The sequence below is a fragment of the Hemicordylus capensis genome, chromosome 1, assembly GCF_027244095.1.
Source record: "Hemicordylus capensis ecotype Gifberg chromosome 1, rHemCap1.1.pri, whole genome shotgun sequence".
NCBI classification, from domain to species: Eukaryota; Metazoa; Chordata; class Lepidosauria; order Squamata; family Cordylidae; genus Hemicordylus; species Hemicordylus capensis.
The window spans coordinates 408,815,206-408,959,384 of NC_069657.1; the positions used below are offsets into that span (position 1 = coordinate 408,815,206).

The 144,179-nt window shown below is 45.2% G+C and overlaps 1 protein-coding gene and 2 long non-coding RNA genes across 5 annotated transcripts; 2 read left to right on the top strand and 1 right to left on the bottom strand.

The window, feature by feature from the left end:
• The first annotated feature begins 8,708 nt into the window (after positions 1-8,708).
• Positions 8,709-66,076, top strand: LIN9 (lin-9 DREAM MuvB core complex component). 3 transcript variants are annotated; one of them, XM_053307250.1, is made up of 16 exons: positions 8,831-8,901; positions 21,504-21,536; positions 21,939-22,040; positions 25,464-25,546; positions 27,402-27,506; positions 28,692-28,825; positions 31,337-31,462; positions 34,704-34,861; positions 35,840-35,973; positions 45,167-45,286; positions 45,471-45,572; positions 52,282-52,362; positions 62,315-62,440; positions 63,829-64,011; positions 64,521-64,618; positions 64,743-66,076. In XM_053307250.1, the coding sequence occupies exons 3-16, from the start codon at positions 22,025-22,027 to the stop codon at positions 64,846-64,848; spliced, it is 1,572 nt and encodes a 523-aa protein (XP_053163225.1). In that variant the 5' UTR covers positions 8,831-8,901; positions 21,504-21,536; positions 21,939-22,024; the 3' UTR covers positions 64,849-66,076. The 3 variants fall into 3 exon arrangements, with proteins under 3 accessions (XP_053163217.1, XP_053163207.1, XP_053163225.1); XM_053307242.1 differs by lacking the exon at positions 21,939-22,040 and having other exon boundaries at positions 8,709-8,901; positions 25,467-25,546; XM_053307232.1 differs by lacking the exon at positions 21,939-22,040 and having other exon boundaries at positions 8,712-8,901.
• On the bottom strand, positions 50,132-79,464 carry LOC128349928 (uncharacterized). The gene is made up of 3 exons (XR_008319073.1): positions 79,352-79,464; positions 72,640-72,716; positions 50,132-50,194 (listed from the first exon to the last, which is right to left on the bottom strand). It is a non-coding gene; the product is annotated as an uncharacterized LOC128349928 (long non-coding RNA).
• LOC128349924 (uncharacterized) lies at positions 73,877-99,720 on the top strand. Its single transcript, XR_008319067.1, has 3 exons — positions 73,877-74,011; positions 94,905-95,009; positions 99,338-99,720. It is a non-coding gene; the product is annotated as an uncharacterized LOC128349924 (long non-coding RNA).
• Positions 99,721-144,179: the final 44,459 nt, after the last annotated feature.

Genomic DNA, 144,179 nt, shown 5'->3' on the forward strand with positions numbered 1-144,179 from the left:
TCCAGTTTAGGCCAGCGTCTCCCAGTTTCCCCCCACATTCCGGCAGAGTCTTGCTAGCATGAATTACACCTGCAGCAGCTTCCTACCAGTGCCAAGGTACCTTCCACTCTTCTGAAATTTATTTCTGCCTGTATAATGTTGTGTTCTGCCAGCACACAAGCCTTTTGGAAAGTTATTTGATACTAGCTTAACCAGCACAGAGTATCTGTGTGCTAGTACTTGATTGCTCCCCTCACCCCCTGCCACAGCTGTCCTCACCTCAAAGATCTCTCCACCCTCACCTGAGCCGCACTCCTGCTCCTCCGCACCCCTCTTGGTCGTGATTGTAGCATTGCTGGTGCCTATTGGCCAAGCTGTAGCCCCCTATCCCCAGAGACTGCCCCGCTCCTGCTCCTCCCCACATGAGCAGCAGGAGCAGTAGCAACAGTGGTTGACTGGGCCCTTCCTCGCTGCCACCATCACCATGGCCACTCAATCTCCTCAGACCACTGATGGGCCCAGGCCCATCCCTTGCCTCCCTCCGCCAATGGCCTTGGTAGCCCCAAACAGCAAGAGTCGTTGACTGGACCCTTCCTTGCCACCAATAGGCGCCACCATGGCCGCTCGTTCCCCTCAGGCCTCTGACAGGCTTGGGCCCATCCCTCGCCCTTCCTTCTTTCTCTCGTCCCCTCCCTTTCTTTTTCTCTCTTTCTCACTCCTCCACTCACTCTCCTCCCTCATTTTTCTTTCCCCCCTCTCTCTCCCCCCTCCCCCCACTTCCTGAGTTAAAATCTTGTTCATCTTGTTTTCTCATCTAATTCACACAATGGCAGCCTCCTTCTCCTGAAGGGGCTCTTTCCTCCTTCACGACCCCACAGACCCCTGCCCACTATCATTTTAGATTCCTCTCCTCTACAGTCAAGAATATCTTCCGACCAGTAACAGTTGCATTCCAACTGACCTTAACCATCACAGACTCCTCCCCCCTATCTGCATATGGAATTCCCACTGCCCAATCAGGTGCTTCTGTTTGTGAACTCTTGCGAGAGCTGCCACACACAGGATTAGCCATGGGTATGCCTTGGAGAATTAAATATATAGAAGATCTTGATCAGTAGGATAAGGATTGCTCTACTTGATGGTCTTCTCATCTGTATCTTTAAATAAATGCTGTTCTACACTTGTCATCATTGTTTGTTTGTTTGATTGATTGATTTTTAGACCTCCCTTACAAAATAGCTCAGGGCGGCTCACAAACAATTTAAAACAATTTAAAAGCACTGGAAGGCCAGGCCGAACAGGTAGGTCTTTAGGGCTCTCCTAAATTCCAATAAAGAATTCAAATTACGGATGTCTGCAGGGAGCACATTCCACAGTCCAAGAGCGGCTACAGAGAAGGCCCGCCTCTGGGTCGCCACCAAATGAGCTGGTGGCAACTGGAGCCGGACCTCCTCAGGTGATCTTAGCATAACCTAAGTGTTCCTTATGCCAAGGCTCAGCAGTAAAGTGGTCAACAGGGTCAGGGAGAACCAAATTCAAATCCTAAGCCATGGAGCTTGTTTATCACTGAACAAGACTGGTGACCCTGGACCATTCTTCAACCCTCGCAGAAATGTTGTGAAGATTAAATGGGCAGGTACACTGAGGGAAATAAGTATTTGATACCCTGCTGATTTTGTCCGTTTGCCCTCTGACACAGAAATGACCAGGCTATAATTGGAATGGTAGGTTCCAAACAAACCCTCAAAAGCCCAGTGCCCAAAAGTCAGCGATGGATTTGCATTGTAGTGAGGGAAATAAGTATTCGATCCCTTCACAAAATATGTCTTAGTACTTGGTGGCAAAACCCTTGTTGGCAATCACAGAGGTCAGACGTTTCTTGTAGTTGGCCACCAGGTTTGCACACAACCCAGGAGGGATGTTGTCCCACTCCTCTTTGCAGATCCTCTCCAAGTCAGAAAGGTTTCGAGGCTGATGTTTGGCAACCCGAACCTTCAGCTCCCTCCACAGATTTTCTATGGGATTAAGGTCTGGAGACTGGCTGGGCCACTCCAGGACCTTCATGTGCTTCTTCTTGAGCCACTCCTTTGTTGCCTTGGCTGTGTGTTTTGGGTCATTGTCATGCTGGAATACCCATCCACAACCCATTCTCAATGCCCTGGCTGAGGGAAGGAGGTGCTCACCCAAGATCTGACGGTACATGGTCCCGTCCATCGTCCCTTCGATGCGGTGAAGGTGTCCTGTCCCCTTAGCAGAAAAACACCCCCAAAGCATAATGTGTCCACCTCCATGTTTGACGGTGGGGATGGTGTTCTTGGGCTCATAGGCAGCATTCCTCCTCCTCCACACACGGCGAGTTGAGTTGATGCCAAAGAGCTCGATTTTGGTCTCATCTGACCACAACACTTTCGCCCAGTTCTTCTCTGGATCATTCAGATGTGCATTGGCAAACTGCAGATGGGCCTGTACATGTGCTGCCTTGAGCAGGAGGACCTTGCGGGCACTGCAAGATTTCAGTCCTTCACGGCGTAGTTTTCTTGGTGATTGTTTTCTTGGTGACTATGGTTCCAGCTGCCCTGAGATCATTGACAAGTTCCCCCCGTGTAGTTCTGGGCTGCTTTGTCACCGTTCTCATGATCATTGCAACTCCACGAGGTGAGATCTTGCATGGAGCCCCAGACCGAGGGAGATTGACAGTTATTTTGTGTTTCTTCCATTTGTGAGTTATCATGCCAACTGTAGTCACCTTCTCACCAAGCTGTTTGGCGATAGTCTTGTAGCCCAGTCCAGCTTTGTGCAGGTCTACAACCTTGTCCCTGACATCCTTCGACAGCTCTTTGGTCTTGGGCATGGTGGTGAGTTTGGAAGCTGAGTGATTGCTTGCTTCTATGGACAGGTGTCTTTTATACAGGTACTGTAACAAACTGGGATTAGGAGCACTCCCTTACAGAGGGTGTTCCTCATCTCAGCTCGTTACCTGCATATAGTGAAAAGACACCTGGGAGCCTGAAATCTTGCTGGTTGATAGGGGATCGAATACTTATTTCCCTCACTACAATGCAAATGCGTCGCTGACTTTTGGGCACTGGGCTTTTGAGGGTTTGTTTGTTGTTATTCTGTCTTTCACAGCTACAATAAACCTACCATTCCAATTATAGCCTGGTCATTTCTGTGTCAGAGGGCAAACGGACAAAATCAGCAGGAGATCAAATACTTATTTCCCTCACTGTACAGAAGGGCAGGCTAACCTGACAAATCAAGAAAATGCTTTTTAGCCACCCCAAATCTACGTAACTGGGCAAAAAGGTACCTTTCAAAGTGGTGGCTTGTTTTTAGCAGGGGGGCAGCAACTGTCCCTATACCAGGTTTGTATAAGGGGATGGACAATAGTGGAAACCATAAAGTTAAAGCTCCTGGCTTAATCTATGCCATGTCAACAATAAAGGCATTCTACTCACTCACAGCTTAGTGCATCCATGCTTCTCTTGGGCTTCCACATCTAACCCCTTTCCTCAGCAAGTTGAGGACAAGACTGAAGCTGCTAGAATCAGTGCTGTTGTATCAATGTTTAGTAAGATATTTGCTTGCATATTCTAAATAAGGATGTGCACAAACCGAGGTTTGTGCACTGATTTGGCACCAAACTGGTTCAGCACTGCAGGGAGAGGAGCAGAATAAAAGGAGAGCAGGTCCTTACCTGTTCTCTGCCACTGCATGCAGCTTCCTGCAGCAGTGGCACTTGTCCCAAGAACCCATGCACAGTGCCAGCATGCACATGGCATCTGCGCATACATTGGCACCATTTGCATGGTCAGCAACACCATGCTGACTATGCAAACAGTGCCTGCGTGGAAGCCATGTGCATGCTGGCACCATCTGTGGGTTCTTGGGACAAGTGTCACCGCAGCAAGGAGCTGAATGAGGTGGCAAAGAGCAGGTAAGGATCTGCTCTCCTTCTATTTAAAGGCACTGCTTTCCTTTCCTGCCGAACCAGTTCAATGCCAAACTACTGCACGGACCTCATTTGTGCACATCCCTAATTCTAAATTTTTAATTCCGACAACCAACCTCTTGCAAAAGTTTAACAAAAAGCAAAACCACCAAAGTAACTACTCCGCTCAAATGAAAATTCTTCTGATGGTCAAAACTCCTCTTCCTTATTGCAGGCAGATTTATTTCCCTTTATGTAGCACAGGTTACTACCTTGAGAACCAGTTTCCATTTGAAGACACCATAGACAGAGCTGACACACTCCTACCCTCTGCTATTTAGAAGATTTAACCACCACTTTTTGTATATAAAAGCTTGTATAGCAAGAGAGCCAGCGTGGTGTAGTGGTTAGAGTGCTGGACTAGGACTGGGGAGACCCGAGTTCAAATCTCCATTCAGCCATGAAACGAGCTGGGTGACTCTGGGCCAGTCACATCTCTCTCAGCCTAACCTATTTCACAGGGTTGTTGTGAAAGAGAAACTTAAATATGTAGTACACCGCTCTGGGCTCCTTGGAGGAAGAGCGGGATATAAATGTAAAAATAATAATTAAAATAATATATGGTCGTATTCAAATGGAAATCAGATCTCAAGATTGTAACCCTATTTTTCAACTCCATAAAGTTGTGTCAACTCCTGGCAACCACAGAGCCATGTGGTTTTCTTTGGTAGAATACAGGAGGGGTTTACCACTTCCATCTCCCATGCAGTATGAAATGATGCCTTTCAGCACCTTTCTATATCACTGCTGCCCGATATAGGTGTTTCCCATAGTCTGGGAAACTATGCTGTCTGGGAAACATACCAGCAGGGATTTGAACCAGCAACCTCTTGCTCCCTAGGCAAGTTACTTTCCCACTGAGCATGTGAATAAATGTAACATGCATGTTTTCTAATCTCCAGTTTCTCTCAAATTTAGACAGCTCATACATATGACCAAGGAGGGTTTTTTCCATTATAAATTACATTACATTTCATTATAAAGTTTGTATTAACAGGGCAAATATAGATATCAAGAATAAATGTTTTTATGATACAATTGATAACATGCTGCTTTGGGACAATCTGCTGAAAAGCAGTATTTTTAAAATACTGTAAATGCATACAAACAGTTGCTTTATAATACAACAAGGATGGCAATCCTATACACACCTACCCAGAAGTAAACCCCATTTAATTTAATAGGACTTTAAAGTCTTACTGTTCATTGTTAATCTTCCCCATCCCTCTCCTTCCTGACAGGCAGGCATCCACAAATACACTTGCCAGTGACAAGTGTTCCCAGCCCTCCGTGAACAGGACACCTAGCATCACATAGATCTTCTCCCCAGTGGTCTCATTTCCAATGCCATTTCTGAGAAGGCAGAAACTGAAGAAATCCTTTCCGAGCAATAGGAGAGGGCTCCTGCTGCTCCTTACTCTCCTCATATCCCAGGAAAGGAGAGAAGACCTTGCTTTTGGGAATCAGAAAAGAAATGAATGTTTTGGGGGAGATCTAAGTGGGATATTTGTGGGAAATTAACTGAAGGATTTGATTTGAAGGAGATGTGTAGGAAATGAACTGACTTGCCTTGGTGGTGTGTTAACAGAAACAATTGTGGTACCAAAGGAGCAATTTGATCTTTTTAATGTAATATTACATTACATCTTCCTTCCATTCTGAAACTCAAGGCAGACTTCCCAGGCAGTCTCCCACCACGTACCAACTGAACTCAAACCGTCTCATCTCTAGCAATATTGCTGCATCTTGTGTCCTCAGATTGCAACCATGTCTAGTACTGTTTCTTGGGCAGGTTATGTGTCTGTGAGCCTCACTTGTTTATGTTCTGTGAAATAGAAATTAAACATGAGATCAAAGAGAGCAAAGGATCCAGCAGTCAAGAAATACGCCACGGACTAGCACTTGGTAGGGTTGCAATGAAGGCCGTAGAAAAGATATTTAGATGCCGCAAAGTGTACACCTACAAAGATTAGAATTGTTCGGACCATGGTTTCCACCGTGACACTCTATGGATGCGAAGGCTGGAGTTTGAAGAAGGAAGATAGAAAAAGCATTGACGCTTTTGAAATTTGGTGCTGGAGAAGACTTTTGAGGATACCATGGACAGCCAGGAAAACAAACAAATGGATTATGGAACAGATCAATCCAGAATTTTCACTTGAGGCACAAATGACCAGGCTCAAACTATCATACTTTGGACACATTGTTTGAAAACCCAGCTCCCTTCAGTAGTCCATAATGCTGGGGAAAGTTGAAGGAAAGAGAAGAAGAGGAAAATTTGAAGGAAAGAGAAGAGGAAGACCAGCAGCAAGGTGGATGGACTCAATTACATAAGAACATAAGAACAGCCCTGATGGATCAGGCCCAAGGCCCATCTAGTCCAGCATCCTGTTTCGCACAGTGGCCCACCAGATGTCACTGGAAGCCACAGGCAGGAGTTGAGGGCATGCCCTCTTTCCTGCTGTTACTCCCCTGAAACTGGTACTCAGAGGCATCCTGCCTTTGAGGCTGGAGGTGGCCCACAGCCCTCCAACTGGTAGCCATTGATAGACCTCTCCTCCATGAAGTCATCCAAACCCCTTTTAAAGCCATCCAGGCTGTTGGCTGTCACCACATCCTGTGGCAGAGAGTTCCACAAGTGGATTATGCATTGTGTGAAAAAGTACTTTCGTTTGTTGGTCCTAGACCTCCTGGCAATCAATTCCATGGAGTGACCCCTGGTTCTAGTATTGTGTGAGAGGGAAAAGAATTGCTCTCTCTCCACTTTCTCCGCACCATGCATGATTTTATAGACTTCTATCATGTCTCCCCGCAGTGGTCTTTTTTTCTAAACTAAAAAGCCCCAGGTGTTGTAGTCTTGCCTCATAAGAAAGGTGCTACAACATCAATGAATGCACCACTGAGAGACCTTAAAGGCCAAAGTTGAAGACAGATCATCCTGGAGAGAATCTATGTGGTCGTTAAGAGTGGACACTGACTTGACAGCACTTAATCATCAATCAATCAAAGATAGTGGTTTGGGGCAGGGTCGTAGCTAGGGGAGAGGAGGTCTGTGTTTCCCCCTCTCCTTGGCAGCCCCTCAGAGTGAGGGAGATAATGAAGAAAATAGGGAGGAGTGGAGCTAGGGGGCCTGGGTTTTTTGAATCCAACACTCAAATATAGCTACACCCCTGATTTGGTGGCTCAGGCCCTTAATCCACCTTGTGTTCAATCTGCAGCCTTTGGAAAGTCACTTGTGTCTTATCAAATTCAGCACTGTTTACCACAGAAACAAGCCATATGCTTCTTAAGAAACCTACAAGTGGGGCATGGGGAGAACAGCATCCTCCCCAGTCGTTCATCTGCAGTGTGATGAGATTCATGCTTCACACGGTATTGGCAACTAAATTGATTTATTGCAGCTCTCTGGAAATTCTCTAAACACAGGCCTGCAGCAAGGGTTTCTGCAGGCTGGTCTGCTGTTATGGGGACAGTACACAATGATAAACCCCTCCTGTATTCTACCAAAGACAAACACAGGGCTCTGTAGTTGTCAGGAGTCACCACTGAATCGATGGCACACTTTACCTTTACACTTAATTTGCTATGCCTAAATACAAAATGCTCAGTATTTGATCCTCAGATTGCAGGGAGCCCATGCGTGGGTTCTGTAGAATTGTATAAGCCCTGCCTGTGTGCATGAAAGAGAGAAGGCTATGTGAGACTTTTTGATGTCATGTTCTTTCTCTTTAGAACAGCTAGATGTTTTTCTAGGAAGTCTTCGACATCCTTGATCATATCACACATATGAGACGATGTGTGGACTACCAGGGTCAACTGCAGTGAACAGCTTGTCAAGAGTGGGAGGAATAATTTCCCCCTACTTTGTTTTTAGGGGCAGCTGTTACCAATTAATACACCTTAAGAGTACAATGGTAAATATTCCTCCTAACTGGGCAAAGAGGCAGCTTTCAAAGAGGTGGCCCTCTTATATTTAGCAGGCAGAGCAGAGAGCAGTTGTCCCCATTTGACCCACCCCAGCCGCACAGCGTCTTCCCAGCGGCTGTTTACTGGTGTCTCCCTAGTCTTTCTGTTTGGATTGCAAGCTTGAAACAGGGAAGATCTTGTTTCGTGTGTAACCCTCCTTGAGGACTTTTCTTCTTCTTTTAGTCCAAAAGCCGTCTATTAGTTATAAAGGACTCACTGGCACTTACTTCCGAGGAATCATGCTCAGGATCGCGCTACAACATGCTTAGTATTCCTAACCAGTATTATTGGGGTGGGGTGGCGGGGAGGGGAGTAGATATTCCCAGTATTTCCTATGCATGTTTATATGAATGATTCGGGGCTGTTAATCAGCACTTAATCCAAATTAAGAATGACATAGGAGGATGAATGGCAGAAAGGGAGGCAGACTGGAGGGCGGGAGAAGAATCTGCAAAGACCCAAGAAGGGTGATTATGAAGTACACAAAAGTTGCCCCGGAGGGGATCCCTTACGACCCCACACCAAACCGCCCAACTGCGAGGCAGAGTTCAACAGACAGATAGGCACAGACAATCCGGTTGCTTCCCTTGTTTCCGCAACAGCAGCCCAAGTCAAGGATGTCCGCGATTGCCACAGCCTGCCGGGGGAAGCCGCTCGCCCAGGCACGCCGCTGTAGCCGGCCGCCAGCTCCCCCCAGCCCCCCTGCGGGAAAGGAACCAGAGCAGCAGCAGCAGCGCCAACAGTTCAGCCCCAATGCTCCTCACCCCGCTGACGGGGGTTTGCCAGGCGCGCGAGCCAGGCCGGCAGAGCCTCAGCAAGACCGAGCGACTTCCCCAGCCCCCGCCCGGGTCAGCCAAGCTGGGGAGCCTCAGTCTCCTCCCCCACAATGCACCGCGACAGGCAGCCTTTGAAAAAGCGGCGCGGCTCCTTCAAGATGGCGGAGTTGGATCAGCTGCCTGACGAGAGTGAGTAGCGACCTGTGCCCCTCGCTCTGCCCGCCGCCGGCCTTTCACACTCCGCCGCTCCTAGGGTGGTGGTCCCGGCAGAGGGACCTCCCTCTGCCTGCTCCCCTGTCCTGAGCCGCCCCTTCGCTCGCTCGCCTGCTGCCATCGCTGCAGCAGCAGCTCCTGCTCTCGCTGGTGGTGGTGTTGTGGGTGCTGGTGGTGCGGGAGCCGTGCGGGGCCGGAGTCACAGTCTCCTCCCTCAGGGCCCGGCCCGGCCTAGCTCGGCTCGCCAGTGCCCTCCCCTCCAGTCGCACCCCTCAAGCTGCCTTGCTTGGGATGCCGTGGGAGGAGAGGCCAAGAGAGAGCAGCAGCAGGGCCGGAAGCCGCTGTTATATAACCTCCGCTTCTCCTATCTGGGGTGGGGGGGGGAGCCGCGCCCTGACACCGCCACCCCCGAGACCTGGTACAGGCCGGGGCAGCGCCCATAATGGGCAGGGAGCAGGGCACGTCCCCTTAAGCCGGGCAGAGAGCAGGGCAGCGGGCGGCGCTGTCCTTGCACCTCTCCGGGGTAGGCAGCCCGATAGAGCGCAGTGGAGGCGAGCCCGACAGCCCAGCTGAGGAGAGCCTTGTCCTGCTTTGGGCATCCTTCCTGCTCCTTCTGGGGTTCGACATGGCTTTAGCCTTCGGGGCACTTGGGGAGGTTTTGTGTACGCGACAGTTAAGAACATATTGCTGCTTAGGAAAAGATTCTTAACTGGGATAAAAACAGCATGATTTCTCATTCTCCTTTGGCTTACACCAACTGGATGGTTAGAGTGACAAAGGGCAGTTTCTTTCTTCCTGCCTCATGCAGATGTTAAGTGGCATCTTAACGTTATTAAGACATTGACAAATGTTAACGTCTATCAGTACAGAACCAAAGAAAGTGGAGCATCGTTTTGTGAATGTTCACTTCTTCTTGTTGTTGTTGTTGTTGTTGTTGCATTTATATCCCGTTCCTCTTCCAAGGAGCCCAGAGCAGTGTACTACATACTTAAGTTTCTCTTTCACAACAACCCTGTGAAGTAGGATAGGCTGAGAGAGAAGTGACTGGCCCAGACTCACCCAGCTAGTATCATGGCTGAATGGGGATTTGAACTTGGGTCTCCCTGGTCCTAGTCCAGCACTCTAACCACTATCCACTACACCACGCTAGCTCTTAGGGTAAATAGACTTCCTGGTATTTAGCTTGGCATGAGATACACATTGCACTAGGGGGAAATAGTGGTATATCTTGAGCCATCCTTCTGTGTATGGTGCACCTCAGTTGTCTGGACACTGTTGGGAGCTATATATACATTGGGGAAGCGCCTTCACAGAATCTGCAGAACAGGTGCCACATTGAGCAGAGAAACAAACGCAGCACTCAAATTATTGGGGTGGGTGGGGAGTGAAGACTGGGCTCCCTTACTTTTTATATCGGTCCCCTTAGCTATGGTGTTTCCATGGCTATGGGGAAAAGTGATGAGAAATAAATTGGGAGGTTGCACTGTGTATTTCATTAAAGAAACCCTGATCTTTCCCACCATAATTTTGAGTATTGTTCAAACCCTGACTAGCACTGGACAGGGGAATGTAATCTCATGCTGTGTGTCCAACCAATAAAAAACATGTCTTCCCTGCAATATTTCATGCAAGCCCAGGAGCTGCTGCAGAAGCATGCACCCCTGAGGATGACTAAGATTTACTTGAACTTTTGTTATGTTTATGTAAAAAGACATACAGTGTATTAATAGAAGGCACAACTCTGCAACGGTGGATTTTGATATAAACTTCTTTCTGAGGACTAGGAATGTTGCAGTGACCTGTAGACAATACTCTGCGCTGAGCTTGGAAAAGCATGATGCAGATTTGCAAAACATTTATACATACACTGTAAGTTACAGTGCATATGGAAACAAGATGATGGATATAAACATAAATTACCAAGTCTTGTTGCTTGAGTGGAATTTATCCAGGCAGTGGCCAAAGATGTGTGTAAATATCTGATGATAATGCAAAACAATATGCAAGCTATATACTCGGGTCCACAACTTGTTGATGCTACACAAACTCAAGCTTGAACAAACACTTCAAAATAATATATATCAGAGACAAAAAGGCAGCAGACCTGGAATATAAGCACAATGTGGAATAGCAGTTTAATAATTGTAGAAGATCTGAAAATAATAAACTTCAGCTAGTGGAATAGTTTGTACCACGAACCAGCATTTCTGCTTACTCTTTATTATGTTTAGTAAAACAAGTGTTTAAAATGTATTATAAAAATTTTAGTCATACTAAATATGGTATTTTGTGGTCTGTGGTTCTGCGTTATGACAATATAGTTCAAGGATATTCAATTGCTGAGAGAGACTAACAGATATTAATAATACTTGGTTTTCAGCAGAGAAATTCACAAAGCAGTTTACATAGCAAAAGAAATAAGACAATGCATAATACTTGTACATAAAAACTCTGCAGAGGGGGAAACACATGAAAATAGCTTTAGAAGGCAAATGTTTGCATCTACTTGTTATCAAGACTGTTCAATGGTATCAAGACTGGTAGACATGGAAGACTAATTTCCCTGCTTTTTGCCCTAAAACTAATCTATCTGCATACTAACTTGCATAATCCTATGTAAAAATATGTGTGTCAAGCAGAGGACATCAATGCTCAATCAGAGGTGCCTGCCACCCAAGAAATTGGTTCACTGAACATTTTGGAATGGTTTCAGAAGGCAATCTCAGCCTGGATTGTTGTTCTATCTATGGCAGTCTTTGATGCCTCAGGATTAATTTCACAAGCAGTAGATGAAGTGGTAAAGCTATGTCTGAACTGTACCCTGCCAATACAAAACTAGATGTCAGAGAAAAGGGCTCTAGTCTAGGTATGTGTAGGGAGTAGTGCTTGTTTGTTGGGGAGTATTCCATCACATGCAAACTGAAGTGCGGTCATATATAACCTCATCTGCTAGTTGTGAGAACTAGGTCTCAGAGGAAGGCAGTTTATTGGGAACTTCCTGGGGAATGTTTTAGAACATAAGAACAGCCATGCTGGATCAGGCCTAGAGCCTATCTAGTCCAGCATCCTGTTTCCCACAGTAGCCCACCAGATGCCTCCAAAAAGTCCACAGGCAAGAGGTGAGGGTATGTTCCCCTACAACTGGTATTTAGAGGCATCTTGTTTCTCAGGTGGGAAGTGGCCTATAACCTTCAGACTAGTAACAACTGACAGACCTGTCCTCCATTAATTTAAGAATATAAGAACAACCCTCTGGATCAGGCCCAAGGCCCATCTAGTCCAGCATCCTGTTTCACACAGTGGCCCACCAAATGCCACAGGAAGCCTACAGGCAGGAATTGAGGGCATGCCTTTCCTCCTGCTGTTACTCCCCTGCAACTGGTACTCAGAGGCATCCTGCCTTTGAGGCTGGAGGTAGCCTATAGCCCTCCAACTAGTAGCCGATCATAGACCTCTCCTCCATGAAGTTATCCAAACCCTTCTTAAAGACATCCAGGCTGTTGGCTGTCACCACATCTTATAGCAGAGATTTCCAGAAGTTGATTGTGCGTTTTGTGAAAAAGTACTTCCATTTGTCGGTCCTAAATTTCGTGGCAATCAGTTTCATGGGATGACCCCTGGTTCTAGTGTTATGTGAGAGGGAGAAGAATTTCCACACCATGCATGATTTTATAGACCTCTATCATGTCTCCCCACAGTCGTTTTTTTCTAAACTAAAAAGCCCCAGGTGTTGTAGCCTTGTCTCATAAGAAAGGTGCTGTAGGCCCCTGATCATCTTGGTTGCCCTCTTCTGCAACTTCCCCAGTTCTATAATGTCCTTTTTTAGTTGTGGTGACCAGAATTGTATACAGTACTCCAAGTGTGGTCACACCATAGTTATGTATAATGGCATTATAATATTAGCCATTTTATTTTCATTCTCCTTCCTAATGATCGCTAGCATGGAATTGACCTTTTTCACAGCTGCCGCACATTGAGTCGACACTTTCAACGAGCTGTCCACCACAGCCCCAAGATCCCTCTCTTGGTCAGTCACTGACAGCTTAGATGCCATCAGTGTATACCTGAAGTTGGGTTTTTTGTCCCAATGTGCCTCACTTTACACTTGCCAACACTGAAGCACATTTGCCATTTTGTCACCCACTCACCCAGTTTGGAGAGATTCTTTTGGAGTTCCTCACAATCCGTTTTGGATTTCTCTACCCGAAAGAGTTTGGTATCATCTGCAAATATGGCCATCTCACTGCTTACCCCTATTTCTAGATCATTTATGAGTAAATTAAAAAGCACTGGTCCCAGTACAGATCCCTGGGGGACCCCACTTCTTACTTCCCTCCATTGTGAAAACTCTCCACTTATACCTAGCCTCTGTTTCCTGTCTATCAACCAGTTAGCAATCCACACATGTACTTGTCCCCTTATCCCATGACTGCTAAGTTTTCTCAGGAGTCTTTGACAAATAACTTTGTCAAAAGCTTTTTGGAAGTCCAGGTATACTATGTCAACTGGATCACCTTGATCCACACACTTGTTGACACTCTCAGAGAACTCCAAAAGGTTGGTGAGGCAAGATTTCCCTTTGCAGAAGCCATGCTGGTTCTCTCCCACCAGGGCCTGTTCTTCTATGTGCTTTACAGTTTTATCCTTGAGGATACTTTACATCAATTAAGCTAACCGGCCTGTCATTTCCTGGATCGCCCCTGGATCCTTTTTTGAAAATCAGTGTTACATTTGTAAATGTTCCTCAAACACTCTTTTTGCCTTCCTTATTGTCACCTTGCATTGCCTAAACCCCTTTAAGCTAGAACACATCAACACATCCCCAGAAAATTCCATAGTTTAATTATGTGCTGTGTGAAAAAGGACTTCCTTTTGTTGGTCCTAAATTTCCCAGCAATCAGTTTCATAGGATGTCTCCTTGATCTACTGTTGGTGGGGGTTGGGGAGATTCTCTCTGTGCACTCTCTTTACTCCATGCATAATTTTATACACTTCTATCATGTCTCCCTATAGTCACCTCTTTTCCAAACTAAAAAGCCTTGCCTCCTAAGGAAGGTGTTCCAGGCATCTTGGTTGATCTCTTCCACACCTTTCCAGTTCACCATGATACCAAGATCTCTCTCTAGGTCTGTCGCTGACAGCTCAGACACCATCAGTGTGTATGTGAAGTTAGGTTCTCTCCCCCCACCCCCATTTGCATCACTTTTCACTTGCTTACATGGAACCGCGTTTGTTATTTTGTCACCCACTTACCCAGTTTGGACAGAGCATTTTTGGAGTTCCTCACAATCTGTTTTGTGTTTCACTATCCTAAATAATCTTATGTCATCTGCAAATTTCACCACTTCGCTGCTTATCTCTTCTTCTAGATCACTTATTATTAAGAAGTTAGAGAGTTTTGATACCAAAGAGCTATTGCTTAGGCTTTCTTTTTGCTGAGCCCAGTTCTTACTCTCTGTAAAGGAAATGTACAAAATGTACAAAAATGTAACCAACAGGGCCACTCAATCTGCGTTCTGCAAATGATGGTTTGCTGCTAAGCAAGAAGTAAGTAGCTGAGTGTCCTCTGACCTCCACCTGTCCTTTTGACCATTGTCCAGCATGGCTTTTATACTACCTAGAAGAGGGGTTGTTGTAGAGGGCCTAGTAGATATTATAAATCCTTCTCTGAGAATGCCTTCCTGAAGGAGTTAATGATTAGACCTCTTCTGAAGAAGTCTACATTGGATCCCTCTGAATTAAGCAACTACAGGCCTATCTCCAACCTTACATGTCTGGGCAAGGCAATTGAGAGGGTGGTGGCATTCCAGCTCCAGACAGTCTTGGAGGACATTGACTATCTAGACCCATTTCAAACTGGTTTTTGGGCTGGCTATGGAGTGGAGTCAGCCCTGGTCGAGCTGATGGATGATCTCCAATGTGGAATTGACAGAGGGAGTGTGACTCTGTTGGTCCTTTTAGATCTCTGTTTAGATACTATTGATCATAGTATCTTCTGGATTTTCTGAGAGGGTTGGGAGTGTGAGGCACTGCTTTGCAGTGGTTCTGTTCCTACCTCTCGGGCAGATTGCAGGAGATATCATTTGGAGACTGTTGCTCTTCAAAACTCAGTGTTTTATGTGGAGTCTCCCAGGGCTCCATATTGTCTTCAATGCTTTTTAACATATATATGAAACTGCTGGGAGAGATCATCAGAACTTTTGGTGCAAGGTGTTATCAGTATGCTGATGATGCCCAAATCTATTTCTCCATGTCAGTGCATCAGAAAAAGGCATAACCTCCCTAAATGCCTGTCTGTAGGCCATGATGGGATGGATGAGGGATAACAAACTGAATCCAAATAAGATGCAGGTACTTTATTGTGCAGGGGCAGAACCCAGGAGTCAACTTTGATGGGGTTACATTCCCCCAGAAGGAACAGGTACACAGTCTGGGAGTGCTTCTAGATCCAAACCTCTCCCTGATGTCTCAGGTTGAGGCAGTGGCCAGCCAGAGGTGCTTTCTATCAGCTTCAGCTGATAGACCAGCTGCATCTGTTTCTTAAGACAAATGACCTCATAGGAACATAGGAAGCTGCCTTATACTGAGCCATCTAGCTCAGTATTGTCTACACAGAGTAGCAGCAGCTTCTCCAAGGTTTCAGGCAGGAGTCTCTCTCAGCCCTATCTTGGAGATGCCAGATATCTCCAACTTGGAAACCTTCGCAATGCAAGCATGCTGGTGCTCTTCCCATCCCCAGAACATCTTACAGTTCTCACAGATGTCTTCCATTCAAATGCAAACCAGGGTGGACCCTGCTTAGCAAATGGGACAATTCATGCCTGCTACCATAAAACCAGCTCAAAAGACCTCAAAACAGTAGAGCATATGCTGGTAAACTCCAGATTTGGTTACTGCAGTGCGCTCTATGTGGGGCTGCCTTTGTGCATAGTCCAGAAACTGCAATTGGTACAAAACACAGCAGCCAGGTTGGTCTCTGGGTCACCTCAAAGAGACCACATTACTTCTGTTTAAAAAATCTACACTATTCCCCAATATGTTTCTGGGGGCAATAAAAATGCTGGTTATAACCTATAAAGCCCTAAAGACATTTGACCTGGGATATTTAAGGGAACGTCTTCTTCACTATGAGCCCCACCATCCATTGAGATCATCCGGAGAGGTCCATCTGCAGTTGCCATCAGTTCATCTGGTAGCTACTCAGAGACAAACCTTCTCTGTTGCTACCCTGAGGCTTTGGAATGTGCTCCATGCCCAAATAAGAGCCTCCCCCTCTCTGACAGCTTTTTAAAAGACTCTTAAAATGCATTTATTCACCTGAGAATTGTGGTTTTAAACTGTTTTAATTTGTTTCATGTTTGTTGTAAACAACCCAGAGATGTGAGTTTGGGGTGGTGTACAAATATAATAAAAATTAAAAATATGTGGGGCATGCAGGGCAGAGGATTGCTCAATCACAGGGATCATTTCTAAATTATGAAATCATGTTCTGGCATTATGTGTGAACCAGTTTTAGCACTGTTTTAACCCTACACCTCTTATATTTGTACATTATGATGGTTTAACTTAACCATTCCCAAAGAAATGTAGCTTTGAGAAAACACTGGCAATTCTTTCTTAGAGAATCCTGCTTCATCACAGAACTACAGATTTGCAGAATAACTGTTGGTTGGGAGCCATGATTGTGAAACAGGTTTAAATCTGTAATGTAAATATGCCCAAAATGGTTCTTTATTAACGAAGAACTGAGTTGGAGGGGTCCTGTAGTGCATTCCCCTAAGTGCAGGAAATCTATAACTTGAGCATCCCCATACATGTCTGTCCAGCCTCCAACAAGGAAGAGCCCACTATTCTCATAAGCAACTGGTTCCACTGTTGCTGTGTTTACCATTAAGAAATCTATCTTACCAAAATATACCCTTTTTAATTAAGCCCACTAGACCTAGCCTTTCCTTCATAGAGAGCAATTACTTCTCCTCTTCTATGCGATCACCATTTAGTATCTGAAGAATATTATCATGTCCCCCCTCAGTCCTCTCTAAGATATGTATACCTGACTCCTTCAACCTTTACTCAAATTTATTTTCCAGATTCTTCACCATCCTTGTTGCCCTCTTCTGAACCTGTTTGAATTAGTCCTCTTTAATTGCAGCACCCAAAACTAGGCATGTGAATACCAGTTTGAATTCAAACCGGTTTGGTTTGACGGTTCGAATTAGAACCGAACCAGCCATAAGGTTCGAGCTGCCGCTTCAAATTAGAACCGAACTGGGGGGTTCTAGTCAAACTGGTTTGAACCTCCCAAAGTGGGTGGGGTAGTAGTTGGCACCCATGGGTGCCTACCACCCAACCCCCAAAGCAATTGGACACTTGTATGATTTGGGGGGGGGGAATTCTCATAGGGTATAATGGGACTTGAACTAGCCTATTATTCCCTATTGTGGAGCACCCATGGGTGCCAAATACCACCCAAACCCTGAAGCAATCAGACACTCCTATGATTTTTTTATGATTTTTTGAAATATTTTAATTATTTTTCTCATAGGGTATAATGGGACTCAAACCAGCCCATTATTCCCTATAATAACCAGCCCGTTATTCCTAGGCACCCAAGGGAGCCTATCACCCACCAAACCCCAAGGCAATCGGACACTCCTCCGATTATTAGTGAATTTTAGAAGTATTTTTGAATTTCCCCTAGGGAATAATGGGGATTCCAGCAAATGTATAGCTTCACACTGGGGGGACTGGGGCTTCTACGAGCAAGGTGGGGTGAGTTGTAGTGCCCATTGGGGGCAAGGAAGCTACCAGAATTATTTAAAAGGAATTGAGCAAAGGGCTGATTATTAATTGATTTTTAAATTTACATGTCTTTAAGCTTTCCCCCCCATAGGGAATAATGGAGTTCTCAGCAGCCCTCTAACTTCACTTGGGAGGCACCGGTGGGGGGGGGGAAGAGTGGGTGGTTGTGCAGTGCACGTAGAGTGCCAACCACCCCCATACCCACAAACCCCTGTGGTATTGGGTTTTGTTGTTCCTGAGGTGTTGAGAGTGTTGACCCCCCACATCCACACACATCCACGCACCTACAGAGGTCTCTAGGGAGGTGGCATTTCCCAAAGGGAACAATGGGGATTTGAGACAGCCCCAAACTCCACCTTTGGGGGGTGGCACCGCACCCCAAAGTGGCTCGGGAAGAATGGCCTATACTACCCCCAGCAAATCCCAAGTGGATCGGATTTATGGTTCTGGAGATATAGAATTTTAAAGGTAATATTTTGAACTCAATACAAATGCATTGGAACAGGTGTACTACCTAGAGACCTCCGTGTGTGTGTGTGTGTGTGTGTGTGTGTGTGTGTGGTGGGGGTGGGGTCTCTGGTAGCCTATGAGATTTTCAGTAGCTACCAGAGAATCTACACTCTCAACACCTCAGGAACAACAAAACCCAATACCCCAGAGGTTTGTGGGTAAGGAGGTGGTTGGCACCCTACATACACTGCACAACCGCCCGCTCTGGGCCACCCCCGGTCCCCCCCAAGTGGAGTTATAGGGCTGCTGAGAACTTCATTATTCCCTATGGGGGAAAGTCTTAAAGACTTGTAAACTTTAAAAATCAATTAAAAATCAGCCCTTTGCCAAATTCCTTTGAAATAATTCTGGTAGCTTCCTTGCCCCCAATGGACACTGCAACCCACCCACGCCTTCTCTGGGACACCCCCCCCCCCCATTATGTATGTATTATGTATTGTATGGACGTATTATGTATTGTATGGACGTGAAGCTATACATTTGCTGGAATCCCCATTATTCCCTATGGGGAGTTCAAAAATACTTTTAAAATTCACCAATAATTGGAGGAGTGTCTGATTGCCTTGGAGTTTGGTGGGTGGTAGGCACACCTGGGTGCCTACCACCCACCCCACTTTTGTGCCCCTAAGTACTCCACAATAGGGAATAATGGGCTAGTTCGTGTCCCATTATACCCTATGAGAAAAATAATTAAAAATATTTCAAAAATTCATTAAAAAAATCATATGAGTGTCTGATTGCTTTGGGGGTTTGGTGGTAGGCATCCATGGGTGCCAATTACTACCCCACTCACTTTGGGAGGTTCAAACTGGTTCAAATCAAACCAAACCAGGGGGGTTCAACCAAACCAAACCTCTCTCTCCCGGTTTGAACCCAGTTTGAATTCAAACCGAACCAGGCAAACTGGTTTTGTGCACATCCCTACCGAAAACTGTACATAGTACTCTAGATTAGGTCTGACTAGTGTAGAATAAAGTGGAACTATTGCTTACTGTGATTTGGAAACAATGCTCTCTTAGATCCCTCAGAGTTGAGCAATTATAGGCCTGTTTCCAACCCCCCATGGTTGGGCAAGGTGATTGAGAGGGTAGTGGCCTCTCAGCTCCAGGCGGTCTTGGAGGAAACTGATTATCTAGACCCATTTCAAACTGGTTTTCGGGCAGGCTATGGAGTGGAGACCTCCTTGGTCGGCCTGATGGATGATCTCCAATTGGGAATTAACAGAGGAAGTGTGACTCTGTTGGTCTTTTTGGATCTCTCAGCAGCTTTCAATACTATCGACCATAGTATCTTTCTGGAACATCTGAGAGTGTTGGGGGTGGGAGGCACTGTTCTACAGTGGTTCCGCTCCTACCTCTGGGATAGATTCCAGATGGTATCGATTGGAGATTGTTGCACTTCGAAATCTGAGCTTAAGTACTGTGTCCCTCAAGGCTCCATACTTTCTCCAATGCTTTTTCAAATCTACATAAAACCGCTGGGAGAGATCATCAGGGGATTTGGAGCTGGGTGTTATCAGTACGCTGATGAAACCCAGATCTACTTCTCCATGTCAACTTCAGGAGCTAGCATATCCTTCCTAAATGCCTGCTTGGAAACAGTAATGGGCTGAATGAGGCAAAATAAACTGAAGCTGAACCCAGATAAGTCAGAGGTACTTATTGTGCGGGATGATTTTGATCCACCTGTTCTAGATGGGGTCACACTTCCCCAAAAGGAACAGGTTCACAGTCTGGGAGTACTTCTGGATTCACACCTCTCCCTGGTTTCTCAGGTTGAGGCGGTGGCCAGGGGTGCTTTCTGTCAACTCCGGCTGATACGCCAGCTGCTCCTGTTTCTCGAGTTGAATGACCTCAAAACAGTGGTACATCTGTTGATGACCTCCAGACTTGACTTCTGTAATGTGCTCTACGTGCGGCTGCCTTTGTACATAGTCCGGAAACTTGATTTGGTTCAGAATGCATCAGCCAGGTTGGTCTCTGGGTCATCTCGGAGAGACTACGTTACTTACTGATGGAGCTACACTGGCTGCCAATAAGTTTCCGGACAAAATACAAAGTGCTAGTTATAACTTATATAGCCCTAAACGGCTTAGGCCCTGGGTATCTAAGAGAGCATCTTCTTCACTATGATGCCCACTGAGGTCATCTGAGGAGGTCCGTCTCCAGTTACTGCCAACTAGTTTGGTGGCTACACAGAGACGGGCCTTCTTGGTCGCTGCCCCGAGATTGTGTAATGCGCTCCCTGCTAAGATACGATCCTCCCCATCTTTGGCAATTTTCAAAAAACACCTGAAAACCCATCTTTTTGCCCAAGCTTTCTCAGCTTCCTAAAAAAAATTAGATTTTTATCTCTGGTTTATTTTTAAAATTGTTAAATTATATTAAGTTTTTTGTATATGTTTTTAACTTGTTTTATGCTATTGTTAACTGCCCAGAGACGAAAGTTTGGGGTAGTGTACAAATTTGATAAATAAATAAATAAAATAATACAGCCCAAATTCATATTAACATTTTCTTGCAGCTACATTACACTGCCACCTCAAGCCTCCTCCAGTTTGATGAGGAGCACTCCTTGTGTGCCATTTTCCAACCGGTTGTGAATCCACCTGATGGCATCATCATCTAACCCATATTTTACTAGTTTGCTAACCAGGCCAAAATGGGTAACTTTGTCAAGCACTTTGCTGAAATCAAGATAAATTATGTCCACAGTGTTCCTACAATCCACTAAGCTAGTAACCTGAACAGAGATGTAAATACTACAAGAACTATTAATCCTCTTTGAGAAATATAAATACGAAGAAAATTTATATACTGCTTTGCAACCAAAATTCCCAAATCAGTTTACGTAGATATAAGTAAATAAATAAATAAAATGGATCCCTGTCACCAAAGGGCTCACAATCTAAAAGAGAAACATAAAATAGACACCAGCAACAGTTACTAGAGGGATGCTGTGCTGGGGATAGGGCCAGTTGCTCTCCCCCTGCTAAATAAAGACAATCATCACTGGGGTGGGGGGCGTGACCGTGTGCGGCAGTTTGATCCGAATTTGACTGAACCTCCACTCTGCGAACCAGTTTGTCGGACCGACTGCCTGGGCCATTTCAACCAACAAACCCACTCGAACTGGTTTGGAGAGGTTCGTGGTGGAACATTTCAACTGCAAACGGGTCTGTGCACACCCCTAATCATCACTTTTTAAAGGTGCCTCTTTGCTCTGTTAGTACTGTCACTATATTAAGTCTTTGTTATTTATTTCAGGTTCATCAGCAAAAGCCTTGGTGAGCTTGAAAGGTAAGACAAACTATTAGTTTCCTAAGTTGCACACCTCTTTTGCTCTAAAATCATTCAAATCCCTTACCTCCTGCTTTATATATTATGGCAGGCCCAGGATTTAAACAAATAGATTTTCCATCATCATGTCTTGTTTGGCCCATAAGCTTAGTATGGCTGCATTTTCAAAGAGTTTTTTTTTTTTTTACAGGGATGGGAGTGGGATATACATAAATATGGATTCAATTTAGTTCATTTTTTTCTAGAGTTACTATGGCATTTGTAGCCGTATCATGGATGTGTGAACATTTGAGGTGTAAGTGAGCTAACTTGTTTTTCCCTGACCTTGGAGGATCCATTTATCTATCATGACTGGTAGATCTCTCCTTCTCTCCTATGAATTTCTCTAATCCTGTTTTAAAGGCATCCATGTAGAGACACAAACAGGGAGGCGCAAGTGGGCTAACATAAGCATGTTTACCAGAGGCAAGTCCCACTGAGGAGAAATTATGGACTTACCCCCAGGTAAATGTGCAGAGGATTGCAATCTTAGTGTGCACGATCCTGTTGAAAAGTTCAATAGTATATGTTACTATAATGTTTAATGGAATATCCACATGTATTGCTATTCCTTGTTTGTGTTATAGGGATATTTATTTTCTGAGATTTTCTTTTTTTAAAAGTATGTTTCATCTGGCTGTGCATAGTAGCACTGAGATCTTTGTAGCCTAAATAATTAAACTGTTCTTTTGTTTAGTACAGTGTCAATGGTTTATTTTTTTCCAGACTTTTATTTTCTTCCTTTTTTCTCCCAAGGGCAAAAACTAAAACCTGCAGCTCCATTAAGTCCATGTCTATTTGTAATTTTTGTTTGAACAAAATCTCCAACTCCAGGTTTGAGGGGGCCCTTGGCAAGGTGATCCCTGTTGGCCCTCCATTTTATGTCTCAACATAAAGTCACTTATAACCTTATAGTCATAAGGTTTAATGGGGCACGGTGAGGTGGGGAAATATCATGGACAGCAGCCTTTGGCTAAAACAGTATTGTTGCAGCTGCTAGCCCACCAAGAGTGAAAGGGGAACCTTTTATTTTTTAGTCAGAACCTTTCACTTCCGTCTGATTGTGCTGATTGCATTTGTTACCTGCTGAGGTAATAACACTCACCATATGCTCAGAGGCACATGTTACCAAACGCTTCTTAAACATTGCTATAACACTATTCCTCAGCTTTTGCTGTTGCCACCAGCCTACACAGGTAGTGGTGCATTGGAGCATGGAGGATCTAGCTAAATTATGTTTCCATGGTTATGATTTTGTAGGCCAGTACAATAGACTGCACATCAGGTCTCATGCCTCCCATGGCACTATTCTTGTACTGATCTGTGACTGTAATAAAGTATTGATGATGATGATGCCCCCATGTCATGAACATTGTGAGCCATTAAATTTCCTCATTTTTTTGAGCTGTCGTACCCATAACTATCCAAATGCCGTACCCATAACTAACGCAAAGGTTTTTTGCTTTAATTGAATACTGTTAAATATGTCAAATGATACTCTTGTATCTCCTAAGTTATATATAATACACATTGTGTCCTTAAGCCTTTGAAGGAATTGGGGTGGATCATATCCCATTTGAGATAGAGAATAATAATAAAACATGCAACTCGTCTTCTGGTCAGGCTCAACTTCAATGAGGTTAAGTGCCCTGTGGTGTTTCATCCCACCACCTCCTTGTAATATTGTTCTAAATTGCAGTTCATACTACTATGGATATTAGGGTATCGACAACCCTTATTGCATTGGATGGAAGCTGAAAGTACTAGTCAAAGAGACCCTACCAAATGCTGTTGTAATAAAGTAATCACTCTTTATGTCTAGACCAGAATCTTTCCCTTCCATCTATTTATTTATTTATTTTTAATTAAACATACATTAATGTTTTAATTAAACATACATTAATTTACACACACAGTTTTCAATGCTTCATAACAATGCTTGACTGAGTCTCCGAGGAAGCAAGTTCTACTGTTTATTTAGGTGCACTAGATATCCTAATTTGGTGTACAGAATGTAGTGGCTAAGAGAGTATTCCTGGCTCCTCTGGGAGATAATAGTGGAACACAAGGAAGTAAATGTTCTTATGTGAATTTGAGTGCCAAATGTGTGCCTCTGTTACAGCCAATTTTTTCATTTGCGGGGGTAACTGTGTAAAAAGATAGTTACTTATTACTTTCTCAAAGATAATCCAGGGGATGACCTGTTAGAACCAGGCATCAAATATGGGATTCTAGGCACAAATGAAAATATCTCTGTTCTGAAAAATAGACAGCATTGCAAGGATGGTATAAATCAACTTGCTAATTAAGAAACACAGGCCAGTATCCCGACCTTTGGTGCATTGTTGGTGGAAGCTGCTCCCATGAATGGAAGGGGGGTTTGCACCAATGGAAGTGATCCTTCTGTTCATGAAAGGAGTTTCTACAAGCAGTTTATCACTGTGCCAAATGTCTGGATGCTGTCCACTGTTCGTTTGTTCCTTCTCCGTTTGGATATCACATCTGAAAATAAGGAGAGAGAGAGAGAGAGAGAGAGAGAGAGAAGCTCAGGGACTGCTTATAAAATGTTTCTCGGCAAAATACAAGGTGTTAGTTATAACCTATAAAGCCCTAAACAGCTTGGGCCCTGGGTATTTAAGAGAACATCTTCTTTGCTATGAATCCCACCGCCCACTGAGATCATCAGGAGAGGTCCGTCTGCATTTGCCACCAGCTCGTCTGGTGGCTACTCAGGGATGGGCCTTCTCCATTGCTGCCCCGAGGCTTTTGAATGCTCTCCCTAGTGAAATAAGAGCCTCCCCGTCTCTGACAATTTTTAAAAGTCTTTAAAGACTCATCTGTTCACCCAGGCTTTTAACTGATTCTGTTTTGATTGTTTTTAATGTTGTTTTAGGATATTGTTTTTTAAAAAATTTCAAATTGTTGTGTTTTAAATTTCTTGTTTTTGTTTTTAACTAATGTTTTATTGTTTAATCTTGTAAACCGCCAAGACACGTATGTTTTGGGCGGTATAAAAATATGTTAAATAAATAAATTAAATTAAATGTCATAAAACTGAAGAATATACTGTTCATAAGCTTTGTATTATCTCCTTATGTTCCATTCTGCTACTGTCCTGTTGGATGTGGTGTATTGTGCTCTGGCAAAAGTGGACTAATAGAGATATAAATCTATTTTGAAAATGAAACAAAACAACCTATAATTATCAACATACTGAAAGCACTTCATGGAACAAGAACACAAGTCTTTAAGCACTGTTGAGTCTAGAAATGCCTTTTGCTATCAGAAAGCATAATTTTTGTTGACTCCCTCCTTCAACAGCCATCTCCCATACCATATCACATACTATTCTTGGGAGTCCCTGACCCTCAGCTTTTGGCAGGGTCACTGGTGGCTGCATCATAGAGGAGCAGGAAGGAAACCCCATTTCACAACTCAACCACCACTCATGGCTGCAATGCTGTAGCCCTTAGGTCTCCCCAAAAGCTGTTCCTGTAGGTTGGGCCTCAGCAAAAGCATAGCATGTGGTGGGGTGACTGAAAGGAGAAGGAAGAATCCCCAGAAACCAGACAAAAACACCTTCCACAAATGAGTGGAAGGCGTCTCTGCCCAGTTTCCAGAGATTCCTGTGCAAGCAACCACATCACATCCTATGTCATTGCTGAGGGTTCTTCTTCCTCAGAAATGTCTTGGTTGGGGGCTCAGGGCTACAGTGAAGTGGAGGGGTGGGGAAAGTGGCTTGCATTCTGGATGCTGCCCACTATTTTATCCTTTAAAGCATTATGCAATTTTATTTTCCATTTGTAAGAGATCCATTGTGCTGATTCTGTTCTAAGTTTATAAACGTGAAAGGAACCACATTTATAATGTATGGTTTATTTATGACAGAAGGAAGCTTATCCAATACTTGGAATGAAAAATTCAGTTCTTTACAGAGGAAAGGCAAGAATTCAGGAGCTGCTGTAGAAATGGTAAGAAGCAATATTGACCTAAATTGATAGTTATCTAATTTTGTTTTCCTTTGATCTTTTTTTCAAATTTCAATAACAGTTTTTCTTCTGGCTTCATGGGTATATAGTGCATCCATATTTTCAAAATTCTCCTTTTAACTGTAAAGTCTAACATGTTTTATGGAAATTAAGTCAGAAATCCAGTGCATGCTTTCTTAGGAGTATGGTCCATTGAACTCAGTGGGACTTCTCAGTAAATGCATAAGAATAGCCTATATTGTTCTCTTGTTGCCTTTCCAGATAGCAATAAAGCTGTGGGATGTTCAAAGCTTGCGCGTAGGTTCCAAATGCAAGCTTAATATTTCAAAGCATTAGCGTAGGTTCCAAGTGCAAGCTTACTCCCTGTACACATGGCACCCTGCAGCAAGCTTCCACACTACTTACTAGAGTGATCTTATCCTCTGTATACATGCCAGTTAAGGACCTTGCACAATTTCTGCAGGGCCACCTGCAGGCCAGTTCTTGTACATCCCTTTAAGGAAAGTAAGCTTTTAAGATCACCCAACTGCCTCTGTGTGTGTGCGCGTGTATGCATCCCTCTGTCAACTTCACAATGCCTGGACCAATTTGAACCAAATTGGGTACAGTGGTAGGGACACCTCAGTGGCATAGTTTGTGATGATGTCATCTACCCCAATTCAAGATGGTGGATGCGTAAACATTTGAGGCACAAGTGGGCTAACTTGTGGACGCCCTTACCGATTTGAACCAAATTTGCAACAGCTGTAGGAACACATAGGAAGCTGCCTTATATTGAGTTAGACTATTGGTTCATCTAGCTCAGTATGGTCTACACAATTTGGTAACAGAGTCTCCAAGGTTACAGGCAGGAATCTTTCTCAGTCATATCTGAAGTTGCTAGGGAGGGAACTTGAAACCTTTTGCATGCAAGCATATCTTACAGTGCTCACATGTAGTCTCCTATTCAAATGCAAACCACGATAGACCCTACTTAGCAAAGGGGACAATTCATGGTTGCTACCACAAGACCAGCTGTCCTCTTTTAAACACCTCAACAGTGTAGTTTGTAATGATGTCATCCACCCCAGTTCAAGATGTCGGACGCGTGAACGTTTGAGGAGCAAGTTGGAACTGATTTGGACCAAATTTAGTACAGTTCTAGTGACACATAGGGACACCTCAACGGCGTAGTTTGTGGTGACATCATCCACCCCAATTCAAGATGGCTGATGCATGAACATTCGAAGCGCAAGTGGCCTTGCGGCCTTCCGGTCCGACGAGATAGCAGGGCGGCAGGGAGGTACACTGCCGCCCCACCGGACCCTTTTGAAGTGTAGCACTGGCGGAGGAAATGCGGCAGGAGGGGTAAGAGCACCCTCCCCCGCCCTTAAAGGTATCCCCCCACCTTCGAACTGGTTGAACCGCCGGTCGTTCAAACCTGTTCAGAGGCCCATAAAAGGGCCTCCAAACAGGTTCGTGCACATCCCTAGTTGTTAACACTTAGCATTTATAGTTTAGAATGTTCCAAGTACTTAACATACACAGGCCCAGTTCAGATATAGTGCAGAGCTAGGATTGAATCCTGGCTTTCTGCATTCTCCTTGCTTTCATATGGGAGCTAGCTATTTGGACACTTTTTAAATTGCTTGGACTTGTTGCTTTCAGCTTAGAGTGAAATGAGTTTTAAAGGTAAGTGGGAGGGAATTAATGGCCCCTAAGTTGTAACTGGGATACACATAACAGGATAAGAAAGCTAATGATTTCTGCTTGTTTATCATGAGTTTTTTGTATTGCAAGGGAGCATGTTTTGAGACTTTTCAGCCAATTGAGTGAGATTTTATTTTGTTTCCAACAGCCCTTCAGAAGTTCAAAACGAAGTCGTTCCTTTTGCGAAGAAGAAGATAGACAAATAAATACAAGATCACCCAAAAGAAATCAGAGGGTTGCAATGGTCCCACAGGTATATTCATAATGTATAAAGTTGGTTGTATGGTTGTATTCATTAATTAGCCACCTATTGGCGCAGCGGGGAAATGACTTGACTAGCAAGTCAAAGGTTGCTGGTTCGAATCCTCGCTGGTATGTTTCCAGAAACACCTATATTGGGCAGCAGCGATATAGGAAAAATGCTGAAAGGTGTCATCTCATACTGTGTGTGAGGAGGCAATGGTAAACCCCGTCTGTATTTTACCAAAGATAACCACAGGGCTCTGTGGTCGCCAGGAGTCGGCACCAACTCAATGGCACACTTTACCTTTTTATTCATTAATTGGATGGGTTAAATTTTCTCACTTTGCAGTTTTGGTTAACTGGACCTATTCTGAAGTTTGAGTATAGGTTATTGACAAGCAAGTGAAATGTGAGATAATATAAGATATCTGGATTGTATTAAAGACTATATTTTAAAGTGATATAAAATACATATAAAAAGGTGCAAATTCACAAGTATTGCATTTCATATTAAATACAAAAGAATAAAAATCCCTGTTAAGTGAAATACATTCTCTTTATCTCTTTTATCCTTTTACTGTGCTTTGCTCCAGCTCTAGTAATGTTGCTCAAACTGTCTTAATGAGATCCCATGTTCCAGAAAGCTTCACTGCTAGTAAATATCCAAAGCTTGCTGAAAGCAAATGCAGTTGCATACTATTGAAAAAATGCAAACTGGAAAAACATTTGCTTCACAGGTAGTGGAAATCCAAAGCCGGCATGAAGCACAAGTTATACTATTGATGCAGTGTAAATCTCTGAAATCTTCTGAACTGAGAAACTCAACAAAAGGCTGGTCTGGTTGAATCCATTTTAAACTTGTTCTTAATCATGAGTTAATCAAGAAATGATGTGCACAGAAACCTGCTTTCCCATAAATTGTTTGCTGGGTTGGTGTGAATGTGTGCTACAGAGGGTGAAAAATTCTGTTTTAAGAATTTAGAGTTTGATGTGTTACACTGAATTCAGATTTCATCTTAAAACAAGGTATTTTTAAAAAGCTTACTATACTTTGAAATTTAAAAATTCAATTTTAAGTTCTACATTTTTTAAAATCTCCCATGCAGGGTATTTAAAAGAAACACGTTTTATATGCATTCAGATTTACTGTATTTGAAGTGACAATATTTCACTATCAACTCTTTTTATTGTCTAGAAATTTACTGCAACAATGCCAACACCAGACAAAAAAGCATCACAAAAGATTGGTTTGCGTCTACGTAATTTGCTCAAACTTCCTAAAGCTCACAAATGGTGTATATATGAGTGGTTCTATTCAAATATAGATAAGTATGTGTGACTTTTCATTTATTAATTACTTTTAACCAACACTGGAATTTCACTATGTGTATTTCAACAAAGCAAGTAAATTTCAACACAGCAAGGGAGGTTGTTGTAGGAGGCCTGGTAGAAATCGTAAATGCTTCTGTGAGGGAGGGCAGGATGCCTCCTTGTCTTAAGGAGGCAGTTATTAGACCTCTTCTTAAGAAGCCTGCATTAGATCCCTCATTTGAGTAGAGTTGAGCAACTATAGGACTGTTTCCAACCTCCCATGGCTGGGGAAGGTAATTGAGAGGGTGGTGGCCTCTCAGCTCCAGGTGGTCTTGGAGGAAACTGATTATCTAGACCCATTTCAAACTGGCTTTTGGGCGGGCTATGAGGTGAAGACTGCCTTGGTCGGCCTGATGGATGATCTGCAATTGGGAACTGACAGAGGGAGTGTGACTCTGTTGGTCCTTTTGGATCTCTTGGCGGCTTTCGATACTATAGACCATAGTATCCTTCTGGAATGTCTGAAAGTGTTGGAGGTGGGAGGCACTGTTTTACAGTGGTTCCGCTCCTACCTCTCGGACAGATTCCAGATGGTGTCGATTGGAGACTGTTGCTCTTCAAAATCTGAGCTAAAGTATGGCGTTCCCCAAGGCTCCATACTTTCTCCAATGCTCTTTAACATCTACTTGGAACCGCTGGGAGAGATCATCAGGGGATTTGGAGCTGGGTGTTATCAGTATACTGATGACACCCAAATCTACTTCTCCATGTCAGTTTCTTCAGGAGATGGCATAACTTCCCTAAATGCTTGCCTGGAAGCAGTAATGGGCTGGATGAGGGAGAATAAACTGAGAATGAATCTGGATAAGACGGAGGTACTTATTGTGCGGGGTCAGAACTCCAGAGATGATTTTGATCTCCCTGTTCTGGATGGAGTCACACTTCCTCAACAGGAACAGGTTCGCAGTCTGGGAGTACTTCTGGATCCACACCTCTCCCTGGTATCTCAGGTTGAGGCGGTGGCCAGAGGGGCTTTTTATCAGCTTCAGCTGATATGCCAGCTGCGTCCATTTCTTGAGATGAACGACCTCAGAACAGTGGTACATACTTTATGTTGGTAACATCTAGACTTGACTTTTGTAATGCGCTCTATGTGGAGCTGCATTTGTACATAGTCCGGAAGCTTCAGCTGGTACAGAATGAGGCGGCCAGGTTGGTCTCTGGGTCATCTCGGAGAGACCACATCACTCCTTTGTTGATAGAATTACACTGGCTGTCAGTAGGTTTCCAGGCAAAGTGCAAAGTGCTGGTTATAACTTATAAAGCCCTAAATGGCTTAGGCCCTGGGTATCTAACGTCTTCTTCCTTATGAGCCCCACTGCCAATTAAGGTTGTCTGGAGAGATCCATCTCCAGTTGCCGCCAGCTCGAGGTTGCTGCCCCGAGACTGGAATGTGCTCCCTACTGAGATACAATCCTCCCCATCTCTGACAATTTTTAAAAAGCATTTGAAAATCCACCTCTTCACTGAAGCTTTTTCAGTTTTTTAAAATTTTAAGGTTTTAATTTGTAGGTTATTTTTAAATTGTTAAATTGTTTTAAGGTTCTGTATATATTTTAACTTGTATTATGCTATTGTTAACCGCCCAGAGATGAAAGTTTGGGGTGGTGTACAAATATGATAAATAAATAAATAAATAAATTGATATTTTCTATACAGTGATGTTAATATTTTTTTTAATAAGAGGCAAAAATATCTTTGTCAGTATTTTAATATTTTACAACTAATTAGTTGACTGGCAACTCCTTAGTCATAAACATTGTGACAATGTTTTGCATTGTTACAAATGTTCAAGAGGCATAAGAAAATAATTACAATTTGTGTTCCAATTTCTAAATTACACTTACAGAAATCTACCAGTACTATTAATATTTATATACTGCTCTTCAACCAAAGTTCTAAGAAATATTCTTCATTTGGTTCTTTTATTTGTATTTTATCCTACCATATTCTATCATATCTTGGAATTATTTCTAATCTGTTCAATGGTTTTTAGTTCCATTTCTAATTGGTACAATCATTGTATTTCTGAGAATGATCTGTAATAAGGAATCTAACAGTTCTAAAAAGTCTCTTTAAGCATGTCAGAGACTTACATGTCTTTATGCATGTAAAAGTTAAATTCCAACTTGCAATATCCATGATAAATAGGAATGCAGGTTTTCTTTCAAAATGCAATGCATTTTTAATAAATCTACTACATCAACATTTATGACTGACAATAATTAAAATATTACTTCTGTGTTTACTTATAAAGAAAAGGTACTCTCAGACCCATGAATCCATTTAGAACTTAAGTTGGTCATTGGCCATAACTGAAAAGTTTAGGAAGCAAAATTCTCTTTAAGGTTCTATCAGAAAATGCAGTGTTTAAAAATCTTGCATATGTGAAGTCAAAATTGTCCTAATTACCATAATACGTTTTTCTGAAAGTTCTTGTAGTGATAACATATCACATGTCTCTAACAGGCCATTGTTTGAAGGTGATAATGATTTCTGTGTGTGCCTGAAAGAATCTTTTCCCAATCTGAAAACCAGAAAATTAACAAGAGTGGAATGGGGAAAAATCAGACGATTGATGGGGAAACCAAGAAGGTAAAAAAAAATGTGTGTGTGGAAGAACTAAGCATTTTTTTAATTGTGAACTTTTGTGTGGGGTTAGTGGTAGTGTTTTTTGATTGAAAGTTACCTGAATGATTCTTTCTTAAAAGCTGGTGGTTATTTTTAAGAATGCAAGAAATGCCACAAAAATCAGAACTGAAAAATAAAAACGGTGACCTTTGCTTTGCATTCTATCTATTTCAACACCAAATAATGATATACTGATCCTGGATAGCACCCAGAGTTGCACTGGAACAACATCACTAATGCATACAATTTTCCCTACCTCCTCCTACTTGCTGTAGCCTCCTGAGGCCCCTGAAAAGGTTTGTTTGTTTTTCTGTTTGTATGAAGTTTGTTTGTATGAAGAAAGAAAGTTTGTATATTTGTGGGTTGGGGGACTCTCTGCAATGGCATGAGATGAGGCACGAGTAGCTTCAGTTAGAGGGAATTTCTAGAAACCTTCCACAGGCAGGGGTTTGTTTTGACTGCTATCTTCTGAAATTTCTTTTTACCCAAATAATTCAATCAAAGCAACACGTATGAGTGAATTTGTCACATAAAATAAAAATAAAGTATGCCAAATAAAATTCATATTATGGGTTATAAATCTTCAGCCTGGATAGGCTGAGACTTGAGAATCATATAACTGAAAGGGCCATTGTTAGCCCTCTGCCCAGAAGGCTAGGCTTTCCACTCATCAGTCACATCACAAACCAGTCTATGTTCTTCATTTCATAGGATGTTATCAGAAGGGAGCAGGACCACAACAGAAAGGTGCCTACAGAGGTTAGGATTATTAAACATGTTGTTTGCAAAGTCTAATAAACATTCTAGGTAGCTACCACCTTTTAAAAAAAAAACCACCATGTTAAATTATCATATAATAGATCTTTATTTGGATAGCCATCCAAAAGAGGAAATTTAAAATTACTCAAGCATATGATAGCAAACAAGTTCAGATTACTAACTAACTCAAGGTTAGTAAAAGCAGACTGAAATGAAAATGCCTTTCACTGTTGCTTGAAGCTTTGTGTGCTTGAACTTATGGAGGCCTCTGTAAACAGTAGTGTCAGACAAAAAAAGACCTGCTATATCCCATGTCCAATATTTTATCCTTGTCACAAATATCCATCTTAGCTCAAGAGAGTCTGATACTTCACCCTGAGTGCTCTGAAAGGGGAAATTTCTCACCTTTTTAAAAATTAAATTAGTGCAATCTTTGCCTCTTATACTCAATAATCAAGGTACAGTCTAGATCTCTATTACATAACAGGAAAGCGATCCAACTGGACCCATCTTTAGACATGTAAGTTAAAGCCCATTAAGAAGGAGGAACATCAAGTCTGGAGATAAAACCTTAAATCCAGATTGGACCTAGACAAATGTTACATCAGAGATACGCTGCCTCTACCCAATGGATTCAAGAGCTGTCTTAAAAACTGTCTTTAAAAGTTTTTTTTCTTAATAACTTTCATATATTTAAAAGTACTTCCAGTCTGATTTTAAAAGATTCTGGAGAGTTACTTGTAAAGTTCTTCCTCATGTGCCTCATAAGGCTATGCACTACAGAATGCTTGTATTTAGAATGATTTACTGTTTGTCTAGAGCTGGGCTCTGTGGACTAATTGCACAGTGCCAGTACACCCCAAGCTGAATAGTTCTAGGAGGATTGTTGAAGCTTTGTTTGAACCTCGTCACTGGCTCTAGATCAGTCTTCAACTGGTGGCAGCCTAGCTTGAAGGAGCGGTGTGCTCCTAAATTGGGATCAGAGCAATCTCTTTACTGAGGGTAGCTCCCAAGAAAACATACATTAATCCCACAGTTCTTCACAGTCCTCCAACAACAGAGCTTCTCTGGCTGACCTTTAAAGGATGTGAAAGCTTTGAGAGAGTGGTACCGGAAATATGCAAAACCCAGAACATTTAGGGCTTGATAAGTAAGCATTACAACTTTGAATTGAGCACAGAAGCCATAACTGAAGAGCAATATACGCATGCAAATAAATAACATAGGCAGTGCTGATGAAGTCTGGACAGATGTGTTCAATTCTGCCTTCAAGACTGCCTTCAGGACAGAATGTGTTCTGCTGCATTCTGCGCTAGCTGAAGTTTATAAATGGCTTTAAGGGCAGCACTACATAAATAAAGCAAATCTTCCTCTAACTTGAAGGAACAAGCCATAACTAAGGACAGGGTCTGCTTATCCTATTTGGCATGCAGAAAGAGTTTCACATGCTAAAGGGCAAGAGTGTTGGACTAGGACTGGGGAGACCAGAGTTCAAATTCCCATTCAGCCATGAAACTCATAGGGTGACTCTGAGCTGGTCACTTACCTCTTGGCCTAACCTACCTTGCAGGATTGTTGTGAGGACAAACCATGTACACCACTCTGGGCTCCTTGGAAGAAGAGCAATACAGAAATGTAAAAATGGCAATCAGACTTTGTCCTTGGTGTGGCATTTCCTCATCCCCTAGATAAAAAAGTGTGTGCAGCTAGGTGGTCTGTGGTTAGAAAAACTTCCTTAAGCTCGTGGGCTGCAAATTGTAAGCCATCCATATACTTATCCAGTTCTTCCTTATGAACACAAGTTTCTTGCAGTTATTCTGAGAAGACTATTGTAGAACTTTAAAGCTCTGATAGAAACTTTGTTCTGAATTCTAGCCTTGATGTCTTAGTGGGTAAACTGTAGATACTGGCTTGACATACAGACTATGCACAAGAGGGGAGGAATTGTTTTTGTTGATCTCTCCCTTCCCTCTGCAGCCCTTTGTGCTTTCTAAAAACATGTCCCTGGGAGTTGTAGGGAACGCAAGGATGTATATTTCCAGGAGGCACAGAAGGACTGCAGAAGGGGGGATTGATGAAAATCTCCCCTTCTGTTGTGCACACAAAATGTTCATCTGCATGTCAGCCATTACTTCCCATGTCCGCAGCCTAGAGTAAGATTATTTGCCAATTACTGCTCTTCCTCTGACACATGTTGTTTTTGATAGATCTACAGACAGTTGGTTTGGTTTTGTGGCAGGGGAAGGTAGAAGTCAAAGATATTGCTTATGAATTGACTTACTGCAGGCAACTGCCCTTTATCTATGGTACAGAGGAAAGTTAAACACTTGTTTTCAGAAAATGAAGATTTGAGCTCTATTATTTATTTATTTATTTATTTATTTATTTTTTGCAGGAGGCCTTTTCAGTCTATCTTAACACTGCAGTTATGCTTACTGCTTTGCAGGTGTTCTTCTGCATTCTTTGAAGAGGAAAGGTCTGCATTGAAACAGAAACGGCAAAAAATTAGACTTCTGCAACAGCGAAAGGTGACAGATATATCCCAGTTTAAAGATCTTCCAGAAGAAATCCCGCTGCCTCTAGTTATAGGAACAAAAGTTACAGGTACCTTTTCCGAACTCTAAAGTGTAAATAATGTTTTGTTTTGGTGGTGCATTCTGAAGATATAGCCTAACTTGAATATAACTAAAACTGTGCAGCCATGTTCCATTGTTGGTACTGGGCCTTCCATAAAATGAGATTACCTTCCCTGGGTCATTTTCCTAAGGTATGTGGCAAGCACTTGCAGAAGTGTTCTAGTCCTATGTACGGATGAATCCAGAATTACCGCTTTCATTTACAGAAGCTTCTTCCCTGAACAGAAAGAGAGTTGCACTTAGAGAAGGAATCTAGCTGTTAAAACAATATGATGATAATATTCCATTGCTGGAGCTGGAGCTTTCTGTCCTGCTGGTATCCAAAAGTGTTGCCACCAGCCTCCTAGGATAAAGCAGTCTCAACATTGTCCAGTATTTCAGAGAATCAGGAATGCAGCTTTGTTGTCCATCATGCTGAGTGTTGTTCTCCAAAACTATTTATTTATTCCGCATAATTATAATAAGGGCTGTTTGTATTCATTAATTCTCCACTTGTACAAAATTTAGCACCCTGAATATCTTGCATTACATTTTTTAAAATGCAAACATCTGGCCCTTCATTGCTTTCAGGATAGGCTTTTAAATGATGCAAATAATACTTGATGAACTCTCAGAAACCAGAAAGAGTGATCTGGGAAAGATGCATCCTAGCCTTTCTCCCCAACCCACCTCCATTTTGGCGAAGCAGGCTAATATGCAAATAAACAAATATATAATATTCAGTTGTACTTAATTTGCATAATTTTACCAGTCAGAGGACTCAGCTTCTCTTGGCATAGAATTATGGGTGGGGCAGGGGAGATGTTGAAAGTTCTACAGTTTCTTTAGTCACAGTGTACAATATAGACAAGCTTATTGTATATGATATTATTTTAGGTTTACATTAGGCCACACTTGGAAAGGCAGATTTTAATACAAAACCTGTGATATTTATTGTCAATCTTAGCAAGGTTACGTGGTGCCCATGATGGACTCTTCACTGGACAAATAGATGCTGTTGACACTCTTAATGCTACTTACAGAGTAACCTTTGAGAGGACAGGGCTTGGAACGCATACAATCCCAGATTATGAAGTCCTGGTAAGTATTAGCTACTGCTTATTAAAGTGCCTGGCCATACAAATATTTTTCTCTTAAAATAATTAATTTGATTATTTTTTAATACAGGATAGGAACATAGGAAGGTGCCATATACTGAGTCAGACCATAGGTCCATCTCGCTCAGTATTGTCTACACAGACTGGCAGCAGCTTCTCCAAGGTTGCAGGCAGGAATCTCTCAGCTCTATCTTGGAGATGCCAAGGAGGGAACTTGGAACCTAGATGCTCTTCCCAGAGTGGCTCCATCCCCTAAGGGAAATATCTTACAGTGCTCACACATCAAGTCTCCCATTCATATGCAACCAGGGTGGACCTTGTTTAGCTAAGAGGACAAGTTATGCTTGCTGCCACAAGGATGATTCAGAAATTAAACACAGATGGTATCATTTTTAAAGCCCAGAGAAGTTTGCAAGTAATATATATGGAAACCAGTGTTCTAGAGAAAACTGATACCTTGAATAGCTTTAATAAGATGTGCTGCCAGTTTGGCTGGTAGTCAAATTTTGGCTTCCACGTACTTATCCAGGCCTCCCTCCACATATTTGCTGATTCTATTGCTACTTAGCAGTAGAAATATACAAATGTTGAGAGTCACTGAATAATGTTGGACTGACTAAATGGTTGTAAGTTAAAATCCCTTCACAGTCTTGTTGCAGTTGTGCATGCAGCAAGCAACTTTTAACCATCACACATTCCAAGTGTAGTGCCATCACAAGTAAGGGCTTTCCTGCATACTGCATGCCGGGAGCATAACATCTAAATCAGTTTTCTCAGAAAGAACATTGTCCAGAAAAATGAGGGACAAAACCATTCACAAGATTCAAGAATCAGCACCAGATTCTATATCATATGTGAAGACAAACAAGTGAGCATACATGTTTAGTCTCTAACTTTGGAAAAGGTCATGTGCAGCATAATCCTATGCATGTTTGTTTGGAAATAGGTCCTGCTGAGTTGTATCTTTCAAATGATAAAATATTGTTCATCATGAAGCTTTTCAAATTGTAATAGTGATATTATCGCAAGAGTCCCCACTTTTAAAGGTGTCTCTTTACCAAGAATAACAACAGCTACACTTATGGATATTGCACCTCCATCAGCTGTAAACCTCTGGGAAGCTTAAAATTCTATAGGAATTGTGGCCCCTCCCTTATTTGTCAGCATGAGCTAGCCTGCAACCAGAGGCGCTCTTACCGCTGGACTTTGGGGCCACAGCCCCTGGGGGGCCCCAACTCCTCTTTAATCTGGCCTAGGTGGTGTGGCCCTCCAAAGGCCTTTAGGTCCAGGCTCCAAAATTACCTGGATGCTCCTCTGCCTGCAACAATGGAGGAAATGGCATGGGCCACCACTCCAAACTCCTCAGTTCTTCATTACCACAGCTAACAGAAGCAAAGAAAGTAACAGTGATTCAACTTGTTTTCCTCAGATTCTACACTGAGCTATGAAGCTATTTAAGGTCTTCTCAATCTTGTCTCCAAATGTTGTTGACTACAGTTCCCATCATACCCAGCCACAATGGAGGACAGCCATTCTGTCAGGGAGGAGGGGAGCTGTAGTCCCACAACATCTGGGGATCCAAGTTCGAGAACTCCTGCTTTGGGGATTCCTCCCCTTTGATCACTCTTACTAATTGCCTCTCAGCTATTACCTTTGCACATTTCCAATAGATGTGTTAGGCAGCAGTCATACAAATAAATGTGCTAGAAAGACCTCACATTCAGGCAGGGATCCTAATGCTCTGCTTCTGGGCATTCCCCGGGAAAAAGCACTTTTAACTGTTGTATTGATAGTGTGAGTATCAAATCCATGATCATAATTATGATCAAGAAGTGAAGCATATCTTCATTTTAGATGAGACAAAGAAAGACCAAAAGAAAGAGAATTGCAGTGATCAAGGCTAAATAAATAAGAGAATGGATAAGAGTCTATCTTCAGAGAGAGAGAAATAATTGGAAATATTAGTAATCATACATACTGATAGCATAACAATATGTAGTACATCCTAATCTGGGGTGTGATCCTTTGAATCCATTAGAATCGGTTCTGCGCCTGCGTGGAAGCCTTTCGGTGTCAAGTTTCACAGTTCCTTTTCTGCTCTTGCACCCTGCCCCACGTGACTATTTAAGGCGGGAGGAAGCGCAGGCACCTCAGTTGTTTTGCGACCACCGTAGAGATCGGTTCACTCAGTTTCTTCGGCTCCTGGTTCCTTTGCTATCTAGCATTTAGTTCAAAAGTTCTACTATCTTTCTCCCAGCTATTACAACCTTGGACTGTATATTTGATAATATTTTTCCTCCTACTGATTCTGTTTTGCCGACTGATTGGACTGATACTTGGCATTTCAACCTTGGACTGTGTTGAGATGACGTTTTGTGAGTAATGGACTGATTCTGTTGATTGTGGACTTTAATTCCACTTTGTGGTTAATATGGATACCCCTAAGCAAAAGAAGACTTTTAAACATTGCAAGAAGTGTAGAGCTAAATTACCCTCGCAAGATGCCCATAATTTATGCCTGCTATGTCTGGGAGAAGCACATAACACTTCGACTTGTAAAATTTGCCAATCTTTCTCCAAACAAACTTGGAGAAATTGTGAACTTCGATTGAGGGCTTCTATTTATGATGATGTTCTTGCGGCGCCTTTGTCTTCATCAAAAGGAGATGTACCACCGTACCCTCTGGCGCATGGCTCAAGGGCTCTGGGCTCCAACCAGTCTAAAACCTCATTGCCCACCATAAACAATCCGAAGGCCTTGAAAAGGCAGGGGGACAAAATGCCGGTCACAAGCAAGCCCACGAAAAAGATGCAGGAACTATTGACATCGGCCGAAGATGTGGTTTTTGTTTCAATATCGAAGCCTACAACGTCAAAAGTCCCTTCAAAATCGCATTCAGCATCGATGAAGTCTCCGACATCGACCCAGCAGCCGTCGACACCGAAATCCGCATCGACTTCAACTTTGATACTGATGGATGCATCAACATCAAAGCAGCCACCAGACCACGCTTCGATGTCAACACCTCCTTCGACATCAGGACATCGACCTTCGACACTGTCGGCTCCAGGTCTACCGGTTCCGTCGACATCAACACAATCAATACCGTCGGCTCTCATTTTGATGCCTGCGCCGACTCCGATAAGATCTCCGTCAAAATCGAGGGACAGAGAACCTGCGTCAACTCTAAATACTCCAGCTAATATTACAACAGTGACCCCCGATTTTGAGTGCCAATAACCTTTGAACTCAAAGAGAATGATCTTTCCAATACTGAGGGAGCACTGTTGGATCCTGGCACGTCGCAGTCTATTCTTTTCAATTTAGACTCCAATACAACCATTCCATCTACTTTCAAGGGTTTCCCTCGCTGAGAATATTATGCTCCTTCTGTACCTACGAACCCACAACTGCTAACTGCGACTCAACTTGCTACCACAACACCGTGGCATACGTGTGGTTTTAGCCATAAAGTTTCTCCATTGACGCAAACAGCCTTGCCAGGGGTAACCTCACCAGTACTTGCTTATGATTTTGATGAGAGCAGGGCTTGGAGGCTGAACGCCTTGGGAGACACTGTGCCCCAAGTTGCCACAAATAGCCTACCAATTCATACTTTATCTGCAGGGGATGCCCCTTCTGTTCCACCGGCCTAGAAGGTGCAGTCCTCGACGGCTTCCACACAGACTTTACAACTGATGTCTACAAAGCAGACACAGACCACAGTGCAGTGAGTATCTTCTACAGCAGTTCAGACAGATGGGCCTTCTCCACCTGGCACACTCACGTTTACCATCCCCAGTCAGGGGTCCTTCTTTACACTCCCCTTTGGCGGTTGCTTCCAATGACAGCATGGTTCTTTGGATTTTGAATCTGATACCGAAACCGTCGAACCTGACACTTCTCCAGATGTAGCAACGCCTTCCCACATATCACCAACCGAAGAGTTAAAAGCGTATCATTCACACTTGAAAGAGATGGAAGCTGCCTTGGGTCTTGATATGACTTCTCACCTAAAAACAATCGATGACCCTGTCTATAACTTCATGGCTCGGTCCCACATGGCTTAGCTAGTGGCCTTTAGGGGTGTGCACGGAACCGCAGAGCTGTGGTCCGGCACTGTGGGGGGGGTGGTTCCTTTAAGGGCGGGGGAGGGTTTACTTACCCCTCCCGCCGCTTTCCTCCCTCCAGTGCGTGTATTCTATGGAGTAATTGGGGCGGCAGGATACCTCCCTGCCGCCCCTTCTCCCACTTGAGTGCAAAAGGCTGCACGGAACCTTTTGCGCATGCGCACATCGTGTGCACGCTTCATGTCTCCCTGACGTGCGTGCGTGTGTGTGTGTGTGGCCACACACACGCACGCATGTCGGGGAGATGTGAAACTCGTGCGCGACGTGCGCGTGCGCAAAAGGCTCCGTGCAGCCTTTTGCACTCAAGTGGGAGAAGGGGCGGCAGGGAGGTATCCTGCCGCCCCAATTACTACATAGAATATGCATGCTGGAGGGGGGAAAGCGGTGGGAGGGGTAAGTAAACCCTCCCCCGCCCTTAAAGGAACCCCCCCAACCGAACCAGCCAGGTCCAGACCAGTCCGGAGGTCTTTAGAATGGCCTCCGGACCGGTCCGGGCCCATCCCTAGTGCCTTGCCTCTTCTTCCAATCATCTCAAACACTGCTCAATGCACGTGGGAGATTCCTCATACTTCTACCCCGACTTCAAAGAGATTGGAAGGCCTTTATAGGGTATGGGAACAAGACAATACCTACCCGTTTAAGCATCCCATACCTAACTCCTTGGTTATTGACTGCGCCACCACCTCAAAATCAGAAAAACGACACACCACTCCTGCAGACAAAGAGGGCAGAAAGTTGGATGTCTTGGGCAGGAAGATATACTCCACCTCTTGTCTTTCAGTCAAGATTGCCAATTATTCCGCTTCTATGGCGAAATATAGTTATTGTCTCTGAGAGAGCTTAGAAAAAGATCTTGACATGCTCCCTCCAGAGGAATTTAAAGCTCGATTCAAGAAAACTTTGCAAAAGGCAGGTGACCTCACCTGTCAACAGCTTAGCACCACTAAGCACTAAGCACTTAGAATCTCGGTCAATCAGTGTGGCCATAACCTTGAGACGTCATGCCTAGCTATGATCTGCTTCCCTTCAGCAAGATATGAAGGATAAAATTGAAGGCTTTCCATTTGACGGAAAGGGCCTCTTCTCGTAGGAAACAGATGCCACGATGGAAAAGATGAAGTCAAAATTTACAGCAATTTTTTTTACTTCCTCTTCTTCTACTTCTGCAACCTACACTTCCAAACAAAGATCCTACTACCGCCCACGTTCTTCATTCAGACCTCAGGAATGGAGGGATTACTGGAAGACATACCACCCCTTTACGAAAAGGACCTCTTAGCAAAAGCCTAAATACACTCCAACCCAATGCAACAAACAGGTGGACAGCAACAAGCAGAGTCTTTGACATTCAGGAGAGCCCATCGCAACAACTACCATTACCGGATAATCTGCTTTACTCCCCCTTTCAAAACATCAGGGAGGACCATGTAGCGGCCTGTGACACCACCCAGCCGGACCCCACTAGCCATCAACACCATCAGATTGGCGAGTCATGCTCAAACATGGTGCAACATAACATCAGTCTGGTGGGTGTTGAAAACTGTCGCGTCAGGCTACACAATAGAGTTCAAGACTCGCCCTCGTTTCAGGGGCCTACACTTCACAGATGCAACACCTGCCCTTCATCAGGATCAGGATTACACAAGAAAGCAATAGTCCGGGTGCGATGGGCTTACATATGGGAAGGTTTTTACTCCCGTTATTTCCAAATTCTGAAGAAGGATGGAGGAATCCGACCTATAATGGATCTGAGACATCTTAATAAATTTGTCCATGTGAAGAAGTATCAGATGACAACATTGCAGGACATATTGCCACTTCTACATCTGGAGCAGTGGCTTGTGACATACTTTCACATAGGGATCCGACCATCCTTCCGAAAATTCCTGAGGTTCACTGTAGAGACCTCAGTTTACCAATATGAAGTCCTTCCCTTCGGACTTTGCACTGCCCCAAATGCATGGCAGTAGTGGTGGCTCACCTGAGAACAAAGGGTCTGAAGCTGTATCCATATCTAGATGATTAGCTCCTGACATCAAGAGAGTTACTTTCTCAGATACAGTACATGCTGAGCCTTCTTCAGGACCTCGGGATTCAAGTGAAATGGAAAAAATCTCGTCTGACCCCCGTGTCCACCATATCTTACATAGGGGCTGTACTGGATGCCAATTCAGGAAGGGCATTCTTGCCAGAAGACCGCTATCAAGCCAGCACAGCACAGCACTGGCCCATCAATTCCAAGACACTCCATTACAGCCAGCAAGGCAGATACAATGCCGGCTTGGCCTGATGGCCTCCTGCAAGTCAACTTTTAGATTGTGAGCCCTTTGGGGACAGGGATCCATCTTATTTATTTATTGTTTCTCTGTGTAAACCACCCTGAGCCATTTTTGGAAGGGCGGTATAGAAACCGAATTAACAACAACAACAACTGTTTGTTACACACATTTAAAAATGAGGAAGCTGCAGTTATGGTTCCTGTCTTCCTTCCATCTGAACAGGGACAGTCCCAGAAAACTGCTACTCGTCCCTCTGCAAATCCTTCGATCATTGTCCTGGTTGACTCAGAGATTCGATTTACTAAGGAGGATCCCACCCCATCTGTGTGGGTGACAACTGATGCTTCACTCAAAAGTTGAGGGGGCCATTGCAATGCCAAACTGACTCAAGGTCTTTGGTCATGCAGCTGTCACCAATCTCACATAAACTTTGTGGAGCTATTGGCAGTTTTTCAGGCCATAAAAGCTTTCTTTCCAATGTTCAGGGGACAGGTAGTACAACTGCAGTTGGACAACACTACTGCAATTGCCTTCATCAACCGACAGGGTGGAACGGTCTCCAGGTCTCTTTGTGCGCTGAGCATTCAGATTTGGCATTGGTGCATCAAGAACAGCATCATCCCTGTGGCCGTCCACATCAAGGGGACAGAGAATGTTCTGGCAGATGGCCTGAGTCGATCATTCACGACAGAATCCCATCACAAGTGGGAATTGAATGACCTTTACCTGTGGCCGATATTCAGCCTATGGGGATTCCCAGGGATAGATTTATTTGCTACAGCGCAGAATGCAAAATGCAAATACTACTGTTCGAGAGCCGGCCACAACCCACGGTCCTTGGGGGTTCTTTCCAGATGGACTGGTCACAAGATCTGACCTACATGTTTCCCCCTTTACCTCTAGTGAACAGAGTAGTGGCACAGATTCTAACAGAACACGTGAGATGCATTCTGATTACACCATGGTGGCCCCTCCAGGCATGGTTTCCGCATCTATTCAAACTGTCCTCTCACACCTACAAATTTCCAAAGTGTCCAGATCTTCTGATTCAGGAAAATGGTGAGGTTCTGCACCCAGGAGTTCTCACCTTGCAGCTAACAGCATGGAGGATCGGCTATTGAATAAAATTCTCCTGAATCAACGAAAGCCTTCCACCAGAAAAAACTATGCTAGCAAGTGGAAATGGTTCGCTTCCTATGCTGTAGAACACGGCTTTCGTCCTTTTAGAGCTTCCATCTGCCAGGTCCTCCTCTGCCTTACCATGCTGAAGACGTCTAAGCTTTCCAATGCGTCTGTCAAAGTACACCTAGCCACACTTTCTTCTAGACACCCTGGGTGGGATGGCAAGACAGTTTTCTCCCATCCTACATGCAAGAGCTTCCTAAAGGGCCTCACTAACCTATATCCACCTATATGACAGCTGATAGAACAATGGAGTATCTCTCTGGTCCTTGCCGCCTTAACTGAACCACCTTTCAAGCCTCTGAGGCTGGTTACTCTAAAGTTTACATCCTTGAAAACCGCCTTCTTGGTGGCTATTACCACTTCTCGAAGAGTGAGTGAGCTTACAGCTCTTAGGGTGGATGTACCTTATACCCTCTTCTACCCGAATAAGGTGCTCCTGCGACCTGACATCACTTTCTTACCAAAGGTTGTGACAGATTTCCACATAAACCAGGACAGTGTGAGACCTACTTTCTTTAACTCCCCAAATACGCCTTTGGAAAAGGCTCTACATTCCTTGGACATGCGTAGAGCACTTCTGTTTTATATTTTGAAGACTAAGACGTTCAGAAAGTCAAAGAGGCTCTTTGTATCCTACAAGGGGAAGACCATTGGGCAGGCCTTGTCCCAACAAAGACTCTCCCACTGGCTTGTACAAACCATCCTACTAGCTTACAATTTGCAGGAAGTACAGCCTCCTAAGTCCATCAAGGCGCATCTGACTAAGGCTTATGGTGCATCTGCAGCTCACCTGTCAGGCATATCCTTTCAAGACATTTGTAAGGCCGCCACTTGGTCTTCTGAGCAGCCTTTTGTAAGGCACTATGCTATTGACTTGTGCTCTGCAGTGGATGTGAATTTTGGTAGGGGTGTCCTCAAAAAGGTGTTTCAATAACTCTACTGCTCCCTCCTTTACGGAGCTAACTAAACACCCATTCTGATGGATTCAACAGATCACGCTCCAAATAAACAGGTTGCTCACCTGTAACTGATGATCTGGTAGTGATCCGTTGACATCCATTAGACCCTCCCGGACCTCCCCTCCGCAGTAGTACTTACCTTTATATAGTAGAATTTACCTACTACATCAGATTTCTCGACTGCTTTGGTGGTCTCCAAGGAACTGAGGTGCCTTTGCTTCCTCCCACCTTAAATAGCCACGTGGTCATGTGGGGCGAGGCGCAGGCGCCGAAAAGGAGCTGTGGAACTAGACACTGAGAGGCTTCCGCGCAGGCGCAAAACCCATTCTATTGGATGTTAACGGATCACTACCAGATCATCAGTTACAGGTGAGCAATCTGTTTTTAAGGTCTCTTCCTTTTTTTGTATTTTGAATTCAAAATTTTATCTGAACTCTAAACTTATTGACTTAGGCTGCAATCCTATGCACATTTGCCTGGGAGCAAGCCCCATTGAACTTCGTTGGGCTTTCTTCTGAGTAAGCATTCATAGGATTGCACAGTTAAAACATTTAAATTATGAGTACAAAATATAGAGTGCTTAAAGTAATTTACTTTTTTGAAAAACCTTTTGTGATTTCAGAGTAATGAACCTCATGAAACGATGCCCATTGCTGCCTTTGGACAAAAACAGCGGCCTTCTCGATTCTTTATGACTCCTCCTCGGTTACATTATGCACCTTCCCTCCAGTCACCAATTACAGTAAGTGGCGTAATGTAGGAATGTTGCTTAACTAAGTTACTTGCTGAATGTTAAAGGATCTGAGGCAAATGAAAGCAGCAATTCAATACATTCTAAAATTTAAAATTTAGTTAACTCAAGGTTAAAGCTTTACCAAATCTTTTCTAGAAATAAGTTGTTAAATGCAACTTTCTTTCTTATATAGGACAATGATCCTTTATTAGGACAGTCATCCTGGAAAAACAAAATTTCAGGCTCAGATAGCGAGACATTAGGTGGTTTTCCAGTAGAATTCCTTATCCAAGTGGTGAGTGTCAACTGTTTTTCTGTATTGACTAACTATATTGATTTTGAACTTCTTCAGTTGCTTCATCATTTTATTTAGTTCATACATGACTTTGAAACATCAAATGGTTTAATGTTCTGAAATATCAAAGGTCTAAATTCCTGCTTATACAACTGATTTTCTTTTCTTATTTTATAATATTAATATAGCAATGTATGGGGGTAATAAATGTAAAGACATATAAAACTGAAGCATGCAGCATATGACAGGACAGATTTTTTAGCCTACTTCCCTTTAGGAAAATAACTTTAGGAGATCACCTGGCATTGTGTGTGTATGTCCATGTGTCTCCCACTATCAAATTCACAATGCCTGGACTAATATGAACCAAATTGGGTACAGTTGTAGGGATATATAGAGACACATCAAAAGCATAATTTGTGATGATGTCATCCATCCCAGTTCAAGATGGTGGGCCCGTAAACGTTTGAGGTACAAGTGGGCTAACTTGTGAACTGCCAAACTTATTTAAACCAAATTTGCTACAGCTGTAGGAACACATAGGGACGCCTCAGTGGTGTAGTTTGCAATGATGTCATCCACCCCAATTCAAGATGGCGAACACATGAATGTTTTAGACAAGTGGGCTAACTTGTGAACCACCCAACCGATTTGTACCAAATTTGCTACAGCTATAGGGTCACATAGGGAGACCTCAACAGCGTAGTTTGTGGTTATGTCAGGTGGGTGTGTGAACATTTGAAGCGCAAGTGGCCTAACTTGTGGCCAGTCTAACTTATTTGAACCAAATATGGTACAGTTGTAGTGACAGGGATGGCAGAAAGGTGTAGTTTTTAATGATGTCATCCAATCCAATTCAACCATCTTGATGCACAAGATGGTTAACTTGTGAACTGCCTAACCAGTTTGAACTACAACTGCAGGGACACATAGGGATACCTCAACTGCATTATTTCTGATTATGTTAGCCACCCCAGTACAAGATGACAGATGCAGGAACATTTGAGGCACAAAGGGGCTAACCAATTTGAACCAAATTGCAAACCACCTAACCAATTTGAACCAAATTTGCTACAAGTATAGGAAAACATATGGCCGGCTCAAGGGCGTAGTTGGTAATAATGTCATCCACCCTGATTCAAGATAATCCACTGATTATGGGGCAGCTATTCCAGTGGTGGTGGGGTATAGAAGAAGTAACATTGACAGGTCAGCAGGTCATTGCAGGGGAAGGGAAATCAGAAACTTAATTCCTGGCTGTCCTGCCAGCTCTTTGACCTTGGAAAGCAATGCCAACCACCCACAGAGCCTCATCTTGCTCCTTTGTATTATCAAGTCGGTCCAGAATAAACCTGATCCAGAATAAACCTGAAATCATCCATGATCTGATTCTGGATGAAGGGACCAATCTAGTATGCATTACGGATCTTGGTTGGGGGAGACTGCTGGTCCAGTGTGGTCCCGGCTTCTCCTTCCAGGGTACTCTGTTGAGGAGCAGGTGTGGGAATGTGGGCGGGGAGGTGGAGTGGCTGTGGTCTATAAGAATAATATTTCCCTGACCAGGATCCCTGTCGAAGTGTCTATGTCCCCACCATATTGAATGTGTATACCTAAGTTTGGGGACCAGGGATAGACTGGGACTTTTGTTGGTGTACCAATCACCCCGCTCCCCAACGGAGTCCCTAACTGAGCTGATGGATTTGGTCTCAGGCTTGGTGTAGGAGTCTCCCAGGCTTGTGGTGCTGAGGGACTTCAGTGTTCACTCTGGGACCAATTTGTCCAGGGTGGCTCATGAGTTCATAGCAGCCATGACAACTATGGGCCTATCTCAGGTGGTCTCTCTCGGGATTGACGCATATTTCTGGTCACACGCTTGTTCTGGTCTTTCACTCTGAACAGAATGGTGCTCTGTTGGTGGGGACTCCTGTGATTTCCCTATTGTCATGGATGGACCACCATCTGGTTAAGGTTGGACTCACGACCACGTCCCACCTCCTCAGGGGCAAAGGGCCCATTAGAATGGTCTGCCCGAGAAGGTTACTGGATCCAACAGGATTCCAAGAAGCCTTGGAGGGATTTAGTGTTGGCTTTGCTGATGACCCTGTTGACACTCTGGTGGAGAACTGGAATAATCAACTCCAGGGCAGTGGACACGATTGCTCCTAAGCGTCCTCTCCGACCTGCTTTGAAACTAACCCCTTGGTATACGGAAAGACTACGAGGGCTGAAGCAGCAAGGTAGATGACTAGAGCACAAGCAGAGAAAGACTCTACTCAAATCCGCAAGATTATTACGTAGAGCACATTTGAAAATCTATGCTCAGGCGATACGTGTGGTAAAGAAGCAATTCTTTTCCTCCCGTATAGTGTCTGCAAGTTCACATCCAGCAGAGTTGTTGAGGGGCTAATGTGTGCCCCTTCCCCCTTGAATTAGTACTTGAAACCAACAATTACTCGCTGTGATGTTTTAAATGAGTTTTTTTTGTACAAAATCTCTCATATTCAGGCCAACTTAGATTCAAACTCAACAATTGTTACAGAGTCTGTTGCCGAGGTGTCCAACAGCTCCTCTTATGTGATGATCCTGGATCAGTTTCAGTTCATGATTCCTGAGGATGTGGACAAGTTGCTTGGAATGGTGCAACCTACCACCTGTCCTCTTGATCCTTGCCCAAGAGGGCTTATACTATCTAGCAGGGAGGCTGTTGTAGAGGGCCTGGTAGAGATTATAAATGATTCTTTGAGGGAGGGCAGGATGCCTCCTTGTCTTAAGGAGGCAATCGTTAGACCACTTCTGAAGAAGCCTGCCTTGGATCCCTCAGAGTTAAGCAATTACAGGCCTGTCTCCAACTTTCCATGGCTGGGCAAGGTGATTGAGAAAGTGGTGGCCTCCCAGCTCCTGGTGGTCTTGGAGGAAACTGATCATCTAGACCCATTTCAAACTGGCTTTCGGGCAGGCTATGGGGTGGAGACTGCCTTGGTCAACCTGATGGATGATCTCCAATTGGGAATTGACAGAGGGAGTGTGACTCTGTTGGTCCTTCTGCATCTCTCAGTGGCTTTCGATACTATTGACCATAGTATCTTTCTGGAACATCTGAGGGGATTGAGGGTGGGAGGCACTGCTTTGCAGTGGTTCCACTCCTACCTCACAGGCAGATTCCAGATGGTGTCTCTTGGAGACTGTTGTTCTTCAAAATCTGAACTTTCCTATAGTGTCCTTCAGAGCTCCATATTGTCTCCAGTGTTGTTTAACATCTACATGAAACCGCTGGGAGAGATCATCAGGAGATTTGGTGCAGGGTGTTATCAATATGCTGATGACACCCAAATCTATTTCTCCATGTCAGCATCATTGGGAGAAGGCATAACCTCCCTAAATGCCTGCCTGGAGGCAGTAATGGGCTGGATGAGAGATAACAAAATTAGTGTGGATCCAGATAAGCTGGAGGTACTTGTTGTGCGGGGTTGAAACTTGGGAGATTATTTTGATCTGCTGGTTCTGGATGGCCTCATGCTCCCCCAGAAGGAACAGGTACACAGTCTGGGGGTGCTTCTGGATCCAAACCTCTCCCTGGTGTCCCACGTTGAGGTGATGGCCAGAGGTGTTTTTTATCATCTTTGGTTGATACACCAGCTGCGTCCATTTTTTGAGATGAACGACCTCAAAACAGTGGTACATATGCTGGTAACCTCTAGGCTGGATTACTGCAATGCGCTCTATGTGGGGCTGCCTTTGTACATAGTCCGGAAACTGCAGTTGGTTCAGAATGCGGCAGTCAGGTTGGTCTCTGGGTTATCTAGGAGAGACCATATTACTCCTCTATTGAAGGAACTGTACTGGCTGCTGATACGTTTCCGGGCAAAATACAAGGTGCTAGTGATTACCTATAAAGGCCTAAACGGCTTAGGCCCTGAGTATTTAAGAGAACATCTTCTTTGCCATGAACCCCACCACCTGTTAAGATCATCTGGAGAGGTTCGTCTACGGTTGCCGCCAACTCATTTGGCGGCTGCTCAGGAATGGGTCTTCTCCGTTGCTGCCCCTGGTCTTTGGAATGTGCTCCCTGTTGAAATAATAGCCTTTCCATCTCTGGCAACTTTTAAAAAGGCACTGAAGACACATTTGTTCACCCAGGCTTTTAATTAGATTTATAGTTTTAATATTTTTAATATTGGGTTTTAAATGTTTTAAATGATTTTAATTATTAATTGATTTGATGTTTTAAATGATTTTAATTCTAAACCACCCAGAGATGCAGGTTTTGGGCCATATAGAGATATTTTAAATAAATAATAAATAAAATAAATAAGATAGTGGATGTATGAACAGTTGAGGCATAAGTGGGCTAACTTTTGGACTACCTAACCAATTTGAAACAAATTTGGTGCAGTTGTAGTGAGTGACACATAGGGATACCTCAACAGCATAGTTTGTGATGATGTCATCCACCCCAATTGAAGATGGGGGACGTTTAAGGCTGAAATGGGCTAATTTGTAAGGATGGTAATTATCAATTAAGATTATAGTGAAAGGAAAGTAGGTAGATTAGTTCTTACCAGAAAAACATGTTCTAGTAGTGTTCTGTCATCTTTACCAGCCACTTCAAGATTATTCACTTCCTGTCAAAATAATGATGAGAATTCTTCACTTTAAATGTATTCTAGCATAAGAATAACTTGTATTTGAAATGAAAGTTGTTGAAATCACTGTTGCTATACAAAAGCTTAACATTATGATGATATAGCTAAACAATCCAATTCGTCACAAAATGCTTAGTAAATGCATTTTTGATGGAATTAAACTACTCTCCTGGTTGGTTGGTTGGTTGGTTGATTCGATTTCTATACCGCCCTTCCAAAAATGGCTCAGGGCAGTTTACACAGAGAAATAATAAATAATAATCTACCTATAGCTGCTATTCCATTTTTAGATGGATTTTGAACTACAGTTGAAGAGCAGTGGACGAGTATAATACCACTCTCAATTGCTCTTAAATTTTTTTTCCCCCACTATCACTTCCACACTGTTGTCCATTTTGCTTCACTCTAGGTGAAATGAGGGAGTACCTCTTCTCCCTGGTGCAGCCCGTTTCTCACATGCAGGATCAGGGAAGGAAAGATTGTGTCTCCTTTCTTTGGTGCTCCCTGGCCTTGCACTGAGGAAGACAGGGATTTTGCTTGTTTGCCTCACTGAAGAAAATCATTCAATCCTGGATAAGAGTGTAGACCCACTGGAAATTCAGTGCAGCCAAACAATTGAAGGAGGAAGTGGCTTTTACATATACGCCTTCTGAAAAGTTGTTTACAAAATATTTTCTATTTCTGCTCTAGGATAATACTTAAGAGACATAATTGTGAAACTATTGAATATTATTTTTTCAGTATACTCAACTCTTTGAAAAGTATCTTCTAAGAATATAGATTATAGTTTAAATGTGCTTCAGTCCAATATCCAGTATCATGCTAGCAATTACTTTTTAGCACTCATGATAACATTTGGGATCAAAAGAGCTGCTTAGACTAACTCAAGGGGTTTGCAGTAGGCCAATGAAATTTTTTACGCCCCACCCTTGAACAGCTGTTCCAATGCCATGTCACAAAATTGTTTGAAAATAATCTTAATTCTAAAAGCAGTCTGCTGTATGACATGTGGTCTGCCACTTGCGAAAAACAAGAATAAGTTACCCTTGGGTTCCTTGCAGTAGTTTCACAGTTCTTTGGATCCTGGCTGTTATTTAGGGACTAAGCTGTAATTCAGACATCATGACAAATTATGATTATTCAGACTGAATCAAAGCTGTTGAGTGCTGAGCCTTATATGCCACCTTGATTGGTTCAGTTTTTGGAACTGGAAATTTGGGATATAAATTCTTAAATAAATAAATCATAGTTTGGACTCTCCTGGCAAACCAGAATTGGAAACCATAGTTTGATATAGTGTCTCAATTGACAATGCACAGTTATAGCCATTATTCAGTCCCAGAGGCTACATCCCTATGGAAACAGCAATGAATTTATAAAGCTGAGTGTTAAGAAGGAAATGCCTCCAATAGCCTAACACATTCAAAGTCTATGTGCACAATGAAAGTAGGCCTCAGTCATGCAGTTGATTCTCTAGATATTTTCCATGAATCAAGTGTGCAGTCCAAAGCCTACACACAATAGTTTCTTTGGATGTGCTCATCCCCATGAGCATGGCAGAGACAAGGAGGATAGGCACACCCTTGCTCCACTTCATGTGATGGATTAGATCAACACAAATATACAGTTCAAACCAGTTTCTTGAGGAAGTTACATTGCATGAGTGGGCCTTCTGAACACCTTGCTTTGACATAAACATCTGTCCTCATGTCTTGTCTGTGGTGACAGGAGCCAATGCATGATGATGCAGACTGATAGAATTGAGGGGAAAGAGATTATGATGCATCTCAACCGCCAAGATGACAACAAATTTATTTCTTCCAGATTTATGTAGGAAATTGTGTACAGTACACTGATGCTTTGTTTCTTCAAGGCCAAAATATTTGAAACCATTAACTGAAAAAACAGTTTTTTTACATTGTGCATATTGTTTATTTCCAGCTCATCTGATTTATATCTAAAATATCTAAAATACTAGCATGGTATCTTGACACTTCTGTAACATAGTTTAAAATCCATTGAAATTATTATATTGATTCTGAAATATATTCTCTGCTTTTCTGCAGACCAGATTATCAAAAATTCTTATGATCAAGAAAGAGCACATCAAGCAGTTAAGGGAAATGAACACAGAAGCAGAAAAACTGGTAAAAATGTTGTTTCGATTATTTTTAAAGTTACTTAGGCTTTAATTAGTTTTAGTGGTGCCTGCTTCTCATAGAAATAATCCCAGTGCAGGCAAAGATACATCTACAAAGTGTAACGGAGGTATTTCCAGGAAACCTGCCATCCTATACAACATGGTCTTTGCTCCTGCACAACAGTCCCCAAGGAATGATTTCAAGCTCCTCATAGCTCTCTGAAGCTCCACCCTTCGCATGCAGAGCACACTCAGTATTTTCAGCAGGAGAAAACTTTCTACCTCAGTTCCTTTTCAACCATGTTGTATACACTTCCCTCAAAGATTTGCTCCTCATGCTTGGTTCCTGAAAGACACATAATTTATGGATCTGGATCGTGATCCGTTGCATTCATAAAGAATGGGTTCTGCGCCTGCGCAGGGACCTCGCGGACCTATTGACTAGCTCCTCGTGACGCCTCCAACCGTCCTGCACGCGATCATGCTTACGCTAAAATAGGCAATTGGGGCGTGTCTTCCTCAGTTTCTTTTAGACCGCCATTGTCTCTAAACCTCAGATCGATTGCTCCTCGGATAATTAGATTGTTTTCACGGTACACGACTGGAACGGAATTGGAACGACGTTTGGCTTTGGACTTTGGACTGTTTTCGGACTACGTTTTGGATTTCCCATAAATAAATTGTAAATTGGTGACGATATTCTTGGCCGTGAGGCGCTGGGCGCTGTGGCGTCTAAAGCGGCGGTTAAGACAACTTTCAAGCGCTGCACTAACTGCAGAGCAAAATTACCGACTACAGATACACACGATGCCTGCCTGCTTTGTCTTGGTGAGCAACACAACCCGGTAAACTGCAAAATCTGTTGCTCTTTCTCTAAACAAACTTTGAAAAATCGGGCGTTGAAATTGCGGGCGGCGCTTTACGAAGACGTGCTTCGACCCCTGACGCCGAGACTGGGGTTGGGGCCCTCGACGTCGGTGTCGAGCGTGACAATGTTGTCGACTTCGGTGCCTCCTGTTGTGGACTCTGCCTCTTCGCAGTCTAAAGCCACTACGGAGCAGGAGTTTAAGAGGCCTGGAAGTGTAGGGGAAAAATGGCGCAAACACAAGAAGGTACGTTATTCCTCCACGGACGAGGAGGGCAATTCCTCGCCGCCGAGGAAAAGGTCCAAGAAGGCACGTGTCCGTAGTAAGACTCCTTCGCCGACGGGCTTGCAGGCCGAGGCAGAGGATTGGGATACTACTCTTAAGGTGGCTCCATCACCGTGGGTGCTACAAAAATCTTTTTTTTTTTTTTTTGCAATAATTTTTTTTTTTAGTGAAGTATTATTTCAACCATTACAGTGGACAATGAATGAAATTATAATGAAAGGTTGGCTTCCTGATTCATGGAGGCAAGTAACTATTACATTAATAACAAAACCTGGCCAAGACCAAACCTTTATTAAAAATTATAGACCAATCTCTTTACTTAATAATGATTATAAATTATTTGCTTCTATACTTGCCAAAAGAGTGGAGGGGGTCCTGATAGAGTTAATTCATGAAGATCAGGCTTGATTTCTACCAAGAAGGCAAAAAAAGTACAATGTGCGAACTGTCTTGAATGTATTAGAATATTATGAAAAGCATAATGATAAAAAATTGGCTATGTTATTTTTGGATGCAGAGAAGGCTTTCAATAACATCTCCTGGCAATTTATGTTGAAAACCCTGGAAATTATAGTTTGGAGCTAATTATATAAGGGTGATTGGGTCTATATATTCTGAACAAAAAGCAAATATTAAGGTTAATGGAGAACGTACAGATTATTTTAGTATTTGAAAAGGTACCAGACAAGGTTGTCCCTTGTCTCCATTATTATTTATATTGGTCTTGGAAATTATGTGCAGGATGATAAGGGAAGAGACCAAAATACAAGGATTGTCAATAGGGACACAAAGATACAAATTAAGAGCCTTTGCAGACAATATAGTGTTGTTTTTACAAGATCCTATAGAGTCAGTCGATACATTATTGGAAATATTAGAATCATATGGGAATTTGGCAGGGTTCTATATAAATAAGGATAAGACAGAGGTATTAATTAAAAATATGAACAAAGAAGATATTGAAAAATTTGCTCTAAGATCTAGTTTTAATGTGGGGGGAAAGTAAAATACCAAGGAGTTACTCTTACAACAAATAATGCCTTATTGTTTTAAAATAACTATATTAAAACCTGGAAGGAAATAAAGACAGACTTATGTAGATGGAACAGATTGAATTTATCATTAAGTGGAAGAATTTCTCTTATCAAAATGAATGTTCTTCCTAAAATGTATATTATAACCAAAATCCTGAGCCCATTTAATCATTGAAGTTTTATTTAACTGGGGGAGAACGATTAAGCTACAGGCAAGTTCTTGGTATTGTAATTGATACTTACTCTAATGATCATTTCCAACCAAACTTGAAAAAGCAGGAAATTGTGTTTGAGAGCTGCCCTTTACAAGCAAGCCTTACGCCCGCTGACTCCAGTACCATGATCTCCTCTACTATTGGCACCATCGACTTTAATGAGATCAAAAGATCTCTTCATCTTCAGCATCAACAGTCACGGGTTTGAGCACTACAGTAAGCTCTGCCCCTCCAGCCATGAAAGACCATCGAGCCAGACATGACCTTCACCACCTGCCTATCACCCATCTTTTTCATCAACGACGTCAGTACCGATTGACACTTGTACACCATCCCCATTGGTTGTTCAGGTAGCTCACTCCCATTTGTCATCTTCCTCTCTGGAGATTGTCAAGCAAGCTTCTGCTCCTCCAGCCTTGACTTCTCAAACCTCAGCGTTGATACCAGTTCCAATCTCAACATCGTCAACCCTACTTCTGATACGATCCTCCCCTACAGCATTATTGATGTTTTCTCCTTTGATGCTCTCCGCTGATCGCACATCACCAAGGAACCTGCCTGTTCAGCCCTCAGTTCCTTTGTTGCCTGTCATCGGATCTCATTTCCCATCAACACCACTGGTGTTGAAGGAGTTCACTCTCCTTCGGGACATCAAATCTATTTTGGGATCCCCGTTGTCTGGATCAACATTTAGGGGTTTTTCCCTACATGGCCTCACCATTGCCAACTCGAGCTCAGATGCTCTGCAGCTTCCTAAAATACCTTCTGCTTCCCCAGCCTATGCAACGCTGCATTGCTCCCCAACCTACCTGCCGATCCATTGTGGAAGGAAAAACTCCACTTTTCACTTCCTACCTATTCTCCATACTATTGGAGCTCACCTGGAGCCCTGGACCCAGGGTACATCAGAAGGATGGGAAGATTTAAAAAGCCTCTTTACATGCCTTCCCCATCCTTTCCTTATAACTATGAAGAATTCAGACTTCTGAAAAGAAAGATTTGGAAGTGGAAATATATCAATCTCTCCTAGCTGGGGTGAGTAGCAGCTCTTAAAATGTATTTACTATCCAAATTATTGTTTCTGTTTCAAGTCTTATCAGTTACTTTATCTGTGAACATTCTGCAGAGATGGCAAAGAATTTTTATCTCTTTTATTCATGCCAACAAAAAAACCAAGACTCGGATGTAGCATTCTTTACACAAAAACAGCTAATGGTGGAATAGGAATCCCATACCTACCTGCCTATTATGAAGCTTTTCACCTCTGAAGCATTTTACGGATGCTGACCGAAGTAGAAATTAACTCTCGGGTTAAAATGGGAGTTGCTGATCAATACTCTTATAGAGTTAAAAGCATGCCTCTAATACCAGATTGGATTACCAAGTTTAAAGCAGCAGACAACCCATTTCTGAGTGCCACTTTTAAGAGTTGGGCAAAATGCCATAAGCGTTTAGTGCCCCTTTATTCACCTCTTATTCCCATTTTGTTACCCAAAATTTGTTGGACTATTCACATCACCTAGACTGTTGGAAGCTACTGATCTGGAAGTTGCCAGATTGTGTAACTTTTACCTGTGTGGAAACCCTATTAACTCAGGCGGCTATAGGGGAAATTCTGGGTCCTCTGCACTGTACATGGATACATCTTTTACAGTGCAGATCCTTTATATCCACCGCAGAAATAACAGCACAAGCCAACTGATAATTAACAAAATTCAAAGTTCTGGTTTTGGAAGCCCCAGACTCTCTCAAAGGTGTGGTTTCAAAATTATATGAGTTGATCATAAATCACGCCTTTAACCTACTACTCAGCATTAAAATATCTTGGGAAAATTATTTCTAACTGGAAATCAAAGACCAGGAGTGGTTGAACATATGGAAATGCAAGCAGGTTACTTCCTCCTTAGCCCAAATTAAGGAGAACGTTCTTAAAGTTTTCCATCGATGGTACCTGACCCCAGTAAGATTAGCACACATCCATAAAGACTGTACTCTGCTTTGCTGGAGTGGTTGTGGGATGAAGGGGACCTGTTTTCATCTTTGGTGGACCTGCCCCAGGGTCTTACACTTTTGGACAGAGGTATTTACAGAGATGAGTAAAATCACAAATCAGAAAATAGGATTATGCCCCGTTAGTAAATATATGTTCTGGGATCAATTCAGATGTGTCATCAAAACAAATATTCATGTTTATGGTAACTGCTGCCAGGTTAGCTATAGCCAAGCACTGGAAAAATAAGAACATGTCGATGGATATCTGGTACAAGAACTTATGGCATATCGCGATTTCAGAAAAGTTAACCCATATTATTCGGTCCCGTGCAAACCAGACCACAAATAACTCTTGTTATGTAATCTGGTCAGGTTTCATTCTTTACACCAATTGGGAGAATTATGGTTGTTTTCTTGCACTGTAACTTTTGTTCTAATAAAGTTTTTATTTAATAAAAAGAAAAAAGAATTCAGACTTTGGAAACTTACAAAACTTAGAACTGCTACTCAGGGTCAGCCATCTCCTGCAGGTGTAGATCCTTCTTTCAGATGTCCACTGGATCCTCCTTCTGTGCCTCAACCATCTTTCTCACAGCAACCTATGCCACTAGGTCCTGTGCCTGGTTGCACTGAACTGGCTCACCCAGTTTATGCTGATAAACAACTCACTTCTCCAACAACACCCCCTGAGAAGCAACTTTGCCAGATAGACAAACTTCTCCTAATGACTACACCTCTTCATCAGATTCTAATGATGATTCCACACATACTGAGAACCCATCAGACCCCTCTCCAGACGACAACATCCCTAATAACCCATCCAACTTCCCAGTTGAAGAGACTAAATCTTATCAAATTTGGATTGCTGAGATGGCAAAAGTTCTTGGCTTGGAACTAAAGTCTCATATCCAAGAAGTCAAGGATCCCATCTATGATTTCATTGCCTCTACTCCCCATGCTACCAATATTGATCCGCTCTGCTGAGTCAGCATGGGAAGCTCCATCTTCCTTCTCATCTACCTCCAAGCTTCTAGAGAATTTTTACCATATCCAGGAGGATGATAGCAAATTTATTTTTAAGCATCCTCCACTGAACTTCCTAGTTATAGACTGTGTGATGAGGAGTAAATCAGGCCAGGAGCATTCTGCTCTTGTCAACAAAGATGCCAGAAAGCTGGACTCTGTTGGCCAGAAGGCTTATTCTTCCTCATCTCTGACTATTAAGATAGTCAATTATATGGCCAAATTCCACTATTTTGTCTGGGAGCATTTTAAAAATGACCTCAACGATGCCCCTGACTCTATCCAAAACAAGTTCAAAGATATGCTGGCTAAGTCTGTGAACATTACACTCCAGAATCTTAGCACTGCAAGGCATTTACTGGAAACAGAATCTTGCACATTGGCTAGCGTCATTTCCTTACGACAACATGCATGGCTCCATTCTTCCTCCTTGCAACAGGACATGAGACACAAAATTGAAGAGCTCTCCTTCAATGGGGTCAGTTTGTTTCATTCTCTAACGGATTAGACTATGGAGGAGTTGAGGGGGGGGGAATCTAAGTTTACTGCTAAAACTTTCTCCTCCTCTTCCACTCAGCAATATCAACCTCAAAAGTTTAGGAGGTTCGACAAACCACAGTACAAATATGGTTGAACCAACCACAAAGATTTCAGGAAAGCTTTCCAGAGCACTCAAAAGCACTCCTTCCCACAAAGGCAACTTTGTCAACAAAGAACTCAACCAAGGACCAATCCAAGCAGAGTCTTTGACTCCCCGGTCTATTGGAACTTCTGGACCCAACAATCTTGTCCCTTTCCTCACCACCTGGTGTCTTATTACTTTTGACACCTAGGTGCTAGACATTATTTCCACAGGCTATGCCATAGAATTTCATACAACTCGCCCTTTCCTTGGAATAAAACACACACCCTCCACTCCTACACTGTTAACAGAAGTCCAAGAACTGTTGTCCAAAGGGGCATTAGAACCAGTTTCGAAGAAAAACCAATGGGCAGGGTTCTATTCCAAGTACCAAAAAGAGACGGAGGTCTCAGACCTATACTGGATCTTTGTCTCCTCAACAATTTCATTCACACACACATTGTGGATGCTCACTCTACAACAGCTACTCCCTCTCCTAACAGAGGAAGAGTGGCTTGGCACGCTAGACCTCAAAGATGCCTACTTTCATGTGGGAATTCAGCCGAGACCCAGGAAATATCTGTGGTTCACCATGGGGGGACCAAGTTTACTGGTATATGGTCCTTCCATTTGGTCTCTCCACAGCCCACACATATTCACAAAATGCATGAATGCCATCATTGCCAACCTGTCACACCCCCGGTCTCAGATAGTGAGGAGGAAGTGGATACAGACAGCCCTCCAGCTGATACAGGGGTACCTGGGGGGCAGAGCCCTACTGTCAGTTCCCAAGAAATAGCCAAAGCATGTCCAGCTGCTGTTCCAGAACAAACACAGCAGTCTGAGGCAGCAGAGTCAGGGACTGAGGAATCTGGTGATGAGTTAAACAGGTAACCCCCGATGATTCCGCAGCAGAGGAGAGTCACAAGAGGGCACCAAGAGCTGGAAACCGTCAGGAGAAGTAGGCGGTTCTTTCAGAAAGCTGATAAGCCCTGAATTGCTGCCAGCTGAGAGTTATCAGCTCAGACCATAAATCACGTCTGCAGCCTGCAGTCAGGCGCTGGAAGACGACACACGTCTTTTGTGGAGCATTTACCAGCCCCTAACCTGAGCCAGAGAGATTCCTAGCCGTGTGTTAGCCTCTGCGACCCAGACTGGTTTCGGACAGGAGCACTGTCTCTTGCCTTGCCCTGCTCTGCTTCCAGCTCTGAAGACTCAACATCGTCTCTTCTTCGTCCCTTTCTGGACAGACTCCCACACCGGGTGGCTTGGTTGCTGACACCACCTCAGGATGTAAGGAATCTCGATCTTTGCATACCTGGACAACTGGTTGATCACCCCTCCAGAAAAAGCACTGCTCACCAATCACATCCAAGCCGTGCTCACACTCCTAGAGGATCTGTGTGCACAGGTAAATTGGAAAAAAATCCTCCCTCATCCTCCAGACATCTCTGACTTACATAGCTGCCATCTTGGACACAAATGTGAAGCAAGCCTTTCTAACAGAGGAGAGATGGCTCTCCATTGTACATATGATCCAGTCCTTCAGGTCCAGTCCCACCTAGGAGGCACAGTCCATCCAACACTTCTTGGGCCTGATGGCATCTTGCACTATGACTGTTCATTACACCAGAGTACATATGCAATGTTACCAGTTATGGTTCCTTTCAAAATTCAGGCCAAATTTGGACAGCCAGCTAATGCAACTTCTGTTACCACAAGCATTTTGGACTCCCTGCTCTGGTGGACTCTTCCAGGAAATCTGACAATGAGCATACCATTTCAGCCTCCTTTCCACACTGACTATTACCACAGATACCTCCCTAGAGAGATGGGGTGCTCATTGTGCGGGGTTTCATGTGCATGGCCTATGGAATCACAAACAATCACTTCTCCATATAAACGTCCTAGAACTTTTGTCTATTCTCTTGGCTCTCAAGGCCTTCTTACTGGTTCTGAGCAGCAATATGGTCCAAGTCCTACTGGACAACATGACTGCTATTGTATACATCAATTGCCAGGGCAGCACCATTTCCAGATTGCTCTGCAGCCTTTACATTCAACTTTGGGACTGGTCCATAAACCACCACATCTACCCATCCCCATAAAGGGCACCAACAATGTTTTCGCAGACAATCTCAGCAGGGAAATAAGGAAAGCCTCTACAGGGGGTTTCTGAAATAAGGAAAGCCTCTACAGGGTCTTCCAACATGACCTTAGTAAAACACTACGCTTTAGATATCCGCTTTGTAGCTAAAGTGGGTTTGGGGCAGGCTGTACTAAAGGAAGTTCTGTAATTCCTCATTCTCAGACCCACCTCCTTTTAGGGAGAGCTCACCAATCCCTCACGCAGTGGCATAGGGAACCTGCTATCGCTGACCCCAGTTCAGCCTGCCGTGGTGGCCCCCAGCACCATATCAGATCTGACATATCAGGTCTGACCATATCTGACATCAGATGCAGGGGGCGTGGCCACATGCAGAAAAAGCTCCATTTGTGAGAAGCTTCAGCCAGCCCTGGGTTCCCAGCCTGGCCAGGAACATGTCTCTCTGCCTTTCCAAGCAGAGAATGGCGCTCCCAGCCATGCTGGAAACACACTGCTGACTGAAGTTGCCCCTTTTCAGCACAGGGCCACGCCCACTGTTTCTGGCATCAGATGCAGGGAGCGTGGCTGGAGCACATGGGGAGTTCTGAGGGCGTGGCAGCCCGGGTTCTTTAAACTCTTTGGCATAATGGTGGCTGCACCCCTGCACCCACATTGTGAAAGGATACTGAATCATCATTAAGATAAACAGGTTGCTCACCTGTTACTTTTGATCTTTTGGTGATCCAGTATCATTCACAACACCCATCCAGCCTCCCCGCTTTTCGTATGTACCTTTTTTGTTTCGTGAAGTTCTTCCTGCACAGCGGCCATTCAGGAACTGAGCTGGAAAGTGCTCTGCTGCACAAAGATTCATGCTTTGTGCATGACAGGCGAAGCTTCAGAGTGCTATGAGGAGCTTGAAATCATTCTGCGGGGACTATTGCACATGTTGTGAATGATACCAGATCACCAAAAGATCAAAAGTTACAGGTGAGCAACCTGTTTTTCCTTGGTCCAGTTCAATATTGTTGGATTTCTCCAAACAAAAAGAACAAGCAGCACAGGTTTGGAAACAGCAGTCACTGTATTCATCATAGTGTGGCTGAGCTGGGGGTTGAGGGGGCAGGAATTGTATTTTTCACTAACTAAATAATTACACCAATACAATCTAACTTTGTTGACTTTTCTTATTTGCTGGTAATTTATAAAGAATTACACTGCTTAGAATTGGATACAATTTTAGCTATCACTTTTGTAAATTGCCTTCCTCCAAAGACCTCATAAATGCATACATGGGATAGCCCCATTTAAACCTTAGATTTTGTCCCATTTAGCCCCTGTGAGGTTAAAGGCTAAGAGATAATGACTTGCCTAATGTCACACAGTGAGCTTCATATTTTGGGGTGAGAAAAACGTAGGTGTCCCCAATGGAAGGGTTTAGGATGTAATCCCAGTGAAATATTTAGTAATGACTAACTTAGACCCATTTTAATTTCATTTGGGCTTTGTCTAGGTGCTACTCATTTAAATATCTGCTCAGAGATCATCTGTGTCAACAACTTAAGAGTTATTTCTAGCAGGTTATTTTGATAGGACCATCAGCTTGCAGGTTGATCAAGTTTCTTTTGAGGATTTAAAATGTCTCACACTTTTCTTACAGGAGCTAGGTAATAAAACTTTGTCACATTTAAGTGTTAGTAAACTATAATTATTTTAAACTTAATATAAAATCTGATTTTTTTTAAAATCCCACCTTTAATGGTACAATAAAGTTTAAGTACAATAAACAAATATATCAAGTTGTTGCATTATTAATTTTTCTTGTTTTTTATGCAGAAATCATATTCTATGCCCATCAGCATTGAATTTCAGAGAAGATATGCAACTATTGTTTTAGATCTTGAGCAGCTGAACAAGGATCTGAACAAAGTTTTACATAAAGTACAGCAGTATTGTTACGAGGTAAAATGTGACTATTTTATTTGGTAGTGCTCTTCAGCCAAATCAGGAGTGCTGTAGTAACAAGAGGGCTGTAATCCCTTACAACCAACCTTATCTCTGAAGGGGTTTTTGTTTTACATTTTATTGTTATGAGTCTGTAGCCCTTTTATTTAACTAGAAGGAGACATATACAAGCTGTATTCTACCCCTCAGGTATGTAGAGGGAAAGCTGAAATTAACTCAATTCCTGAGTCAGTTAAGTCAGTGCTACTTCTCCTACACTCTGTTCCATTTCCTCCTTGCTTGTATCTCCTAGGGTTGTGTGTCAAATTGAGCTGTTAAGCAGATCCAATTTTATTTTTCATCAGATCAGGTCTAATTCAAAATTGCCTGATTCCATTTAAGTCAGATCCAATACAAGGGTATCCTATACACCTTTGGTGGGCAGGGGCCTAACCAGTAGGTAGTGCCATAAGCTCTCCTTACTTGAAAAAGATTCTGCCTCGATGAAGGCAGTATTTTAAAATTCCACTTCCCCATGACTACTGGCCCATAATGTTCTGGGGGAAGAAGCAACGTTACTCCCCCGCCCCCCAGTAATGCTACTTTAATGACTGAAAATAAGTCGACTTTAAATAAAACAAAAATTTTCATCCTATTCAGTCCCTCCTTTCCCTTAATATTATTTTTTCAATATGACAGTGCAGTATTTGGGGGGTAATGGGCAGAGCACAAATTCAATGAATTTAAAATGAATAAATGCAGGGGAATGTTGCATCCCAGCAAAAGACATAGCCTTTGGGACTCTGCTTTTAAAATATTATTTCTTGTTTACACAGTCAGACAGGTGTTATTGACTGGTTTGTTTTATCCAGACATTGAGTCCTTCCCAAGGACCTGGGATGCCAGAATTTTATTGTCAATGGTTATAGATATTGTCGCAGAATATAGGCTGTTCCCAGTAAAGCTGCTTTTTGTAACTGGCTGGTGGTGATTTCTGTGGCCCCTATGGTGTTGAGGTGCTCTTCAAGGTCTTTTGGAACTGCACCCAGGGCGCCAATGACCACTGGGATTATTTTGGTCTTCTTCTGCCACAGCCTTTCAATTTCAATTTGTAGATCTTTGTATTTGGTGATTTTTTCTGTTTCTTTTTCTTCTATTCTGCTATCCCCTGGTATTGCTATGTCGTTTATTTTGACTTGTTTTTATTAATTATTATTATTATTTAAAATATTTTTATATAAAATATATATTTAAAATATATTCCTGTGGCATGGTATAAAGGAGGCTTTCCCTGCTCATTGTGAATTCAGTTTCTGATGGCCATTGATGGCCTGGTGATGTGAATTCGTGAATAAAAGTATTACATCTGAGAGGTAATAATATATATTTTTGCTTAATCTTCCTAGCTTGCCCCAGATCAAGGCCTGCAGCCTGCAGATCATCCAACAGATTTAAGACGCAGATGTGAAGAAGAAGCTCAGGAAATTGTTAGACAGTCAAATACATCGACAACAGGTCAGCCTTGTGTTGAAAATGAAAACCTGACTGATCTTATTGCTAGACTCACGGCAATATTACTGCAAATTAAGGTAAGTGGCACAGAGAGACAAAAATACATACTGTGCTGTACATACATACTCATTCCCCTGGCTCAGTAGAGCTGCTAAGGCCTTCACCCCATCACTTATGCCAAGAAGCGAGGCTGATCTCAGAAATGGGGACAGGTCTATTATGGTGGTTGTCAATTTTAAAATAATTATTTAAATTGCCTGCCAGCTCCCACATAAGTACCACCCCCACCCCTGACAATATTCAGGTAGGGCTTTGGCTTATGATCCTTTAACTTAGTATCTTTTGAATACATTGGCTTCCCTCTCCCCTGAAGCATCACCCAGTTGATGATCTTGCCAATTTAAGCCTTCCTGGGTCTTGGCACACACACTTTCAGTAGAATGCCCTGAGAGATAGTCATCCCCACAGTTGCCCCTCCTGGTATTCTTGTTCTGTTATTCACCTGAGAATCTGTTATAATTGCATGCATTTTGTAAAAAAGCTAAAAACATATCAAAGTCCTAATTTTCTTTATCATTTATTCTAGTGTCTAGCAGAAGGAGGTGATCTAAATTCCTTTGAGTTTAAGTCACTAACAGATTCACTAAATGACATCAAGAATTCCATAGATTCCTCCAATATCAGGTACTAGTTTATAGTATGAAGTACAACAAATTTCACATGCATTTACAGCTAAGGACACTAATATGTCCAATGTTCTTCAGAGCACTTTAAAAAAAATGACAAAAACTATGTCCCTTTCCTTTAGTTGTTTTCAGAATAATGTTGAGATCCATGTTGCACATATCCAAAGTGGCCTCAGCCAAATGGGAAATTTACATGCCTTTGCTGCAAACAACACCAACAGAGACTGAGAAAGAAGGTGGTTTATTTTAGTCAAGTGTACAGAATGTAGTTGTGGAAAAGCCTCCTTTATATGAGCTTCACCAAATATCCTCTGCCAGAAGGGAACAGAAAAGAGAAGGATATTTTGCGATCTGTTGAACTGCTTCTGAAGAAACCAGCATAGAAATACCAGCATTGCTATAACTTCATCACTTGCTATGCATCTTGTTTAAAAGCTAACCTTTTGTTATCAAAGTACTATGTTGTTTCAAATGGGGAGTTATACAAACATGTTTTCATATAACTATAACGTCAAGTAAGAATATTTTCTTTTCTATTTTAGTTGCAACAAATTGTCAACTATTAAGTGATATATTGAAAACAGTAACAAAGAAATGACACAGATGAGGGGCTATACGCCAATTTCTTATTCTTGAAAGCTACAGCCCCCTAGTACTAGTGTGCTGTTGTTGCTTTGACTTTAGTCTCTAAACAGTGTGGTGAGTGATAAAGCAGCATGTGGATTCCTGTTCTTGGAAGTAGCAACAGAATTGAATGTGCAAAAGAATGACTGATCGTAGGTAGGTAGCTATTGTACACTTGTGGATACTGGGAATCCCTGTAAATCAGTTAATATCTTTGGAATGTTTAATTTATCGTAACTTATAAAAGTAATCTAATGAAGGAGTAGAAAAGAACAGCTGAATTCCCAGATATGATATGACTTTTCCGCCTCCATCAGGGGCAAAAGCGTTCTCTAGCTAGGATATTTCACACAAATAACTGGTAATGTTTTTCAATTGATTTGTTTGCACAACCTTAAACTAGATAACTGGTTATCAAGCAACTAACAGTTTTACAATGCAGTTGGATAGCCAGTCCTATGAACTGCCTAAAAAAAAAAAAAAGCAAAGGCCTGAGGAATAGAAGAATTCTCAATCTTGTAAAAAGTGTGTATTGAATTGTTTATTTAGTATAGTCCTGTAAAGCTTGTGTAATAAATTGTTTCCAGATTTGAATTTTCAGATAGCTGTAGCAGTGTTCTGATTCTTGGCCTCATAAAATGAGGTATTTTGTATGTATGTTAATGTATAAAGAAAATGTAAACAATTATTTTCAATTTAAAATTTTGTATAGTTTTAAAAATGCTTCTGTATTCTGTGTCTGTATTCATGCTGCTTCAAAACTTAACTGCAGAGTCTATATTTAGCAAAGCTTGTTCCTTTAAGAAATGCATAAATCTTTTATTCTCATTAACTTATGTAAGTTGCAATATTTTATAAAATTGCAAAGCATCTCAAAGTTCAGAAGCAAGTCTGAGATAGTTCTCAGAAATGTATCTTTACCTGACCTTGGGGGACTGAGGAAGATTCTTTACCTTTAAACTTGCTCATATTTTTTGGCATTTCCTTTTATAAAATTTACTTTCCTTCTTGAGGAGGATTAATGATATTTTTGTACAGTTTACTAGAAAGCCCAAGCTCCAGGATATATTCCTTATTTGTTGTAAGAACCATTTATTATTTATTTTATTTATATACCACCTGACTCCAAAGGCTCTAGGCAGTTCACAAAGAGGAATACAATAAAAACAAAATAAAACAAACTGTTAAGACCATTTAAAACATTCAGAGATTACTAAAAGCCAGGGTTAAAAAAATGCATTTCAAGGCTCTTTTAAAGGCTGATAAAGATGTTAAGTCATGAATTTTTATGGGGAGTTCATTGCATAGCCAAGGCCCACTCCCAAGGAGCTGGCAGCATCCAGAGATGGACTTCTCTTGATAACCTTAATGTGAGGTGGGAATCATGCAGAAGGTGACGCTCTCCCAGGTAACCTGCTCCTAAGCTGTTTAGGACTTTAAAAAGGTAATTACCAGCACTTTGTATTTTGCCTGGAAACCTATTGGCAACCACTGCACTTGTTTTGAAACAGGCATAATATGGTATCTCTGAGAAACACTGTATGCCAATCTGCATTTTGGACCAATTGAAGTTTTTGAACTCCATACAAAGGCAGCCCCACATAGAGCACATTGCAGTAATCAAACCTAGAGGTTACCAGAGAGTGCACCACAGTTCTGAGATCATTATCTTCAAAGAATGGACACACAACTGTTATATCATCTGAACAGACACACACAGCTATCTTGGTACATTGGAAAGTGTTGATGGTTGGTTAGAAGGTTTAATTTCCCTGGTTAGGGTAATGTCTGATGTGGTAATCTAGTGTGGTATACAAACTACAAGAATGGAATTTGTATCCCATTCATAACAGTAGTAGGGGTGTGCACGAATGGTTTGGTAGTGAACCAGTTTGCTGTGAACCCGACTGGTTCGATCGCAAACCAGAGCAGCCTTCAGGAACGGCGGCCCAGTCCAAGAGTAAACTGTATCCAGCCCAGTGCAGCTATGTGTGGAGAAAGTTGCTCATAAAATAAAGGGGATAAAGCTTAAGTTAGGGCAGGTGGCACTGAGAGGTGGGAGGGCAGAAAGGGAGAGTGAGGCACCTTTAAGAGTAAATGAGAAGGTGCTGCCAGCTTACCAGTCTGGTAGTGCTCCTGTCCTGGAAAGCTCCCCCACCCCCACCAGCCTGGTCACATGGCAGTGATGCAGCTGCTGGCCCAGCACTCACCTAGACTCCACACATGCACAGAGACCAGGTGAATGAGTGCTGGGCAGGCAGCTGCTGAGGTAATTTGCATTAGCCCCACACTCAGTGTCTGTCCAAAGATTAAGAATACAATGAGTATTTCTATACCACTCTTCAACCCAAATTCCAAAAGTATTCCGATTTATATACAGTAATTAATTAATTAAATGGCTGCCTGTCCCCAAAGGGCTCACAGTCTAAGAAACAGAAAGACACCAACAACAGCCACTGGAGGGATGCTGTGCTGGGGTTGGATGGGGCTAGTTGCTCTCCCCCTGCTAAATAAAGAGAATCACCACTTTTAAAAGGTGCCTCTTTGCTCAGTTAGCAGCGGTTATGCTCAGTAAAGATTGACCTTTACTTCCCCCCCCCCTTGCCGTTGCCTCAAACAAGCTAACTGGAAAGTTAACTCCAGAGTCTACTTTAAAGTAATGTGTGCCTTCGAGTCAGTGTCAACTCCTGGCGACCAGAGCCCTGCGGTTGTCTTTGGTAGAATACAGGAGGGGTTGACCATTGCCTCCTCCCTCACAGTATGAAATGATACCTTTCAGCATCTTCCCATATCGCTACTGCCCGATATAGGTGTTTCCCTATAGTCTGGGAAACATACCAGTGGGGATTTGAACCGGCAACCTCTGGCTTGCTAGTCAAGTCATTTCCCCACTGCACCATTAAGTGGCTTAGAGTCTACTTAGACATTCCCTAATACAGGGAAAGGCTATATCCCTTTTCAATTCACTTGCTAACTGGAGAACCTGGGGGCTACTGTCCCACTGCCAGCTAAGTGACCTGTCCCCAATATGCCAACAAACAGGGAGCCCATGATCCCGTGAAACTCCTGAGCATGTTAAGAGCGGGAGCTACAGCCTGTAGTCCCAAACATAAGCAGAGAGGCTCATGGGGGCCTGCAGAATAGCAGTGCTGGCAACAGTGGCCTATAGTCATCACACACACACACTTGACACAAGCATGTCAGTTTCTCTTTTCAGCTTTCTGGATCTGGAAGCTGGATATATACACACATGCATACCAACCTCCACTCCTCTCCCAGTGCTGGATATATTTTGCAGGGGGGCAGGAAGAGTGGTGGCCGAAACTCTCTACGTCAGCAGTATCTGCTCCATACCACCTTTAGTACAGCTTTTTAATTGAACAGGTAAGTGCACAAAAATACTAGTCTGATCCTTATTTTATTTTTAATTTGTATATCACCTTTAATAACTATTCTAGAACAATTTATATAATTCAAATAAAAATATAGCAAATTTTAGAAAATAGATTTAAAGTTTAAAAATCAGTCTCATAACAATGATTATTTAATTTATTCATTTATTTGATTTCTATACCGCCCTTCCAAAAATGGCTCAGGGCAGTTTACACAGAGAAATAATACATAAATAAGATGGATCCCTGTCCCCAGAAGGCTCCCAATCTAAAACGAGATAGAAACCAGCAACAGTCACTGGAGGTATCGTGCTGGGGGTGGATAGGGCCAGTTACTCTCCCCCTGCTGAATAAAGAGAATCACCACATTAAAAGGTGCCTCTTTGCCAAATTAGCAGGGGTTATGACCAGACTGAGACCCTGTTAGCTTTAGAGCAGGTCTTTAGACACAAGTGCAACAGTTGTGGTACCACTAAAGCCCCGAGAAAGGCCTTTCTTTTGAGAATGCTTTTTCCAGTAAAGGGCCTTTAGAAATGGGGATGTATATTTGGATAGATGCTTCCCATGTTGCACAAGATAGAAATTTTAAAAGCTGCTTTTGATTTCCCAAATGTCTCTCTTCTCATTGAGAGGATTATGTGTTTCTTGCATATGCAGTGTAAGCTAAGTGCACGATGCTGGCCAAGATATTGTCCTATGAGAACTTGAAGGGGAGGCAGAAGTCCAGGAGCATATTTACAATAAATAGGTTGAGATACAGCACTGTCAAAACCTGTGTATTATATTTATTCATTCATTCATTCAATTTTTATACCGCCCTTCCGAAATGTCTCAGGGCAGTTTACAATTAAAACAAAACCATTAAAATCAGTTAACAAATAAAACAAAAATTATAAAATAGTATAAAACAATTAACAATTAAAACATCATAAAACAGTAATTAAACAATCACAACAATTTAAAAACCCTGAAAACCAGGTTACAACATTAAAACCAATTGCAACTATTTAAAAACCCTGGAAGGCCAGGCCAAACAGATAGGTTTTAAGAGCTCTCCTGAAGGCCAGTAAAGAATTCAAATTGCAGATTTCTGCCAGGAGTGCATTCCACACTAGCAATGTTTTGATTCTTTGTCTCATAAAATAGTCTCTTTTTGTATGTTAATGTATAAAGAACATGTAAACTACTTCCAAGTTAGCATTTTTTAGCTGCTAATGCTTGTGTTATGCAATATCTTACAAAATTCCAAAACTTTTTAAAGTTCAGAAGCAGGTCCAACATCGTTCTCAAATGTATCTTTACTTATGTGGAGGGATTAGAGAAGATTCATCCTTTGTTTGTTCACATTTTTTGGCATTTCCTTTTATAAAATGTGCTTGCCTTCTTGATGAGGATTAATAGTATTTTTGTACATCTTAATAGGAATATATATCTTATGTGGTTTTGATGGGATAGCTGTTTGATTTCCCTATTTAAGGTAGTAATGGCACCTGTGGCTATCAGTAGTGTAGTGCATATACACAGATGTACAAGTATGGAATTTGTAGCACATCCCTAACAGTATTCTCCAGTTTCCATCCCTCCCAATCTCCGATTCTCACATATCAAATCTAACCTAAAGCATATGACATAACAATTAGTTCTGCTTAAAGTTAGAGCAATCCTACCAATGCATTTAATTTAATTTATTTATTTATTCAATTTATATACCGTCAGGGCCATTTACAACAGAAAAAAACCCATTAAAACCAGTTAACAATTAAAATCAAAACTCTAAAAACAGAAGAAATCCAATTAAACATTCAGCAGTTTAAAACCCTGGAAAACTAGGGCAAACACTTAAAACAATTTAAAACAGTTTATGACAGTTTAAAAACCCTGGAAGGCCAGAACAAACAGATAGGTTTTAAGGACTCTCCTGAAGGACAGTAATGAACAGTAGTGGCACTTACAAAATGATAACAACAAATAATAATAACAGAGGGAGGGCACAGAATTTCCAAAGTACATTTATGGGTAGGTGAGCTTTGACCTACATATTAAATTTCTGAAACAAATAGGAGGGAAGTGGTGGGGGGAGCACTGGTTTGAGGCCCTTGCTGCCCCCTCTCCCAGCCATCCTTGCATGATGATTTCTTACCAAGAACTAAATGTATATGTGTGATCAAGACTGCTCTATTCTCAGTGAGTGAGAGGTCTGTTCTTCTAGCTCCACCATGAGTCTGGGAAATCAAGCCATGAGTTCCCCAGCTGTGGCTGGACGCCACCATGTCCAGCTAGAACTGCCTTGGCTGGAGATGGAGGGAGTTGTAGTCCCAAAAACAGCTGGCTTGAAACCCCTGCTTTACTCTGTTTTACCACAGCCCCCAGTGTAGTCCTGAGTTGGTCCTGAGCATGCTTCGCTTTCCAGAATAAATGCCTTTGCTCCTTCCCCAATTTGACAGAAATTGTTGGAAGTTAAAGGACTTTGTGCGGTCTCTTGTCTCAGACAGTGGAGGACAGACTAGTAAGTCAGAGGGCTAGAGGGTCAAGACATTGGTCATCCCTTCTCCACTGCTCTGACACTATCCCTTTGAAGTGCAGATTGCTACTCTTAGGGACTAACTTCCTTCCTTCCTTCCTCTCTTCCCTACCTGCCCTTCTACCTTGCAACATGGCAAGCCTCTCTCACCATGTGTGCAGAGAAGATGCAGAATCCATCTGAATCCAGCTAGATAGATAGATTAGAGATCCTAACTCCTCACTTTCCTATCTAGAATGGAGTTCCTTAATAAATGCCTTATATATGGATTTGAAACTATGAATTGGCTCCAAGTTACTTTACTCTCAGCACGCATGCCTAACTAAATTTCCACTGCGTTGTGCCTCTGTGCACTCTGCTATAATGAGAAAGGGATTCTCTCACACAGAGAATTTCCAACAGAAACATGTCAGATTCTCTTTATAGCCCTCTGGAAGCTGGACGGCGGGCACACCCACCAACCCACTTGCGAAGCCCCCCTCTCCCAGTGTTTGATATAACTGGGAGGGGGCAATAGCTCTCTCTCTGCTTCAGCAATATTTCCTCCCTACCACACAGCTTTCTAACTGAATAGGCAAAAGAAAACTACTAGTCGAGTCAGATTTATTTTTTTAAACATGTGTACCACCTTTCACAAAAACCCTGAGACAGTTTACATAATCCAAAGAAAAATACGGCAAGAATTAAAACTGGTTTCAAGTTTAAAAAGCAGTCTTGTAAACATGGTTATGACCAGACTGAGACCCTTTCTGCTTTAGAGTAGGTCTTTGGGGACAAGTGCCACTGTTGAGGAGGAGGAGGAAGACGACGAGGACAGAAGGCCCTAGAGAGGATGTGTGCACCCTCCACGCCAGCCAGGTACATCGGAATTAAATCCATTCCATCACCAGTCCCGATTGTTATGCTGACTTCCAAATTCATGGAGAGAAATAAACTCAGCCTGACCTGCAAACCCCACCTCCAGATCCAAACTCTAACCACTCAGCCTCTCCATCCAAAAGCTAACACAAGAGAGTTTTAGGCAGGGAGTCCTGGATCCACATCACAGGCAAGTTCAGCAGCCATCAAAAGGAGAATCCCGCTTGCCAGACTTACATCTATCCAAGTGATGCCTCCCAGCATACAGAAAAGTACAGATTTAAAGGGCTGGAAAATAGACACGGCCAGCAAGTGGTGGGGAACAGCACAGGCGGCCTAGGATTCAGTGTATGGGACCAGGATGCCAAGGTGTTTTCTACAGACCCCCCCCCCAAGTGTCCTGGAACGCCTCACATGCCATTTCAGGGAAGGCGCCACAGCTCAGTACACAATGGAGAAGGAGGAGGACTCATAAGGTTGCCTGGCTGGCTTTCACTTCACAGGGAGTGAATTAGCTTGTTGGGGAGAAATACATCTTAAGAATTCGAATCTTACTAATGTTAAAGTTCTTTTTTAAAAGATCAGAAGATCATGTCCATATTTTAAAGACTGTAGCCGACCTACCAAAGGCATCCCTCTGCTGTTTTCAGCTACAAGAGCCAGACAGCAACATACAGCAAGACGGGAGAACTTGCCATTTTCTGAAAGAAAAGAAAAGAAAAGAAAAGAAAGAAAGAGTCTTCCCTTCCTCCTCCCCCGCGGCTTTTATTTGCTTCCAGAAGAAAACATCTGAGGTTATCATACTCATGAAATCCCTGGCCCATTTTTTCTTTCCCGCACCCCAGAAGAATTCACATCATTCTCCTTCTCAGCAAAGAGTTTGAAAGGTGTGGGGGGCGGGAGGGGAGCGAAGCCAAGCATCTAAGGCTGGAGTCCTCTCACCCGAGGGAGAAAACGACTAAGACATTTTGCTGGGATGACCTGGGACAGTTCAGTTGTCGCTCCAAGAGGAACTCCTCTGCTCAGTAAACAGGGATTATTTCCCCCACCGTTGCTGAAACCTGCCTGTTCTGCCTCGGACTGACCCTCTTTGGACTTCCCCAATCGCCTTATTTCGAGCAAGTTATGGGAGGATCAGGACAGGTCAGCTAATCTTCCTGAGCTCTGCACCAGCATCTCAGGCGGCTGACTGGCTCTATTGCAGAGTGCCTCCTGTGCTAGGGGCTGCAGAGAAGTCTCCACCTTCCTCCTCTCCCTTCCTCACCCAATCAAAGCGCAGGAAGGGTATAGAGAGCACGTAGAAGTGGAGGATGATCTTTCTCGTGGATTCTTTGAATGTGGCTTTAAGAAAACCTACTCTCTTTAGCATCCCCTTGTGTCCCTAGGCAGATTATTAGGACATTTCCCACGTGGTAACTGTATATATTTCAAACAGGCGTGCAAGGGGGCGTGGAGATCTGCAATCCCATTGGCAATAGGAAGCATACTCTAAGACAATTTTCCACATGTAATACATGCCATGTGGTTTATGTGATTGAGTGCCCTTGCAGATAATTGTACATAGCAAAAGCCTCCAGAAACTTCAAGAAGTGCTTTGTAGAACACAAATGCAATATTCAGAACACATGCACTGGAGGATCCCTTTACAGAAAACCTTTTAGAACACAACCACAAACCCACAGATTTTACCTTCTGGGCAATAGAACAAGTGAAAAATCAGAATCACAAATAGTTGCTGAGAAAGGAATACAGCAGATGTTGAGACTACAACACCCAAAGGGTTAATTGAAGGACTGCATTGTGCCTCCCTTTTAAAACAATTAGATGCTCCTGATGTTTCTCTAATGAGTTAATTATTTAATCAGATCATGTGAAGGCAGCACATTGGAAACAGCTGCTTGCTCCTCAGGAGAGTATTTTAGGAAGCTGTGTTTGGAGGATAAATACAGCTCTTTCTATGGGTGCAGGCTATAGTTTCCAGACAGATGTTAGAAAGGTATGTAACTAAAATATATTTTGTTAATTTCTACTATTTTCTCATTCCTGGTTTTCCTCTTCTGCTCTTTTCTCTTTAAAGAGTTTGTTGTTCTAGTTAACAGACCTTAAATGACGGTTGGTTGTGTCAGTATTGTATATGATTAATTTTGGATAACCTTTTAGGTTATGGTACATATAGATTTATGTTTGAAAAAAATGTTTTTTATGAGTTTCATGTTGAATAACTGCTTCACATACAGGAATTGTTATTTCTATAGGCAAAAGCACTGACTGTTCTTTTGGTAGTCTTTTAAGCAATATGTTACACTGTTTATTTATAGGGTTGAGTTGTTGTGTGGGGCTTGGTTTATGTATATATAGTACCGTTCATGTACTCTATATGTGGTCCTGTTTCTACTTGCACAACCCAACCCTGGCATACTAAATCTACTTCTATATAAGTAAATTCAATGGGAATAATAGGGCTATTGGTGAAGCTGGTTCAGAGGAATGGGAAGTGTCATGAAGAGGGTTTTTTTAATCTGTTGTACTTATATGCTGCCCTACTTCAAAACATCCTAAACTAAAAGCCTGATAAAACAGGAGTTTGCAACAGTCATTTAAAAGCAACCAGTGGGTGGGGGTGTGTGAGATCCTGATTTCATTTGGAAGTGTGTTCTAGAGCCTGGTATTTGGTCACTGCCAAGTGAGCCAATGGCAACTGGATCTCTCTCATGATCCTAGTATGTGGCAGGGTACATGGGGGGGCTTGCTAATGGGCTACTTGATGAGACTGGCTGCTGCATGCCTTCATTGTCCCAGGTTTGAGGCACCTGTTCCTTTTGTCCACAGTAACACTCTCCCCCCCCCCCCAAAAAAAAGGTTAAATGTAGTTTGCAGGGCAAGAACTCTGACCACTGGAATTCATTGCATGCCATATTTAGTAGAGCTTTTTAACAAAATAGGCAAGTACACAACAGTCAAACTTACTTTATTTAAAATATTTGTACCCCATCTTTAATGAAAATCTTCCAAGACATTTTACAAAAATACAAGTGCAACAGTTGTGGTACCACACTTTCTTTGGTCATTCGCTTACCAGTAGAACATACTCTTCATTGCAAGAAGAATTCTCAAGGGAAGTGGTGATACTCCCAAACCATGCAAAATACACAGCAGCATGAGAATTCAAAAGTGCCCCTTATCACAATGAGAGGGTTGTGCATTTAAGAACTTCAAGGGAGGGTAGGAGCTGGGAGGATATTTACAATTGGTCACACCTTTATTGGTCAATAGAGAAGTACAAAAACTTTTTTTAAAAAAACTTGCAATCAAAATATTACACTGTTACAGTATCTGCATCAGCAAAGTTACTGGTGCCAGGCATATTGACAATCAGCAGGTCAAAATATTTTACAAGTTTACTGCCCTCCCATCAGAAAGCCCCATCCTAAGCCACTCTGGAAAAGGTCTCCTGGGTAGCCCCTGCCTGGCCACATCCAGTCTGAGCAGGTCCTGAAACTACCAGGACTGGAATGGAGGATGCTCTGTTGGATTGGGGGAAGGGTGCTGAGGCACCCAGTGGTGTGGCTGGTGGGCACTGCAAGACCACCCAGAGGAATGTGAGGTGGCACAAAGCTGGTTGCTGCTAGGTGGAGCCGCCTGCCTGCTCTCCCCCTAGGAATGAGGCATCTGGCCTTTTTGTTCTGGCACCAGACCTAAATTCGGTGAGCAAAGGGAAAGCATTGCAAGCAGAGAAGTTCACTAGAGCTCACTGTTTCTCATATTTTCCCACAAGCCAAGAATTTCACCAGAAATGTGGTGGTGTGGAGAAAGCCAGAGAGTTTAGGCTAAATACAGCCTGCTTCTTGGTCTGCCCCAGATCCAAGTCAGCGGCTAGAAGTTATTGCTGAGAGAGACATGGAAAGCCACTTTGAGCCAGGTATGGCTCAAACAGTACCACAGCAGGGGCCCTTTCTTGGGGTCTGAAGACATACATTTCAGCCAGTAGTTCAACAGGTTAATTCCAAGGTGCACTGCAGTTTCAAAGCATTAAAAAACCTGGGGGATTTGCAACAGTTACATGCTGTGTGTGTGTGTGTGTGTGTGTGTTTAATGTGAATAGGAACACCTCACACCTCAAATGGTTTATTCTTAAAATAAGGCAGCCTCTGGATAAACAGGGTTAGAGTCGAGATTGTTATGCCAGCGTAAAGGTTCCTAGAGAAGCAAAGTCAACCCTAGCTGCAAACCCCATCTCGAGATCAAGACCCAAAACAGACACAGGCAGAACCACTCGACCTGCCACCATCTAATAGCAGAGTCTGAGGCAGGGCACTGGAAATCCCCACCTTGGCAAAGTTAAGCAGACTTCAAAAGCTGATTCACACTCGCCAGACTGGGCTTATTTCTATCTTGCTGGTCTCTCCCACCTTGCAGACATTAGTCCATCTAGGAAGGGCTAGAATACGGGCACTGCCGGCAAGCGGTAGTGAAGATCACATAAGAATCCATAGAGCTGGGATGGGGAGTAAGCCCCCAGGAGGTTCCAGGTAAGGGACCAAGAAGTTTTCTGCCGATTCCAAAGTGTTCTGCAGCCTCTCACTGACGTCCCAGGCAGCATTTCGGGGGTGGGGCCACCATTCAGTGAGTAATGGAGGGGTGGGGGTGGGGAGGGCTCTATACCCTTCTTTGAGGACCGGGGACCCTTCTTTGAGGACCAGTTCAAATCCCCTTTCAGCCATAAAACTAGCTGGGTGACTCTGGGCCAGTCACTTCTCTCTCAGCCTCACCTACTTCACAGGCTTGTTGGGAGGAGAAAATCAAGTATGTAGTACACCGCTCTGGGCTCCTTGGAGGAAGAGCGGGATATAAAATGTAAAAATAAAAACAAATAAATCAGCTTGTTCCAGGGAAGGGCGAGAAATCCAGTTTACAGGTTTGAGGCTTAATCAATCTAATTTTTTTTTTTTTATGATGGGAAGCTCATGTTGATATTTTAAAGATACTAGCCATAGCCAACCTAATAAAGGCGCGTGCACAGCAGACCCCACATTTGGTCCCGCTTGGCGTGGTGAATTGCAGCAAGACACTTTCTTTCCCTGCCTAGGACTACCAACTGCTCTCTGATGTGTGTGGTTTATTGGAGGGCGGGGCGCGTTCTCCTGTTGCCCCGGAAAGCCCTCTCAGCAGCACCTTTGCCAACATGGTCAGGAGCTTCAGCTATGCTGGCTGGCTTGGTGCCTTTGGGCTTCTAGGGTAAAAACGAGCGATCTGCCTCTGGGGGGAAGCCTGTAGTTGTGTCTCAAAAGAAAGGCAAACAAGGAGGTCTAATGTCCAAAGCAGGGGGGCCGGGCTCGGGGGGGAGATGACGTCTCCAGCTTCCTGCAAAACACACCTGCCGATATCCACTCTTGTCACTCCTGAGCAGTCCTGTGGCAATTGAGTGCAGCGGGGTTCTAGTAGTGGTCCATGGCTCTTCGGCTGTTGCCAACCTGGCCCACCTCCACTTTTGGGACTTCTAGGCTGGCAATGGGGCTGCTCCTGGGCACAGGATCCCAACTAGCAGTTACTGAATCTACACTCCGCCAACGGGTTCGGACTCGTCACTCTTGTCCTCCAAGGCCATTGCGGCGGGTCTGGAAGGCGAAAAGAAAGGCAAGCAGGCTTGATCTAGGACCATCCTCCTTAAGACTGGCAGGCTTTTGGCGGTTTCAGTAATATACCCGAGAGTCTTGTGTCATAAGTGGTATGATGTTTTTATCTGGAACTGTGTTGTCTGTTCTGCTCTGTTTCCTTGTGGCGCTGGTTGTGGACTGTAATAACCCTTGAACTTGATCTAGGGTGACCATGATCCAAGTGAACTCGCTCTCGAATCGTATGTGTTGTTCACCCGGAGTAACTGCAACTCGCTAGTGAGCGCAGCACTCCGTTGTGCCCAGGCCCGCCCCTTCTCCGCAGTGGCTCAAGAAGAGGCTCGAAAAAGAGCTCCTTAAGCAGACTTAGAGGCCGGTTTTCAGCAGGAGCGGGGAGGGGGAGGAGGGAGCGGAAATGAGACGCTTCCTTGGCCCAGAACTCCCGGACCGGAGCTTAGTACCGTCCTCCAGGATGCCGGTCAGTTCCAAGAGCCTCTGACGCTCCAGGTAGCTGAGGTAGCAAATGCGATTCTCGCGGAAAGCCTCTCCCAGGTTCTGAATCTGTTCAGTGGTGTAGACTGTCCTCTTTCGGCACTGTGATGTCGTCTTGGGGGACATCGGCTCCCTTAGTAGCGGGGTGGGGGTGGGCATGAGGAGACCTGTGGAGAGGAGGGTGAGGAAGGGGCCTCGCAGCTAGCGGTCAAGGAGAAGAAGTGGAGGAGGAAAGGGTGCAGGTCGCTCCAAATTGAGCATCCTCTCCCTCAGCCATGGCGGGCTAGGTGGTGGGACCCAGATGGTCCCACGGCCTTGCTCCCATGGTTGCAAGGGGGCAGAAGTGGGGCTGGCTGGGAAAGAGCCCAGGGGGGTAGCGGCTTGAGAGTGTTAAGGAAGGCCCTAGAGAACAGGGATCCTGGCTTGCAGCTTCCAAGGCTGGCTAGGACTCGGACCTTGCAGCTCCTTAAACGGATCTCGAGGCCGCTTTCCAGCAGGAGCAGTTTTCAAAGCCGCTTGATGAGGGAGATGGAGAGGAGGAGGTGAAATGAGACCCTTCTCTCGCCCAGAGCCCCTCGACCCCCCCAACCTGAATGCCCTCCTTGGGGGACTGCCTAAGCGGACCTCCCACCTTTAGAGGCTGCAGGCCCATGGGCGTGGAAGGGGGAGAGGCAGGGCTTAGCTGCGAAGGCTGCGCGTTTCAGGGGTTTCCTCGGCAAGGAGGACACGTGTAGTTGCCCAGCTGGCCCTCTTGCTCCTCCGCCAGGGTGGGGGGGGGGTGTCGGAGAGAGTCTCAGCCGCTCTGTGTGGCTGGGGTAGCGGTTTTGCCTGAACGCCTCCTCCAGAACGGCCCTCTGCTTTGACGTATAAACCGTCCGCATGCGTTGGTCGGAGGGTTTCTTCGGGGGCGCCGAGTCCACCACGGGCAACAGGGTGGTGGACAGGGATGGACCTGCGGAGAGGACGAGAGAGCTTCAGCAAGACCTCTGGAGATGCAGGGCGAGGAGGAGAGCCCGAAGGGTGATGTTGGTGGTCCCCAGGTGCTCATCTTGCTCCGCCGCCGCCACGCTGGGCTGGCCGGAGGGACCAGGTACTGCCAGGAATGTTGCAGCAAGGGAGATCATGGGCATGAGGTCGGAGGGGCTGGCGCCAGGGAGCCCCTGCTGCAGCTGCTCCTCCTGGCCGAGACCGTTCTTTCATCAAGCGCCTCCCTCCCCCCCCTTCTGCCCTACCTGGATATGGTCTTCGGGGATACCCGTAATCTCCGAGAGCCTCAGCCGCTCTGTGTGGCTAGGGTAGCGGTTTTGCCTGAACGCCTCCTCCAGAACGGCCCTCTGCTTCGACGTATAAACCGTCCGCATGCGTCGGTTGGAGGGTTTCTTCGGGGGCGCCGAGTCCACCACGGGCAACAGGGTGGTGGGCACGGGCGGACCTGTGGAGAATACGAGAGGACAAGAGAGCTTCAGCACGACCTCTGGAGATGCAGGGTGAGGAGGAGAGACTCAAAGGCCAAGCACTTACTTGCAGCAGAGAAGGAAGGGGTGATGTTGGTGGTCCCCAGGTGCTCCACTTGCTCCTCCGCCGCCACGGTGGGCTGGCCGGAGGGACCAGGTACTGCCATGAAGGTTGCATGGAGCTCATCTTGGGGGCCGGTGGGGCTCATAGCGAAGATGACGCTCTCTTAAATACCCAGGGCCAAAGCCGTTTAGGGCTTTATATTTATATAACTAGCACTTTGTATTTTGCCTGGAAACCTATTGGCAGCCAGTGTAACTCCATCAACAAAGGAGTAATGTGGTCTCTCCGAGATGACCCAGAGACCCACCTGGCTGCCGCATTCTGAACCAACTGTAGTTTCCGGACTACGTACAAAGGCAGCCCCACGTAGAGCGCATTACAGAAGTCCAGTCTGGAGGTTACCAACAAATGTACCACTGTTTTGAGGTCATTTATCTCAAGAAACGGGCGCAGCTGGCGTATCAGCCAGAGCTGATAGAAAGCACCCCTGGCCACCGCCTCAACCTGAGAAACCAAGGAGAGATGTTGATCCAGAAGTACTCCCAGACTGCGACCCTGTTCCTTTTGGGGAAGTGTGACCCCGTCTAGAACAGGCAGATCATCATTGTCTCTAGAGTTCCGACCCCGCACAATAAGTACCTCCGTCTTATCTGGATTCAGCTTCAGTTTATTCTCCCTCATCCAGCCCATTACTGCTTCCAGGCAGGCATTTAGGGAGGATATGCCAACTCCTGAAGAAGTTGACATGGAGAAGTAGATCTGGGTGTCATCAGCATACTGGTAACACCCAGCTCCAAATCCCCTGATGATCTCTCCCAGCGGTTTCATGTAGATGTTAAAAGGCATTGGAGAGAATATGGAGCCTTGAGGGACACCATACTTAACCTCATATTTTGAAGAGCAACAATCTCCAATCGACACCATCTGGAATCTGTCCGAGAGGTAGGAGCGGAACCACTGTAAAACAGTGCCTCCCACCCCCAACCCCCTCAGACGTTCCAGAAGGATACTATGGTCGATAGTATCGAAAGCTACTGAGTGGTCCAGAAGGACCAACAAAATCACACTTCCTCTGTCAATTGCCAATTGGAGATCATCCATCATGCCGACCAAGGCAGTCTCCACCCCATAGCCCGCCCGAAAACCAGTTTGAGATGGGTCTAGATAATCAGTTTCCTCCAAGACCACCTGGAGCTGAGAGGCCACCACCCTCTCAATTACCTTGCCCAGCCATGGGAGGTTTGAAACTGGCCTATAATTGCTCAACTCTGAGGGATCTAACGCAGGCTTCTTTAGAAGAGGTCTAATAACTGCTTCCTTAAGACAAAGAGGCATCCTGCCCTCCCTCAGAGAAGCATTTATGATTTCTACCAGGCCGCTTATGACAGCCTCCCTGCTAGATAGAACAAGCCATGTTGGACAAAGATCAAGAGGACAAGTGGTAGGCCTCACTGCTCCAAGCAGCTTGTCCACATCATCAGGAGTCGCAAACTGAAATTGATCCAGTCAAATTGTATAAGAGGAGTTGTCGGACACCTCCAGTTCAGACATCAAATTAATTGTGGAGTCTCCATCTAGGTCGGCCCGAATCCGAGAGATTTTTTCTGCGAAAAATTCATTAAACACACCACAGCGGGTAACTGATGCCTCCAAATTCTGGTTCAAGGGAGAGGGAGCAGATACTAGTCCCCTCACAACCCTGAACAACTCCGCCGGATGTGAACTCGCAGAGGCAATACGGGCAGAAAAGAACCGCTTCTTTCCCGCACGTATCGCCTGAGCATAGATCTTTAAATGTGCTCCATGTCGTAATCTGTCGGACTCGAGTCCGAGAGTTTTTCTTCACTTGCGCTCCAGTCGCCTACCTTGCCGCTTCAGCCCCCGTAGATTTTCCATACACCAAGGGGCCAATTTTGAAGCAGGTCGGAGGGGACGCTTAGGAGCAATCGTGTCTACTGCCCTGGTGAGCAAGTTGTTCCAGTTCTCAACCAGGGCATCAACAGGATCACCAGCAGCCAACATTAAATCCCTCCAAGGCGTCTTGGAATCCTACCGGATCCAGTAACCTCTTCGGGCAGACCATTCTAATAGGCCCCTCGCCCCTGCGGAGGTGGGAAGTGGTTGTAAGTCCAACCTTAACCAGATGGTGGTCCGTCCATGACAACGGGGAGGAGTCCCCACCCACGGCACACCACCCTGATCAGAATAAAAGCGTGTGACCTGCAATATGCATCAATCAGAGACCGCTTGGCATAGGCCCATAGTCGTCATGGCCGCTATGAACTCCTGAGCTGCCCCGGACAAACTGGTCCCAAAATGAACATTGAAGTCCCTCAGCACCAAAAGTCTGGGAGACTCCAACGCAAGTTCCACGACCAAGTCCGTGGGGCAACCCCCTTTGGTGGCGGGCCTGCCACCACTGGCAGCCTTCCTATATAGGCTGAGCAGTAAGCTTAGCAGGTGGAACCAGGAAAAACTGCCCAGTCACCCTTACAGCCCCAGTCCTGCAAAGCCTCTCCGCAAGCAGTCCTGGGGGGAGGAAGATGGCAACCAGGGAGGGCAGAAGAGAAGAGGCAGGCACCCCAGTCTCACACCCTGGGGGAGATGGAATCCTCTTCTCCAGCAAGCTTCTTTTATTGGGGGGGGGGGCGGGAGGCACTCTCCTGTTGCCCTGGAATGCCCTCTCAGCAGCACCTTTGCCAACATGGTCAGGAGCTTCAGCTATGCTGGCTGGCTTGGTGCCTTTGGGCTTCTAGGGTAGAAACGAGTGATCCGCCTCTGGGGTTGTTGTGTCCAGCAACTCCAATGAGAAGACCAACACGCTGGGTAAATCTTCAATGATTTATTTTCCGCTCTCTCTGTTCGAGACTCCACGCACACGGCTAGCTCTCAGCCCGCTCCAAATATATACTCTCTGGAACCAGCAGCCAACCAGTACAAAAGGGCGGGCTCGATCACAATTGGCCTGTTGTTAAAATTATATAATAAAATAACATTTAATACAGCTGTAAGCAATTCTGACGCCGAAACCGTTAGTACCGTAATTATCCTTCTAAAATGGTCCCACAACATTTACTAGCTTGGACATAACAGGGGGGAAGCCTGTAGTTGTGTCTCAAAAGAAAGGCAAACAAAGAGGTCTAATGTCCAAAGCACGGGGGCCGGGCTCGGGGGGAGAAGACGCCTCCAGCTTCCTGCAAAACACACCTGCCGATATCCACTCTTGTCACTCCTGAGCAGTCCTGTGGCAATTGAGTGCAGCGGGGTTCTAGAAGTGGTCCATGGCTCTTTGGCTGTTGCCAGCGTGGCCCACCTCCACTTTTGGGACTTCTAGCCTGGCGGTGGGGCTGCTCCTGGGCACAGGATCCCAACTAGCAGTTACTGAATCTACACCCCACCAACGGGTTCGGACTCGTCGCTCTTGTCCTCCAAGGCCATTGCAACGGGTCTGGAAGGCGAAAAGAAAGGCAAGCAGGCTTGATCTAGGACCATCCTCCTTAAGATTGGCAGGCTCTTGGCGGTTTCAGTAATATACCCGAGAGTCTTGTGTGATATAAGTGGTATGATGTTTTTATCTGGAACTGTGTTGTCTGTTCTGCTCTGTTTCCTTGTGGCGCTGGTTGTGGACTGTAATAACCCTTGAACTTGATCTAGGGCCACCATGATCCAAGTGAACTCGCTCTCGAATCGTATGTGTTGTTCACCCGGAGTAACTGCAACTCGCTAGTGAGCGCAGCACTCCGTTGTGCCCAGGCCCGCCCCTTCTCCGCAGTGGCTCAAGAAGAGGCTTGAAAAAGAGCTCCTTAAGCGGACTTAGAGGCCGGTTTTCAGCAGGAGTGGGGAGGGAGAGGAGGGAGGGGAAATGAGACGCTTCCTTGGCCCAGAACCCCCGGACCGGACCTGAGTACCGTCCTCCGGGATGCCGGTCAGTTCCAAGAGAGCCTCTCCCAGGCTCTGAATCTGTTCAGTGGTGTAGACTGTCCTCTTTCGGCACTGTGATGTCGTCTTGGGGGACATCGGCTCCCTTAGTAGCGGGGTGGGGGTGGGCATGAGGAGACCTGTGGAGAGGAGGGTGAGGAAGGGGCCTCGCAGCTAGCGGTCAAGGAGGAGAAGTGGAGGAGGAAAGGGTGCAGGTCGCTCTAAATTGAGCATCCTCTCCCTCAGCCATGGCGGGCTAGGTGGTGGGACCCAGATGGTCCCACGGCCTTGCTCCCATGGTTGCAAGGGGGCAGAAGTGGGGCTGGCTGGGAAAGAGCCCAGGGGGGTAGCGGCTTGAGAGTGTTAAGGAAGGCCCCAGAGAACAGGGATCCTGGCTTGCAGCTTCCAAGGCTGGCTAGGACTTGGACCTTGCAGCTCCTTAAACGGATCTCGAGGCTGCTTTCCAGCAGGAGCAGTTTTCAGAGCCGCTTGATGAGGGAGATGGAGAGGAGGAGGTGAAATGAGACCCTTCTCTCGCCCAGAGCCCCTCGCCCCCCCAACCTGAGCGGACCTCCCACCTTTAGAGGCGGCGGGCCCATGGGCGTGGAAGGGGGAGAGGCAGGTCTTAGCTGCGAAGGCTGCGCACTTCAGGGGTTTCCTCGACAAGCAGGACATGTGTAGTTGCCAAGGTGGCCCTCTTGCTCCTCTGCCATGGGGGGGGGGGCTGGTCGGAGGGACCGGGCACTGCCATGATGGTTGCATGGAGCTCATCTGGGGGGCCGGCTGCGGGGTGGGGATGGACAAGAGCTCCGAGGGGCCGGCCCAGGGAGCCACTATTGCAGCTGCTCTTCTGGCCGAGCCCGTTCTTTCGGCAAGCGCCTACTCGCCCCTTGCCCTACCTGGACACGGTCTTCAGGGATGCCGGTGATCTCCGAGAGTCTCAGCCGCTCTGTGTGGCTGGGGTAGCGGTTTTGCCTGAACGCCTCCTCCAGAATGGCCCTCTGCTTTGACGTATAAACCGTCCACATCCGTCGGTTGGAGGGTTTTTGGGGGGGCGCCAACTCCACCACGGGCAACAGGGTGGTGGATAGGGGTGGACCTGCGGAGAGGACGAGAAAGGGCTAAACAACTTCGGCAGGGCCGCTGGCGGTACAGAGGAGGAGGAGAGCCCGAAGGGCAAGGCATTTAGCTGTGGCGGAGGAGACATGGGTGATGATGGTGGTCCCCAGGTGCTCATCTCGCTCCGCTGCCGCGACGGCGGGCTGGCCGGAGGGACCAGGTACTGCCATGAAGGTTGCAGCAGGGGAGATCATGGGCAAGAGGACGGAGAGGCCGGTGCCAGGGGCGAGCAACACTTCCGCTTCCCTCTGTAAACGGAACTCGATGCCCGGCGCGGTATGCAGGTGGTCCTCCACGCGATCACCAGCCCTCTCGTGTCTTCTTGGTGCAGGGGTAGCAGTTGAAAGCCCTCAAGGAGGTGAGGGTGGCGGAAGTCGGCCACCTTCGTCCTCGCCCCAAACACCTCATACGCTCTCTGACCCTTAAGGCTCACGTCCAATTCTGCCAAGCCTGGTTGTTGGACAATGCCGACGATTTTGAGGGGGGAAGTGCAAGGCGTCTTCCACCCACTGATCTCTGATGTATTCCCTCAAGAGGGGCAGGCGACCAGGCGCCTTCGGGGTGTACCGGAAGCAAACGCTCCGTCTAGCGGCTGCTTTCCCTTCTGCCCCCTCTTACGCCTCCTCTTTCCCATCCAAGCCTCCTCTTTCCCATCCACGTGTTCCCGTTGTCGCGTCATCCGACCTGTTCTCCTGCTCCCCTCTTGCTCGCTCCCTGTGTCCATGTCGCTACCTGTTGCTCTATCCGAACTCTCAGCGGTCTCGTCGTCGGTGCTGCCGCTGCTGCTGCCCCTGTGGCTCCCGCTCCTACCCGTGGGGGGGAAGTCGTAGCGGTCCAGCCACTCCACAGCTCCTTGTAAGTCACGAACTTCTTCTGCCGTGGCCAGTCTCCCTCCGCCTTGGTAAATGCCGGTTAGCGCTGCATAATTGCTCGCTCGCTGCTGTGCTCTCTGCAGCTGCTGCAGCTGCTCCTCCTGGCCGAGACAGCATTCCAAGACCCGGTCCAGTTGCTCTGGGCTCGGGTCCCACCAGACATCCATCCTTCTTCTGGAGTAGCGTCTTCTGGGCTGAGTAAGGATGACTGAGAAACGGTCGTCCTTCTCCTTGCTAACACAGAGGGGGGGTCTCTGGCATTCTCCCAAGCTTAGCAGCCCCTTGTCTTGGCCCCCTTTCTAGGTAGCCGGCCAGTGGGCAGGCCGAGTTAGCCCCACCAGGGGAAGTGGAGAGGCACGCTGACCTGCAAAGAGCGCTCTTGGGGTTTCCTCGCAAGTAGCTACATATGCGGCGCCCCAAAAGGTCTATGGTGGCTTAAGCTTTCAGGGGCCAGATTTGCATCTGATGCGCGCTTGCAACCCCTTAACTTAAGCCACCAGAAGTCGGATGTCTTTATAGATGTCTTTGACGAGTGTTCATACCGACTCATATCTCGCGGAAAGCCTGCCCCCCGATTTCCCTCTGCTCGGCCGTGTAGATTATCCTCATTCAGCGCTGCGAGGTCTTTTGAGGGAACTCGGCTCCATCTATAGTGGGGCCGGGGGCAGGAGGGGAGCTGCGGAGAGGAGGGCGAGGAAGGGGCCTCGCAGCTGGCGGTCAAGGAGGAGAAGCGGAGGAGGAAGGGGTGCTGGTTGCTCCGAAATGAACATCCTCTCCCTCAGCCATGGCGGGCTAGGCGGTGGGGGACCCAGATGGTCCAACGGCCTTGCTCCCAGGGTTGCAAGGGGGCAGAAGTGGGGCTGGCTGGGAAAGAGCCCGGAGGAGTAGCTCCAGAGAGCCTCTGACGCTCCTCCTCGCAGCTGGGGTAGCGATTCTCCGGGAAGCCTGCTCCAGGGTTGCCCTCTGCTTGGCGGTGCAGACCCTCCTCATTCGGCGCTGCGAGGTCTTGTTGAGGGGCATCGGCTCTGAGGAAGGAAAGAGCTCAGAGGAGCCGCGCTAGGGAGCCTCTGCAGCTGCTCCTCCCCAAGACAGCGGTCCGAGGTCTGTTCCCCTTTCTCAGAGCTTGGGTCCCACCGGCCGGCGACCTCCGCTCCACCATCTCCTGCGGCAGAGTCTTCTGGGGCTGGGCCAAGAATACTAAGAAGTAGCCGCTGTCCTTCTTTGCTGATGGAGAGCGGGGGTTCTCTGCCGGGTTCCGCCTAAGCGGACCTCCCACCTTTAGAGGCTGCGGGCCCATGGGCGGGGAAGGGGGAGAGGCAGGGCTCACCTGCGAAGGCTGCGCGCTTCAGGGGTTTCCTCAGCAAGAAGGACACGTGTAGTTGCCTAGCTGGCCATCTTGCTCCTCCATGGGGTGCTGGTCGGAGGGACCGGGCACTGCCATGATGGTTGCATGGAGCTCATCTGGGGGGCCGGCTGCGGGGTGGGGATGGACAAGAGCTCCGAGGGGCCGGCGCTAGGGAGCCACTGTTGCAGCTGCTCCTCCTGGCCGAGACCGTTCTTTCGCCAAGCTCCTCCCCCCCAATTCTGCCCTACCTGGATACGGTCTTCAGGGATGCCTGTAATCTCCGAGATCCTCAGCCGCTCTGTGGGGCTGGGGTAGCGGTTTCGCCTGAACACCTCCTCCAGAATGGCCCTCTGCTTCGAAGTATAAACCGTCCGCATGCGTTGGTCGGAGGGTTTCTTCGGGGGCGCCGAGTCTACCACGGGCAACAGGGCGGTGGGCACGGGCGGACCTGCTGAGAATACGAGAGGACAAGAGAGCTTCAGCAGGACCTCTGGAGATGCAGGGCGAGGAGGAGAGACTCAAAGGCCAAGCACTTACTTGCAGCAGAGAAGGAAGGGGTGATGTTGGTGGTCCCCAGGTGCTCATCTTGCTGCTCCGCCGCCGCCATGGTGGGCTGGCCGGAGGGACCTGGTACTGCCATGAAGGTTGCGTGGAGCTCATCTGAGTGGCCGGTGGGGCTCATAGCGAAGACGACGCTCTCTTAAATACCCACGGCCAAAGCCGTTTAGGGCTTTATAACTAGCACTTTGTATTTTGCCTGGAAACCTATTGGCAGCCAGTGTAACTCCATCAACAAAGGAGTAATGTGGTCTCTCTGAGATGACCCAGAGACCAACCTGGCTGCCGCATTCTGAACCAGCTGAAGTTTCCGGACTACGTACAAAGGCAGCCCCACGTAGAGCGCATTACAGAAGTCCAGTCTGGAGGTTACCAACAAATGTACCACTGTTTTGAGGTCATTGATCTCGAGAAACGGGCACAGCTGGCGTATCAGCCAGAGCTGATAGAAAGCACCCCTGGCCGCCTCAACGTGAGAAACCAAGGAGAGATGTTGATCCAGAAGCACTCCCAGACTGCGAACCTGTTCCTTTTGGGGAAGTGTGACCCCGTCTAGAACAGGCAGATCATCATCGTCTCTAGAGTTCTGACCCCGTACAATAAGTACCTCTGTCTTATCTGGATTCAGCTTCAGTTTATTCTCCCTCATCCAGCCCATTACTGCTTCCAGGCAGGCATTTAGGGAGGATATGCCAACTCCTGAAGAAGTTGACATGGAGAAGTAGATCTGGGTGTCATCAGCATACTGGTAACACCCAGCTCCAAATCCCCTGATGATCTCTCCCAGTGGTTTCATGTAGATGTTAAAAAGCATTGGAGAGAGTATGGAGCCTTGAGGGACACCATACTTAACCTCATATTTTGAAGAGCAACAATCTCCAATCGACACCATCTGGAATCTGTCCGAGAGGTAGGAGCGGAACCACTGTAAAACAGTGCATCCCACCCCCAACCCCCTCAGATGTTCCAGAAGGATACTATGGTCGATAGTATCGAAAGCTACCGAGTGGTCCAGAAGGACCAACAAAATCACACTTCCTCTGTCAATTGCCAATTGGAGATCATCCATCAGGCCGACCAAGGCAGTCTCCACCCCATAGCCCGCCCGAAAACCAGTTTGAGATGGGTCTAGATAATCAGTTTCCTCCAAGACCGCCTGGAGCTGAGAGGCCACCACCCTCTCAATTACCTTGCCCAGCCATGGGAGGTTGGAAACTGGCCTATAATTGCTCATCTCTGAGGGATCTAACGCAGGCTTCTTTAGAAGAGGTCTAATAATTGCCTCCTTAAGACAAGGAGGAATCCTGCCCTCCCTCAGAGAAGCATTTATGATTTCTACCAGGCCGCTTACGACAGCCTCCCTGCTAGATAGAACAAGCCATGTTGGACAAGGATCAAGAGGACAAGTGGTAGGCCTCACTGCTCCAAGCAGCTTGTCCACATCATCAGGAGTCACAAACTGAAATTGATCCAGTCAAATTGTATAAGAGGAGATCTTTTTTTGATCAATTCTGAAATTGATCCAGTCAAATTGTATAAGATGTCGGACACCTCCAGTTCAGACATCAAATTAATTGTGGAGTCTCCATCTAGGTCGGCCTGAATCCGAGAGATTTTTTCTGCAAAAAATTCATTAAACACACCACAGTGGGTAACTGATGCCTCCAAATTCTGGTTCAAGGGAGAGGGAGCAGATACTAGTCCCCTCACAACCCTGAACAACTCCGCCGGACGTGAACTCGCAGAGGAAATACGAGCAGAAAAGAACCACTTCTTTGTCGCACGTATTGCCTGAGCATAGATCTTTAAATGTGCTCCATGTCGTAATCTGTTGGACTCGAGTCCGAGAGTTTTTCTCCACTTGCGCTCCAGTCGCCTACCTTGCCGCTTCAGCCCCCGTAGATTTTCCATACACCAAGGGGCCAATTTTGAAGCAGGTCGGAGGGAACGCTTAGGAGCAATCGTGTCTACTGCCCTGGTGAGCAAGTTGTTCCAGTTCTCAACCAGGGCATCAACAGGATCACCAGCAGAGCCAACATTAAATCCCTCCAAGGCGTCTTGGAATCCTACCGGATCCAGTAATCTCTTCGGGCAGACCATTCTAATAGGCCCCTCAACCCTGCGGAGGTGGGAAGTGGTTGTAAGTCCAACCTTAACCAGATGGTGGTCCGTCCATGACAACGGGGAGGAGTCCCCACCCATGGCACACCACCCTGATCAGAATAAAAGACCAAATCAAGCGTGTGACCTGCAATATGCATCAATCAGAGACCGCTTGGCATAGGCCCATAGTCGTCATGGCCGCTATGAACTCCTGAGCTGCCCCGGACAAACTGGTCCCAAAATGAACATTGAAGTCCCTCAGCACCAAAAGTCTGGGAGACTCCAACGCAAGTTCCACGACCAAGTCCGTGGGGCAACCCCCTTTGGTGGCGCCCCCGCCACCACAGGTAGTCTTCCTATATAGGCTGAGCAGCAAGCTCAGCAGGTGGAACCAGGAAAAACTGCCCAGTCACCCTTACAGCCCCAGTCCTGCAAAGCCTCTCCGCAAGCAGTCCTGGGAGGAGGCAGATGGCAACCAGGGAGGGCAGAAGAGAAGAGGCAAGCACCCCAGTCTCACACCCTGGGGGAGATGGAATCCTCTTCTCCTCTTCTCCAGCAAGCTTCTTTTATTGGGGGGGGCGGGAGGCGCTCTCCTGTTGCCTTGGAAAGCCCTCTCAGCAGCACCTTTGCCAACATGGTCAGGAGCTTCAGCTATGCTGGCTGGCTTGGTGCCTTTGGGCTTCTAGGGTAGAAACGAGTGATCCGCCTCTGGGGTTGTTGTGTCCAGCAACTCCAATGAGAAGACCAACACGCTGGGTAAATCTTCAATGATTTATTTTCCGCTCTCTCTGTTCGAGACTCCACGCACACGGCTAGCTCTCAGCCCGCTCCAAATATATACTCTCTGGAACCAGCAGCCAACCAGTACAAAAGGGCGGGCTCGATCACAATTGGCCCGTCGTTAAAATTATATAATAAAATAACATTTAATACAGCTGTAAGCAATTCTGACGCCGAAACCGTTAGTACCGTAATTATCCTTCTAAAATGGTCTCACAACATTTACTAGCTTGGACATAACAGGGGGGAAGCCTGTAGTTGTGTCTCAAAAGAAAGGCAAACAAGGAGGTCTAATGTCCAAAGCACGGGGGCCGGGCTTTGGGGGAGAAGACGCCTCCAGCTTCCTGCAAAACACACCTGCCGATATCCACTCTTGTCACTCCTGAGCAGTCCTGTGGCAATTGAGTGCAGCGGGGTTCTAGTAGTGGTCCATGGCTCTTTGGCTGTTGCCAGCGTGGCCCACCTCCACTTTTGGGACTTCTAGGCTGGCAATGGGGCTGCTCCTGGGCACAGGATCCCAACTAGCAGTTACTGAATCTACACCCCGCCAACGGGTTCGGACTCGTCGCTCTTGTCCTCCAAGGCCATTGCGGCGGGTCTGGAAGGCGAAAAGAAAGGCAAGCAGGCTTGATCTAGGACCATCCTCAAGACTGGCAGGCTTTTGGCGGTTTCAGTAATATACCCGAGAGTCTTGTGTGATATAAGTGGTATGATGTTTTTATCTGGAACTGTGTTGTCTGTTCTGCTCTGTTTCCTTGTGGCGCTGGTTGTGGACTGTAATAACCCTTGAACTTGATCTAGGGCGACCATGATCCAAGTGAACTCGCTCTCGAATCGTATGTGTTGTTCACCCGGAGTAACTGCAACTCGCTAGTGAGCGCAGCACTCCGTTGTGCCCAGGCCCGCCCCTTCTCCGCAGTGGCTCAAGAAGAGGCTCGAAAAAGAGCTCCCTAAGCGGACTTAGAGGCCGGTTTTCAGCAGGAGCGGGGAGGGAGAGGAGGGAGGGGAAATGAGACGCTTCCTTGGCCCAGAACCCCCGGACTGGACCTGAGTACCGTCCTCTGAGGTAGCAAATGTGATTCTCGCGGAAAGCCTCTCCCAGGCTCTGAATCTGTTCAGTGGTGTAGACTGTCCTCTTTCGGCGCTGTGATGTCGTCTTGGGGGACATCGGCTCCCTTAGTAGCGGGGTGGGGGTGGGCATGAGGAGACCTGTGGAGAGGAGGGTGAGGAAGGGGCCTCGCAGCTAGCGGTCAAGGAGAAGAAGTGGAGGAGGAAAGAGTGCGGATCGCTCCTTTAGAGGCAGCGGGCCCATGGGCGGGGAAGGGGGAGAGGCAGGTCTTACCTGCGAAGGCTGCCCGCTTCAGGGGTTTCCTCAGCAAGAAGGACAGGTGTAGTTGCCCAGCTGGCCCTCTTGCTCCTCCGCCACGGGGTTGGCTGGTCGGAGGGACCGGGCACTGCCATGATGGTTGCATGGAGCTCATCTGGGGGGCCGGCTGCGGGGTGGGGATGGACAAGAGCTCCGAGGGGCCGGCGCCAGGGAGCCACTGCTGCAGCTGCTCCTCCTGGCCGAGACCGTTCTTACACCAAGCGCCTCCCCCCCCACTTCTGCCCTACCTGGATATGGTCTTCGGGAGCCTCAGCCGCTCTGTGTGGCTGGGGTAGCGGTTTCGCCTGAACGCCTCCTCCAGAACGGCCCTCTGCTTCGAAGTATAAACCGTCCGCATGCGTCGGTCGGAGGATTTCTTCGGGGGCGCCGAGTCTACCACCGCAACAGGGTGGTGGGCAGGGATGGACCTGCGGAGAGGACGAGAGAGCTTCAGCAGGACCTCTGGAGATGCAGGGTGAGGAGGAGAGCCCGAAGGGCAAGGCATTTACCTGCAGCGGAGGAGACATGGGTGATGTTGGTGGTCCCCAGGTGCTCATCTTGCTCCTCCACCGCCACGCCGGGCTGGCCGGAGGGACCAGGTACTGCCATGAAGGTTGTAGCCGTGGAGTTCATGGGCAAGAGGTCGGAGGGGCCAGCGCCAGGGAGCCCCTGCTGCAGCTGCTGCTCCTGGCCGAGACAGCATTCCAAGACCCGGTCCAGTTGCTCTGGGCTCAGGTCCCACCAGAGATCCATCCTTCTTCTGGAGTAGCGTCTTCTGGGCTGAGTAAGGATGACTGAGAAACGGTCGTCCTTCTCCTTGCTAACACAACGGGGGGTCCTGGCATTCTCCCAAGCTTAGCAGCCAGTTGTCTCGGCCCCCTTTCTAGGTAGTCGGCCAGTGGGCGGGCCGAGTTAGCCCCACGGTGGAGGTGGAGAGGTACACTGACCTGCAAAGAGCGCTCTTGGGGTTTCCTCGCAAGTAGCTACATATGCGGCGCCCCAAAAGGTCTATGGAGGCTTAAGCTTTCAGGGGCCAGGTTTGCATCTGATGCGCGCTTGCTAGCCCCTTAACTTTATGCCACCAGAAATCAGATGTTTTTCTATCTGTGTTTGGCGATTGTTCACACCGCCTCATATTCTCGCGGAAAGCCTTCGCCAGGATTGCCCTCTGCTCGGCAGTGTAGACCATCCTCTGAAAGGGACACAAAAGCCCATATTCATATACTATTATTACCAATATGGATATAGTTTGTATTACCAATACCCAACTATACTAGTTAGGTTACCAGTAGGAACATTGGAATCTTCCTTCTGAAGTCAGATTATTGGTCCATCTGCCCGTCAGATTTTTAATTGGTTGTTTTAGGGATCATCCCAGCTGTTATTGGCTGTGAAGGGGTTAATAAAATACTAGGAAGTGTTCGATTCTAACAGGCTGTTCTCAAGTGTCTGTCCAGCATTTGGCTGCGTTTGGAATCCAGTTAAGGGGTTGATCCATCCATTCCCTTCCGACTTTCCCATGGCTCCCTATCCTTCTGTCCTCCAGCAGATAAACAGGAGGCCAAGGTAACCATCTAGATGTATATGAATTCAGCAGCAGCAAATCTGCACCAGAAATGTTATGATGAAGGGGCCTAAGGGGGAAATGGAGGGTCAAGGTGAAAGTGTAAAAATGGTCCTCTGCTTCCAAGTATAAACCGTCCGCATGCGTCGGTCGGAGGGTTTCTTCGGGGGCACCGAGTCTACCACGGGCACCAGGGTGGTGGGCATGGGTGGATCTGCAGAGTATCTCTGGAGATGCAGGGTGAGGAGGAGAGACCGAAAGGCCAAGCACTTCCTTGCAGCGGAGAAGGAAGGGGTGATGTTGGTGGTCCCCAGGTGCTCATCTTGTTCCTCTGCCGCCACGGCGGGCTGGCCGGAGGGACCAGGTACTGCCATGAAGGTTGCAGCAGGGGAGATCATGGGCAAGAGGTCGGAGGGGCCAGCCCCAGGATAACAAACAAACAAAACCCGCACTAAACTATCTGCTTTGCATTTTATTGAATATATGCATTGAATAATCAGCCAGGTGGCGTATCATAAAGCGAGTGACTTCAACTTGATGCAGAATTTGAGGACCAATACTAAACATTCTGGTTTGAAACAGCCTGTTTGTGCTCAACTGACGGCCACTGGGGAGTGTGACTGTCATTGGGAAGGAAATGAGCAGACATTATCTGACATTTAATGGCTTGATCAGCCGGAACTGTGCTATATCCATCGGGATGCTTCTGTTTCTCCTGGATCAGCCTGTCTGATAGGAAGGGCGCTGCCAAATTCTGCTTTTGGATAACTCCGTCCATGTTCCCTGTGCCTGGGAGGTGATCTGGGCTTTAATTGCACCCTGACTTGCATCATAAAACCTATTTTGATCTCCCGGTGAATCGAATAGTGCACAATACCCTTACACACAAAAGTTCTTTGCTCCCAAAATCGGAGATGTCTCCTTGGCCAGAGGGGAAAAAAAGAAAAGTCTGAAGGATGGTAGCATGAAGAAGCTGAGCGCTGTGTCTTGCAAATAACTTCCCCGAAGAAGAGTTCTCCTCTCAACTCGTAGGGAATCGACTTTTCCATCAACTGCTATTGGACCGTCCCGTTTCCTTCCGGTTGGCATGGTCCTGTTCCTTCCTGTGTGCTTCTGCAGAGGAAAAAAGAAGCATAGAACTGATAAGTATGGACACACATAGACGTCTTTGTTTAAACTGTGGAAGTCTTTTTAATGCTTAATCAGTACCTCGACTGAAACGGAAGGATTCAGAGGAAAGGTGCAAGAATCTGGAAGGATACCATATTTACCAGAGGAGAAGATGACTCTGAATCTAAGATGACGCCTTTAACAAATACTGGTTACGTGGAAGTTATACGGTACTATTGATCAAAAAAGGACTCTGAATTAAACGTGACCTCCGACTCCGAATATCAAAGAGCTGGGGAAAATACGAGTCTTGGCCATAGCCTGAAGCTGGAAGGGTGCACTCTACCTCCCTGTGTTGATGATGGTGGCTTTAAAAATGTGTGGTGTTTCTGTGGCACAGTATGATGGACCTTTCCCCTGCTTGCTGCAAGAATAAAATATCTGATCCTGATGTTATGATGTGGAAATGGTTGAATTAAAGGATTGTGTCTGAGTTGTATTTCTCTCTCCCCCTCTCTCTCCAACATCCTAGCTTGCTGCTGATCAAGACCCCCTGCAGAACATCTCACAGATTTAAGAGGCGGAGCTGAAGAAGCCACTTGGGAGATGTTGAGTCAGTCAAATACTTCAAGGACAGGTAAGCCTTGTGCTGAAAATAAAAACTTGACCAGTTTTATTGCTCGATGACTCACAGCAATATTGCTGCAAATTAAGCTACCTGGCACTGTCTGAGAAGGCAAAATCCCTACTAGAATTACCTCCCCACCTCGCCCATTGGCAAGGGAGGAGGCTGCTGTCAAATGGGGACAGGTCTTTTAAAAAAAAATTTTTTTTTTACCTTATCTCAATTTAAAATGCTTAAAAAAAAAAAAAAAAAGGCCTGCCCCCATTTGAAAGCAGCCTCCTCCCTTGCCAGTTGGTAATTATAATTGCCAGATTATAAAATTTAAATGACCTAATGGTGCAGTGGGGAAGCAACTTACCTAGGGAGTAAGAGGTTGCTGGTTCAAATTCCCACTGGTATTTCCCCCCAGACTATGGGAAATGCCTATCTGGCAGCAGCTAATAATGGCATCTGATATTGCAGGGATGGCAATGAGAAACCCCTCAAAGAAAAGCACGTGGCTCTGTGGTCCCAGGAGTCTACACCAACTTGATTGCAGAACTTTATCTTTACCTTTATAATCTGCATGCAAATGGTGGTTGGGGACTTCAGTGTTCACTTTGGGACCAATTTGTCCAGGGCAGCTCAGGAGTTCATAGTGGCCATGACAACTATGGGCCTATCTCAAGTGGTCTCCAGACACAAATATATTGCTGGTCACACACTTGAGCTGGTTTTTCACTCTGAACAGGGAGGTGTTTCCTGGGTGGGGACTCATGTGATTTCCCCCTGTTATGGACAGACCACCATCTGGTTAAGGTTGGGCTCACAATAGCATCCTGCCTCCTCAGGGGGAGTGTGACTCTGTTGGTCCTTTTGAATCTCTCTATGGCTTTTGATACTATTGACCCTTGTATCTTTCTGGAACATCTGAGGGGATTGGGGGTGTGAGGGAGGCACTGCTTTGCAGTGGTTCTGCTCCTACCTCATGAACAGATTCCATGGAGACTGTTCTTCCAAATCTGAACTTTTATATGGTGTCCCTCAGGGTTCCATATTGTCTCCGATGTTTAACATCTACATAAAACTGCTGGGAGAGATCATCAGGAGACTTGGTGCAGGGTGTTATCAGTATGCTGCTCATGACACCCAAATCTGTTTCTCCATGTCAACATCATCAGGAGAAGACATAACCTCCCTAAATGCCTACCTGGAGGCAGTAATGGGCTGGATGAGGGATAACAAACTGAGGCTGAATCCAGATATGATAGAGGTACTTATTGTGCGGGGTAGAAACTTGGGAGACAATTTTGATCTGGTTCTGGATGGGGTCACACTCCCCTGGAAGGAACAGGTACGCAGTCTGGGGGTGCTTCTGGATCTGAAATTCTCCCTGTTGTCCTACGTTGAGGCAGTGACCAGAGGTGCTTTCCATCAGCTTTGGGTCCATTTCTTGCAATGAAGGATCTTGGAACAGTGGTACATATGCAGGTAACTTCCAGGCTGGACTACTGCAATGTGCTCTATATGGGACTGCCTTTGTGCATAGTCCAGAAACTGCAGTTGGTACAGAATGCAGCAGCCAGGTTGGTCTCTGGGTCATCTTGGAGAGACCATACTACTCCTGTGTTTAAAGAACTACATTGGCTGCCGATACATTTCCTGGCAAAATACCAAGGTGCTGGTTATTGCCTATAAAGCCCTAAATGTGCACACTTGCATGCTGGGTGCCCAGAGAGATCCTCATCCCCCCAGTTGGCACGCCTGCTATTCTTTTTTTGTTACACCTCAAAGAATTGAGTGAAATTGCATAGATTTTGTAAGAAAGCTGAATAAAATCAGTTCTTCTTCTTGCATCTACTAGGAGGTGATTTAAATTCTCATGAGTGCAAATAACTAAACATTTCACTAAACGGCACCGCAAATTTCACAGATGCTTCCACTCTGAGATAACGTAAAGTGTGCCACAACCACAGAGCCCTGTGGTGGTCTTTAGTAGTATACAGGAGGGGTTTACCATTGCCATCTCCTGTGCAGTATGAGATTATGCCTTTCAGCTTCTTCCTGTATCACTGCTGCCCGATATAGGTGTTTCCCATAGTCGGGGAAACATACCAGTGAGGATTTGAAGCAGCACCTCTGTCTTGCTGGTCAAGTCACTTCCCCACTGTGCCATTAGGTGGCTCACTATTATCAGGCACTAGTTCATAAGTACAACAAATCTCAAATTTACAGCTAAGGACACTCACTTGTCCGATGTTCCTTGGAGCACTTTTTAAAAATAATGACAAAAGGTTCCTTTCTTCTAGCTGTCAGAACAACACTATGATCCGTGTTGCACAGCCAGATAGGCAATGTGCATGCCTTGGCTGCAAACTCCACCAACAGAAACTGAGAAAGAAGGTGGTTGATGTCCAAGTGTACTAAATATACTTGTGGCAAAGCATCCATGTGAGCTTCACCAAATATTTAAAGGGGAAGAGAGAAGGCTGAAGAAACCACCATAGAATTACCAGCACTGCTATAGACTTATCACTACTCATGCACATGCAGTGTCTTGTTCAGCAGCTAATCTTTAGCTATAAAATGACTGTGTAAAATAAATGGAAAGTTATACATATCTTCATATGTCAAGTAAGCCTTATTTTTAATTACAACAAATTTAATTGCAGCTATGGCATATGCAAAGGAATGAGACTAGGTAGATAGCTGTTGTACACTTGTGGATACTGGAGAATCCTTGTAAATCAGTTAATTTATTTGGAACGTGTACCTTTTCATAACTTCTACAAGTAATCTACTGAAGGATTGGAAAGGATTGCTGAATTCCCAGAAATGGATAGGATCTTTTCTCCTCCATCAGGGGCTAATGTGTTCTCTAGTTAGGATATGTCCTACAGATAAGTGGTAATACCTCAGCTGATTTGCTGGCACAGCCTTAAACTAGGTAAGTGAGCAGTTTTACAGTGCAGTTGGAGAGTCAGTCCTATAAACTGCTTTTTTTTTTTAAAGCAATGTCTAGAAATGGTCACTTTTGTGAAAATGGCGATGGGTAGCCTATTGAGAGATTTAGTATAGTATAATACAAATACGATGAATATTTTCAACAAAAGTTCCCAAAATGGTTTACAAAGATATAAATAAAATGGCTCTCTGTCCCCAAAGGACTCTGTCTAAAAAAGAAACATCGGATCCACTGGAGGGATGCTGTGTTGGGGTTGGACAGGGCCAGTTGTTCGTTCTCCCCCCACCCCACTAAATAAAGAGAAGAATCGCCACTTTAAGAAGGTGCCTCTTTTCTTGGGTAACAGGGGTACTAAACAAGCATACTACTCAAGTGCTGAGTTGTTTTACTCAAATATTGAGTTATATTGTATAGTCTGAGTTGTGTGGTGTTTTTAGTGTAGTCTTTCAAAGATTCAGTGTTCCAGATAGCTGTAGCAATGTTTTGACTCCTAGCCTCATAAAATGAGGCCTTTGTATGTTAATGTAAAGACAATGTAAATTTTCAATTTACAATTTTGCATCGTTTTGAAAAAATGCTTCTGTGTCTGTGTTGCTTCAGAACCCAACTGCAGAATCTATATCTGGTGATGCTTGTTAAGAAATGCAGAAATCTTTTATTCTCATTAATTTCTTACAATCTTACAATTGCAGAATTTTACATTTTCAAATTGCAGAGTATTTGCAAGTTCAGAAGTAGGCCTGAATTAGCTTTCAAATGGATCTTTAAATTGTGGGATTGGAGAAGATTAATCCCTTTTGGTATATTCAATAGACTTTTAGTATATCTGGTATATTCTTTTAAAAATTTACTTGCCATCATAAGGATTAATGATATTTGGCCCCACAATGTGTGGAGAAGGGGAAAGGTGTTGGACAGCAGCTGGTGCACTTAAAGACTCTATTAGATGCCTGTTTATCCACCCAAAAAGAAGGGGGGGTATAGCTGGGGAAAGGCTGCGTGCTGGTTTTGTGTTTGTTTTTTTGAAGTACAACAAGTGTTTGAGCCTCCCCCACTTAGGTGCCTAGGCAGGTGTGTGTGTGTGTGTGTTACAATTCAAGCTTAGGATAGATGCCTGCCTAATGCCAAGCACCAGCGACAGAGGAGATGAGGTGCAGCCTATCTTTCCTAGGAGACTTTTATTTTATTTACATTTAGATCCCACTCTTCCTCCGAGGAGCTCAGCGTGGTGTACATGCTTATTTTTTATCCTCACAACGACCCTGTGAGGTAGGTTAGGCTGAGAGATACATAACTGGCCCAGAGTCACCTAGTGAGTTTTATGGATGAATGGGGATTCAAACTCGGGTCTTCCCAGTCCAACGCTCTAACCACTACGCTATGTTGGACATTACAGCCCCCTCCTCGATCACATGCAGTCCCACCCGCCAGCTGACAAGGAGAACCGCATTGCCTTGCCTCTAACTTTTGGTTCCCGTGAAGTGCCGAGAGATGGCGTTGCGCCCGGAGGCCAGCCGTTTGCCAGCTGCTGGTTCCTTTGCCCAGCGTAAGGCGGAGGAGCCACCTTGGGGCAGGGATAACATCACCGGCTCCTGCTCTCCAGGAACTGCTTCGCTGTTGCCTGTGACACCTGGATGCCAGATGCCGGATGCCATCTGACATCGCTGCCCTGCCGGAGGGACGGAGTGTTCGTGAATCGTCCCAAGTCTCGGAAGTTTCTCTTTGCCACTTCTTTTGGTTCCCGTGAAGTGCCGAGATACACACGCAGTCAGGCAAGTAAACTACCTCCTGGAGTAGGCATGGGCTATATGGACTATACGCTAAGTAGCCGCCACTCTCGAAGATGCCAAAGCCCCTTTTGCTCAAATCTGCCCCCCTCAAGAACCGCTTGCCTGACTGACTTCTCAATGCATCCCTGCAGCCGGAACTCCCTGCCACTTGAGTCCCCCCCCCACTATGGACAATGCATTATTTTTGTATTAGCTCACCACTCCCCCTGACTTTGTACTGCACTGCTTTACTTTGTGGCTACATTGGTCGGCCACTTGCTTTTCAATTGATTTGTATTACCATTTATTGCCTTTTATTTTAAAGCTTTTAAATTCTTAGTTAACTATATCTGCATGCCTTTTTAGTTACATTTCCTAGTTTAAAAATTAATTGCTTAGTTAGGTTTCTAGCTTATAAATCAGTACTCACCAGTTTCGCCTTGTGTTATAGAAGAACTCTCCCTCATGGAAGCATGGGAGAAGCCTAGCATTTTAACAGTTACCTTAAAAGTGGTGTTAGTTATTAAAATGTTTAGTAGTTAACTCAAATTTTCATTTAAACTAGAAGTTAGTAGATGGTTAGCATTTTTGTTAGTATGGTTAGTTAAAGGCTGAAATATTCTGTCTAGCACTGGCAAGAGAAATGTGCTACTTTGCTAACAACCCCCTCCCTACTAAACCTGATACTAAAATCTCCTGCCGCTACACCAGCATCACCCACACTGTCACACACACTCACACGTAGGTCTAGAATTCACAGGTACCTTCAATTCCTGCTAGAGTGTAATCAAATGCATCAAGAGATTGATAGTCATTGGCTTTTCCTGCTTGTTGGCAGAATTTCAAAGTGCACTCAAAAGGTCTGCAGAACTCCATCCCCGAAGGTGAAGTCCCCAGAGTGCTGGGGCATGGGGTGTGGTGGTGGTGGTGGGGATGTTGCCCACTGAGCTTATTCTGCCCAGCTCCCAGAAGCCTACCTGTCTGCAACTGCATCTCCAAGCTTGGGGATTGCACTTTGGCTATTCTCAGGAGCTGCAGCAATGTGAGCTCCCAGTTTATATCTGTGTGCATATAGATAGGGACAAGTCACTTAGAGCCCTCTAATGGCACAGTGGGGAAATGACTTGACTAGCAAGCCCGAGGATGCAGGTTTGAATCCCCGCTAGTATGTTTCCCAGACTATGGGAAACACCTATATCGGGCAGCAGTGATATAGGAACATGCTGAAAGGCATTATATCATATTGTGCAGGATATGGCAATGGTAAACTCCTCCTGTATTCTACCAAAGACAATCACAGGGCTCTGTGGTTGCCAGGAGTTGACACTAACGACTGGATGGCACACTTTACCTTGACTTTAAAAGTCACTTAGTTGATTAGTGATGGGCTAGTTGCCCCTAGATTTGACAATAAACAATACAAATTAACACAGCGATTAGATCTGTCTCCCCTTCTCTCTAGATGGGGGGCTCCCAGCTAAGCAGACTCCAGAATTAGTTGTAGCAAGCTAATTCCAGAGGTCATTCTGAACTCTGAGATGCCCGCCCCACTTTCCTCTTGCAAGGGATAACACAACTTGCTAATGAACCCATTCTGCTGAGAAGGGAAAGTAGATAAGACAAGTGCAGCTGCAGCCCTCCATCACAAAAGGGGTGAGTTGGTGATGTAACTTGGGAAGTGTGCCTATTGAAACTTTTGATAGAATTATTGGGAAGTCCTTCACAGCAAAGGATATTCTTTGAGGAACCTGCATACTCTGTTTTTCATCACAACCAGCCTTACACACAATAGGCAGTTCACACATCCTCCTACTCAGGAGGGATGATCAGACCCAACGCATTCTGAACAAGCTTGTCCAGGCTCTTCTAGTCAGCAAAACACGACAGTAGAAATGGGCCCCCAAGGCACGTTTTGGGCTATAAGTATCCCTAACCTATTGTACATTGTTTTAAAAGTTTGATTTAGTTTTAAATGGTTTTTAATTGTGTTTGAATTGTTTTTAGCACTTTGTTTTAACTGGTGTGTGTGGGTTTTTTATGTCTTTTTAAATTTGTACATCATCCAGAGCCTTTGGATGGGGTGGTTTATAAATGTAAGAAATAACTAACTCCATGACCCTGTGTGTTTCCTTGTGTATTACAGCTGGGACTCTAACAATCCATCTTCCTGCCTCCTTGTATACATGAGTGCTATACTTGGGACTCCATCGCAACCTCAGTGCTCCCTTGGTCTTGCTATCTGGGACTCCACTGCAACCCACAAAGAGCTTGAAATCACTACCTGGACTGGTCCACATGCCAATCCAGCCAGCTTACCTAACAGGCACAGAGAGCTGCTGGATCCACCAAGACAACTCTCTCCTGGGCATTCATCCTTTCATTAACCTCTGCAGCCCTCTTGCTTTCAATTACATCCTCTTGGAAGAGCAAGACACTCAGAAATCCTATCATCCAGATCAGGTGAAGCTGAACACTTGCCCCAATCTATCTCTTTCTTATATCCAAGCTACCCCACCCGCCATCAATAGCCTCCTTTCTTTTGCCCACCTGGGAAACTTACACAATTAGATCTTGAGCTAAAAGCCTCACTGCAGTTAGTTCATTCAGAAACACCTTGCTATAGTTAAAGTTGCTTAGGAACATATTTTTATTGCTTTAATCACACTGTTACCTTCCTGTATCTTATTATTAAATAAATTCTAGTTCTGAAACCCTATCTTGCCTCAATCCAGTCATTTCTTGAGCCTAAATGTTTGCACAAATTAAAACTTGTGGAACCGACCCCTTTAACAGCAAATTCCCCCACACAGCCTGAACATTGGGGTGCCAGCCAAACACCCCAGGGCCAATTTCATTAACAGGCCTGGGTTCTTTATAATTCAGCTCAGTTATAGCTACACCCCATGAGTGCCCTTGAGTTAAATGGAACTTACTCCCAAGTAGGCCACATTAGTTGGCCTAAGAGATCTATCCTCTGGCATAAGCTTTGGTGGTCCAGAGATCATTTGCATCTGATCCCCTCCACTCCATTGTGCCACAGTGAATTTATTTTTAGCCTACTTTCCAATAGGCTTATGAGATCACTGGCAAACCATGTCTCTCCCCCCCCACCTTCACAAATTGGGTACAGTTGTAGGTACATGTAGGGACAACTCAATGGTATAGCCTGTGGCGATGTCTGCTGCCCCATCCAAGATGGCAGACACATGTAAGTTTGAGGCACAAGAGCTCAAACCTGTGGGCCACCTAACTGATTTGAACCAAATGAAGTCCAGTGGTAGGAAAAGTGAAAGTAGACAGATTAGGTCTTACTAGAACAACTTGTTTAATAATCTGTTCTGCTCTGATCTGCAGTGCACTCTCATTTCTCTTCCACCAAATTAGTCACTTGTGAGTCCTCAGCATGCCGTATTCAGGCACCTCCAGACAAGATTGGCTGGATCTGTGGCTTTAATGGATGAAATGCAACTCTTGGGGTGCTGGCAGCAGCCAGTATGGACCTGCTCTGTTCCAAGGCCAGCGTCACAGGCCCTGCTTATAAAAAAGGAAGGGCAAATATAAGAAATGGCTACAAATAACACTTCAGAAACTCATAGGATTACTGACAAATGTCCTACAAGCATCTTGGCATTGTGTGCCTTATAATAAGATCCTGTGTTTGGCAGTAGTTTTGGCATCTCTCTGGCCAGAGGCCATACACCAGTTCTGCATTTGCACTGAATTATTTTTGTCTGAAATATCTAGCATGCAGGGGTCGCTACAATTGAATGGTGGGGGAGGGTGTCCTCAGGCCTCTGAGGGAGTGGGGACCCTGTTGCCTCACCTGGGTGACAATATGCTCTCTGCTTCCCCCCTCCTCCCAAGAAAGGAGGGAACAGGGCCCTATCTTCATTTCTTGCCAAGGAGTCTATGCCAGCTTTTCTCACCCCTCCTGGCAAGGATGTTGCTTTCCATGTTCTTCCTTTCAGTGTGGAGGTCATCCTCAGTCAGAGGTCCCTTCTGCATATGAAAAGGTGCCAAGAACAAACAAAGCAGACACATGGTGACTAACTGGCTCTCTGCATAAACAAGCTTGAGAGGATAAGGAAGCTTCCCCCATTGGCTACATACCCTTTGGAGGATAGGAACACAAGAGCTCTCGCTTATGACTATATTGCTACTAAATAATGCAGCATCTGCTTCTTCTAGCAAAAGAAAAAGTCAAGATTTGACTCATCTTGAATATCTTTAATGCATCCTGTAGGTGGTGTTTTTTCCCCCGGGGGCAGGGGTCATCCCAGCCCTTCCTGGGCAAGAAAGTGTTACAATACTGGAAAGAGTTCGGTTCATCTGGCTGCTTTTGGAATCAACTTAGGGGCCCTTTCCATTCCAGCCTGTAAAATAAAGTATGCCATCCAGTCTGGTGTCGACTCCTGGGGATCACAACCATTGGCTCCTCCCATGCAGTATGAGATGATGTCTTTCAGTATCTTCCTATATTGCTGCTGCCTGATATAGGTGTTTCCCATAGTCTGGGAAACATACCAGTGGGGATTTGAACCAGCAGCCTCTGACTTGCTAATCAAGTCATTTCCCTGCTGCGCCATTAGGTGGTCTTTACACTGCCTCATATCCCTGTTGAAAGGAAGTCAAGGTAATATCCTACATTTGCACATGAATTCTGCAGCAAAAGATCTGTACCAGAAATGCTAGGCTGAGAGAGCATCAGGGTAAACTGGAGGGTCCATTATAAATCAAGGTGAAACTATAGGATCAAGCTATTAAAAAAAAAAAAAAAACACTTGGCAAAAGCCTGACTTGTGTTGAAGTTGTGCGTTTTAATAATCAGTGAGGTGCTCTGGTGTATTTGAAATGGAGTGACTCCTGCTTGATGCAGAGTTTGAGGCCATACATTTAAAGTGCTCTTGGGTTGCAGTCTTACACCCACTTACTTGGGAGTAGATCTCAGTCAGTCTTCAACTCTGTTTTTATTTAACATTTTTGTCCCTTTCTCCAAGCAGCCCAGATCTGTGTACATGGTTATGTTTATCCTCACAACAACCCAGTGAGGTAGATCAGGCTGAGTGATAAGTGACTGGCCCGGATTCACTCAGTGAGATTAATGGATGAACAAGGATTTGAAGTTGGGTCTCGTCCAGCACTTTAACCTAGGGCTGCACAACTCTGGCTTCCAGCTGGTTTTGGACTACAATTCCCACCATCACCACCAGCCAATAGTCAGGGATGATGGGAGTTGTAGCCTAACATCTATAGGAGTGTGCTGCCCTGTTCTAACCACTACCCAGCTGGCTCTCAATGGAATTCCCAAATAATTATGTTTGGAGGGCATTGCCTAAGGAGAAAAGTCTAAACAGAGCATTTTGCACTAGGTTATATTTTAGTTTCTGTAAAGCTTAAAAAAAATTCTTTGGCCCATTCTAGATCAGAGCACTGACATTTATAGGAGGGCTGTTCAGCAGGACAGTGTTTGGCTTCAGCAACAGTTACTTCAGGGGGGCATAGCTATAATTGAACAAATGCAGAAATATGTCCCTAGATCCCAAGGGGAGGGGTGGGTTGCTGGCCAGGTGATAACTCTTGTGCAGCAGAGATGGAGGAGCACCTTCCTTATAGTGTATAATAATATTATACACATTATAATATTAGCAGTTTTATTTTCACAGCTGCTGCACATTGAGTCAACACTTTCAACAACACGACCCCAAGATCCCTCTCCTGGTCAGACACTGACAGCTCAGATCCCATCAGCATACACTTGAAGCTTGGGTTTTCATCCCATTGTGCCTCACTTTACACTTGCCAACATTGAAGCACATTTGCCATTTTGTTGCCCACTCCCCCAATTTGGAGGGATCCTTTTGGAGCTGCTCACAATCAGTTTTGGATTTCACTACCCAAAAGAGTTTGGTATCATCTGCAAATTTGGCCACCTCGCTGCTTACCCCTACTTCTAGATCATTTATGAATAAATTAAAAAGCACTGGTCCCAGTACAGCTACCTGGGTGACCCCACTTCTTACTTCCCTCCATTGAAAAAACTCTCCATTTATACCTAGCCTCTGTTCCCTGTCTTTCAACCAGTTTGCAGTCCAAGTCCATACATGTACTTGTCCCTTTATCCCATGACTGCCCAGTTTCCCCAGGAGACTTTGATGAAGAACTTTGTCAAAAGCGTTTTGGAAGTCCAGGTATACTATGTCTACAGGATCACCTTGATCCATACACTTGTTGACACTCTCAAAGAACTCCAAAAGGTTTGTGAGGCAAGATTTCCCTTTGCAGACACCATGCTGGTTCTCCCCCAGCAGGGCTTGTTATTCTATGTGCTTTGCTATTTTTTTCCTTGAGGATGCTTTCCATCAATTTGCCTGGAACGGATGTTAAGCTAACCCACCTGTAATTTCCCGGATCACCCCTGGATCCCTTTTTGAAAATTGGTGTTACATTTTCTACCTTCCAGTCCTCCGGTACAGAACCTGATTGCAGGGATAAGTTATATATTTTGGCAAGGAGGTTGGCAATTTCACGTTTGAATTCTTTGAGGACTCTTGGATGGATGCCATCCGGCCCTGGCAATTTGTTAGTTTTTAGTTTTTTCAGACAGTTAAGAACATCATCTCTTATCACTTCTATCTGACTCAGTTCTTTAGCCTCCATCCCTGGAAAGTCTGCTTCAGGAACAGGTATATGCTCTGTATCTTCTGCCATGAAGATGGACACAAATAACTCATTTAGCTTCTCTGCAACCTCCATATCCTCCTTAATCATTCCTTTCACTCCCTCATTATCTAATGGTCCAACAACCTCCCTGGCAGGTTTCCTGCTTCTGATGTATTTAAAGAAGTTTTTGTTATTCCCCTTGATCCTTTTGGCTAAATGTTCCTCAAACTCTCTTTTCGCCTCCCTTATTGTCACCTTGCATTTCTTTTGCCACCTTGCATTTCACTGCCACACTCAGCTTTAGTAAATTTTTTGTAATTTTTTTTATCTGCTGGGTTCAACTTTATTCTGCATTGTTTAAAAAACGTTTTCTTTGGCTCGGTGAGCAACCAAAGTTTTGAGAAACTACTAAACTATGTATCTGAAGTAAAAAGTCATTGGTTTGTGAAAGATTGTTGTAAAGAGCAGTACAACATATTGATAAAACTTCACGTAAGAGATGGTCGTATGTTATGATGTCTGACCTTGAAGATGAAATATTTTTCTCAATCATTCCTTCTGTTGTGGCTATTTATAAGAAATTATAGGCAGTGGAACAGTTTTGTTTAACTTAAAAAATCTAGAAGAAAATGTTTTAAAATTTACATAAATATTAAGGTAAAAGTAAATAATTTGCTTGAGTCTTAATGTCCTGTCAGTTAAGCAATGGAGGGGGCCGAGGGGGTCACCATTGTTGGGCTGTGCTTAGGGCATCAATTGCCCTAAATCCAGCCCTGTGACAGCCACCAGCCAGGATAGCTTTAAGAAGGGCTTAGATCAGTGTTGCTCAACTTTGACCCTCCAGTAGATGTTGAAATACAACTCCCATAATCCCTGGCTATTGGCCGCTGTGGCTGGAGATTATGGGAGTTTTCGTCCAAAAACAGAGGCAAGATGCCTCTAAATACCAATTACAGAGGAGCAACCACAAGAAAGAGGACATGCCTGCTGGAGATGAATTCCAGTGAATCAACCTTTTGCACCAACTGTCCTAATGACCACTAGGGGCATTGGGAGTAGAGACAGTGAGTCAGGGTCTCCCTATCTGTCCCTACTCTATGACCCCTGAACTGACTCTGCAGCACTTCCTGTGCTGAGTCACAATCCTTCCTTTCCTCCTAGAGAGCAGATGGAAACATCTCTCTCTCTCTCTCTCTCTCTCTCCTTACCTATCCATTATGTAGTCCTTTAGATTAGATATAGGTCTTCCCTATCTAAGTGTATTTAACCCAATAAATATTTAGTGTTTAGTCACACAAGGATCTCCATGTGTTTTCTCTAAATAGCTGCAATAGCCAAACCATCCTCTGCTACCTGCTCTGTAACTGGAGTGTGTGCTCATTCCTTAGTGCTCTGCTGTTTTACCTATTGTGGGTAAAAATCAACAACCTCTAACAGGGTTATGGGCCCAGCAGGAGCAACAGGCTTCTAGGCACAAGCAGAGTTTATTTCATTTTTCATTTTTCATTTTGGAAAGTGCAGCTGAGTTAGTTAGAAACTGCAGTATGGATCCTGTGACTACAGCCTACTCAGGAATGGCTCCTTCTTTTCCCAAACTGGATGGCAATAACTAGGAAACCTGGGCCCTCAAGATGAAAGCAATCTTCATGACAAAAGGAATCTTTGAAGTGCTCGCCTATGGCCATTTGAGTATAAGCGATGATTTATTGATCTATGTGCGGGATACAGATTTAGCCTCAGAAGCATGGGATAGACTGAAAAAGCAATGTGGCCAAGTCTCTGCAAATGCAGCTTTTCTCCTGTATAAAAGGCTATGCGAAAGCAGGAAGGGGGAGACTTTGAAGCCCATGTAGCAAGTATTTTAGAGATTAACAGGCTTTTGAAGAGTAACCAATGTGAATTGAATCATGTTATTCTAATTGGGGCAATCATACAATCCCTGCCTAAAAGTTTTGAACCTCTAATTGTTGCTCTTGAACTGTCTCATTGTGAACTGAAGGTTGATCATGTTGTGTCCAGTCTGAGCAATTTTAATGCAGAGTTGCAGCAGGAGAGATTTGAAAGCGATGGCACTCTGGCACATTTCAGCAGGCAAAGTAATTCCAGCATTAGCAAGCGAAGTAGCCTCAGTGACTCATCAGCATATAATTCAAAGAGCAGGAAACTCAGAGGGCACAGACCTGGTCACCATGGCAATAAAGTAAACACAGAGATGAGTCATGGTGACAAACATAGAAGGGAGGAGAAGCACAGACAAAGTGGCTTATCTGAAAGGGAGAGCAATGCCAAAAGCTACAAAGTTACCCTAGGAGAGTCAAAAAGGGTTACACTTCCATCCTGGACTCAGGTGCATCCCAGAATATAATCTGTGATCCTGATCTGTTCATTGAACTCAACAAATGCTACAGATCGGATGTCACACTAGCAGATTCAAGAAAGATAAGCGTGGCTGGCAAGGGGACAGCAAAGATTATTTGTGGCTCTGCTACAGAAGCTTATGAGGTTAAGATAAATGATGCACTTTTCATGCCAGAGATGCAAGTCAACTTGATTTCAATTGGACTCAACTGAACTTCAATTGGGCATGGACTCAAGAAGGGGTGCAAAGCAATTTTTGAAAATGAAGCATGCTACATCTCCAAAGGTGATGAGTTAATCATGACTGCCCACATGCAGGATGATGGACTTTTTAAAGTAGACTGTGCTACTGCACAAGCAAATGTGGCAAGTAGTTGCCAACACAAAAATTGTGATTTCTTATGGCACATAAAATTGGGCCACCGAAGCCTAAACTTTAAAACTGACTCCCAAATGAGGGAACTGAGGGATTTAATATAAGGCCATGTCCAGAAATGGCCAGCAGATGTCAGTGTTGCATTCTTAACAAGGGAGTCAAGCCAACTTTTCCAGCAAAGGGAAATGTACAGTCCGGGAGCATTTTGGAACTGGTTCACTCAGATGTTTGTGGGCCGTTACTGATCAGTTCAAGTGGAAATAGGTATGTCCTGACTTTCATTGATGATTACTCCCGATTTTGCTATGTGTATGTTCTAAGAGAGAAAAGCCAGGTGTTTGAGAAATTTGAAGAATATATTGCACTGGTGAACAACAATTTGGAAGGAAGCCCCAGTGTTTGAGGTCAGACAATGGAGGGAAATATATGTCAAACCAGATGAAAGAATTTATGAAATCAAATGGTATCTCTCACCAGACTACCCCTCCATTTACTGGAGAGCTCAATGGGGTAGCTGAGAGAAAGAACAGATCTCTAGTGGAAATGACCAAATGTCTACTGCATGATGCCAATCTAGCAGACAGGTTCTGGGGAGAAGCAGTGATGACTGCTAACTACCTGCAAAACAGATTGCCAACCAAGGCAACAAATAAGACACCATTTGAACTTTGGCATGACAGAAAACCTTCCCTAAGGCAAATCAAAGTGTTTGGTTCAATGGCCTGTGCGTATATTCCCAAAGCAAAGAGAACCAAACTCAATTGCAGATGTGAACTGGGAATTTTTGTTGGCTATAAATCTAGAGGATAGAGAATCCTTGATCCAAAGACTGGAAAGGTCAAAGTCTGCAATGCAATGTATTGCGATGAAAGACAAAGACCAAATAAAGGTGAAGCATCAAAGATTTCCCCAGAAATCCAGATGAATGAAGAGCTATGTGATTGGACTCAAATGGATCTGGAATCAAGCAGCGATCCCGAGGAATCAGTGCCAGATTCAGAAGGGGCTGCACAACCGGAACCTGAACTGAGGCGCTCACAGAGGCATAACAAAGGGGTTCCACCTAACATACACTCACTCATGGCTAAAGGAGGAGAGATGCAAGAACCCACTACATGGAAAGATATAGAAAGGTTGACAGCTGATGAAGCTGAGAAGTGGAGAAAAGCAGCAATGGAAGAAACTGATTTCTTGCACAAAAATGAGACTTGGAGACTTGTGGAACTACCTGCTGGAAGAAAGACTGTGGGATGCAAATGGGTCTTCAAAGTCAAGCAGGATGCAGAAGGGGATGTACAGTGCTACAAAGCCAGACTAGTAGCCAAAGGATACTCCCAAATCCATGGTCAGGACTATGATGAGCCTTTTGCACCAGTCGTGAAACACACGTCAATTAGAACATTGCTCAGCGTGGCAGCAGCCAAAGGGATGCAAGTTGAACACTTGGATATAAAGACTGCCTTCCTACATGGGGAAATCGAGGAAGACATCTACATGCAACAACCACCAGGCTTTGAGGAACCTGGAAAGAAGGGGCTAGTGTGCAAACTGCAAAAGAGCATCTATGGCTTAAAGCAGGCAGCCAGAGCATGGAATGAGAAACTGAATCAATTACTACTTAAGGAGGGGTTCACGCAAGGAAAAGCTGACCCCTGCCTATATTCTAGACTCAGAGACAATAGGTGGACTTACATTCTGACTTACATTGATGATTTGATTTTTGCACACGAGGAAAGGCAAGACAGTTATGAAATTGTACAACACCTGAACAAGGAAATAGAGGTGAAGGAACTCGGAAGCATCTCATATTACCTTGGCATCCAAATAGAAAGATAAGATAATGGAACATTCCTTCTCAACCAAAAACAGAAAATAAAAGATCTTCTAGAATGCCTGGGACTGACAGATGCCAATGAAGTCAGCACGCCAATGGATGCTGATTTCTGGAAGCAAATGAGGACAGCCAGCCTTTACCAGCCAACAATCAATACAGAAAGGCAATTGGAAAACTTTTGTACATAGCCATAGTGACAAGGCCAGACATTGCCTCAGCAGTGGGAATCCTGAGCAGAAAAGTGAGTGTGCCAACGAACAAGGACTGGATAGCAGTCAAAGGACTGGAAAGGTACCTGAAAGGTACTGCACATTATGTACTGGAGATTCCAGCAAACAGCAATCCCAAACTCATGGGATATGTGGACACAGACTGGGGCGAGGACAGAACAGACTGCAAGTCCACAAGTGGACACCTGTTCCTGTATGGAGGTGGAGACATAACTTGGAGTAGCCGCAAGCAGTCACTTGTTGCGCAATCATCCACAGAAACGGAATACATTTCAGCAAGTGAAGCATGCAGGGAAGCAGTATGCATACACCAACTACTAGCAGACTTTGCCATCAAGGAACCAAAACCCCTTTCCCCTTGGCGGAAAGGTTGGCTCCCTTGTTAGGAATGCAACTAACCTCTGTTAGTTTCCTCATTTGGGAGTCAGTTTTAAAGTCTAGGCTTCAGTGGCCCAATTTTCTGTGCCACATTTGCTTGTGCAGTAGCACAGTCCACTTCAAAAAGTCCATCATCCCGCATGTGGGCAGTCATGATTAACTCATCACCTTTAGAGATGTAGCATGCTTCATTTTCAAAAATTGCTTTGCACCCCTTCTTGAGTCCATGCCCAATTGAGATCAAGTTGACTTGCATTCAGTAGCAGAGCCACAAAGTATCTTTGCTGTCCCCTTGCCAGCCACGCTTAGCTTCCTTGAATCTGCTAAGTTCACAACAGATCTGTGGCTCTTATCGAGTTCGATAAATAGATTGAGATCACAGATTATGTTCTGGGATGCACCTCAGTCCAGGATGAAAGTGTGACCCTTTGTTGGCTCTCTTAAGGTAAGGTAGCTTTTGGTATTGCTCTCCTTTTCAGATAAGCCACCTTGTCCCTGCTTCCCCTCCTCCCCTCTTTGTTTGTCGCCATGACTCATCCCTGTGTTTAATTTATTGCCCTGGTGACCAGGTCTGTGCCCTCTGAGTTTCCTGCTCTTTGAATTATATGCTGATGAGTCACTGAGGCTACTTCACTTGCTAATGCTGGAATTACTTTGCCTGCTGAAATGTGCCAGAGTGCAATCGCTTTCAAATCTCTCCTGCTGCAACTTTATATTAAAATTTCTCAGACTCGACACAACATGATCAACCTTCAGTTCACAGTGAGACAGTTCAAGAGCGACAATTAGGGGTTCAAAACTTTTAGGCAGGGATTGTAGGATTGCCCCAATTAGAATAATTTCATTCAATTCACATTTGTTACTCTTCAGAAGCCTGTTAATTTCTAAGATATTTGCTATGTGGGCTTCAAAGTCTCCCCCTTCCTGCAGTTTGCTTTCACATAGCCTTTTATACAAAAGAAGAGCTGCATTTGCAGAGACTTGGCCACATTGCTTTTTCAGTCTATCCCACGCTTCTGAGGCTAAATCAGTATCCCACACATAGATCAATAAATCATCGCTTATACTCAAATGGCCGTAGGCTTGTTGGGTTTTTTTGTCCCACAAGGCTTGAACAGCTTCATCTTGGGCTGGCCTTCCCTCCATGAGCACTTCAAAGATTCCTTTTGTCATGAAGATTGCTTTCATCTTGAGGGCCCAGGTTTCCTAGTTATTGCCATCCAGTTTGGGAAAAGAAGGAGCCATTCCTGAGTAGGCTGTAGTCACAGGATCCATACTGCAGTTTCTAACTAACTCAGCTGCACTTTCCAAAATGAAAAATGAAATAAACTCTGCTTGTGCCTAGAAGCCTGTTGCTCCTGCTGGGCCCATAACCCTGTTAGAGGTTGTTGATTTTTACCCACAATAGGTAAAACAGCAGAGCACTAAGGAATGAGCACACACTCCAGTTACAGAGCAGATAGCAGAGGATGGTTTGGCTATTGCAGCTATTTAGAGAAAACACATGGAGATCCTTGTGTGACTAAACACTAAACATGTATTGGTTAAAAACACTTAGACAGGAAAGACCTATATCTAATCTAAAAGACTACATAGTGGATAGGTAAGGAGAGAGAGAGAGATGTTTCCATCTGCTCTCTAGGAGGAAAGGAAGGATTGTGACTCAGCACAGGAAGTGCTGCAGAGTCAGTTCAGGGGTCATAGAGTAGGGACAGATAGGGAGACCCTTACTCACTGTCTCTACTCCCAATGCCCCTAGTGGTCTTTAGGACAGTTAGTGCAAAAGGTCAATGCACTGGAAGTTCACCTCTAACAGAACAGACCTCAAGTCCACAAGTGGACACCTGTTCCTGTATGGAGGTGGAGCCATAACTTGGAGCAGCCGCAAGCAGTCACTTGTTGCGCAGTCATCCACAGAAGCGGAGTATGTTTCAGCAAGTGAAGTGTGCAGGGAAGCAGTGTGGATACACTAACTACTATCGGACTTTGGCATCGAGGAACCCAAGCCCACAGTGATGTTTGAGCACAACCAAAGTTGTATCCAGATTTCCCAAATGGAGAAGATGAAATCTCGAACTATTCCCATAAAGTACCACTATGTTCGGGACTTGCAAGAAAAGGGGGTGGTCCAGCTGAGATACTGCCCCACAGAAGAGATGCTGGCAGATGGATTAACCAAGCCATTATCCAAAGACAGATTCCAGATGCTTCGTGAGAAGATAGGAGTTGTGAGCAGGTGCGACAGGCGATGAGAAGGGGTGTTGGAGATGAACTTCCAGTTCATCGACCTTTTGCACCAACTGTCATAATGACCATTAGGGGCATTGGGAGTAGAGACAGTGAGTCAGGGTCTCCCTATCTGTCCCTACTCTATGACCCCTAAACTGACTCTGCAGCACTTCCTGTGCTGAGTCACAATCCTTCCTTTCCTCCTAGAGAGCAGATGGAAACATCTCTCTCTTTCTCCTTACCTATCTTACCTTTAGATTACATATAGGTCTTTCCTGTCTAAGTGTATTTAACCAATAAATGTTTAGTGTTTAGTCATACAAGGATCTCCATGTGTTTTCTCTAAATAGCTGCAATAGCCAAACCATCCTCTGCTACCTGCTCTGTAACTGGAGTGTGTGCTCATTCCTTAGTGCTCTGCTGTTTTACTTATTGTGGGTAAAAATTAACAACCTCTAACAAGCGCAACTAGCCCTATCCATCCCCAGAACAGTATCCCTGCAGTGGCAATTGCCACTGTTGAAGAGTGGTATATAATGAAATATACTGTGAGGGGCCCATTTTCAAATCAGGCCCACTCCAACCTTGGTACACCCCTGATTGGGATGGAAAGTGAGACAGGGGAGGGGGTATCATTTTGGATAGCCCTTTCCTGAGCATGCCTGTGGAGGGGAAGGAGGATCTTTGGGAGTTCAACCCCTATGGCCCAATCTAAGCTGAAGGGGAGCCAGAAGAGGGAACCAGAGACTCCCTCCAGGCAGCCCTTTCAGAGTTCTGCTCCAGCTTGGTGCAGATTGTTGGGGCACAAGGACTGGTGGAGATTGTTGGAGCACAAGGACTGGTGGACGCTGAAGTGTGTGTGGGGGAAAGCTCCAGCTGGAGGCTGCTGAGAGGGGAGAGAGAGGGGGCAGGCACATGACGAAACACACAAGGGTAGCCCCTGGGTGAGGGAGCAGAGCAGGGACAGCTGGGGGAGGAAGCCCAAGACCAGCTTACTGACAGAGGGGTGGGGGTGATCGGCTCCTCATACAGGCATTTAGGAAGTTGAATAAGCACCTCAGTTCAGGTGCCAAAGTTGAACAGGCCTGATTTGTGGTCACATCCAGTGTGAGCAGTTCCTGAAAACTAACTGGACTGGAATAGGGGACACTGTGATGGATTTGGAGAAGGATGTTGATGAAGCATCCAATTGTGCTGGCTGGTGGGCACAGGAAGACCCAGAAGGGGCCCCTATTGTGGTGGTGGTGGTGGTGGTGGTGGTGGAGGAGGAGGAGGAGGAGGAGGAGGAGGAGGCTGGATTGGGGTTTTTGCTGGGGTCTGTGAGTCACCTCTGAAGTGGGGATAGGAGAAAGTATTCTCCACCACATGCCCCTGTTATTGGGATGGTCAGCCCTGCACATGGAGAAGAAGGAGGATCTTTGGGAGTTCAACCCCCATGGCCCAATCTAAGCAGCTGAGAGGGAATCCAGAAGAGGGAACCAGCGACTCCCTCAAGGCAACCCTTTCAGAGTTCTTCTGCTCCCTCCTGGTGCAGATTTTTGGGGCACAAGAACTAGTGGACGCTGAAGTGAGTGTGGGGAAAAGCTCCAGCCGGAGGCTGCTGGAGGGGGAGGCAGGGGGGGAGGACATAGGAAGAAACACACAGTGACAGGGGCAGCAGGGGTGTATCTAGGGTGCGGCAGGCAGGGCACGTGCCCTGGGTGCCACTTAAAGGGGGCGCCATTTTGTAAAATTAATATTTTTTTTAAAAAAGGCTGCCAAAAACAAAATGGCCACCACACATGCTCAGATGGCCTCTGTGAGGCCCTAGGCCATGCCAGGCCTTGCAGGGCTCATTTGAGCATGTGTGGTGGCCATTTTGTTTTCAGTGGCCATTTTCTTTAAAAAAGATTATTTTTAAAAATTGCCACTGCACATGCTCAAATGGTCCCTGTGAGGCCCTAGAGGCCAGCAGGGGGAGGGCAGACCCCCCACAGCCTTTAGGAAGCCCCCCGAAGGGGCTACAGGTAAAAAATCTTTTTGAAAAATTAATATAATATAAGACACTGTACACATATTCAGATTGGCACTATGTACAGAGAATCAGGACTTGTGAATACTGAGCTGAAGTTTATGAGCTAGAATTGTATTCATTTGCTCTTACTTTGCTTTTTGTGATAAGTGAGTTAAATGTGATGTCTTAATAATATGGTTATTAATGGTGAGTTTGTCTTTGAATCAGTGTGAAATCCATAGTATTAAGGCCCACTGAGTGTTTCTTGCTCTCTTTCTCTCATTTTAACTGTCTTTCTGAAATACTAGCATATATTCCAAGCAGTGGCACAGTTTACTCCACATATCCTTTAATTATTTTCAGAGTATCTGGGAAAAGTCAAATTCTCCATTGATTTTTAAAACTTATGTAATGGTGATGCTACAATACATAGTATAGAATTAGACAGGCACTTCTGTTTAGTTTTCCAAGTACACCTCCACATAGTATTTGGGTATTTCATGAGCCCCAGCATACTGAAATTTGTAGTTCACCAGCATTTTTTGGTCTGGCTACATCCACTGCTAAATAGTTTTTGAAATCTTAAAAGATTAACAAGCTTGACTTGTATTTTTCAGCTGATATTATGGTGAAGTTATCTGAAAGATGGATGTCAGATGTTTGGACAGGGGGTGCAAATTCAGTGCTTGCCCTAGGCGCTATTTTTCCTAGATACGCCTCTGAGGGGCAGCCCCTGGGTGAGGGAGCGGAGCAGGTAAAGGGCTGGGGGGGGGGGAGGCCCAGAACTGGCAACTGGTGGAGGAGGAGGAGGTGTGATCAGCTCCTCATACAGGGCCTTAGGGAGTTGAATGGGCACCTCAGTTGAGGTGCCAAAGTTGAGCAGGCCTGATTTGTGGTCACATCCAGTGTGAGCAGTTCCTGAAAACTAACTGGACTGGAATAGGGGACACTGTGATAGATTTGGAGAAGGATGCTGATGAAGCATCCAATGGTGCTGGCTGGTGGGCTCAGGAAGACCCAGAATAACCTGAGGTGGCACAAAGGTGGCTTGCTGATGATGAGCAAGTCTGGCTGACTGCCCTCACTCTGGGCTGGAGGCATCTGGCCCTTTTGTTCTGGAACCAGACCTAAGAGCAAAAAAAAGAAACCCTGAGGAAAGGGGAAGCATTGCAAGCAAAGAGGTTCCCTAGACCTCACTATTTCTCATTTTCCCACAAGTCAGGAGTTTCAGCAGATAAGTGGCTGTGTGGACAAAGCCAGAGAGTACAGTCTTCTTGCCTTCCCTTGCTTCTCCATCTGCCCCAGATATCTATCTCTCTCTCTCTCTCTCTCTCTCTCTCTCTCTCTCTCTCTCTCTCTCTCTCTCTCTGGGTCAAATCAACAGCTAGAAGCTATTGCTGGGAGAGACATGGAAAGGCTCTTTGAGGCCCGTATGGCACAAGCAGTACACAGCAGGCAGGGGCCCCTCCTTGTGGGCAAGTCCTCCTCCTCCACTTGTGTGATTGTGTCAGAAGAAAACAAAGATGCTCTCAGAGTGGAAACTGATAAGCAAGGTAAACATATAGTTTACAAAGAGAGCAGGTCTCACTGAACACCAGAGAATTTACCTCCAAACTCAGAAGCAGATGCAGACAGCCACCTCCAAGACAAAGCTCCATATTATGGAAACTGAGTCTTCCTTGACCGCATTCTGGTATCAAGGAAAGGAGCAATGGAGGAGGGGGACGAGGAAGAAGAACTTGCTCTTCAAGTTGCCTCCCACAAGCTGCTTGAAAAGCCCTGGTCTTTCTCCTTTGTCAAACGTTCTTGGACACACCGATTTTCTTCACCCACATTGTAAATTTCACTTTAGGGTGTGAAGCAGCTGCTTGAGGGGAGAAATAAAGCTTGAGGCTTAACAATTTTAATTTTATTTTAAAAAGAGAAGATTGGAAGGTGACTTCTTACTTTAAAGACAGCAGCTGTTTTTCAACAAGAGAAATACTCAAAGCTGCTTGCATTGGAAACTAAACAGCGAGATAAGGCAATTCAGTCTTTCCTGCTTGGAGGAGAGGCCGAAGAAGGGCAAGAGACGTACCTACACAGGAGGAAGGGCTGCTGGCTTCCCCGTGATGGCGGTCTTGGTCCTCAGCTGTGGTGGGCCAGCAAATCGGGACCAGTGTTCCCTGTACCAGGGATTCCCAAAGGTTGTTGACTACAACTCCCAGCATCCCCAGCTGAGATGTCCTTTGGCTGGGGATTGTGGGAGCTGTAGTCAAAAGATCTGGGTATCCTTGTTACAAGGAGCACTGGTGGAGACAGATGCTGCAAACAGCCTCTCTCCCATGGCTGCAGGGGGGTTGGCTGGTCTGGAGACCTGGCGGGGTGGGGCTGGTAGGGGAGGGTGCTGGTAGAAGCAGGGCTCTGTAGGCCTTGGTCCGCCCAAGCACTGTACAGGGCCCAACAGGGGCATAACAAGGCTGGAGTGGGCCCAGAGACAACATTTTAAAATGGGCCCCTTGCTGATACACACACACACACACACACACACTTCACAACATGTGACTTGCCTCTGGGGGGTCCCTTGAGGAGTGGGGCCCCCCAGGCAGCCTCCTCCCCTTGCCTAATAGTAGTTACACTCCTGGGGCCCAGTTCTGGTGCAACTAAGCCTCGCTGGCATCCATCCTCTCTGCTCTTGTCTTCTGGGGCTGGGCATTGTTGTTGGAAGACCCGGCGTGGGATTCTGCAAAGACCTGCGAGCAGGACACCTGTGAGTGGTCGGCCAAGGCACCGGCAGGTAGAGTGAGTGCAGTAGCAGGACAAGGTGGGGTTAGGAGAGGTCCCTGCACCCTGCCCCCCCCCACTGCCCCTCAGAGTCCAGACAGGTGGCCCCACAGCAAATGAGGGGTGGGGGGGGAGGAAGTCTGGAGCACGAAAGGAAAGATTTTTTTTCTGTTAGGCGCCTCTTCTCTCTGCTCAGAGATAAGTCCGGTTGAGTGAAATGGGGCTTACTCCCACGAGTAACTTGCATCCGCCTAAGAGGGTGATCATGGCGTAAGCTTGCGTGGGCCAGACATCCTTTGCAAATTGTGAACTCGAGTCCACTGTGCCACATGAATCTGACATTTTAAAAATCTATGGGCCACACAGCGGGCTCCCATCTACCGGTCTCTCTTCCACCAAATTAATAAACTCTAACATCGAACGAATCAACTCTCAGAGTCAACTAATTAACTCTTACCATGAGCTTCAGAGGCCCTGCTGATACAAATTCAGAATAAACAGCTTAAATAGGACAACCCAGAACAGAACCCCATCAGATTACTGTCAAATATACAAAGATCTTCTGCATTGTTCTTTCATTACTTGACAATAATGTCCCGGGTTTCTTAGGCCAGCACTAAACGATGGATGAGTGGCCGTCTTTAAAATAGATCTCTCTGGCCAGAGGCGAGATCCCAGTTTACATTCGCTCTCACCATTCTTGTCTGAAATACATAGCATCGCTCCACTATCTGTCTCATACCTCCCTCTGGCTTCCATCCCCAGCCTGTGGTGTCTTTTTCCATATGAAAAGGCACATTGTATCTGCCTCCATTAACAGTATCAGAAACCATTTGCTAACAAGTCGGATAAACATTCTTCCGAGAATAAGAACTTTCCCCCGCAGTGGCTAAATACCCTTTTAAGTTTGATGCTTCACTTTCAGGCATGATGCGAACACAGAAACATATATTTATATAGCGTTGTTACCAAATTAGATATTCACTCCTTACAGCAAAACAAAGATGTAAAATGTGTGTCGGTAAATGCATCCCGTCAAAAGCCTTCCTTGTGACGCCGGGAAGAAACCGCCCAATTAGTCAGGCGAGAAGATCCCCCCGTTATCGCTTAACCCCCACCCCACCCCACCCCCCCCGCGGCCCCTGAGTTACCTGCTTGGCCGCTCTGCGGACAATTCTGGAGAAGATGACCTAATCAGAGAACAGGTCGGAAATCCCCGATTGCCTTCCGAGGTGGTAGGGAGGGAGACCCTAACCCTAACCCTGCCAGACCCTGTTTCAGGAAGAGGCGGTTGGAGTACCCGATTCCAAGGGAGTTGATTGGCAGCGCTGCCGCCTCCCACCAGCTAGGGAGTAATTTAGTTGGCGGGCCAGCCAGTGGGATTTCTAGTAAGCATGCCTAGGGTTGAGTTGCGCGATGTGGGATTTGGTTTATGCATCTATGGTACCATCTAAGTACTGTGCGTGTGTGGTAAGGAATCTGCCCCCACATCCCAACCTGCTGGAATCTTAAATTTATTTCTGTGCAAGTAAATCCAATGGGAGGAATAAGGCGGCTGAAGATCAGATGGTCGGGCTCAGAGGGACACGAGGGGTTGTGAAGCAGGCTGTATTCTTATTTGTATATACTCCCTGTATAAAGTCGCGGGGCGATTTGCAACCCAAACAAAACCCAAAAATCGTGTCATGTGAACAGGTTAAAGTCTCCAGAAATAAAACAGATATGTTTCTCCAAATCCTTTAAAAACCAGCCAGAGATGGAGAGATCCTGCTGATTTCGTTTGGGAGTGTGTTCCAGAGGGGGAGGGGAGGACACCCGGAAGAGGTCCCGATCCTTGTGGTGCCGAGTAAGCCGATGGCAGCCGCAACTGGACCTCCCCGATGATGCTAATAGGTGGCAGGGGATCCGAAGGCGGCTGGCGGCCGCGGACCGGCTACATACCCTCACCGCCCTAGGTCTGAGGGACCTCTTCCTCTTGTCCAGACGTTAATCCCCTGGAGCCCGAGGCCCCCAGCGTTAAATGTAGTGTGTATGGGGGGGGCGGAACTCTCTCTGCTTGTTCCATGCCACACTTCGAGCTTTGTTAACTAAATGGGCAAGTACCCAAGAATGCTAGTGTCAGTCAGAGTTCTATCAATCATCTTTATTACGGTCAAAGATCAGCACAGGTTATATAGTACAGTAAAACAGATCATAAGGCAATAAAACCGTACTGGAAATTACTATAAATCAGATTATGGAAAAGTTACATGTATTACTAAAATGAATATACTACAAACGATAAGACTATGGTTTATATTACAGCTCTAGTGGGAGGATTAATGAAATCGGGGTATTCATAGATGCATACAACTATTTATAAAGTCTAAGAAAAGAAAGTCTAACTATTTCGTAAGAAACATCTAAGAAATGATGCAGTCAGACTTCATTAAAAACAGTTATATCCCCACCTTTTATGAAAAGGTCGAAAAAGAGTTTGCAAAACCTATTTGCAAAAGTGCAGAAGTGCAACAAAGCTGTGGTGCCTCCACTTTCCTTGCCAGTCCAGGGAGCTTTGAGAAAGGCTCTTGACTGGGAGGAGAACTCTCAAGGTCGGCGGTGGCCCTTCGCTCACGAGGGTGGCTCTTGGCTGCGGGCTCGCCCCTGCCTGGCCGCATCCAGTCCGGACAGTTCCCGAAGCTACCAGGCCGGGAACGGAGGGTGGCCCCCCGTTGGATCGGGGAAGGGCTGCGGCGGCGGCGGCGGCGGCGGCATCGGCATCGGCATCCAGTGGTGCTGGCTGGTGGCGGGCGCAGGAAAAGCCAGACTAGGCGGGTCAGGTGGGACAAAGGCGGCGTGCTCCTGGACGGCTGGCAGAGAGTGGCTGCCTGCCCTCCCCCTAGAAGGGGGGCACCTGGCCTGGAAGGGAGGGTGGCCCCCCGTTGGATCGGGGAAGGGCTGCGGCGGCATCCAGTGGTGCTGGCTGGTGGCGGGCGCAGGAAAAGCCAGACTAGGTGGGGCAGGTGGGACAAAGGCGGCGTGCTCCTGGACGGCTGGCAGAGAGTGGCTGCCTGCCCTCCCGCTAGAAGCGGGGCACCTGGACCTCCGGTTCTGGTACCAAACCTAAGAGGGTGAAAAGGAAAGCAGCATTGCCAGCACGGGAGTCCCGTAGCCCTCACTCTCCCCCCCATTTCCCCCAAAGCCAAGAGTTTCTCCAGGGACAGAGCCAAAGAGCTTCATACAAAATGCAGCCCGGTTCTGCCCCTTGCCTTGCTTCTCCGGCTGCCCCACATCTCCATCTCGGGGTCAAGCCCGTAGCTAGAAGTTATTGCTGGGAGGGGCGCGGAAAGGCACTTTGAGCCAGGACCACAGCTGGGGCCCCTTCCTGAGGTTTTAACACACATTTCAGCCAGTAATTCAACAGGTTAATTCCTATACATTTACTGCGCGGTAGACTGAAGTGAAGACAGGGGGGAAAAGACCCTTAAAAACAGGGATTTGCAACAGCTCCAGACTTTTAAAAAAGTTGCATAGGGAACTGCCATCCCGTCCCCTTCTATTCTTAAAATAATGCAGTCAGAGGAGTATCTAGAGAAAATAGCGCCTAGGGCAAGCACTGTAATTGCGCCCCTGTCCAAACATCTGACACCCATCTTTCAGATAAATTTACCATCATATCAGCTGAAAAATACAAATCAAGCTCATTAATCTTTCATATTTCAAAAACTATTTAGCAGTGGAGGTAGCCAGACCCAAAAATGCTGGAGAGCTACAAATTTCAGTACGCTGGGGCTCATGAAATATCCAAATACTATCTGGAGGTGTACTTGGAAAACTAAACAGAAGTGCCTGTCTAATTCTATACTATGTATTGTAGCATCACCATTACATAAGTTTTAAAAATCAATGGAGAATTTGACTTTTCCCAGATACTCTGAAAATAATTAAAGGATATGTGGAGTAAACTGTGTCATTACTCGGAATATATTCTAGTATTTCAGAAAGACAGTTAAAATGAGAGAAAGAGAGCAAGAAATTCCCAGTGGGCCTTAATACTACCGATTTCACACTGATTCAAAGACAAACTCACCATTAATAGCCATATCATTAAGACATCACATTTAACTCAATTATCACAAGAACCAAAGTAAAACCAAATGAATGCAATCCTAGCTCAAAACTTCAGCTCAGTATTCACAAGCCCTGATTCGCTGTACATAGTGCCGATCTGAATATGTGTACAGTGTCATATATTATATTAATTTTTTTAAAAAAAATTACCTGTAGCCCCTTCAGGGGGCTTCCTAAAGGCCGTGGGAGGTCTGCAAAGGTTCCCCTCCCTCTGCTGGCCTCTAGGGCCTCACAGAGGCCATCTGAGCATGCGTGGTGGCCATTTTGTTTTCGGCAGCCTTTCTTTTAAAAAAATTTAATTTTACAAAATGGCGGCCACCTTCAAGTGGCTCCGGGGCACGTGCCCTGCCTGCCTTACCCTAGATACGCCTCTGAATGCAGTTTCTGGAAAAACAGGTTCAAGTCATGATTGTTATGCAAGCTTAAATAAAGGTTAAAGGCGCCCATCACTTCCCAGGGAGTGAGAAAGAGGTTTGAGGCTTAATCGCTTGCTTGCATTTTTTTGATTAACTACGGAAGATCACGTCGGTATGGTTTAAAATACAAGCCGACCCAACAAAGTCAGCGTATGCTCGCGCGCGCGCTCCCTCTACCTGGAGATGTCTACTACGCCTGGAGCAAGACTCTAACTGGACTCCGGTGCACAGGGCACGACCAGGCGTCGTTCAGCCCAGACTTTCCCCCAGCTAGTTCCGACTATGGTCTTCCACGCCTTTGAGGCTGGTCGTGAAGCGGAAAAGAAACGGAAGCAGGCTTGATCCAGCCGCCCTGCCCACCGATCCGAAATGAGCCGATCTAAATGAGCTCAGAACCCAGCGGTTAGGCCCTCCTTGCATGAGCCGGGAGATCGAGGGAAACCAACTGCCCCGGACTGCGCACACAATCCCCAGTGAACCTGCGGCCACTAAATGCTGCCTTGCGCGTGACTCCCTACGGAAGCTCCAAGCCGCTAAAGGAGCTTCCAAGGGACCTCGAGGGGGTTCCCAAGCCCGACTGAACCTCGGGGTCCTCACAGTCTCCGCGAGCTGAATCCAGCCCCATTACGTTCAGGGATACTACCCCCATGCAGCTCTGCTTAGCAAATCCTAGCAGATGCCCGCTTCTTCCCGGGACCAGTTCTCATTCCAACGCAATGCCTACTTGCGTTTGCTTCCGACGGTGCCGGGACTGGCGACCCATGGAAAGCGGCTCCCGGCCCGCGGGGCTGGGGTGGGGGACGGCGATCTCCTGCACAATCCTGTGAGTTCACCCGGAGTAACTGCTCCGGGTTTCCTGCTCCTCCCACCATGTTCCCCGAAGCCGTCCCCAGCAGCGTCTCAAGAGGCCCGAAAAGGATTTAGAGGCCGCTTGCGCAGGGAGATGGAGAGGAGGAGAAATGAGACCGTCCTTTCAGTTTCATGAGCAGATTTCGCCCCCTGCCCTACCTGGATTCGGTCTTCGGGGATGCCGGTGATCTCCGAGAGCCTCAGGCGCTCTTTGTGGCTGGGGTAGCGATTCTGTCTAAACGCCTCCGCCAGAATAGCCCTCTGCTTTGACGTATAAACCGTCCGCATCCGTCGGCTGGAGGGTTTCTTGGGGGGCGCCGACTCCACCACGGGCAACAGGGTGGTGGGCAGGGGCGGACCTGCGGAGAGGACGAGAGGAAAGGGCTAAACAACTTCGGCAGGGCCGCTGGCGGTACAGAGAAGGACGAGAGCCCGAAGGGCAAGGCATTTACCTGCAGCGGAGGAGACATGGGTGATGTCGGTGGTCCCCAGGGGCCCATCCTGCACCTCCGCCATGGCGGCCTGGCCGGTGGGACCGGGCACTGCCAAGTCGGTTCCAGCAGGGGAGATCACCTGTGGGGGCTGCGGGGTGGGGATAACCCAGTGTTCCGAGGGGCCGGCACCAGGGAGCCCCTGCATCTGCACCTCGCAGAGACAGCAGTCCAAGATCCAGTCGAGTTCCTCCGGGGTAGGGTCCCACCAGGCATCCATCCTTCGTGTTAATGAAGAGATGAACCTCTGGAGGTTTGACGAAGGTGAACAGCCATCTTTATAGGTAGCCGGCCAATGGGCGGGCCGAGTTACCCCACGGGGGGGGGAAGTTGGGGGAAGTGGAGAGACACGCCCTTACCTGCATGTAAAAGGTTTCCTCGCAAGTAGCTACGTATTCGGCAGCCCAAAAGATCTGTGGCGGCTTCAATTTTCATGAGCAGATTTGCACCTGATGCGCGCTAGCCCCTTAAACTACCAGAAATCGGATATTTTAATATATTTATTTGGCGATTGTTCATACCGCCTCATATACAAATTCTGGGAGGTTAAACCCGGATTTAGGTTTCTGGGTTAAACCTCCCAGACTTTGTATATGAAAATATCAAAACGTTTTTTAAAAAAAATCTCTTGTGTCCTGCTGTTTACGGCGGTCTGCCCATCAATGAGACACCGTCCGAACATTAACTACTATGGTATGCTATACGAATCTGCCGCCCTCCGAGATCAGCGCCAGAGGCGCTGCAAATTCGGGACAAAAATGTAATAAAGAACTAAAGAAACCCACGAGATTACTGTCAAATGTCATATAAACATTTTCAGCATTCGTCTTTAATTACTACCACTACTAATTACCTCAACGACAACGTCCTGGGTTTTTACACGGAAAACTGTATCGGTGGCCATTGCGAGCCCTTTGGGGACAGGGAGGGATCCATCTTATTTATTCATTATTTCTCTGTGTCAACTGACCTGAGCCATTTTGGGAAAGGCGGTATAGAAATCGATTTATTTATTTATTATTATTATTATTATTATTATTATTATTATTATTATTATTATTTATTAATTAAATAATAATACCAACTTTCCAACAGTGGCTACAAATCCAGCTTTGAGAATTCATCTCCAGGCATGATAGGAACACAAGAGCACATAGTTATATAGTATTGTTACCAGTGCAGATATAGTTTGTATTACCCAACTATATCCAACTTGTATTACCCAACTATGAACCCAACTATACTAGTTCGGTTACCATTAGTAATTTAGGAAGATGCCTTCTACTGAGCCATCCAGTGCTCTTTAACTTGTTCATAAATGATCTAGAAGTTGGGGTGACCAGTCAAGTGGCCAAATTTGCAGATGATACTAAACAATTTAGGGTAGTTAAATCCACAAGGATTGTGAGGAAAGATCCAAAAATATCTCTCCAAAATGGATGAGTGGGCGACAAAATGGCAAATGCGGTTCAATGTAAGCAAGTGTAAAGTGTAACGTTTTTAATGTATTAATGTGTAACGTTGTAATGTATCGGTGGCCGCGGCGAGACCTTTGGGGACAGGGATCCATCTTATTGATTAATTATTTCTCTGTGTAAACCGCCCAGAGCCATTTTGGAAGGGCGGTATAGAAATCTAATTAATAATAACAACAGCAACAACTTTCCAACAGTGGCTACAAATCTGCCTTTGAGAATTCATTTCCAGGCATGAAAGGAACACAAAAGCACATAGTTATATAGTATTGTTACCAGTGCAGATACCAGTGTAGTTACCTAGCCTCTTAAGCCACCAGAAATCGGATATTTTTATATATCGATTTGGCAATTGTTCATACCGCTTCATATATATTGAGTGGACACTTTTAACGAGCTGTCCATTACAACCCCAAGAGCCCTCTCCTGGTCAGTCACGGACAACTCACATCCACTAAACCCCAAAGATCCCCTCTCCTGGCCAGTCACCAGCAACTCAGATCCCATCGACTATACTTGAAGTTGGGGGTTTTCGTCTGCCCTATTCCCTTGTAGCAATTGGATGCACCTGTGGATTCATTTAAGAAGGTTACCAAGCTGCTGATCCTGTAACAACTCACTCCCATATAAATACAGCTCTGTATATTTAAAACCTAATAATATGCATGCAATAAATACAAAAACCACACATAACACACTCATTTAAAACAATAGCAATATTTGCTGTGTCCAGTGTGTGTGTGTGTGGACACACACACACAATAAAATTCATAAATACAGATTTGTTGCCCATTGGGTGAGTAGACAACAAAATGGCAAATGTGGTTCAATGTTGGCAAGTGTAAACTGGATGAAAAACCCCAACTTATCTGCTGTTTTTAGTTTCATCTGCCTACCCTATTCCCTTGTAGCAATTGGATGCACCTGTGGTTTCATTTAAGAAGGTGACTAAGCTACTGGTCCTGTAACAACTCACTCCCATATATGTTTATATCCCATATATGTTTATATATGTGTTTATATGTTTATATATATTTAAATCCTGTATATTTAAAATCTAATAATATGCATGCAATAAATACAAAAACCACACATAACACACTCATCTAAAACAATAGCAATATTTGCTGTGTCCAATATGCCCCCCCCCCACAAATTCATAAATACAGACTTGTTGCCCATTGAGTGAGTAGACCAGCAGATAGTGGAAAAGCCCATTCTTAGATGGGTGTTTTTAAATACTGAATAGCTAGCATCTTCATGAGATATCTATACCTGTGGGGAAACAACAGACTACTGTGGTAATTAATCTACATATATTCTTGCTAGAATGGTTTTCACTACATGAGATGTTTGGCTAGTTTAACTGGTTTTAAGTGTTGGTTCTTCATTCATTCGTTCATTCGATTTCTATACCGCCCTTCCAAAAATGGCTCAGGGTGGTTTACAGGAGAAACAACAAACAAATAAGATGGAACTCCGCCCCTGCCCCAAGGGTTCACAATCTAAGGGTTCTGTGTGGGATTTGGTGTATAATATATTATTATTATTATTATTATTATTTTACATTTATATCCCGCTCTTACTCCCAGGAGCCCAGAGCGGTGTACTACATACTTGAGTTTCTCTTTCACAACAACCCTGTGAAGTAGGTTAGGCTGAGAGAGAAGTGACTGGCCCAGAGTCACCCAGCTAGTTTCATGGCTCAATGGGGATTTGAACTCGGGTCTCCCCATTCCTAGTCCAGCACTCTAACCACTACACCATGCTGGCTCTCATCATGTATGGTATTATGTATGGTATTAGTCTCCATTGTGAATATATATTCATAATATATGTTGTTAAAAACTGCCAAACACATTTTGACCCAAATATATATATGAAGATACAGCAGGATACTGATTCTGGGTATGTTACTCTTCAACAAAAAGAATATTAGATTGGATTTTTCCCCATCTACATTGAGATACCTCCAGTACATTCAACTTCTTTCGATTTCTATAGAGACAATTTTTGTATCACTCTGTGCGTGTGCATGCTTGCGTGATATATATATATATGATTGTGCTTTTTTAAAACTGAGTTTCTAACTCCCTAACTGGGCTGTGTCCCTTGGCTGGATGGTTATATTTTGTCTCAGTTAAAGGATATTTACTTGTATCTAGCTATCTATACACACATATTTGGATTCTTTCTTGGACAAATTGACATTTTGTTGAATCCATATAAGGTTTGTTTTTTGTCCTGGGGCCATTCCCACATCCCATGGAAAAGAATTCCACAGATTAATGATGTGCTGTGTGAAAAAAATACCTCCTCTTGTCTGTCCTAAATTTCCGACCTTCAGTTTCATGGGGTGACCCCTGGTTCTAGTGTTGTGAGAGAGGGAGAAATTTTTCTCTCTGTTCACCCCCTCCACTGCATGCATCATTTTATACACCTGGATCATGTCTCCCCTTAGTCCCCTCTTTTCCAAGGTAAAGAGCTCCAGGTGTTGTAGCCTAGCCTCATAAGGAAGGTGCTCCAGGCCCCTGATCATCTTGGTTGCCCTCTTCTGCACCTTTTCAAGTCCTGCAATATCCTTCTTAAGATATGGTGACTAAAGTGTGGCCACACCATAGATTTGTATAAGGGCATTATAACATTAGCATTTTTATTTTCAACCCCCTTCCTAATGATTCCTAGCATGGAATTTGCCTTTTTCACATCTGCCGCACACTGAGATTATGAGCCAAGATCTCTCTCTCGGTCAGTCACAGACAGCTCAGATCCCATCAGCTAATGGGAAGTGAAGTTGTGCCTCCCCCCACCCCACCCCCAATTTGCATCACTACACTTGCTTACACTGAACCACATATGCCATTTTGTTGCCCACTCCCCCAGATTGCAGAGATCTTTTTGGAGTTCCTCACAATCCGTTTTGGATTTCACTACCCTAAACAGTTGAGTGTCATCTGCAAATTTGACCACTGCACTAGTCATCCCAACTACTAGATCCTTTATGAACAGGTTAAAGAGCACTGGACCCTGTACGGATCCTTGGGGGACCCCACTTCCTACCTACCTCCATTGTGAAAACTGTCCATTTATTCCTACTCTCTATGTCCTGTCCTTAAACCAGTTACCCATCCACACATGAACCTGTCCCCTTATTCCATGACTGCTAAGTTTATTCAAGAGCCTTTGGTGGGGAACTTTATCAAAAGCTTTTTTGGAAATCCAAGTAGACTATGTCAACCGGATCACCTTTATCCACATGCCTCTTGTTGACACAGGCAGAAGCCATGTTGGTTCTCCTTCAGCAAGGTCTTTTCATCTACATGTTTAACAATTTTGTCCTTAAGTATGCTTTCCGTCAATTTACCAGGCATGGGATCTGAGGACAAACATTTCACTTTCTAGTTATAAAGTAGGCTATTCGTGCTGAACTGTTGGCCATTGGGGAAATGCGCAGGGGACATTTTAGCAAACATTTCATCACGTGATCAGCTGTTGTTTTTGTCCGACAGAGCAGCGTCTGAGATAAGGGTGGAACCAAATTCTGATTCAGGCTAATTCCTCCACCTTCTCTGTGTGTGGGACTGATCTTATAATGGGTTTTAATTGCATCCGGAGATCATTTGCATCGCGAAAATTCTTTTGATCTCCTCCCGAATCGCCTATCAAAGGCTAGCCCTCCACGCAAAAACGTCCTCTGCAATCTATAATGCTTTTCATTAAAATAATTTCGAATTTTATTTGATATCTAATTGACCAGGAGAATGGAAGCTAAGAGAGACTAGAATGAATAAGTACTGAAACATATTGACTTTTTTTTTGGTTTAAATTGTGGCATTTAAAAAAAATGAAAATATCCTTTTAAAGACACATTATCAGTACTTCGGCCTGAAACCGAGGGGTTCAGAGGAAATCTGGAGGGGGAAAGGTGGGAGATCTTGGGAGGATATTATATGTACCAGAACAGAAGATGACCCTGAATTTAAGACGATGACGACTCCCTTAGAAAATACAGGTTAGATACGAGTTAAATACTATACTATCGATCAAAAAAGGCCTCTGAATTAAACATCAAAGAGCTTGGAATAACTAGGATGCAGGTCAATGTATGTTATTTCTAGGGAGGAAATCGTGATAAGAAAAAGAGTTGATTGAAGTTGAGACAGAACACAAGATAAGATGCTGCCTGATAACAGAGTCAGTCAGGCCATTTGCCTGGCTGGCTCATTTCCCGGTTAATGCGGGCCGGTGGGGGGAGTAAAGGTAACGTGTGACGTGGAATCGGTGCCTACTCCTGTCTTTGGTAGAATACAGGAGGGGTTTACGATTGCCTCTTCCCGCAATAGGGAGTAGGAGATGATGCCTTTCAGCACCTTCCTATATTGCTGCTGCCCGATATAGGTGTTACCAGCGGGGATTCGAACCCGCCACCTCTGGCTTGCGAGTCAAATCGTTTCGTTTCCCTGCTCCCTGCAGGCTAGTCATTCATTCGATAAGGGGCTAAAGCTGAATAAATTATTTTGTTGTCTTTTTTTAAAAAAAGACTTGCAACAAAATAAGACATTGCAAATCAGCTGAGGATTTTTTTAAGCTGCCCTTGAAATGATTACTTATTTGTAAGTTCTAAGAAACTGGGATGACTCCATGTATGCCATTCTGTTGCCTGGTTTGAGATCAAATTAATGGATTTATAAGTGGTCTAAACTGATTGTTAGTGGGTGCATTTCTTTCTGTTTGGCATAAATAGCATTGCATGGGATGGCTTTATTGGATCATATGGCTAAAAGTCAACATAAATATGCATATGGTATGTGCACATGTATACATTTTTTTAAATGACATTGATATCCTGCCATAAGAACAGCCCTGCTGGATCAGGTCCAAAGTGTATCTAGTCCAGCATCCTGTTTCACACAATAGCCCACCAGATGCCTCTGGGGAGCCCACAGGAAAGAGGTATGTGCGTGCCCTCTCTCCTGCTCTCCTGGTACTGAGAGGCATATTCTGTATGGCTGTTGGCTGTACTCCCTGCTAACTTGGTGAAGAGGCACCTTTTAACATGATGATTCTCTTTATTTAGCAGGGAGAGAGTAACTGGCCCGATCCACCCCCAATACAGTACCTCCAGTGACTGTTGCTGGTATCTATCTTATGTTTCTTTTAGATTGTGAGCCCTTTGGGGACAGGGATCCAGCTTATTTATTTATTATTTCTCTGTGTAAACTGCCCTGAGCCATTTTCAGAAGGGCAGTATAGAAATCAAATTATTATCAATAATAATAATAATTATAATAAATATAATAAATATAATAATATAATTAATAATAATAATTATTATTATTAATTATTATTATTATAAACCGATGCATTTTCAAGGCCTTCTTAAAAGCCAGCAGTGAGATCACACCTCACATTTGGGCAGATATAGTGTCCCAAGAGCTAAGTCAGTGTTAGCTACAGAGACTGAAATCCCAGCCTTCCACAGTAGTGGGTACTGCGGGGGGACCTGCATTTCTCTGTGTAAACTGCCCTGAGCCATTTTTGGAAGGGCAGCATAGAAATTGAATGAATGAATGAATGAATGAATGAATGAATGAATATTGCCTCTGAGGCTGGAGGTGGCCCACAGCCACCAGACCCAGACGAGCATCCACTGATAGACCTGTCCTCCTCCATGAATTTGTCTAAGCTCCTTCTAAAGCCGTCCAGGCTGGTGGCCATCACCACATCCCATGGCAAATAATTCCATAGATTAATTGTGCATTGTATGAAAAAGTACTTCCTCTTGTCGATCATAAATTCCCCAACCTTCAATTACATGGGATGACCCCTGATTCTAGTGTAGTGAGAGAGGGAGAAAAACTTCTCTCTGTCCACTCTCTCTACTCCATGCATACTTTTATACACCTGGTTTCCCCATAGTTTCATGTTTAGTTTCATGTTTAGTTTCATAGTTTCATGTTTTCCCCATAGTTTCATGTTTCCCCATAGTCACCTCTTTTCCAAATTAAGAAGCCCCAGATGCTGTTGCCTTTCCTCATAAGGAAGGTGCTCCTGGCCCCTGATCATCTTGGCTGCCCTCTTCTGTACCTTTTCCAGTTCTAAAATATCTTTCTTAAGTTACAGAATATCTTTCTTACAGTGACCAAAACTGTATGCAGTATTCCAGATGTGGCCCCGCCATAGATTTGTATAAGGGCATTATAATATTAGCATTTTTATTTCAAGTTGAGTGTTTTAAGCCCCTTAAGGAGCTCCCTGTAGTGTACATGTTTCTTTCTTTCTACTTTTATTCTTATAACAATCCTGTGAGGTAGGTTAGGATGAGAGAGAGTATCTAGTTTAAGGTTATCCACTGAGCTTCCTGGCTGAGTATGGAAGGATTTGAACCCAATTCTCATCCAGCACTCTAACCAGTACACCACACTGGCTTTTAACCGTGTGGGGTACTAACTGCAGTAGACAAAGGAGACTGAACTCCTCATTCTTATTTAAACAGGCAACAATAGTCCCTTTTGAATGGCAGTCTGAAGCTCAGAGGTGGGGGAGGCACCACTTAAAACATGTGGGGTGCTTATGCTTAGTTTTTGAACTTGAACCAGGTTTTTTGTGCCCAGTCCAGTGATATGAGCCAGCGTGATGTAGTGGTTAGAGTGCTGGACTAGGACCGGAGAGACCCGAGTTCAAATCCCCATTCAGCCATGATACTAGCTGGGTGACTCTGGGCCAGTCACTTCTCTCTCAGCCTAACCTACTTCACAGGGTTGTTGTGAAAGAGAAACTCAAGTATGTAGTACACTTCTCTGGGCTTCTTGGAGGAAGAGCGGGATATAAATGTAAATAAATAAATAAATGAGTAAAGAACGCATGCCTCTGAATTCAGAAATAGATAACAAATTATATCTGACCCAGAGATTGTCAAACTGGGCCCCCAGTTATTGCTGGACCTACAACTCCCATCATCCACATCTGCAATGGCCTTCAGGCTGGTGGGAGGTGGGAGTCGTAATCCAACAACATCTGTGGACCCCAATTTGACAACTGAATGGATTAAGTAGATCAAATTTACTGTAGAAGCTTTATGTCATAGTGAGCATTCATGGAAAGGAGGATGGAGAGGAGAGCTGGTCTTGTGGTAGCAGGCATGACTTGTTCCCATAGCTAAGCAGGGTCTGCCCTGGTTGTATCTGAATGGGAGACTTGATGTGTGAGCACTGCAAAATATTCCCCTCAGGGGATGAAACTGCTCTGGGAAGAGCAGAAGATTTCAAGTTCCCTCCCTGGCTTCTCCAAGATAGGACAAGATTTTATTATTATTATTTTTTTTTATAGGACAAGATTTTTTTATTGAACCAACAAACTACCAAAGCATACAGTACACAGTACGTTGCCAAAGCACAATTATATACAAACTGGTTGTTTGTACATGATATATCTACAAAGATTTACACACAAGGATTTGGAAACCCACAAGGTTATGAAGTATATGCAGGTAGTACTGTAACTCGGGGGTGGGGGATTTCAAGGCACATCAGGTAATGGGGGGGGGGGTTAACATCCATTTCCACAATTTGTCCCATTGCTGTTTAGAAGAGATACTCTTGTCTTTTTCTCACATAACCATACAAACTTTTCCAGAAGAGATTTACTGTCTCATCTGCGTGACATACAGGTTTACTAACCTGATTACGAGAAGGGGGACGTTCCAATTCCCTAGTATGAGGGCACCCGTTCCCTCCCGTTTCCTTGAAGGTTTCTTTCTGGGACCTCGAAAGGATCACTCAAACCCGAGGTTAGTTCTTCCCAAGTCTGTTTTTCCAAATCAGGCCACTCTAACAGCTTGCTTACTCCCTGCCACACTCTTTTGGCTACCACACACTCTTTTAAGAAATGTGAGTGGGTTTCCCTGAATGTTTTACCTAGCTCACTAGCTTTCTGTTTGCAAGTGATTTTAGGGCACTCTTGCTGGTCCTCTGGGAGCCATGGCTTAGCCGCATTAAGTGGTAGTACTTGATGGTATAAGCCCCACCTTGTTTCCCATAAATAGAAAGGGACTTTTTTCTCTTTAAAGAGAGCGATAGGGTGATCGGGTTGCAACAAGTACTGTGAAGTGCGGTGTTTGTAGCATATACGTTCTAAATCAGGTTTTAAGAAACCCACTTCTAGAATCTCTCCATAAATTGTTTTCCTTAGCTGCTTAACTGAGGAGGATCTTTTAAATAGATCCGGTTCAACCTTCCATTTTTAAAGTGTGAATAACAAATCTCTCAAGTAGTCTGGGTGTTCTCTTTTTAATACTTGTGTGATAATACCATTGAAAGATCCTTTCCCCCACCATGCTATGCCCCATGCTGACCTTCACCAATGCAGAGCAAAAAGCGAGACCCAGGTTTTTTGCAGGAGGTTGGACATATTATGGACGTTCAAGAAAATCCAGTTTCCAAAACTGTAGGACATGAGTTCAGTTACAAAACAGGGTTGCAGGGCAGGTAGGGCTAGGCCTCCCTGCTCAAATAAATGCTACCGCAGGGGCCAAAGGGAAGGATGCTGTGTGCCATACTAGACTACTAGACGGAAGATCTGGCTTTCAACTCTCCGAAGGAGATCCAGCGTGGGAGGATAGACTACCTAGACTACCGCCAGGTTATGCAGGGGGGGGGCGGGGTATCAGGTATGCTGCCTGCAACCTTGGAGAAGCTGCTGCCAGTCTGTGAAGACAATACTGAGCTAGATAGACCAATGGTCTGACTCAGTATATGGCAGTTTCCTATGTTCCTATGTTCCTATTCATATGGTTCCTCCTCTTATGAGAGCTCCTGTGTTAAGTATGGTGGAAACCTCTCCATCAGTGCCTCCCTCCCCTCCACACACTCCGTTTAACCCTGCGTTTTCTAGCTTGTGCTCTTTCTTCTCTTCTGCTGCTTTTTCACACACACCCCACAACTGCATGTTATGGGCAATCTCCCAGTATGGGGTCAGGGTGGTTCTCTAAGCTTATTTGGGGGATTTGAGCAGGGAAGCTTCAGCTATCGCCTGGATTCATTCCTGCAGCTTTGAGATTCCTGCCTGCAACCTTGGAGAAGCTTCTGCCTGCTGACCTAGATGGACCAATGGTCTGACTCGGTATAAGTTTCCTATGCTTCTGATGTCATTTTACTGTTGTGAGGAGCATTTGTAAGTCCCTTCAAGAGCCAATAGGGGCAATTTTATGCTGTCTGTGTATGTTAATTAACAGAATTATTTTAAAATGTACAAAAATGATGAGGTTGAGTTGTCAGGTATTGTTACTGAGCTTCCCAACATTTATATATCTGAGGTTGCACACCCTTTTACAGTATGTGCAAGACTAAGGAATTACCTGTCCTCAGATAACCCCTTACCCTGTGTCTTGGTATGACTCACTTTTACATGCCTCCTCTTGGATCAGGCATACACACACACTCACCAGGAAATGAGTTGGACAACCTCCGGGGCGGGGGGGGGAGGGGCCGTGGGTGGTCAGCCATCATACAGTCTCTGTTACAGTCAGAATTTGTTATAATTCAGCTCCCCACATAGAATACTGTAATTCAATTCTGAATTATTTCCTGTAGTGAAAATATGGATTTGATGGTCACTTAAAAATGGGTTTCTGGTCTGGATTTTCTGGTCTAAGAAGAAATGGGTTTCCGCGTTGTAACAAAAAGTGTGCACAATTTTTTCAGTGTCCGCATGCAGACTATTTAGTTTTTGCCTTGAGAAGGAGTTATTGGAAAGCACGGAGTGCTGACAGCATACAGGTAGGAAAGGTAATATCTCAGATCTGTTGCGGAGTGTGTTCTGTCCGCGTGGATTAAAGAGCAAACACCAGTGAAAGGTTTTTAAAGATAACTTTACTTGGGAGATATACTAGATTGACCATCATTGTCGAATCAGGTCTTGTCTTACCTGAGAGAAGTTTTCTCAGACAAAATGGGTCATAAGTGCTCATTTCATATGTAGCTTTCACAAATTCTACTGTTCTCACCTTTCCCTCCCTCTTTTGTCAGCACTTTAAAGGATCTAAAATCTGTATAGATTCTTTCTAAATGCAGATAGCAAGAAGAGGTCTTTTTGTTCTGAGCAGACAACGAGAATCCCGTGATGAGATTATCAAAATGGGAACATTAGCTGCCAATTCCATTAGGTTAAATGTCAATTCCATTCGGCAGCACCCGGGGCTTAACTCTCCCTCTCCCTCCCTCCTTTCCCCATCTCCACCCTGGCGGCCCCGCAAGTGTAAGAGAGCTGCTGCCAGGCGGGGACAAGCAGGATCGCGCAGCCAGTATGAGCCACACAGCAGCCTGTGCCAGTCACCCGCTTTGAGGCGGCTGTGCTGTTCCCTTCCCGCTGCTTCCCACAGGACAGCCTGTTTGCGCGCTTTTGTCCCTCTCGGCCAGGGCCAGTAGCCTTATGGGAATGGGCTGGGGAGGGGAAACTATTAAGATATGACAGAAAGTCAAGCAAGCAAGCAAACAAACAGCCGCGTTTGGCATTTCTGTTGTTTATTGTTGTTGCCTTACAAGGGAGGGGAGGCAAAGCACACGGTGGGGCGAGCACTGGGCTTTTTGTGGGGTGGGAGCGACCGCTTGATTTCCCTCCATGCTGTACTTACACAGGCCGGCAATGGGGACATTCTCCTTCTTCTCCCTCCCTCCCTCTTTCTTTCTGGCTATTTTTGTTGAACAGAGATCCCAATCGATTTCTGTTTATTTTTTGTTTGGTTTTGTTTTCCTCTTGAGCTTGAGGGAGCCAGCCAACCAACCTACATGCCCTACATACTTTCCCGCCAGCTGCCCCCATTCCTTCCCGCTGGTCAGGGACAGAGTGGGACAAACTGCACTGAAAACTGCAGCTCGCTCTCTCCCTTTGCAGACCACGTTTAGAATGGGGGAAAGGGAAGCCGCTGCGGCTGCTGCTGCTCATTATGCAAATACTGTATTCCAGAAAGGTGTGAATAGCTGGTAACTCTGGCATCCCTAAGCAAAACAGCGCCATTAGCCTTTCAAAAGAATTCCTTGCTTCGAGGGTCTTATTCAGTCACTCTGTTGTGGCTGATAGTGCCTTAATGTTAAGGGGATTGGAGAAGTTGGTTCTTGAACTGGGACTGCTGTTGGCTGGCAGTATATCATTATATTTATAACAATATAGTTCTAAATACAACTATATAAATATTCACCATCTTCATAATGGGGATGTGAGTGTGAGTGCACTATATATTGTGAAGTGTGTGTGTGTGTGTGTGTGTGTGTGTGTGTGTGCGCGTGCGTGTGTGTTTACATCAGTGAGGGGCCCATTTTAAAATTTTGTCTCTGGGCCCACTCCAACCTTGCTATGTCCCTGGGCAGCACAACCCTACTCATTTGGAACTAGGACTTTAGGTTGATAGCCTAGAATGCATTTGTCAAATTGCCCCTTGATCTGAGATACGCAGCCCAATCCAAATAAGGGGGTTCAATTGAGTTGCATCTGTTGTGCAACTGAGTTCAATTGTTACATCTTTCCAGTCGGGGTTTAGGCCACGGAACAGCACGGAAACAGCATTGGTCGTTTTGGTGGATGACCTCTATTGGAGCCTCAATGAAGGGAGTGTGCCTCTCTTGGTTCTATTAGATCTCTCAGCAGCCTTTGATACCATCGACCATGAGGGTATCCTTCTGGATCATCTGCAGGGGTTGGGAATCGGGGGCACAGTGTTGTGCTGGTTCCGTTCCTACCTTAGTGGATGGTTTCAGACAGTTTTCATTGGAGGTGAGTGCTCTAGCCCATGGCCTCTCTCTTGCGGAGTGCACAGGGCTCAGTCCTCGCTCCCATGCTTTTTAGCATCTATATGAAGCCACTGGGTGAAGTCATCTGTTGGTTTGGGGTGAGGTATCATCAGTATGCTGATGATACCCATGTGTACATCGCCATCCGGGCCAGTGTATGAGTCTGTAAGGGTTTGGATGGGCCAAAACAAGCTCAGGCTTAATCTCTCCAAGACAGAGTTGCTCTTGTTCAATTCTCGATCTGGCCAGGTTCCAGTCTTGAGTGTTTCCCTTGATGGGGTCATACTCCCTTTGAAAGAGCAGGCTTGCAATTTGGGGGTCATCCTAGACTCACAGCTCCTGCTGGAACAGCAGGTAGAAGTCGTGGTCAGGGGAACCTTTGCCCAACTTCGTCTGTGTGCCAACTGTGGCCTTACCTCAAACAGAAGGCCCTGGCAACCATTACCCATGTCCTCGTCACCTCTTGGTTGGACTACCGCAATGCGCTCTACCTGTGGTTGCCTTTGAAGATGACTCAGAAGCCTCAGCTGGCCCAAAATGCCATGCCGTGGCCCAGCAGCTTAAGGGCAGCAGAAAAGATGATCATGTTTCACCTTTGCTGAGGTTGCTGCATTAGCTGCCAGTTCGCTTCCGGGTCCAATTCAAGGTGCTGGTTACCACCTATAAAACCCTTCAGAGTCTGGAGGCTGTGTACCTTCAAAACTGCCTCTCCCTTCCAATTTTGGCCCACCCTGTGAGGTCATCTCAGGTGGACCTTCCCAGGCCCAGGGGAGGTATGTGTGGGGCCCAGGCTCATGGAGGGCCTTCTCTGTTGGAGCCCCATTCTTATGGAACAGTCTGCCTCCTGAGATTCATAATTCCCCCTCTCCTTCCTTTAAGAAGCTCTTGAAAACCTATCTATTTTGCCAGGCTTTTAGTTTTTAACGTATGTTTGTGTGCGCGATCTTTTTCTTTTTTTCTTTCTCTTTATTCCAACTCCCCCCCCTTCTCTTGTCATCATTGTTGTCTTAATTTATGTAAACGACCTAGAGTCTAAGGAAGCCAGTCAGTTAATAAATTTACTAAAATAAATTAAAAAAAATTAAAGATGGTATACAAAAAATAAAATAAAAGATGTTTCAGTGTCACACACCATCATCAGTTAAACAAACAGACACACACAGATAAAAACCTCCCCCAGCTGTTCAATTGCATAGACCTAATAACATTCTGTTCCATGACTGGTGGAGAGATAATGAGGGAAGGCGGGGCAGGGAAGAAAGAGGAAGAAATCAGGAAATCAGGAAGAAAACCTGATTTTTCTGAAAGGCTAATGAACCTAATAGCATCAGCCAGTGCCTCCCAAGCATTAATATCTTGTCTCATTTTCTCTATAAATAATGCTTCTTTTATTTTCCATTTTTGTGCATTCCTTTCAATCCCCCAAATAGATACTATTTTGCTTTCATGCTTTTTTATCATATGCATTGACCAAGTTCTTATTCTCTGTGTAAGAACATAAGAACATAGGAACAGCCCTGCTAGATCAGGCCCAAGGCCCATCTAGTCCAGCATCCTGTTTTGCACAGTGGCACACCAGATGCCACTGGAAGCCACAGACAGGAGTTGAGGGCGTGCCCTCTCTCCTGCCATTACTCCCCTGCAACTGGTACTCAGAGGCACCCTGCCCTTGAGGCTGGAGGTGGCCCACAGCCCTCTGACTAGTAGCCATTGATAGACCTCTCCTCCATGAAGTCATCCAAACCGCTCTTAAAGCCATCCAGGTTGTTGGCTGTCACCACATCCTGTGGCAGAGAGTTCCACAAGTGGATCACGCGTTGTGTGAAAAAGTACTTCCTTTTGTTGATCCTAGACCTCCTGGCAATCAATTTCATGGAGTGACCCCTGGTTCTAGTGTTGTGTGAGAGGGAAAAGAATCTCTCTCTCTCCACTTTCTCCACACCATGCATGACCTTATAGACCTCTATCATGTCTCCCCACAGTCGTCTTTTTTCTAAACTAAAAAGCCCCAGGTGTTGTAGTCTTGCCTCATAAGAAAGGTGCTCTAGGCCCCTGATCATCTTGGTTGCCCTCTTCTGTACCTTCTCCAGTTCAACAATGTCCTTTTTAAGATGTGGTGACCAGAATTGTATGCAGTACTCCAAGTGTGGTCGCACCATAGTTTTGTCTAAGGGCATTATAATGTTAGCCATTTTATTTTCAGTCCACTTTCTAAAGATCCCTACCATGGAATTTGCCTTTTTCACAGCTGCCACACATTGAGTCGACACTTTCAACGAGCTGTCCACCACAACCCCAAGACCCCTCTCCTGGTAGGTCACTGACAGCTCGGATCCCATCAGCATATACTTGAAGTTGGGGCTTTTCGTCCCAATGTGCATCACTTTACACTTGCTAACATTGAACCGCATTTGCCATTTTGTCGTCCACTCCCCCAGTTTGCAGAGATCCTTTTGGAGCTGATCACAATCCGTTTTGGATTTCACTACCCGGAAGAATTTGGTATCATCTGCAAATTTGGCCACATCGCTGCTTACCCCTGCTTCTAGATCATTTATGAATAAATTAAAAAGCACCAGTCCCAGTACAGATCCCTGGGGGACCCCACTTCTTACTTCCCTCCATTGTGAAAACTCTCCATTTATACCTACCCTCTGTTTCCTGTCTTTCAACCAGTTAGCAATCCACACATGTACTTGTCCCTTTATCCCATGACAGCTAAGTTTCCTCAGGAGTCTTTGATGAAGAACTTTGTCAAAAGCTTTTTGGAAGTCCTGGTACACTATGTCAACTGGATCACCTTGATCCACACACTTGTCGACACTCTCAAAGAAATCCAAAAGGTTGGTGAGGCAAGATTTACCTTTGCAGAAGCCATGCTGGCTCACTCCCAGCAGGGCCTGTTCTTCTATGTGCTTTACAATTTTATCCTTGAGGATGCTTTCCATCAATTTGCCTAGAACGGACATTAAGCTAACTGGCCTGTAATTTCCTGGATCGCCCCTGGATCCCTTCTTGAAAATCGGTGTTACATTTGCTACTCTCCAGTCCTCTGGTACAGAGCCCGATTTCAGGGATAAGTTATATATTTTAGCAAGGAGGTTGGCAATTTCACATTTGAGTTCTTTGAGGACTCCTGGATGGATGCCATCTGGCCCTGGTGATTTGTTAGCTTTCAGTTTTTCCAGACAGTTTAGAACATCATCCCTTGTCACTTCTATCTGACTCAGCTCTCTAGCCTCCATCCCTAAAAAGCCTGGTTCAGGAACAGGTATATGCTCAGTATCCTCTGCCATGAAGACAGATGCAAAGAACTCATTCAGCTTCTCTGCAACCTCCATATCCTCCTTAATAATCCCTTTCACTCCCTCATTGTCTAATGGTCCAACTGCATCCCTGGCAGGTTTCCTGCTTCTGATGTACTTAAAGAAGTTTTTGTTATTCCCCTTGATACTTTTGGCTAAATGTTCCTCAAACTCTTTTTTTTGCCTCCCTTATTGTCACCTTGCATTTCTTTTGCCAGAGTTTGTGTTCCTTTCTGTTCTCTTCATTTGGACAGGCCTTGCAATTTTGGAAGGAAGTCTTCTTCCCTTTTATGGCTTCCTTGACGCGTTAGCCATGCTGGCATCCTCCTGGACTTAGTGGTATCTTTCCTCCTTTTGGGTATGCAATCTAACTGGGCTTCTAGTATTGTGGTTTTGAGTAAACTCAATGCACTCTGGAGCGAAGTGACCCTCCTGATTTCCCCCCTCAGCTTTCTTTTCACCATACTCCTCATTTTGGAGAAGTTTCCTCTTCTGAAGTTCAAAATGTCTGTGTTAGACATCCTTGGTGATTCTCTCCCCGCATGTATACTGAATTTGATGGCACTGTGGTCACTGTTCCCTAAAGGGTCGATGACACTGATATCACGCATATGTAGAGTACAGTGCCTCATATCTGCTAAATGTTCTTTATAACTATCTTTCAATCCTGCTCACTAGCCAGAGATACATATGCAGAACGGCACATTGCTTTTAAAATCAGCTGATACTAAAGGTAAAGGTAAAGTGTGCCATCAAGTCAATTTCAACTCTTGGTGCCCTGTGGTTTTCTTTGGTAGAATACAGGAGGGGTTTACCATTGCCATCTCCCGTGCAGTATGAGATGATGCCTTTCAGCATCTTCCTATTTTGCTGCTTTCCCATATAGTACCAGTGGGGATTTGAACCAGCAACTTTCTGCTTGTTAGTCAAGCATTTCCCCATGGTGCCACTTAATACGGCTCACCATTAATTCTGCACAGATTCCAAGCTTCTAGCGGTGACTGCTGTACACTTGCAGTGTCTCTTAGATACCTATACTTCTGAAGTGTTAGAATGAAGCAGATTTGAGGCCTGGTGAGACAGGGCAAGTTTCCGTTTTGTCCTGCTCAGGAGTGTACAGAGCAGACTGTCTTAGCTCATATAATCAAAGAGGAGGAGTGAGATCTTAACACCTTGGAATACAAATGGCATTTCTAGAAAAAGTGTTGTGTAAGGTGTAGGGAGGGGCTTGCATTTCAATTTCTAATCACATCAAGGGCTTCTATACTTCTAATGAAAGTCCATGTTAAGAAATTGTCCAGAAACTCACAAAGTCTCTTCAAAGTTTGCATCCAGCATCAGTTCTTTTAATCTTGCACTGCAGCTAGGAAGAAAAGAGAAGTGAAATCCAACTGCTATTAGAACATCTCCAGGCAAGCTGGGAAAAAGGGACATGTTATCTGGAAAGAAGGGAATAAGACTTGGACTGGTGAGGTCTCTATTAAACTCTTGAATTGTTCTGCAACTCTTTACTTAAGTTAGCCCTTTTGACATAAATACTCTTAAACTTTTATCCTTAGAGTGTATGTGCTTCATTTCCTAAGCAGTGAGTTGGCAAAAAGCTGAACATGAACCCATCCTGAACTTCATAGCTAAGTTCTGGCTGGGCAAGGCTAAAAGGGAATATCGGGTATAAAAAAACCCAACAAAGGAAAGCATTAAGTTTATGTTTATTTTATTGGCTCACTCCATAGAGCTTCACGATCTCCTTCCTATACTCCCATTTGTGGGAGAAGAGGGTTAGGGGTGGCCATGAATCCCGGTTCCTGTAATGAGGGTTGGAGAGGTTAATCTGATTCTGATGATAGATAGCTAAGAACCGCAAATGTAACGCCTTTGGAACTGAGCAATACGTTTCCCCTTGGCTCCATTCTGTAGACAATGCCTGAGGGAGGGATTAACTTCCCTATACTTTTGCCATGCCCATTGACCTTCCATTGTTTAGCCATTCCAAGCACCATAGTATTGGTGTTCAATATTTTCCTGTAATGCAAGGAGGAGGAGGAGAGCAGAGATGCTCTTACTCCTAGACTTCCAGGTGGAAGTCCAGGGCCTCTACACCCCCTAGGGCCCCCCAAATCCTTTTTCCATCTGTCCTGGGTGGTGTGGATGCCGTGTTGTGTCACAAGCATGACTGTGACCTGCGCTGGGCAGCCAAGTGTGACCTCTGCTTTAGAGTTAGAGGGGGTGGAGGTGGGGAATGGTAACCAACCGGACAAAAGGGGGTACACAAGGATGGGAATATGTTTAGTGGCGTGTTGAACTGTTTCTGCTAATGCCTATTTGCATAAAAAGACTTGTTTTATATCCTTACATTCTTCTGAGTTCAGTTGCTCTTTGTGTCCTCAAGTTAAAAATACTGAGTGTGTCACAGTGTGTGTGGGTGGGTGGGATGATGCTTAACCTGTAGCGCAGGGGTGGCGGGACGCTCCAAAGGCCTTTTGGTCCAGGCTCAAAAATCACCTTGGTGCACCTCTGAGTAGGAGAGAACTGTTAGAACTAGAGATGTGGAGGCCTTGGGAAAACCCAGGAAGTGGGAAACAGTTTTTTTCTCTTTTTTTCTGGAAAGAAAGAGGGGGAAACACTGGTTCCCCACCCCCCACCCCAGGCCTTCATATCTCTAGTTAGAATGCAAAAACAGCCCTGCTGGATCAGGCCTGAAGGCCTAACTAGTCCAGCATCCTGTTCCTGTTTTGCTTAGTGCCCCAACAGATGCCTCTGGGAAGCTCACCAGCAGGAAATGAAAGTGTACCCCCTCTTTTGCTGTTACTCCCCTGCAAATGGTATCCAAAGGCATTCTGCCTCTGAGCCTAGAGATAGCCTACCGCCAACAAGCCTAGTAACCATTGATAGAATTGTCTTCCATGACATGTTCTAAGACCTGTTTAAGGCCATCCAGGCTAGTGACCATCATCACATCCCATGGCAAAGGATGGCCCCTGGTTCTAGAGGGGTGTGGTGTGTGTGTGTGTGTGTGTGTGTGTGTGTGTGTGTGTATGTGTGTGTGTGTGTGTGAGAGAGAGAGAGAGAGAGAGAGAGAGAGAGAGAGAGAGAGAGAGAGAGAGAGAGAGATTAAAATTTCTCTCCACAGGAAGTTCATGCTTGGGTTCCCCACCACCACCATATGAGTTCATATAACATTGGCTTGCCCCAAATTATTGCCTTGTGCCTTACTATCAT

Coding starts and splice junctions, on each gene's coding strand:
- LIN9 (XM_053307232.1), top strand. CDS start 8,823: ATGCACCGCGACAGGCAGCCTTTGAAAAAGCGGCGCGGCTCCTTCAAG. Junction 45,573..52,281: donor TAGAATTCCTTATCCAAGTG/GTGAGTGTCAAC, acceptor GCTTTTCTGCAG/ACCAGATTATCAAAAATTCT. Junction 52,363..62,314: donor ACACAGAAGCAGAAAAACTG/GTAAAAATGTTG, acceptor TTTTTTATGCAG/AAATCATATTCTATGCCCAT.